Source organism: Arachis stenosperma, chromosome 4, assembly GCF_014773155.1.
Source record: "Arachis stenosperma cultivar V10309 chromosome 4, arast.V10309.gnm1.PFL2, whole genome shotgun sequence".
Taxonomy (NCBI): domain Eukaryota; kingdom Viridiplantae; phylum Streptophyta; class Magnoliopsida; order Fabales; family Fabaceae; genus Arachis; species Arachis stenosperma.
The window spans coordinates 29,114,649-29,258,827 of NC_080380.1; the positions used below are offsets into that span (position 1 = coordinate 29,114,649).

The 144,179-nt window shown below is 37.2% G+C and overlaps 2 protein-coding genes, 2 long non-coding RNA genes and 2 other non-coding genes across 10 annotated transcripts; 2 read left to right on the forward strand and 4 right to left on the reverse strand.

Moving 5' to 3' along the window:
- Positions 1-25,188: 25,188 nt before the first annotated feature.
- On the reverse strand, positions 25,189-25,939 carry LOC130976734 (proline-rich receptor-like protein kinase PERK2). The gene has a single exon (XM_057901654.1). It carries the CDS (start codon positions 25,858-25,860, stop codon positions 25,429-25,431), a length of 432 nt encoding a protein of 143 aa, XP_057757637.1. The 5' UTR covers positions 25,861-25,939; the 3' UTR covers positions 25,189-25,428.
- Positions 25,940-40,321: 14,382 nt separating this feature from the next.
- LOC130976692 (uncharacterized) lies at positions 40,322-42,978 on the reverse strand. 2 transcript variants are annotated; one of them, XR_009084735.1, is made up of 3 exons: positions 42,493-42,978; positions 42,072-42,241; positions 40,322-41,379 (listed from the first exon to the last, which is right to left on the reverse strand). It is a non-coding gene; the product is annotated as an uncharacterized LOC130976692 (long non-coding RNA). The 2 variants fall into 2 exon arrangements; XR_009084734.1 differs by having other exon boundaries at positions 40,322-41,412.
- A 5,999-nt stretch (positions 42,979-48,977) lies between these two features.
- LOC130973570 (uncharacterized) lies at positions 48,978-77,983 on the forward strand. 4 transcript variants are annotated; one of them, XR_009084184.1, is made up of 4 exons: positions 48,978-49,244; positions 50,649-50,733; positions 51,040-51,307; positions 77,823-77,983. It is a non-coding gene; the product is annotated as an uncharacterized LOC130973570 (long non-coding RNA). The 4 variants fall into 4 exon arrangements; XR_009084183.1 differs by lacking the exon at positions 77,823-77,983 and having other exon boundaries at positions 48,983-49,244; positions 51,040-51,088; positions 51,228-53,984; XR_009084182.1 differs by lacking the exon at positions 77,823-77,983 and having other exon boundaries at positions 48,983-49,244; positions 51,040-51,088; positions 51,273-53,984.
- A 16,976-nt stretch (positions 77,984-94,959) lies between these two features.
- Positions 94,960-97,913, reverse strand: LOC130974827 (probable arabinosyltransferase ARAD1). Its single transcript, XM_057899672.1, has 3 exons — positions 96,993-97,913; positions 96,062-96,427; positions 94,960-95,136 (listed from the first exon to the last, which is right to left on the reverse strand). Exons 1-3 carry the CDS (start codon positions 97,911-97,913, stop codon positions 94,960-94,962), a joined length of 1,464 nt encoding a protein of 487 aa, XP_057755655.1.
- Positions 97,914-109,734: 11,821 nt separating this feature from the next.
- LOC130978319 (small nucleolar RNA R71) lies at positions 109,735-109,838 on the forward strand. Its single transcript, XR_009085969.1, has one exon. It is a non-coding gene; the product is annotated as a small nucleolar RNA R71 (small nucleolar RNA).
- A 12,969-nt stretch (positions 109,839-122,807) lies between these two features.
- On the reverse strand, positions 122,808-122,911 carry LOC130977867 (small nucleolar RNA R71). The gene has a single exon (XR_009085540.1). It is a non-coding gene; the product is annotated as a small nucleolar RNA R71 (small nucleolar RNA).
- Positions 122,912-144,179: the final 21,268 nt, after the last annotated feature.

Genomic DNA, 144,179 nt, shown 5'->3' on the forward strand with positions numbered 1-144,179 from the left:
AACAAAGTGTTTAGGGCCACGGCCAAGACTCATAAAATAACTGTGTTCAAGAATCAACATACTACACTAGGAGAATCAATAATACTATCTGAATTCTGAGTTCCTATGGATGCCAATCATTCTGAAATTCAAAGGATAAAGGGAGATGCCAAAACTGTTCAGAAACAAAAAGCTACAAGCCCCGCTCATCTAAAAAGAATCTGGGCTCCATTTAAAACTCTTAGATATTATTACTTCTTAATTTCTCTCATCCTATTTTATTTATCTAGTTGCTTGAGGACAAGCAACAGTTTAAGTTTGGTGTTGTGATGAGCAGATATTTTATACGCTTTTTGGGGGTAATTTCATGTAGATTTTAGTATGTTTTAATTAGTTTTTAATAGAATATTATTAGTTTTTAAGCAAAAATCATATTTCTGGACTTTACTATGAGTGTGTGTATTTTTCTGTGATTTCAGGTATTTTCTGGCTGAAATTGAGGGAGCTGAGCAAAAATCTGACTTAGGCTGAAAAAGGACTGCTGATGTTGTTGGATCCTGACCTCCCTGCACTCGAAATGAATTTTCTGGAGCTACAGGAGTCCAATCAGCGCGCTCTCAACGGCGTTGGAAAGTAGACATCCAGGGCTTTCCAGCGATATATAATAGTTCATACTTTGCATGAAGATAGACGACGTAACTTGGCGTTGAACGCCAAGTACACGCTGCTGTTTGGAGTTAAACGCCAGAAACACGTTTTCACTGAGAGGATGGGAAGTAGCCATTGACAACGGTGACACCCTACATAGAGCTTGCCATAGAAGGGATTTTGCGTGTGGAAAAGGATTTCAAGGAAGAATTGAAGTTCAGAGGACAAAGCATCTCCAAAACTCCAACATATTTCTCATTACTGGACAACAAGTAACGCTTTGATTCTCTTTTATTTTTCTAATAATTTTAAACACTTTGACTTCTTGCAATTGAATCCAAATAATCTTACCGGCCTCCTGACTAAGATTAATAAAATAAATATAGCTTGCTTCAAACCAATAATCTCTATGGGATCGACCCTTACTCACGTAAGGTATTACTTGGACGACCCAGTGCACTTGCTGGTTAATGGTACGAGATCATAAGAAATTTTGATTCTGATATTGAGATTAAGATTTCGTACACCAAAACTCATAAAGAGTACATCCATATATATATACATACATATATATAAATAATACTATAAGCATTATCCAATACAATTCCTATCCCTCTTATAGAATATCTCAAGATAAAGGCGAGGGTACAATAAACCATAACTAAAACAATACAGAGTATCACAACAATTAAATAAGCTCTTCGTAACTTCTGCGCCCATATCCTGAAAGGGGAAAAATGTAGGGGGGGGGTGTGAACATCATCCTCGAAAGGGTTCTCAGTAGAAGGTTTTTGGGAATTACTGTAATAGGATACATGAAGATAAAACGTACCAGTGATTAATAACCGTCTTATGCCTCTTTTCAAAAACAACAGTTTACAATAAAATTAAAGTCAGAAATCTTTTCTGTAAGAGGAACCGTTCAATCCTTAAATCATCAAAAGCCTTTCACAAAGGTTTATTTATACTGAACCAAAATAGCCTTTCATAGTTTTCCAAACCAGAAACATAAAACCGGAATCAACCATCGGTCCATCTCAATTCAACCACGGCCCTAGGCCCAAACAATCCAATCCAACAACAAATCACCACAAACCAACAGAGTCCCAGATGCAAACACAGATAGGAAGTTCAAGCACAAACAAATAGTTACAGCAAGTAGAACAAGTAGCAGGTAATCACAAGTAATCACATAGGCAAACCAAGTACAATATGCATACCCAAACAATGTCACATAGATACATATGATGCATGCCTGTCCCTAGTGGCTGATGATATCATCTGTCGGTTATATAGCCAACCCGACACGTCCTGGTCGCTAACCATGGACAGAACCACCCATCGCGGAGCAAATAGGTTTGAGCTACAACCCCATTGCTACTACCTGCTCAACCCAGAGCCAGTGGAATAACCACTACTGCGGCTACTACCCAGGCGGGTGTTTAACAGCTCAACCTGGAGCGAGTGGAATCACCACTACTACCGCTACTACCCAGGCGTCACAGTCTCTGACCTGGAGCAAGTGGGACAAACCACAACCCTTGCTACTACCCAGTTATCTCAAGCATATATTCATTCAGTCCCAACCATGGATCAACATCCATCTCAGCCATCTGGCTTAAATTCACAATTTATTCAATTGCATACATGCAATTGTACTCAACCATGGATCACCATCCATCTCAGCCATCCGGCTCACGGTTCAATCCAGAACCAGCCAATTTATCAATAAATACAGCCCTTCGGCTTGAATTCATAATTCATAATCAGCCATACGGCTCACAACTCATTCGGCAATCAGCCAGAGATCAATATCATACACAGCCATTCCGGCCATAACAAACAGCACTTCCACCATTCAACATCATCAAATTCATAAAACCAGCATTTAAGCCATAAATCACTTTTCTCAAGCCATTTCACTTTGAAATCAAATTTCAACTCTTTTCAGCCTTGGCTTTAAAGATTTCATTTCTCAAATTATCTCTGGCTCATAAGCCAAATTTACTCAAAGTGAGTTTCCCTTTTAAAACAAAGCCACTCTCGGAATTCTCTTTCCAAAACTTCCAAAACCATGGAAAGTTAAGGATTTATTTCAAAGTATTCAAAATCACCCATCCAACAATGGGATTTTATAACAAAAGTTTTTCGGCAGAGTCCCAAGTCTTTAGAGAAGGTCAACTTACATAATTTCCTTAAAATTCATTGAAACTCTTAAAATAATAGATTTTTGGTTCAAGTAAATAAAACTGAATTTATTATGAAACCGAACCATACAAAATCACAAGTTCCAACCCGGTCCAAAAATCAACTCATTTGAAATGGAACCGGTTCATTTGAATCAAACCGCTTTCAGATTTCTTTCTGGAACCCATTTTTTTCCAACTCTTCCAAAATGCCTCAAACTTGATTACTCAATCAAAAGTCTAGGTTCCTTTAAAAATCACTAAAAACTCCTTTTTATATTGAAATCAATATTAGAGCATCATTCCTTCCTTCAGTGATTCAAACGGTAACAATAGTTCAGTTCTAAATAAGCCGAGCTCAACGTATAAAGTTCATTAAATAAATTAAGCTTGAAAACATAAATATCCTCTTAATAAATCAAATAATACAATTTCTCAAATCCAACCCTTTTTAAATAACTTTTCAAACAAGACTAGGATTTTTGTAGAAATTTCGGCAGCACCTCCCCTAAAACTTGGACTTTTGCCACCCGGTTCGGGTCCCAACTAAACCGTTCCTCATTCCTTTTCAACAACACAAAACCAGAAATCAATTCAAAACAAGCTAAATCCAGCAATCGCCTCAGTGGCGTATTCTCAAGGATACCATTTCAAAATCAACTCAATATCAATTGATCTAACTCATTTCCAAAGCTTTAAAGAATCGGTTCAGCAGTAAATCATTTGTCCAAGACCAAGTCAATTAAACTAAACCAGGCTGAATTCAAAAGTGCATTCGACTTTCTTATCCAAAAAATCAACTCAACTCAAATCAATTCACAACGGATTAAACCCAATTTCAAAGCTTTAAAAGAATCAACTTCAAAAGCATCTCGTTTCACAAAACCACACAACAATCTATTCATCAAAACCAAATAATAATCCGTTCAACATATAATTACATTCATCCAGGATAATCAACATCACATAAGGCTTATACAATCACTAAATACATTATCTCACATCAGTATCCATATGTAATAATTCCAATACATAAAACATAGTTTTTGGAAAGTGCTCCTACCTCAAAACGCAAATCCATAACTCAAACGCGCCACAAAGTCCTTTCCGCCTCAACCCGAAATCCACAATCACAATTTCGGCAGCCAAAACCTCAGCTTCCAGTCACGTTCGCAATAACCATAGCAACACTAATCGTAACATACAATAATCAGGACTCTACCCCACGTTATCAAAACTCGTATTCATTAATCGAACACAACAGAATACTAACGCAAGATCATTCGAAACATAATTTCTTACCGAAACAACACAATGAGGCAACTGCGATTTCGAACCGGCCCGGCAACAGCTTCGGCGGCGGCCAGAAGCTCCGGTGGCCAACTATAAAAATCACGCAACATTAAAACCTTCTCGAAATCCGAATAGGTAGAAACCTCAAAGAAAACCCTTACCGGCAATTTTTCCGGCGACGACAGAAGCGTTTTCTGGCGGCAGAAGCTCGGCCATCCACCTCCAGGAGCGGTGACGGAGCAGGCAACTGCAGCTGGACGCGGCGGCGGTGGCAGCTTCTGACGGCGACAGGAGCTCTGGCGGCGTCGCAGGTGACTTACCCCTTTCTCCCGTCGCGCCATCACCCTCTCTCCTCGGGCTTCTCCAGCGACGGCGGCTTGAATGGTAGCGACGCTGATGGCTGGAAGCAGCTCCTCCGACGGCGACGGTCGAGGCAGAACGGCAACCCAGGCATCACTGATGGCGGCTGGAAGGCGCGGTTCCCTCCTCCTTCGCGACCTCCTCCCTTTCCTGAGTTCTGACCCGCGACGGCGTCAGCTTCAACGTGCAGCAACGGCGTTGGGAGAAGCAGCGGCGACAGCAGCGCCGTCCTTCACCCCCGCGCGTGCGCTCTCGGTTCGTGGGTCACCCAAGACGGCGACGCGGCTCGAGGCCTCAGGGACGGCAGCGAGCTCTCTCTCTCTCCCCATGGCCAGCGCACTCTCCCTTCTCTCCGTTTTTTTTTTCTGCTTCTGTTTCCTTTTCTTTCATGAAGAAAGAACAAAAAGGAAGCTGGGCGTGCTATAGCTGCTGGGTTCTTGGGGGAAAGGGTAGCTAGGTTAGGGTTTAGGCAAAAATTAGGTTTAGGGGCATTTTAGTAATTTCGAATAAACTTGGGAATAATATAATAATTGAAACCCAAATTAAACCCAATACTAGTTGTATATAGAAAATACTATTTGCTCACCAATTTTACAAATTATTTTCAATAAAATGCCCAAATCAAATAATTAGAAATAATATACTAAATTTCTTCATTTTCCAAATAGCAGTATTAATATTTAAAATATTACTTATCTAATCCAAATCATATAAAATCCTTATTATTTCATAACTATCAACTTTATAATTTAAATATAGAAAATAATCCAATAATTATAAAATTGGATAATAATCATAACTTATCTCAAGTTCAATAAATCAAAACTTGCCTTAATTATCTTTAATAAAATAATCTCTGAAATTAAGGTTATAAATAACTATATGATTTGAGACTTGATCATAATAAGACTTTTCAAAAGTTCTGGGCCTTACATACAAAGAAGACAAACTTTGCTAGATGGACAAGGATATTCTGACGATGGTTTCATACAGACTTTCTTTTTCAAATCCTCATTAGAAAATGCATTCTTCACATCCATCTGACCGAAAGACCATTTCTTGACCGCAACAATGGTAAGGAGAGCACGAATAGATTTGAGATGAGCAACAGGAGCAAATTTTTTTTCATAATCACTACCATACTCTTGCGTACATCCTTGAGCAACTAATCGTATCTTATAACGGTCAATAGGACCATTAGAGTGAGTCTTGATCTTATATACCCATCTACTACCCACAATTTTTTTATCAGAAAGATGATCAATCAAGTCCCAAGTGTGTGCTTTTTCTAGTGCTTGAATTTCTTCCTGCATTGTTTATTGCCAATTTGGATTGGTGAAGATTTCTTGAAATGACTTGGGATCAGAGTGATGAAGAATAGTAGAAAAACAATGATAATCAAGAAGATGAAGAGGTGAATTTCTTACTTTAGAGGAATGAGTAGAGGAAGAAGGCATGAAAGTATAAGCAAGATTATCGTCCAGTTTGAAATCATCGGGAGGTGGAAACAGAGGACAAGTGAGAGGCTCGAGAGGTTCTTTTGACATAGAACCTATATTATCATCACTAGGGAAAAAAATCAACATTAGGGTTAGTGAAAAATGGTAATTGAGTAGAGGAAATTGACTCAAATGAGGAGAAACTTGAGAACATGTGATGCTTTCAGAATACAACATGACAAAATATATGAATGCATTGACAGATAGGATCTCAACAACAATAATCCTTATGTTCAGTGCCATAACCATGGAAACAATACATGCGAGCCCCATGTTTAAGTTTATGATGTTCATGAGACTAAAGAAGAATAAAACAGACACAACAAAAAATTCTAAGAGCGTTGTAATCTGGAGAAGTATGATAAAAATGCTCAAAGAGAGTAATGTTACCAAGGACAGAAGAACGAAGTCTATTGATAACATGAACAACAGTGAGAACAGCTTCACTCCAAGTATGCTCAAGACACGAAGAAGAAATAAGCATTAAATGAATAGAATCAAGAATGTGACAGTGTTTGCATTCAACTCGTCCATTTTGTTGAGACATACTAGGGGATCAGAAAAAGTACCCTATTCAGCAAGAAAATTTAATAGTTTGGATTTACGGTATTCCATAGCATTATCACGTCGAAAAACTTTAATGACCTTGAAAAACTGAGTTTTAATCATAGTGGCAAATAAAGGTGGCATGCAGGCATGCCTGCTTCACCCCGCCCCACCCAACCAAAAGCCCGCCATTTTACGGGCTAACCTGCCCCGTTCCGCCTATTGAGACGGTCCCAAATTTCTGTCCCGTCTCGCCTAATGATGGATTGCCGGGTTGCCAATTCTCTTTTGTTTTTTTTTTTGAAAAATTATTAGACCATTAAATATTAAATTGTATATAATTTCACAAACATTTCAATAAACTTATAATTTCTAAAAATATAAAAAAATTATAATTTCTAAATTTACAAAATTAAAGTCTTTATAATTCTAGATATCTAATAAACATGATCATCAATCAAGTTCTTTAAAACAAAATAATGAAACTAACATTGTCCAAAGCAAAACAAACATTGTCCAAAATATATAATTAAACATTGTCCAAGTCTATAATCAATCAAATATAGTCCGAATTATAACTTAAAGTAAAACAAACAAACATTCCAAATATAAGCATAAAAATAACGTTCCAAATTTCATTATTATCTTAAAGCTAAAAGCCCACTGGGCAAGTCCATCCTACCCCGTCGAAACTCGCCAAAACCCGTGGATTAGGCGGTGCGTGTTAGTCGGATTTTTTTATTATAGCGGTCTCAAATTTAATTTCTAGCCTGACCTGCCTTTTTTGGCGAGTTACGCAAACCGGTCAAGCAGGATTTTGGCCCGTTCGCCACCCCCTAATGACAAAGTTAATATGAATCTGAGGTAGCTCATGGCAATTAGTCATCAAATAAACACAGATAAAACATGAATAATCATTAATAAATACTATAAAGTATCGAGCTCCTCCTATAGAAGTGACGGAAGCAGGGTCCTAAACATCAGAGTGGATAAAATCAAAAGAAAAGCATGCAAGAGATGAATTTTCATGAGAAGATAAAGCTGGTTGTTTTGCAATTTGACAGACTCATTATTAAATTCACCAAAAATACCCTTAAATACAAGAGGTCACAATTTTTCTAAGGAGTTGTGGGTAAGACGGTGATACCACAAGTGAAGGGTAAATGGAGAAGAAACAACACAGAGATTTGACGTAGAAGGAACATGAAGCTTCTTGAGCTCAGACAATCTTCCGATCTTACATCCAATCCCGATGATTTGTCACGTCCGATGATCCTGCACACGATAACCAAAAATAAAAATATCGACATCAAAATCAAGATAAAAAAGTTGGCAAACAGAGATAAGATTTAAGTTTAATTTTGAAATAAAATAAGTATCAGGAAGATTAAGATTTGACTGTAAAATAAAATTCTTATGGTCGCATTCAAGAGGAAAATATCAGCGGTGTTGACAAAAGGTGCATTTGTAGTGGTAAACAACAAAGAAAAAAGTAACGCAAAGGAGATATTTGATTAAAGCAACCAGAATTAAAATACCATTTATAATTACTTGGAGAAGTGGAAAGAGCAGCAGAGGTATATATTACTAGAAAATGAGAGAAGTTGCTTAAGAAGAGACTTAATGTCAGATAGAGAGACAAAAAGTGGGTTAAGAGAAGCAGAGTTGGTGGATTCATTAGCAGCAGCAGTAGAAGTAGGCACATTCTTAGAGTAGTTGGAACGAGAATGATATTTGTTCTGATCTGAATGCTGTAGGTGAGTAAGACACGTAGTAATCAAGTGTCCCAAGAGCTTGCAATAATGATAGAATAATTTTGGACAATTAGATCAAGTTCAAGTAATAATTATTCACCACGACCGGCCCTTCTGTATCTTCCGGCATAAAGTACACCGACTTTGTAGAACAATCAAGCAGGACATGGTTCTTAGATAACCAATCCAATCCCAAGATAAGATCAAGACCGATCATCGGCAAGCAGACTAAATTATGAACAAAATCACGCTGCTTGAACCTAAAGGAAACTTCCGGGCATCCCAGCCTAGTTACCGTGGCTTCATGGGTAGCATTGTACACTCTTAGATCATAACCTAAGGTTACAATCTTCAAGCCTAACTCATGGGCTTTCTCAAATGCAATGAATGAATGTGATGCTCTCGAATCAAATAAAGCATTTAAAGTTTGATCAGCCATTTCACAGTTACCTCGAATAAGTGTCTCGGATCCCTCAGCTCCTACAGCTGAAGTGGTGAACACCCGACCAGTCTGTTGTGCCTTCCCAGCACCTTGTTTCTGCCTCTCTGAACAACTGGCGGCTTTATGCCCCGCTTTTCCACAATTGTAGCACAAACCCCATCCGGCCTTGCATGGTGCTCCCAGATGGTGACTCCCACACCTAGTGCAAGCTTGATCATTCTGAGGCTGCTTCCCAAACTTCTTTCCTTGGGAGTTGTTGTTGTTGGGCCTCCTGAAAGAGCCTCCCCTCTTGAAAGACGGACCTCTAGGTACAAAGCTCTTCCCTCGGTTCTGTGGAAATGAACCTTTGTGACTTCCTTTCTCAGCGGTTGCCCTTCTCACACACTCTTCAGCAACCCTACACTTGTTCACCAATTCGGAGAAAGTCCTAATCTCCATTGGTCCCACTGAACTGAAGATATCACTCCGGAGTCCTCCTTCATACTTAACACACTTCCATTCCTCATATTCCACCGGGGTCCCTTGGCACATACGAGAGAACCTGAACAGCTCCTCAAACTTGTCAGTATACTCTGATATGGACATAGTACCCTGCTTCAGCTGTAACAATTCAAGTTCCTTAGCCGTCCTAGTAGAAGTTGGAAAGTACTTCTTATAGAACTCTTCTTGAAAGACATTCCAGGTGATATAGTCATCACCCTGCTGCAGAAGACGTCGGATGCCTTGCCACCAATGCGACGCTTCACCTGTGAGCATATAGGTAGCAAACTCGACACGCTGCCCTTCAGGTACCACTTGTGCTTGCAGTGCTCGCTCTATGGCCTGAAACCATGTATCAGCCTCAGTCGGGCTAGTAGTCCCCTTGAACTTAGGCGGATTAACCTTCAAAAAGTTTGCCAGTGTCATCGGGCCTTGAACTCCACCTCCATCATTACCATGGTTGTTCATTTGTTGACCAAGAGCCTCAGCAGTGGCTTGCATAGCAGCAGCCATGTTCTCCAACGCAGCCATAAAGTTCACCGGGTCATTAGGGTTATTCTCCGGTGCACGAGCATTCGTACGACCTCTCGCACTACCTCTACCACGTCCACGAGGCGCCATCTGGTTCCTATACACCCAACAATCGATATTAAGTTGATCAGTCTCAATATCGGAAGTCTAGTGCTTCAAAGTCCCAAATGCATGCTCATGAACGTTTATGCCAATTATATCAAGCAGATATACTAATAGCACATAACACACACAGAGAATGCACAGAAGCATAGTCAGTCCATCCCTCAGGCTCTACAGGAACGAACTGCTCTGATACCATAATGTAACACCCTACCATACAGAGTCTTATGCTTAAGTCATAATTCAGAGATGGCAAGGTATTACGACCTCTAAAATAAAAATTTAGTACGTATAGTAGAATGAAGGATTGATTATAACTAGGAGCCTTTGTAGAAAAAGGGGTAAAAAAAATCGCAACTCGAAAGCGCAACACTCCGATCGATAACGTAACGAATAAGGATAACCAACACGAGATTATATATATACAAAGGAGTGTCAAAAACAGGAATATCAAGACTCAGAATCCGGCTGCGAAGATAACCGGTCCGAGCATAGTAATATATACATATGATAAAATAATGAAAACCCCAAAGGAAACCCAAAGGGACACAAATACATAAAACCTATTCTCCAAAATCTCCCATAAGAGGAGTCATCACAGTTTGTATTATTTAATAGAGATAAAAGTATCTAAGCAAAACATATAAACTAAACAGAGTCCCCAAGAGCAAGGAATCTTCGCAAATCTAGAAGTCCCCAGCATGCCTCAGCGGGAAACCGTACGTCCTGCATCTGAAAACCACAAAATCCGCATGGGTGAGAACCAGAGGTCCCCAGCATGGTAACAGCTTCCACATATATAATACATAATAAATAGAGGAAAGCCGAAGGCAATCCTAGAACTTCCTCCAGATAATATCAAAGCTTATAAACAAGTTAAACCATATAAGGGCATCTGACTAAAGATTCTTCAGTCTAACTAATACTTCCCTTCCCAATTCCTTCTCACCTCCCAACCACCAGCAGGAGTATAATGTAGCAAACACAATTATATCAAACAAAGAATATACACATAGGAGCAGTTAAGACATTTAGACAATTAGCAAGTAATATGCAATCAAATAGGCAATCTCAAACAATTCACATAGTATGCATATGATGAATGCCTGTCCCTAGTGGCCGATGATATCATCTTGTCGGTTATAGAGCCAACCCGACAAGTCCTGGTCGCTAACCATTGGACTGTCCCTCTGTCGCGCATCCCCAACTCGAGTTATACTCGTTATAAACTTGATCATAAACATGATCCATATCCATCACCCTCACTGGTGAATATTTCGGGGGCGAGCTCATCCGGGTCTTTCACAGTGCCCGGCCACACTTACGACATAGGGTCAACAGAGTCTCGAGCCTCCACCTGGAGCACGTGGTGGCTGGCCACTGCTACTACCCAGGGAAACTCGTATCTCTGATAGTGGAAGTGCAATTCACAATTATCAATAATTCAGCATCAACATGCATGAATTCTCATCCATGGATCAACATCCATATCAGCCATCCGGCTCACGGTTCAGTCTAGAACCAGCCAATGTTCATAGCATACACAGCTATTCTGGCTCACGGTTAAATCCATAACCAGCCAATATTCATAGCATACACAGCTATTCCGGCTCACGGTTAAATCCATAACCAGCCATTTCATTAACAATTACAGCCTTTCGGCCCATGGCATAACAAGCACTTCCACCACCATCCTCCGCATCTCACATAATCATCTTGATCCTCATTGATCATTCATTTTCCCCTTGCTTCACTCGCAAGTTACCTCATTCACTAGCCCCTTTTTAATAGCTAGGCATGTCATAATGATTTAAGACATAAATGGTGAGATCGGAGGCTTAGAAGTATGAGATTTGGCTTTTAAAACTCAAAAATCAACTTTGGGATGAAAACAGGGCCACGCGTACGCGCACTCCACGCGCACGCGTGGATGGCCTCAAAAACTCATCGACGCGCAAGCGTCATGCACGCTAATGCGTGGATTACAAATTTGCCAATCGACGCGCACGCGTCAACCACGCGTACGCGCGGGTGTTCTCGTGCCCCAGGCACAACACTGGCACAGTTCTGGCATAACTCTCTGGAAAATGGCTGGGCATTGGGTGCAGCACAATCGGTGCGCCCGCGCACATCACGCGCACGCGTGGATGGCGCTTCTCGGAAGATCGGCGCGTACGCGCCAGGTGCGCCCACGCGCAAGGGGTCATTCTGCTAAAAATTTTCTAAGTTAAAAGCTGCAGAATTTCACAGATTTAAACCCCAATCTTCCAACGGACATAACTTCCTCATTTCAAATCGTTTTTCACCCGTTCTTCGAACGGTGTGGACATCCCGGATCCAATTTCATTTCTAAACAGATTTGGTACAAAACGGGGATCCGTAGTCCAAGTTATGTCCCGTCAAAGTATGCCCCAAAAACCATATTTTCATACAAAACCACAATATGCCATTTTCAAAACAAACCATTTTCGACTCTTTTCAAAATCAATCAAAACATGCCAATTTCATCCCTTTTCTTTGAAATCAATCAAAATGTATCAAATTCAACATCAAGCCTCTTCAACTCACACATTGACACATTACCACAATTTACCACAATCACTATTTCATCATTTTAACCCACTTCACCCAATTGGCTCAAACTCAAACACATTGACATATCATATACTATTCCTCATGCCAATTCTCAACAACATCAATTCCAATAAATCATTATTGTACACAATCAACATCATACTCACCATCAACATGGTTCAACCCACAATTCAACCATAACCAATCATCAAGCATATATCACAACATGCATATTTCTCATACATCATACCACCAAGGCATTAATAATCATCATCACATATATGACCACATCATATATCTCAATCATTCAACAACATCAACAATTCAATGCCTATCTTAGGGCCTCTAGCCTAAGTATTTCCTACCACATTACATATTAGATACGGAAAACCGAAACCATACCTTAGCCGATTTTCCCAAGCTCCACCGGAGCACTTCCAAACCACTTATCCACAAGCTCTCAAAGCCTCAACACCTCCGAGAACAGATTTTTCACCACCAAACCCTTTCCAAGCTTTTCAAAGTCACCAATTAAGCTCCAATATTCACATATACACAACCTAAGCCACAACCATCATACCCATACACAACATCTCAAAACCCAAACATCATAAACAACAAAATACACTAGGGTTGAGAATCTTACCACACCCAAGGACCAAGGAGACAAGATTAACCTTCTCCTTCAAGAGAGTTGGGTCCTATAACATCAAAGAACCCAAAATCTCAACATTTTACCCATGAAACTCGAAAATAAGGGCTGGAATTTCGAACAGAAACACGTGGCTTACCTCAAGATTAATTGTATGGGTTTTTTAGAGCTCTCCGCGGTGAACGCGTGGCCGCAAACGGAGCGACAATCGGAGCTCTAGATCAAAAGTTATGGTGGTTTGAAGATCAAGTGAGAGAGAGAAGTTGAGAGAATGTTCTTCCCTTCCTCTCCACCATTTCAGCGTGAATGTGTAACAAATGAGGAGAGAGAGTGCTGAAAACTAGGGTTTTGGTTTAGTTGTGTTGGGCCAAGGGCCCACTTTGGGTCCGTTTGGCCCGGTTTGGCCCGTTCGGTCCAATCTTGGTCCGAATTCTATAAAATTGGTACCAAAATTCTCGTCTCAGTCTCCTCTATCACATTTAGCCATAAAAATCACATTTTAGGCTTTCTAGAATAAATTCTCATTTATGGGTTAATTAGCCGTTAATTAACCGGGTTTTACATTCTACCCACCTAATTGGGAATTTTGCCCACAAAATTCAAATGAAATTACCTGAGAATAAATGCGGATAATCCGTTCGCATCTCCGACTCAAGTTCCCAAGTGTGTTCCTCAACACCGCCTCGACTCCAAGCCACTTTCACTAAAGAAACCTCTTTTCCACGCAACCGTTTGATACTAGTATCATCAATTCTGACCGGAGCCACCGGAAGCGTCAAATCTTCCCTTAACTGAACCGATTCGGGTTCCAACACATGGCTAGCATCAGGAGTGTACTTCCGAAGCTGCGACACGTGAAATACGTCGTGCAGGTTCGAAAGATGAGGTGGTAGAGCCATCCGATACGCCACCGGTCTAATCCTCTCTAGGATTTGAAATGGACCAATGTATCGAGGATTCAACTTCTTTGCTTTAATCGCCCTACCTACTCCCGTAGTCGGAGTAACCTTAAGGAAAACATGGTCTCCTTCTTCAAATTCTAAGGGCTTTCGCCTTTGATCGGCGTAACTCTTTTGACGACTCTGCGCCGTGAGCATCCTATCTCGGATTTTCTTGACTTGTTCAGTAGTCTCAGATATCATTTCTGGCCCCAACAAGCTTTTCTCTCCAGCTTCATACCAACATAGCGGAGATTGACATTTTCTCCCATACAAGGCCTCATACGGAGCCATTCCAATGCTCGCATGATAACTATTATTGTATGCAAACTCCACTAATGGCATATACCGATCCCAACTCGTCGGTTGGTCCAAAACACAAGCTCTCAACATATCCTCTAGTGTTTGGATCGTCCTCTCAGATTGACCATCTGTTTGAGGATGGTAAGCCGTGCTCAAGCTTAATCGGGTTCCAAAAGCTTTCTGAAATGCACCCCAAAACCTTGAAGTGAAACGAGGATCTCTATCAGAGATTATAGTAGCAGGTACACCATGAAGTCTCACAATCTCCTTTATGTATAACCGTGCTAGCTCCTCAAGGGTGTAATTCATACGAATGGGCAAAAAGTGAGCTGACTTCGTCAATCGGTCCACAATCACCCAAATAGCATCAAAACCAGCCCTAGTCCTTGGCAATCCTGACACAAAGTCCATTGCAATACTTTCCCACTTCCATTGTGGAATCTCTAAAGGTTGCAACATACCGGCGGGTTTTTGATGTTCAATCTTTACCTTTTGACAAGTTAAGCACTTTGATACATATTCTGCCACATCATTCTTCATACCCGGCCACCAAAACATCGCCTTCAAATCATGGTACATCTTAGTACTTCCCGGGTGAATGGAGAATCCGCTTTTGTGTGCCTCCTTTAAAATATCTTGCCTCAAAGTGCCAACATCCGGCACAATAATCCTACCCTTGAATCTCCATAACCCATCTTTTTCTTCCGACACTCTCCACTGTTTTCCTTGCTCAATGGCCGGTAACACTTTCCATAATGCTTCATCATTTTGATGAGCCTTTAGGAGTTCGGACTTAAAGTCACTTGAGATTTCTAATCGGTTCAAACATAAAGTTCCGGATACTTCTCGAGCACCAATTTTAAGACTCTCGAATCCCTTGAGCAACTTCTCCTCTTGGAGCATCATCCAAGCCGCATATAATGACTTCCGACTTAACGCATCCGCTACTACATTCACCTTTCCCGGATGGTAATGCAACTCAAAGTCGTAATCTTTCAACAATTCCATGCACCTTCTCTGCCTCATATTAAGCTCCTTCTGATCAAAGAGGTACTTCAAGCTCTTATGATCAGAGAAAACTTGGAACTTAACCCCATAGAGATAATGCCTCCACACCTTCAAGGCAAACACAACCGCAGCGAGTTCCAAATCGTGCGTAGGGTAACTAACTTCATGAGGTCTCAACTGTCGTGAGGCATACGCCACCACATTATGATGCTGCATCAGCACGCACCCTAGACCCTTCAATGAGGCATCACAATACACCTCAAATGGCTCATTCGGCTCGGGTAACACTAACACAGGTGCAGTGGTCAACTTTTTCTTCAATGTCTGAAAGCTCTCCTCGCATTCAGGAGTCCAAACAAACGGAGTGTCTTTGCGGGTTAACTTTGTCATTGGCAAAGCTATCTGTGAAAAGCCTTTGATAAACTTTCGGTAATAGCCAGCTAAACCCAGAAAACTCCTTATCTCTGTTATGGTGGTTGGTTATTTCCAATCCATCACCGCCTCCACCTTAGTTGGGTCTACGGCTATTCCCTTCTTACTCACCACGTGACCCAAAAACTTCACCTCACTCTTCCAAAACTCACACTTAGACAGTTTTGCATAAAGTTTCTTCTCCTTTAGAATCTGCAACACGGTCCTCAAGTGTTCCGCATGCTCTTCCTCGGTCTTGGAATAAATCAATATGTCATCAATGAAGACAACAACGAATTTATCCAGAAACGGACGGAAGACTCTATTCATGTAATCCATGAATACCGCAGGAGCGTTCGTCAACCCAAAGGACATCACAGTGTACTCGTAATGACCATAACGAGTTCTGAAAGCGGTCTTAGGGATATCCTCACCCCTCACCCTTATCTGGTGATAACCGGATCGCAAATCAATCTTAGAGAAAACTCCAGCTCCTTGTAACTGATCCATGAGATCATTAATTCTCGGCAATGGGTACTTATTCTTTATTGTAACCTTGTTCAACTGCCTGTAATCCACACAGAGCCGCATACTCCCATCCTTCTTCTTCACCAGTAACACTGGAGCACCCCACGGAGAGACACTTGGTCGTATGAAATTCTTTCCCAACAAATCCTCTAACTGAGACTTTAGCTCGTTCATCTCTAACGGTGACATCCTATAAGGAGCACTTGAGATTGGTCCCGCCCCAGGCACCAACTCAATAGCAAACTCAACCTCTCGGTTAGGTGGAAACTCATCAATATCATCGGGAAATACTTCCGGAAACTCACACACAACCGGAATCTGTTCCAACCTTTGATCGTCACCCGAAACGCCCGCGGTTAACAACATGATACCTTGACATTCAGTTCCAGAACAGTTCACCATCATCGAGTTCAAGTAATAATTATTCACCACGACCGGCCCTTCTGTATCTTTCGGCATAAAGTACACCGACTTTGTAGAACAATCAAGCAGGACATGGTTCTTAGATAACCAATCCAATCCCAAGATAAGATCAAGACCGATCATCGGCAAGCAGACTAAATTATGAACAAAATCACGCTGCTTGAACCTAAAGGAAACTTCCGGGCATCCCAGCCTAGTTACCGTGGCTTCATGGGTAGCATTGTACACTCTTAGATCATAACCTAAGGTTACAATCTTCAAGCCTAACTCATGGGCTTTCTCAAATGCAATGAATGAATGTGATGCTCTCGAATCAAATAAAGCATTTAAAGTTTGATCAGCCATTTCACAGTTACCTCGAATAAGTGTCTCGGATCCCTCAGCTCCTACAGCTGAAGTGGTGAACACCCGACCAGTCTGTTGTGCCTTCCCAGCACCTTGTTTCTGCCTCTCTGAACAACTGGCGGCTTTATGCCCCGCTTTTCCACAATTGTAGCACAAACCCCATCCGGCCTTGCATGGTGCTCCCAGATGGTGACTCCCACACCTAGTGCAAGCTTGATCATTCTGAGGCTGCTTCCCAAACTTCTTTCCTTGGGAGTTGTTGTTGTTGGGCCTCCTGAAAGAGCCTCCCCTCTTGAAAGACGGACCTCTAGGTGCAAAGCTCTTCCCTCGGTTCTGTGGAAATGAACCTTTGTGACTTCCTTTCTCAGCGGTTGCCCTTCTCACACACTCTTCAGCAACCCTACACTTGTTCACCAATTCGGAGAAAGTCCTAATCTCCATTGGTCCCACTGAACTGAAGATATCACTCCGGAGTCCTCCTTCATACTTAACACACTTCCATTCCTCATATTCCACCGGGGTCCCTTGGCACATACGAGAGAACCTGAACAGCTCCTCAAACTTGTCAGTATACTCTGATATGGACATAGTACCCTGCTTCAGCTGTAACAATTCAAGTTCCTTAGCCGTCCTAGTAGAAGTTGGAAAGTACTTCTTATAGAACTCTTCTTGAAAGACATTCCAGGTGATATAGTCATCACCCTGCTGCAGAAGACGTCGGATGCCTTGCCACCAATGCGACGCTTCACCTGTGAGCATATAGGTAGCAAACTCGACACGCTGCCCTTCAGGTACCACTTGTGCTTGCAGTGCTCGCTCTATGGCCTGAAACCATGTATCAGCCTCAGTCGGGCTAGTAGTCCCCTTGAACTTAGGCGGATTAACCTTCAAAAAGTTTGCCAGTGTCATCGGGCCTTGAACTCCACCTCCATCATTACCATGGTTGTTCATTTGTTGACCAAGAGCCTCAGCAGTGGCTTGCATAGCAGCAGCCATGTTCTCCAACGCAGCCATAAAGTTCACCGGGTCATTAGGGTTATTCTCCGGTGCACGAGCATTCGTACGACCTCTCGCACTACCTCTACCACGTCCACGAGGCGCCATCTGGTTCCTATACACACCCAACAATCGATATTAAGTTGATCAGTCTCAATATCGGAAGTCTAGTGCTTCAAAGTCCCAAATGCATGCTCATGAACGTTTATGCCAATTATATCAAGCAGATATACTAATAGCACATAACACACACACAGAGAATGCACAGAAGCATAGTCAGTCCATCCCTCAGGCTCTACAGGAACGAACTGCTCTGATACCATAATGTAACACCCTACCATACAGAGTCTTATGCTTAAGTCATAATTCAGAGATGGCAAGGTATTACGACCTCTAAAATAAAAATTTAGTACGTATAGTAGAATGAAGGATTGATTATAACTAGGAGCCTTTGTAGAAAAAGGGGTAAACAAAAATCGCAACTCGAAAGCGCAACACTCCGATCGATAACGTAACGAATAAGGATAACCAACACGAGATTATATATATACAAAGGAGTGTCAAAAACAGGAATATCAAGACTCAGAATCCGGCTGCGAAGATAACCGGTCCGAGCATAGTAATATATACATATGATAAAATAATGAAAACCCCAAAGGAAACCCAAAGGGACACAAATACATAAAACCTATTCTCCAAAATCTCCCATAAGAGGAGTCATCACAGTTTGTATTATTTAATAGAGATAAAAGTATCTAAGCAAAACATATAAACTAAACAGAGTCCCCAAGAGCAAGGAATCTTCGCAAATCTAGAAGTCCCCAGCATGCCTCAGCGGGAAACCGTACGTCCTGCATCTGAAAACCACAAAATCCGCATGGGTGAGAACCAGAGGTCCCCAGCATGGTAACAGCTTCCACATATATAATACATAATAATAGAGGAAAGCCGAAGGCAATCCTAGAACTTCCTCCAGATAATATCAAAGCTTATAAACAAGTTAAACCATATAAGGGCATCTGACTAAAGATTCTTCAGTCTAACTAATACTTCCCTTCCCAATTCCTTCTCACCTCCCAACCACCAGCAGGAGTATAATGTAGCAAACACATTATATCAAACAAAGAATATACACATAGGAGCAGTTAAGACATTTAGACAATTAGCAAGTAATATGCAATCAAATAGGCAATCTCAAACAATTCACATAGTATGCATATGATGAATGCCTGTCCCTAGTGGCCGATGATATCATCTTGTCGGTTATAGAGCCAACCCGACAAGTCCTGGTCGCTAACCATTGGACTGTCCCTCTGTCGCGCATCCCCAACTCGAGTTATACTCGTTATAAACTTGATCATAAACATGATCCATATCCATCACCCTCACTGGTGAATATTTCGGGGGCGAGCTCATCCGGGTCTTTCACAGTGCCCGGCCACACTTACGACATAGGGTCAACAGAGTCTCGAGCCTCCACCTGGAGCACGTGGTGGCTGGCCACTGCTACTACCCAGGGAAACTCGTATCTCTGATAGTGGAAGTGCAATTCACAATTATCAATAATTCAGCATCAACATGCATGAATTCTCATCCATGGATCAACATCCATATCAGCCATCCGGCTCACGGTTCAGTCTAGAACCAGCCAATGTTCATAGCATACACAGCTATTCTGGCTCACGGTTAAATCCATAACCAGCCAATATTCATAGCATACACAGCTATTCCGGCTCACGGTTAAATCCATAACCAGCCATTTCATTAACAATTACAGCCTTTCGGCCCATGGCATAACAAGCACTTCCACCACCATCCTCCGCATCTCACATAATCATCTTGATCCTCATTGATCATTCATTTTCCCCTTGCTTCACTCGCAAGTTACCTCATTCACTAGCCCCTTTTTAATAGCTAGGCATGTCATAATGATTTAAGACATAAATGGTGAGATCGGAGGCTTAGAAGTATGAGATTTGGCTTTTAAAACTCAAAAATCAACTTTGGGATGAAAACAGGGCCACGCGTACGCGCACTCCACGCGCACGCGTGGATGGCCTCAAAAACTCATCGACGCGCAAGCGTCATGCACGCTAATGCGTGGATTACAAATTTGCCAATCGACGCGCACGCGTCAACCACGCGTACGCGCGGGTGTTCTCGTGCCCCAGGCACAACACTGGCACAGTTCTGGCATAACTCTCTGGAAAATGGCTGGGCATTGGGTGCAGCACAATCGGTGCGCCCGCGCACATCACGCGCACGCGTGGATGGCGCTTCTCGGAAGATCGGCGCGTACGCGCCAGGTGCGCCCACGCGCAAGGGGTCATTCTGCTAAAAATTTTCTAAGTTAAAAGCTGCAGAATTTCACAGATTTAAACCCCAATCTTCCAACGGACATAACTTCCTCATTTCAAATCGTTTTTCACCCGTTCTTCGAACGGTGTGGACATCCCGGATCCAATTTCATTTCTAAACAGATTTGGTACAAAACGGGGATCCGTAGTCCAAGTTATGTCCCGTCAAAGTATGCCCCAAAAACCATATTTTCATACAAAACCACAATATGCCATTTTCAAAACAAACCATTTTCGACTCTTTTCAAAATCAATCAAAACATGCCAATTTCATCCCTTTTCTTTGAAATCAATCAAAATGTATCAAATTCAACATCAAGCCTCTTCAACTCACACATTGACACATTACCACAATTTACCACAATCACTATTTCATCATTTTAACCCACTTCACCCAATTGGCTCAAACTCAAACACATTGACATATCATATACTATTCCTCATGCCAATTCTCAACAACATCAATTCCAATAAATCATTATTGTACACAATCAACATCATACTCACCATCAACATGGTTCAACCCACAATTCAACCATAACCAATCATCAAGCATATATCACAACATGCATATTTCTCATACATCATACCACCAAGGCATTAATAATCATCATCACATATATGACCACATCATATATCTCAATCATTCAACAACATCAACAATTCAATGCCTATCTTAGGGCCTCTAGCCTAAGTATTTCCTACCACATTACATATTAGATACGGAAAACCGAAACCATACCTTAGCCGATTTTCCCAAGCTCCACCGGAGCACTTCCAAACCACTTATCCACAAGCTCTCAAAGCCTCAACACCTCCGAGAACAGATTTTTCACCACCAAACCCTTTCCAAGCTTTTCAAAGTCACCAATTAAGCTCCAATATTCACATATACACAACCTAAGCCACAACCATCATACCCATACACAACATCTCAAAACCCAAACATCATAAAACAACAAAATACACTAGGGTTGAGAATCTTACCACACCCAAGGACCAAGGAGACAAGATTAACCTTCTCCTTCAAGAGAGTTGGGTCCTATAACATCAAAGAACCCAAAATCTCAACATTTTACCCATGAAACTCGAAAATAAGGGCTGGAATTTCGAACAGAAACACGTGGCTTACCTCAAGATTAATTGTATGGGTTTTTTAGAGCTCTCCGCGGTGAACGCGTGGCCGCAAACGGAGCGACAATCGGAGCTCTAGATCAAAAGTTATGGTGGTTTGAAGATCAAGTGAGAGAGAGAAGTTGAGAGAATGTTCTTCCCTTCCTCTCCACCATTTCAGCGTGAATGTGTAACAAATGAGGAGAGAGAGTGCTGAAAACTAGGGTTTTGGTTTAGTTGTGTTGGGCCAAGGGCCCACTTTGGGTTCGTTTGGCCCGGTTTGGCCCGTTCGGTCCAATCTTGGTCCGAATTCTATAAAATTGGTACCAAAATTCTCGTCTCAGTCTCCTCTATCACATTTAGCCATAAAAATCACATTTTAGGCTTTCTAGAATAAATTCTCATTTATGGGTTAATTAGCCGTTAATTAATCGGGTTTTACATTGGAGGCGTCTGGAAGGAAGAGAAAAACATGGAAGCGGACAAGAAGTTGCAACGGTGCGTCAGAAGGTTTCCAGTGACGGGTTTGGGTTCTTTGGACTCATAAGGACGAGATAAAAATGATGGTATAGATGAAGACAAAGTACAACATCAGGAAAGTGATCGAAAAATAAGAATAAAATATTACGGAAAGAGAGAACAAAGGGGCTATGAAATAATTTTCATGAAGTGGTGAGTGGTGAGTGGTGAGTGGTGAGTGGGGAAGAGGAGCGACGATGAGTGGAGAAGGACGAAGGTTAGTGGCAAAGTGGCGAGGGGGGAAACCTTTCTTCGAAGTGGTGAGTGGCACGGGCTATGTGATTTGGTGAAAAGAAAACAAAATTTTCACTAAGTGTCGTATGTGTATTTGGCATTCTTGCATTAGGAAACGCTTATAAAGCGTACCCAAACCTAACAATTAGACCACTTTTAAAAAGCGTTTTCTTTGGTAAGAAAAGTACACTGATAGATATTAAGATAAGGCTACGTTTTGTAAGTGATCTGTATAATATCTAAGGAGACACTTTTCAAGTAATGCCACAACTGTGTTTCCTATTTTCTTATAAAATGGTAACATGGAGAAAAGCGTAGCCTATTCTATAAATAGGTTACGCTTTTCAAATGTAGTTTGAAAAAAGTGTGGCTGAATGGGTGTTTTTCTTCTAGTGATTATTTGATGTCATCATAAGAAACAATATACAAAGGTATATATAGGTACTAGGAGAATCAAAATAACAAAAGCATAATATTCTATAATAAATATACAGATATATTAAATAATTCTAATTGATGCTAATAATTTCATTGATGCTAATTAATCTTAATTATACTCTAACAATATAAAATACTTATATAATTACTTGATCAATAGAAAAATAACAACATAATATATATATATACAATTGTTGAAACATATTGTTTTTTAAGGTTTTGTTAAAAAAAATCAATTTTTTAAAGTAATAATTTTCCAACAAAATAAAAAAATGAGTAACATGAGTTAAATTTAAATATAAAAAGATAGATGATTAATTATTGCTATACCGTCAACGTTATATTTTGCTCTAATGTATCTATTTCACTTTCCAATTCTTATATTAAGTTGGTCGAAGCAAAATAATAATATTATTTATACACTAAACACGATTTGGGGTGTGGACCATAATATTTAAACTATGACTACTCAAAGATCTTTACTTTGATTAAAATCGTGATAAAATAAGAATACAATCCTCTGATTATCCATGATTCTTCTTTCGTTATTAATATATGGATGCTACAATTTTGACATACTTAAAATCATGGCTAAAGTCCTTTTTTTTTTTGTAGTGATTAGATATTTGAATTATTTTAAATTAACAAAATAAAGATAACATGTGTTAGTTGTTAAAAATATTAATATTAATTAATTTAATTAGGTTGGTTTAATAGTTAATTTATTAATCTGTTTAAATAAGTGTTTCGAACTCGATCTTAGTATGTAATAAGTTATTGGTTAAAAACAAATTCTTAAATAGAGTTTAAATTTATAGTTGATTAATCTTTAATATATATGTCAAGTTAAAATATACTATATATATATATATATATATATATATATATAAAATAAAATAAAATAGTACTTATTACAAAAAATGTATGTACTACGTGTATAAAAATTAAAGAATAATGCTATATGTTTAAGTTTTTTTATAAATCAATCGTTCGATTAAGTTAAATAATAAGATTTAGAATAATATTAGTGATAATAATTAATTTTTATTATATTAAACTAATTAAATTAAATTTAATTAATAAAAAAATTTAAAAATATGTAACATTATTCAAAATTAAATAAGGCACTTAAACAAACAATTTTAGAATCGATGGCATTTGGATAATTTGTTATACCCTGATGTTACAGTAGAATATACTATCACTATGATACTATATATGACCAAATTAAATATTGATACCTATATATGAAAAGGCTGAGTGAGGCCACTAAAAGAGAGGAAGAAGGGACAAATATGTGTGCAAAGGAAAAAAATTATTAAAAAAATTATATTTTGTAATTTTAACCACATAATAAAAAAAATTTAAAAAAATAAAAAGAATAAATAAAATTTTTGGTATATTTTGAGATTGAAAGCCAATAAAAGTTCTATTTGTGTCATTCTACTTTAAAACTAAAAGAAACGTCTTTGTACTGAATAATTTATCGTTAATATTATTAACTAATTTTTTCATATATTTATATTTATTAATTACTTCTCATATTCACTTTTTTACCAAGCATCTAGTATAGATACAAAAAAAAAAAGTTGATCACCATTGTCTTCTTTTTCTTTTTTTAACCCCTTTTGATTTTTATATAGTATTATGAATGTATATGTAATTCCTTTTCTCTCTGATTTATTATGAGAGAGTTTTAGAAAATTTTGATGACTAGTCATTTTTATAATTTACAAAAAAAATATATTATGGTTAATTAATTATATAATTAAAATTTAAATTAATCATGATAATTATAAAACATACTACAAGAAATAACTTATTCTTTATTTTAAAAAAGTTAGATAGAATTTATTAAAATATTGTCTCACAATATAGATTGCTACATTTAATGATGAAACATAAATCATAACCGAATAAATGGTCAAATTAGTTTCTAAAAGATTATTTATTTTTAAATTAGTTCTCAAAAGATTTTTTTAATTAAATTTGTTCTTTAAAGATTTTAAATTAGTCATATTAGTCCTTCAACTTTCTTTGTTAATATATAGTGTCAAAATATACTAATATGACACATTAAGTGATATCTCAATATATATTTAAGAGTTTTAATTGATTATTAACATAATAACTTTATGAATTTAGATCAAATCAAAACCTAATTGAGAAGAGAACTTCAGGTATTGAAATCCCTCAATTTAGGATTAATTTAATCTAATTACGTAAACTAATCATATTAACAGTCAATTAAATCTTCTAAGTATCTGTTGGATTATCATTTAACCTAGCACATTAGTAAATTTTGATACCATTAACAAAGAAAGTGCTGAAAGATTAACATGACTAATTTAAAATTTTTAAAAAATAAATTTAATAAAAAAAACTTTCAGATCTAATTTAAAAAATAAATGAACTTTCAGAGACTAATTTAACTATTTACTCAATCATACCAAATATTGGAAGGCATATTCAATCATAAAAGAATATCTGAATAGTTGAAAGGAGAAGACATAGTCATAATAATTTCATGATAATAAAGCCATAATCTAAATATAATTAATGATGTATAAGAGAAAAGTACAAAAGCAATACCAATATAATAAACTCATGAAATTAAAAAGAGGAACACACTGTTTCTCACACCAAATTAAACAACAAAGATATAACAATAATGATAACATCAATCATAAAACTCTAATACTCTCACATGCATAGCCCCATGCGTAAGGAATACCATCCATATTGCATGTAAGAAATGAAATATTTGAATTAATGCGCAGAAGGTGAAGGTGGTGGGGAGAAGAAGGGAATGGAGGGAATGGTGGTTGGGATTGAGGGCATGTTTGGCAATGGTGGAAGGCTCATTTGTGGGACTGTTGTTGGGATGGTAGGGATGCCAGCAGGAAGAGGAGGCAAAGTCGTCGCCGGCTTCGGTAGCGATGATGATGGCTGTGGCAGTGATGGTATGGTGGGCAATGGAGGAACATTTCCCTGAATTGAGGGCAATGTTGGAATTGAGGGCAGAGGTGGCAATGTTGCTGTTGGTTTTGGCAAGGTTGGAATGTTGATGCCAGGGGGCAAATTGGGTATTGCACTTGTTTGCAAGAGATGGCGAGCTGCTAGGCTCATGTTCATGCTTGACAAGGTGATAAGAGCAACAAGGAATGAGGCCATGATTGATCTTCTTGATGATGAGGCCATGATTTCAATGAACTGGTGAGAATAGGATATATATGTGTGTGTAAGTTGATTTAATTTAATTTGCTTTGGATGAGAAACCAAAGGATGGTGCATGGTCTTATATAGAGCTTCCTAGAGAGTGTGTGTGGCAGTGCGAGGACACATAATAACATGTTTTAGTTTCAATTATTCAACGTAACTCAAGTTTGGAGAACTAATTGTTTTTGTTAGCTTACCTTCCAATTACTTTTGAATAGAACATTTTATTATAATATATGTTGGACTGATGATTATATCAGGTGGTTGGTTACCTATATGTAACTTGTGAGAGAGATTATTATTGATGAACACAAATATTCAAAAAATGTTGGATGACCAACTCCCGGTGCTTTATTCTACGTAATAATAAACAAATTATTATTACTGCTAGGATAGTGTCTTTTAGTTTCTTGGTTAATTTAAAGAATATTCAAGTTGTACTTTGTAGACGGTTGGAAGAAGTGAGGTTGGATGGACAGATCCAAGAGTTGGTTTATCTAACGGAGGTCATTAATAGACTACACCCTCCACCAGCTATTTCATGATTATTTATTACAATGCTATATGTCTTGTCTCATTATTAGAAAAAATGGGTAAATAATCTTTTGAGTAAAGTATCGTCTTTGTCTCTAATATTTGGAGTAAGTTCTAAAGTTATTTTTAACGTTTAAATTGTTCTATTTAAGTCTTTTATTAACGTTTTAAAATTGACTCAATGTTATCCAACTGTTAGAGATTCGTTAACAGAATTGATGGCGGAACAACATTGAGATGATTTTAAAACGTTAGAGACTTAAATAGGACAAAAACGTTGGCAACAAAAACGATACAGAGAAATAAACTTTAGTTTTATCCTTTAATAATATCAATTTTTTATGGTACGTAATTATTATTCAATTATTTTTTAATCGCCACTACAAGAAAAACACCCATTCAGGTACACTTGAAAAGTGTAGCCAAAAGTGAAAAAAAATGATGCCTTAGGCTACGGCTACGCTTTTTGGGCTACGGCTACGCTTTTTGTGGTGATTCCTATTCGGCCGTTACTTATTCTCAAAGGCTACGCTTTTCTGCACCAAGGGCTACGCTTTTGACGTTTGGGAATAGGCTACGCTTTTCAAGTGATGCTGTCTAGGACCAAAGGCTACGCTTTTCAGCTTTCATTTTTCCAGAATAGGCTATGCTTTTCAACGCTACTGCATCACTTGTAAAGTGTAGCCACATTGTATACCATAGCTACTTTTTATAAGCGTAGCCTTAGGTCCCTCTTTTAGTCAAAAATTATAAAATAAAAATAAATACACAATAATACCATACAATATTCTTTAAATAATAAAAATTATCCTTTAACAAAATATATTTATAATGAACTAAAAATATTGGGATGATCATAAATGAGTATTCATACATCTCACACTAAATTAAACATACCCATATCAAAATATACATTAAATCACTTAGAATTTACTACTAATAAACTATAAAAAATCAAAATATTATATCCTACATAAGTATCTTCTAATAAAAGTTATTAATCTTCTGATAGAAGAGAAAAAAACAAATTGATGTCAAATAGAGCACCTAACATCTGCGACTGAATTGAACATATATTGAAGCAAATTCTTGATGAAGACTGGGCGAGCAGAGAGCAGAGCAACATTGGCGGTGTTCCCAGTTCCAAATGGAGACTCGATCTAAATCATCGGCGGTTACCATTCATGGAATGCATTAGATGCAATTGGATCTTAATACTCAATCTGCAGCAAATCAACAATTCATCATCATAATAAATAACTTCAAACAAATTCACTACCAAATCGAGAATCAAATAAACATGCTAATTGTGTACATTCCAAAAATAATGTAGAAGCCATGTCACACCCCTAATTATTGCCTGCATTCATATTACATTACATATATTACTTTTGCAACTCAATCAAACTCAGTTCATTAATAGAGAACTATGATTGGAATCTTAAATTGGAATGAACAAAATAAAAATGGACATATCAAAGCTGCATCTTCTGGCAATTATTAGAACTAATTGACCAACTCTAACTATGCCAACAATGGCTTCAACCATTAAAATTTGAAGGACTTTAAGCAGTGAATAGCTTTGGTTATAGCTCTCTTCATTTCCCTTCAAATAAAATATCATTCAATTGAGTAAGTCATTTTCTGGAAATACTAATTGTAAGTCTTCATTGTCTCTATTAACTTGAACTAGAACTGCAGCCTTGTACACAAACATCCCAAATATGACCGGCACAAGTTAAAATGAATGATATATATTAATGCAAATGAGAATATGTTTTGTCTAGTAATGTGCATTTCAAATATTTTATAGCATAAGTTTCAAATTTTACCTGAAAATCAAAGAAATCATTGGTAAAATACTGATAGGACAGAACCAAAATACCATAGATTGCTGCTGGAATCACAAGCCTTAGAAATGAAAGGGACATGCTACAACCCTTTATCAAAAACTCCAATGAATCTTCTAAGTCCTCACTTCTTATACCAATCCTTTTTCATGAGAACTTGTTCATCAAAATAAGGGATGATCAAAATAGGCCCCTTAGTAATTATGAAATTGTAAACAAGTTTGAATTTTACTTCTTGGGCTTCTTTTTTCTGAATATCTGAGCAACAGATTCAGTAGAGGTTATCTACATGTTGATACAATAGTCAAAGGTACAAAAAATTACATTGCAGATTATATCAGTTTAATTAAATACCATAACAATCATTGGAAAAATAAAGCTGCTATTTTCTTCTCATCCACATAGAGAAGCACCTACTTGAAAAAAAATCACATTCGCTATAGAAAATTAAATAAATGCAAATCAAACCTGAAAATGACTCCAATCTCATAACTCACAGCAGCCTCCACATCATAAAGCAACAATAAAAATCATTGGTAGATTCAAAGTTACAATAAATCCTGCCACAAAGTATACTAGTAAAAAGGTTTTCTTTTAGTCACAATTTAATATACCCTTCCCAATTCCCAAAGATGCCCTTCCTATAAGAAATATACTAGCAAATTCAAAGTTAAAAAGTTATTCAATAATCCCTGAAGACAACTCTAAAATTGGAACCAAAACTCCAACTCTGTTTGGCACGAAGGAATCAACTTGCTTTACTTGTAATCAAGGATTTCTTATAGCTGTCTTGTGCAAAAAAGTTAAATTAAAATAAGGTAGGTACATAGCTTAAACCAATAGCTATGACAATGCAACTAAAATAAAGAGTAATGCTAATCTCAGCTTTCACAGACACAAGAATACCACATAGAACTGCAACCAGGCACCCAAACTCCAACAACCTCATTGTGCCAACTCCAATACTTCACATCCTCGAGATCTATTTCATAATCCAAATGATGACACAGTTGAGTTAGACTGAAAAAACAAAGAAAGAAGGTTAGTTCCAATGTGACACTGATTCGAGTAAATCAGCTGAACGTACATTGGCAGTTGGTGTTTAAAATAATATAACTTCCGAGAACATAGAAAAGGATCAGCAACTCATTCATATATGGTGTTTTGTAAAATGTAAATTGTAGCATCATATTGAAAGTCATTAGCAAATCTTCTATTTTTCTTTTTAATTGATATCAAAATTCAGGAAACAGAATGACATATAGTAAGCATAAGAAGCAAAAATACACTGGGAAAGAGCTGCTTATCATGCACATATTTTTACTATTGATTTTAAATTTCAAACAAAATCAGCAAGCTCATATGACCATTACTACACTTATGAGCAATACTTATCTTCAAGAAATGGGAAAGAGCTGCAATATGGGACTGAACCGGCCACTTAGAATTTATAAACATGCAAGGGTACAGCTCTCAAATCAAATTTCTTCCTGTCGAGTTCTACAATGATCAGAATTTGAAACTAATCGACACTAACTTTTGAAACTAAAATAACTGTTATAACAGATGCTAGTCTAATAGATATAGTGCAGCAAATTGTCAAAATTTGAAACAAACTAACTAACTTCTGATTTCTAACTAACCTGACAGTTACAACAAATTAACTAACTCACAAATTCTCCAACAGATATAGTACCAAAGCAAATTAAAAGTACCTCCTCATTGTCACCCTCAGGATATGAATGTGGCTCAGTAACACCACAAGCAATTCCTCTCTTCCCTCTTTATTCCAAAATAACATCGCCATGCGAACCAGAATCAGTAACAATTTGGAAAAAATAAACAAATAAACAAATAAAACGCAAATTCCACTAAGAATGGAAAGCAAAGCCGCTACCTGAAGCTCGAGCTCAGCTTGAAGGAACTCCAACAATGTAGAGGGTAGCAGGTGCGTACAGAAACTGGGTAACGGGATTTGGCGAGAATTAGGAAAAAAAGGGGTATTCAAGTTGAACCCTGCATGTTCATCAACAATGCATGGCTTGTTCATCAATTCACAATTCACAGTTGCATATAAACCATATTATTGTACCAAACTCCCAAATTAAAAACCCTAAAATTGGAACTCTAAACACCCAAAATTCAGAACCAAACGGAAATCTATAGATACCTTCTTGACGATGTGTGCGCAGAGAGGACAACCAGAGCGCAGAGACGACGATGGTGAGGGTGCAGCTCACGATCAATGCAAGAGAGCGCAACTGACGATCAATGCAGGAGAGAGCAGCTGACGATGAGTGGCGAAGTCGTGTGTGGTGAGTGGTGAGTGGGGAAGGAGCAACGGTGAGTGGCGAAGGTGAGAAGTGAGGACGCGAAGGCTTTCTCTGATAGTGAATGAAGGTGAGGCGCAACTTTACTGAAGAGCTAGCTGATCTGCGTGCTTTGGGGGCAAAGGGGAAAATATTCACTAAGTTATACGCCGTATTTGGCCCTAGATACATTAGGAGACGTTTTTGAAGAGTACCCAAATTATAACAAATAGGTTACTCTTTAAAAGTGCTCTCTTTGGTGTGAAAAGTGTAGCCATAGATATTTAGAAAAGGCTACGCTTTATAAGTGATTTCTATAATACCTAAGGCTACACTTTTCAAATGATGCTAAATTGTGTTTCCTTTTCTCTTACAAAAAGACAACACTGAGAAAAGCGTAGTCTATTCTAGGAATAGGCTACGCTTTTCAAATGTAGCTTAAAAAAAGTGTGGCTGAATGGGTATTTTTCTTGTAGTGCGCATCTAAGTAAATTACACTTAATCACATTACTCTCATTCTAAATAAATTTATTTTTTTTATAATTTTACTCTTAAAAATTTTTTACTCATCATGAAATATTTGTAAAATGACTAGTACATAAACTTGGAAAAAAAGATGATACATATACAATAAAATATAAGAGTAAAAGATAAATAGGTCCCTGACATTTTAAAACGAGGACATTTTTGTCCCTCAAGATTGGAAAATACCACAACTAGAAAAATGCTTAATACAGACAGATTTACAGACAGATTTGGTCTATATTACAGACGAATTTTTGGTTATCGACGAAATTACCGACGTATTTTGTCCCTCTGTAAAAGCCTCATCGGAAATTATTTACCGACAGATTTTTTTCCATCGAAAAATTACCGACGGATTTTTACCAGTTATCGATGGATTTTTCCTCTGTAAATTCTCCATCCATTTCCCTTAGGCGTCGAACTTTCCGACGGATTTTTCGTCTGTGATTACAGACAGATTTTCTGACGGATTTTCCGTCTGTAATTACAGATAGATTTTTCGACAGATTTTCTATCGGTAATTAGAGCCTTGGAAAACCACTCCAAACTCTGAATACAGACAGAAAATCTGTCTGTAAATCTGTCTGTAAGATAAAATAGAATTTTTTTAGATTTTTTAACTACAAAATAAACCTGTTTTCATGCAAAATAAATATAAATTTAATAAATACAAATTTTTATCTAATTTGTATTTGAATATTTATAATATTTCAAAAAATAAACAAATTCATCGTATTATCAAACTAAAAGAAAAGTACTATAAACAAACAAGTCAATATAATTCAAAATATAAACAAAATATATTGATACATCAACTATAATTCTCAGTGTATTGTTCAACTGTACTAAATTTATCAGCTATAATTCATAACATTTTATTATATGAGAAAAATTACATTATGCAAATCTCTACAAGCCAATCAACCAGTAGCCCGCACATGCTTTGAGTAATGTCGTGTTGCTTTATATCTCTTAATGCAATTGAAAAAGGGCTACACTTCTTGCCTGAAAATATTTCAAAGTACTGCATGTTAGTAAAAGTACACAACAGTAAAAAATACATGAAAAAATGTCAATAGTAAAAGTTATTCACTTTGTTATGGCACAAAAAACTCATTACTCAACATCCTAATGAAAATTATGTCAATTGAATGCATAAGGACTAACCATGATCAGTACAATATGAAACTATTTTCATATATAATTTATTAACTCTCAGAAATAAAAGACCAAACAAACAAGTTTTATGGAAAGAAAAGGCCAATGAAAACAATTGTTCAGTCTTTTCCAGCTTTGTGAGATAAACACAACTGCAACATTAATATAAAGAACAAGCCAATCTAGTAAAAAACCAGGAACCAAAGTCTTCAAAACTAGGTTGTTTAGATTGATAATTGAAGAAAACTATATCTTGGATTGTTCTACCCAAGCAAAGTGTTCGGTTATTTATGTTACAATGATACTATCAAATGTCTATGCAACTCAGTTTCTACCAACTAGTCAGTACTCAATGAATTCATGGTCATGGATCCACTCTAGCCTATATAGACTTAGTTTAGATTATATCAAACTGAAGGCAATTACAGCATAAAAAAAAATATAAACAGACTATTAACATTGACCATTAATGCATTACTTACAACTTTTTCTATCTTCAGTGCATTCAAAGATCCCAGTCGTCCAAGGTTCATTTGCCAGAGGCAAATAGCTTTCAAGTAGTGGCTGTCTACATTTAGGACACTTGCGAACAGCCAACTGTACAATACTGAAAATCCATGACCAAAATATATATCTACATATTAGCAAACACACTCAAAGCGCCCAAAGAAACACCAACACAAGTTCTCAAACAGTTTCTTGCTGCTTCGACTTGGAAATCCCTAAAACTAGTGACATTTTCTTTAAAAAAAATAATACAGAAACATGATAACTAATCCTTCTGAGTCAAATTTAAAGCATTATCGTACATCTGCCAGAAAACTCACCGTCCACAACAAGATAAACCACACCCACATTCACATTTTAATAATCAACCTAATCACTGTACAATTAGGTTTAGATTGCGAATAAGAAGTTGATACACCTCCAAATGTTTTCAAATCACGCTCCGCAAAATTATGACAAATATAAAAGCAAAGCTATTACAAATATAATTGCGAATAAGAAAGAGTGGAATACTAGAGAGACAAGCTTTGAAATAAAAGCAAAGCAATTACAAATATAAATATCAGAAAATCAATTGAGACTGATTTGAAATGAAAGCATAGGCCTATTGTTCTCATTGTTAAGTCTTAACTCAAACAAATATATATTGTTAAGTCTTTACATATAAAACCTCATGATAAGTGAGTCTTAACGTTAGGATTTTTGCTAGTAAAGAATTTTACAAAAATATAGTTGCGTTGTGAGTATAGATTCTAAACCAACAGAAAATCCCTTCGTACAAACGTTTTGGTTGTCACAAGTAAAAAAACCCAATAAATTTATAAACTGAAGTATTCAAACCTCGGGTCGTCTTCTCAAGGAATTGCAGGGAAGTATGATTTATTATTGGTTATGGAAAAACAGTGTTTGGGTTTGAAAAAGGTTTTAAGCAAGAGAAATAGATTGCAAGAATTAATAAATTAATAATTAATAAAACTCTTAGCAAAATATGAAAACTGGAAGTCCTATCCCAATTATCCTTATCAATTGCGATGAGAATTGGAATTTTCTCCCACTAAGTTAACCTCTAACTATGAAGGTAAGTCAAGTGGATGGAATAAGTTTGGTTCCTCAGGTCCTAGCCTTTCCTTGGAAAATGCTAGAGTTAGTGGAACTCGAATTAATTCTTGAAGAATTCCAATTTTCAGTCAACAATGAGTTTGATAACTCAAGAGTTACCAATTAATCAATTAAAGCCAAGAATATAAAGAGCTAAATGAAAATCATAGATCTGAAAATACCTCAAATGTATTTAAATATAAATTTAAATCTAACATGGAAAGATTTATGAATCAAATGGGCAACATAAGTAATTGACAGATAAAAGTATTAGAGTATCTAAAAGTAGAAGAGAAACATAAATTAAAGAACCTGGTATGAAGAAACAATCCTAATCCTAAATCCTAAGAGAGAGGAGAGAGCCTCTCTCTCTAAAAACTACATCTAAAACTAAAAATTATAAGTTATGAAAGCTTAATTATGAATGGATGCATTCCCCCACTTTATAGCCTCTAATCTGTGTTATTTGGGCCGAAAACTGGGTCAGAAATAGCTTAGAAATCGCTGATTGTGAAATCTGATCTGTACAGATCGCGGTAAAGTGACGCGGAGGCGTTATCCACACGTTTGCGTGGAATGAGATTCGCAGATGCAATGCGTCCGCGTGGAGTGCGCGTTTGCGTCGCCTATCTATACGGCCACTATAGCAAATTATATATCAAATTGAAGCTCCGGATGTTAGCTTTCCAATGCAAGTGGAACCGCATCATTTGAACCTCTGTAGCTCAAGTTATGATCGTTTTAATGGGAGAGGGTCAGGCTGACAGCTTTGCAGTTCCTTCAACTTCTTGTATTCCTTCCACTTTTGCATGCTTCCTTTGCATCCTCTAAGCCATTCCTGTCCTGTAATTCCTGAAATCACTTAACACACATATCAAGGCATCTAATGGTAATAAGAGAGGATTAAATAAAAGAAAATAAAAGCCAAAAAAGCATGTTTTCAATCATAGCACAGAATCAGGAAGGAAAATATAAAACATGCAAATCATATGAATAAGTGGGTAAAGAGTTGATAAAAACCACTCAATTGAGCACAAGATAAACCATAAAATAGTGGTTTATCAACCTCCCCACACTTAAACATTAGCATGTCCTCATGCTAAGCTCAAGGAGATAAAATAAATGGGTAGGGAAAAGTAGGACTCATGCAATGCAACCTATGAATGTGAATGCAACTACATGCTAAAATGATTCTACCTACTTGGTGAAAAAGTAAATAAATCCTTCAAGAGTAAATATGAACTGGATTTCACTAATTCAAATCACAAAATACAATACAAATAACTTGCAAGAAGAAGATAGCTCATGAAAGCAGGGAGCATAGAATTAAGCACCGAACCCTTACTGGTAGTGTATATCATTCTAGCTCTCAAGTGTCTAGGGTCAATTCTCTCAATTCTCTACTAATCTTGCTTTCTATAGCTTGCTCTTCATCTAACAATCAACAAAAATTTAATGCACCAATACACAAATCAAGAGGTCTTTTAAGGGTTGTAATGGGGTTATGGTCAAGGTAGGATTGTATTTGGCCAAGTGGACTAAAATCTGAATCCTTAATTAACATAAACTTTTCCCACCTAACTTAAGACAATCCATATAATCACAATACAAGATCTAACTTCCCATTAACTATGTTTTCCACATATTCATGCATCCTAAATTTGAGTTCAGTACATATGCATTGATACCAACACTTACTTTGGGGCATTTTGTCCCCTTTTATTATTTGCTCTTTTTCTTTTCTTTTTCTTCACTTCTTTTTTTTTATTTTTCTCAATGCATATGATTAAAGTATTGAACGCAATAATATGTGCTCAACTATTATTTTGCACATTTTCACTAAAATATACAACACCCAATTGCTCAAACCAAATATTTTCAAATCCATCTTCCCCACACTTAAATCATGAGCACTTTTACTAGTCTAAGCTAACTAAGGATTCAAATTAGGGACATTATTGTTTTCTGCTTAGAGTTAGTAATGAGCTAAAGTAAAGAACAAAAGGGTAAAATAGGCTCAAATTGGTTTGCAAAGGATAATGGAAGGGTAAGGCCATATGGGTATGTAAGCTTAGTGAAACAAGGCCTCAATCATATAAGTGCATGCATACATCAAATAATGGAAATATAGAATTAAGCAAGACAAAGATCACAATTTTAGAGAGAATAACACACACCAAAAATATAATATTGGTTGATAAGATGCAACCAATCAAATAGGCTCAAAATCTCACTGGTTTTGTGTGTTCGAGCTCTAAACCATGTTCCAAAATAAAATTTCTTCAAACAAGTTTTTTCAAAAAGTTTAATTTAAATTAGTGAAATGCTATAAAAAGTTTCTTGAAAAAGGAAATATTACTTCAACCAAGTGGTAAAATATGCACAAAATAAAACAGACATGCAATCAAACATGCAAATGCAACAATGAAAAAAACAAAGAAAAACAAAAATTGGTGTTGATAAGGGACTAACTAACCCGTGGAGATCGGTATCGACCTCCCCACACTTGAAGATTGCACTGTTCTCGGTGCATGCTAAGATGTACAAGTGGACGGGCTGCTCCAACTGATGTCTTTCTCTATAGATTGTGCAGATTGACTTGCCTGTCTCCCCAGTTAGAAGCTTTTCCTTTCCTTTCTTCGGTGGCCATCCTGAAAGAAGAGAAAAAGAAGAAAAGTAACCCAGAAAGAAAGATAAGAAAATAAATAAAATATGGGTTGGTTAATGCCAAATAATAAAGGTCTCAATTACATGGTAGCTACAACATGCAAGTGAGAAAATAGTGGAAGCAAATGGCATATCAATAGTTCAAAGTTGCAACAATGGGGAAGAGAGTGTGGGTAGTGCAAGAAAGTGTAAGTGCATATCAATGTAAAAGGAATATTAGTATTATAAAAATTAGCATTGACTAAAGAATAATACCCAATCAGAATAAAACAAGTAATGAAGCACCAAAATAATACCAGAAAAGATACAACAATTGAAAAAGAAAATTTAACACCAATAAAAATATGTAATGAATGAAAGTATGCAAATAAAGTAAGTAAAATAGAATGAAGGAAAAGAAGGATGAGAAGCTAAAGAGATGAAGAAAAAGGGAGGAAGAAAGGAGGAAGAAAGAATGAAGAAGGGAAAGAAAAGATTTAGATTTGGAGAAGAAAAGATAAGATATCTTGGCTGATCTGGATAAGCTGTGCGGCGCAGGCGACGCGAAAGCGTGCGTGACGCGTTCGCGCGGGTGGCGCTATTGTCAAGTGACGCGGCCGCGTGGGGCACGCGGTCGCGTGAGTGAATTCGTGCTACTAGCGCAAGGGCAGCCGGGCGCTCGCACAACTTTCTGTTTGAAACTCATTTTGCCAAAATTTTTGGGTGACGCGGTCGCGTGGGGGACGCGATCGCGTGATAGGCCATATAATGGGGATTGATGCAGACGCGTGGGGCACGCGTTCGCATGGTAGGGCTTGTGCTGCTAGCACGAGTCCAGCCCAATTCCAGCTCAACTTTCGGCCATACACCTTTTTTACGTCGAATGTGAGGCACGCGTTCGCGTGGTTGACGCGGACGCATAGGAGGCATTTTTCCCACATGACGCGGACGCGTCAGCGACGCGGTCACGTCGGTCAAATTGTGCTAAAGGCACGCCTCCAGCCACGCTCTCGCGTGACTCTCTGTTCACTTTTCTTTTCTTCCCAACGCACCTATGACGCGGACGCGTCGGCGACGCTGTCGCGTCGTATGCATTTTTTTTATGCAGTGTGCAGAATGAAAAATACAATGAATGTTATGCAAAAATTCCAGGTTCAATCAAAATTCAAAAACAGACTAAAATTAAAACTAAAAAGAGAACGATCATACCATGGTGGGTTGTCTCCCACCTAGCACTTTTAGTTAAAGTCCTTAAGTTGGACAGTTGATGAGCTTCTTGTCATGGTGGCTTATGCTTGTACTGTTCCAGAAATCTCCACCAATGTTTGGAATTCCAACAGCCTCCGGGGTCCCAAACTAGGCGCAGAAAGCCTTCAAGCAAGCTAAAGCAAGTGACAAGGCCCCAAGAGTATTGATTTCTAGATTGAATTCTGGGGTCCCAAACCTTGCTTTTGCACCCGTCTTCTTGTTGAGCAATATTGTTCCATCCGGGTGGCAAGCAGTCTAAATTCTCACTGAAGCAGCCAAACAACTTCTTAGACCCATTCAACTAAGCTCTATACCAACCTTTGCGTTTAAACTTTGAACTTCCAACCATGATGAACCTTACAGGACAATTCTTACCACTGACCATCTTCCTCTTACTCTTAATGCCACAAAGAGCTCTAAGTTGACCATCCGTCTCCAGTAGCCCGTATTCAAGTGGAATTAGAAAGCTAAGGGATATGAATTTTACCCACTTGAATGTTGTGAAGGATGATGGTAACTTAGGGGGAGGGGTTTCTAATGAACGCGCAAGCTCCACCCCCTTGTACTCTTCTTCGACATCTTCCACCTCTTTGCAATCTTCGTTAATATCAACCTCTTCCTCTTGGTGGATTTCTTCCAATTCAATCTCTTCTTCATTGTTCACCAAGGGCATGGGAGGTTGTGCTTCTTCTTCTTTCAGCTCCATGTCAAGTTCAATGGGAGAGGATTCAAATGTAGATAAGAATTCATCAATGATTGAATCCATCTCTTGACCATCCCCTTCAAAGTCTTCAACCATGAGATGCCTTGGAGGCTGTACACCCTCCTCAACATCAATTTCAAACGCCTTTGAAGGAGGCTCTGTGACTTGAGTTTCCCATGGAAGTTCCGCATCTCCTAAGTCTTTAACCACTTCTTCCTCTTCAATGGTAGGCGTAGCTTCTTCCAATTGTTCCAATACCAAACCGTGCTACTCACTGTCCACTGGAGTGTTTAACTTCTCCTTCTTACCACGTTCTTCAGTAGATTCTTCACATGAAGCCATGGGTGTTCCTTGAATGTCTGAACGTCGGGAAGGTAATCAATTTATCGCTCGATCCAGTTGGCGAAGGGTTGCATGAAATTTTTTCACTGTTTCCTTGAGACGATCCCTTGATTCTTGTTGCGCTCGGCTATCATAAGTAGGATCATAGTGCTCTTGGATTGATGGATATGGAGATGGTGTATTTTGAGGTGGTGGTTCTTGGGAGTAATTGGGGTGGAATTGGGGTGGTTCTATATATGGTTCATACGGTGCATAGGGTGGTTGGTATGGTGGATTTGGGTTGGGGTCATATGGAGGTGAATGGCGGAAAGGGACTTGTGAGTATGGTGGTCCAAAATCATGTTGAGGATGGGGGTTCATAAGCGTATGGTGGTGGTTGTTGATAGTCAAAAGAGTGCTCACCATAGCTATTGCCTTGATATGCATCACAGAATGGTTGTTGATAGTCCATTAGAGGTGGTTGTTGCCATGAGGGTTGATCAAATCCTTGTGGCTCCTCCCATCTTTGATCGTTCCAACCTTGATGCCTGTTCTCATTGTAATTTCCTCTTCCTGCAATATAATTATAACCAGACTCATAGCCAAAGGGGTGAGAGTTCATAGTAGTAGGAGAAAATAGAAACAAAAACTAATAAAAAGAAAAGATTTTGAAAAAGATAAGATAGGATTTTGAAAAAAGATATGATTTTTGAAAAAGGATAAGATAAGATTTTGAAAAAGATATGATTTTTGAAAAAAAAATTTGAATTTTGAAAAATAAGTTAAGATAAGATAAAAAATTTTAAAATCTGAATTTTTTTTTGAAAAATATTTACAATAATCAATAATAAGGCACACGTTTGCAATTCCCCGGCAACAGCGCCATTCTTGACGTTAAGATTTTTGCTAGTAAAGAATTTTACAAAAATATAGTTGCGTTGTGAGTATAGATTCTAAACCAACAGAAAATCCATTCGTACAAACGTTTTGGTTGTCACAAGTAACAAAACCCAATAAATTTATAAACCGAAGTATTCAAACCTCAGGTCGTCTTCTCAAGGAATTGCAGGGAAGTATGATTTATTATTGGTTATGGAAAAACAGTGTTTGGGTTTGAAAAAGGTTTTAAGCAAGAGAAATAAATTGCAAGAATTAATAAATTAATAATTAATAAAACTCTTAGCAAAATATGAAAACTGGAAGTCCTATCCCAGTTATCCTTATCAATTGTGATGAGAATTGGAATTTTCTCCCACTAAGTTAACCTCTAACTATGAAGGTAAGTCAAGTGGATGGAATAAGTTTGGTTCCTCAGGTCCTAGTCTTTCCTTGGAAAAGGCTAGAGTTAGTGGAACTCGAATTAATTCTTGAAGAATTCCAATTTTCAATCAACAATGAGTTTGATAACTCAAGAGTTACCAATTAATCAATTAAAGCTAAGAATATAAAGAGCTAAATGAAAATCATAGATCTGAAAATACCTCAAATGTATTTAAATATAAATTTAAATCTAACATGGAAAGATTTATGAATCAAATGGGCAACATAAGTAATTGACAGATAAAAGTATTAGAGTATCTAAAAGTAGAAGAGAAACATAAATTAAAGAACCTGGTATGAAGAAACAATCCTAATCCTAATAGAAATCCTAATCCTAAATCCTAAGAGAGAGGAGAGAGCCTCTCTCTCTAAAAACTACATCTAAAACTAAAATTTATGAGTTATGAAAGCTTAATTATGAATGGATGCATTCCCCCACTTTATAGCCTCTAATATGTGTTCTCTGGGCCGAAAACTGGGTCAGAAACAGCCTAGAAATTGCCGATTGTGAAATCTGGTCCGTACAGGTCGCGGCAAAGTGACGCGGAGGCGTCATCCACGCGTTTGCGTGGAATGAGATTCGCAGATGCGATGCGTCCGCGTGGAGCGCACGTTCGCGTCGCCTATCTGTACGGCCACTATGGCGAATTATATATCAAATCGAAGCCCCGGACGTTAGCTTTCCAACGCAAGTGGAACCGTATCATTTAAACCTCTGTAGCTCAAGTTATGATCATTTTATTGCAAGAGGGTCAGACTGACAGCTTTGCAGTTTCTTCAACTTCTTGTATTCCTTCCACTTTTGCATGCTTCCTTTCCATCCTCTAAGCCATTCCTGCCCTGTAATTCCTGAAATCACTTAACACACATATCAAGGCATCTAATGGTAATAAGAGAGGATTAAATAAAAGAAAATAAAAGCCAAAGAAGCATGTTTTCAATCATAGCACAGAATCAGGAAGGAAAATATAAAACATGCAAATCATATGAATAAGTGGATAAAGAGTTGATAAAAACCACTCAATTGAGCACAAGATAAACCATAAAATAGTGGTTTATCAAGTCTTTCTTCTGTGCAAGTTGGATGAAAAAAAGGCAGCTATTGCCATATGTGATAAGATGGGATTAAAAGACTATCAAGTAAGTATATACATTCCCTAATATGTGAGATTTAAGAAAAAGGCACAAGTATCCCAAAAAAAATTGCTAGTAACTTATAACTTATAAGCTCTAATTCATTTTACCTCGCCATGTAATGTCACTTTCGATCAGATGGGGAGAGCTGGATAGATGGCCGAATTAGATGCACGAAAAGCTGAAGTTTTAGCCAAAGCAGCAAGACTCATACAGAGACAAATCCATACACATTTAACAAGAAAAGAGTTTATCACCTTGAGAAATGCTACAATTCATATCAAGATTCATCACTTTGAAGTTTGAACCTTAATTCAAATCAAGTAAAATTTTCACTCTTTAAATATAACCAAATTAGAATTAAAAAAATAAATCAAGTGCCCCTAAATTAAGAATATATCACAGATCGAAAAACCTATATATCACAAGCATATACCATTTTTTTTGGTTGAAATAACCTTTTCACATAATTAATTTGGTTTGTTATATATATATATATATTGTTAATGCATACATATATAAAAATAAAAGAATCGTTCTTCTTTTGGTATTTAAAACAAAAGTGTTGTAACCAATAAAAACTAAAGAAAACTAAGACTAATAAGTTGTGACTAGGTCGGACTCCGAAACTAAAATTTTCTGTATTAACCTAAAATTTTATTAAAATTAGCAAGATTATCTTTTGACTATGTAATGTGGGTTAGTGGCTTGGCCAATTCAAAAAACTGAGAGATCCAGCTTAATTTGAAGAAAGAGAAAAGAGGGACGGGGGAGATGGGAAGAGAAAGGAAGTTTTGGACACAGAAAATGAATTCTTTATACAAATATGAATTGAATCACCTTCAGATCCACACTTGTAGTCTCTTGACTCCCTATGCCACTTGACAAAACTGAGCTATGACTAGTTCCAATGTTTGACCACCTATAATCTTGAAGGCGAAGCTTTTGGCAGCAGGGGAAGAAAAAGTCATCACACTCCTCCATGTCAACGGTTTATGCAATGGACATATCTGGACACAGCAAGCATGTCAAAGAAATGGTCCAATAACACTTTCAAGACAAATGACAAATGATATATGATAAAACAATTTCAAGACAAAGGTGTCCAATAACACTTTTTTTATTAGAAAAAATAAAAGACAACTGGGAAATAGCCTACACAACATGATCTCAATGCATTACACATAATCTCAAAATTTGAAAACCATTAAGTCACCAGCAAAAAGAAGCATAGAAATAAACTTAATTGACTAAAGCACACCTGATTGGAATAACATCTTTGAAGATGAAACTTGTGAATGTCTATTAGTAATAGCCACAGGCTTGGTTATGGTAACTGGAATTCTGAAAAGAGGACCGCGCCATGGTGCTTTGCAGTCAATACCGTAGACCTCATAATAATGCAGACCATCAGCTAAATTAGTAGGATCAACAATTACGCTGAAAGTAGAAGATAACTTGTAAGTTACTAATAAAGCAAAATTGAAAAACGTCATCAGACAGAAACTTAGTTGAAAAATAAAAAATAAGAAGCTTAAATGGTTGATGGAATAATTGCATTTAAGCAGAATAGTTTAAGGGTGATGGATGCAGAAGTTGGAGATATTAATAAAAGATGAGAGAAGCACTCAGAAGTAAAGCATTTAAGCATAAAAAATGAACTGTGCTTAATTTAATTTTACAAAACAGCACTCAGAAGTAAAGCACCAAGAATCACAAAATTTATCAAAGATCCTCCATTATAGTAGTATTGTGACAAGCTGCTTGAAGCAGTGGAAGCAGGGGAACTTATCAAAATTGAGGTAGAATGAATTGACCAAGTATTGAGAGAAAAAGTACAAAATATGGTACCCGTTTTGTTATGTTTCAATTTTAACAAATTAAACCAAACAAATAAATTAAATAAGAAAGACCATATAGTCAAGTGCTAGTTGTAGATAACAGTTCCATAAAATAATACGAAAGTATCATCATTAGTGTTTTCCTTGAAACGTTGACAAAAGAAATAAGCTATTGCTTGCTGCCTCCAAAGATTTTCAATCTGTCTTTGAAAATTCATACCCAGCCTCAGCAACTTCTCTCTCACACCCCTGCAAAAAATCTCAAGTTATAAAAAGCAGCAAAGAAACAATAAAAAGACAAGGAGGTTTTAATTGAGTAAACAGTTCTTATAGCATACCTTGTAAACTGAGATTCTTGCAACATGTGGTCCATTCTGTTCCAAAAGAAGTTTCTTTTTTTTGGGAAAAAGAATATCAGTCTCAGAGAAGAAACACTGCCCTATAGTAAAAGGAATTGAGTAAACTAATATCACAGCAAACGAAACTCAAGTTCCTATAGTAAAAGGAATGATGAATGAAAACACAAAAATCAGCACTGAATATCAGTAGCAACAAAGCATAGAATTCAGGGTTAGTTGAAGAACCTGGCATGTTTGAGACAAAGCCGTACAGCCTCCCCTCCCCTTGACAGAACTTGCAACATAAAAATAATTAAGAGTGAAATAGCAAGAATAAAGATACATATTACTACTTATGTACACATAAAAGAAAAGCACAACAATGAAGAAAACAGAGACTGAATCTGAATTCAAAAATGGAGACTCAATTGAAGATACTAGTATAATTACTACGAGCAGAAGCTAGTAACTAATGCCTAAACACCACAAAAGAAGCAAAATCAAAGCCAGATTGAGGCCTAATCAGTTTTCAGAAAAAGAAAACAATAAGTCATTATGGCTCCAAAGAAAGAAAACAACACCTATTTCAAAAGCAGTTCAGTCATTAGATCAAACACCTCGTCTGCACAAACACAACATTGAGCACATATATCTACCTAATTATCCACTGAGACTAATTAACAAACATTTGATGTGCATGTTAGGTCAAACCAACAAATAAGCAAACCATTGAACACTTGGTGTGGACAGCAAAATTCATAGAGGGGAGGGAAGAAGAAAAAGAAAAACTCACGAGTGTTTCTCTGAATTCTGTTTGCTCAGCAATCCAGATTAACAATCTAAACATTTCTCAACAAATAAGCAATTCTATTTGCAAAATGTGCACACCTGAAAACCAAGCTCTCATAATAATAATAATAACCTTAATTTTCCAGAGTAATCTAAACTTGCGTCTAAGAGAACAACCCAAGCATCTTCCATTGTGTGCCTAGAACTCTTATTCTCAGCCGCAATTTCGAAAGAAGCTTCGACAACCGAAGAATCTTCTGTCTTTGGCTTCTTCGAGGGCACATCAACAAGATCGTCGCCTTTCGGATCAACTTTGCGCTTTTTGGGTTCATGAACAAAGGGAAAAAGAAGGCAGAAGCGTGTACAATGATCTCCATTTTGGCAATGCTGAACCATTTTGGTGTGCCATAATTCACTTCTATTAATAAGCTTGAGGGGAGTGTTAAGGAATGATATCATAAGTACTAGTATACTTAGAGAGTAAGGTAGCAGAGATGGATGTAGTACAACAAAGTCAGTTGGTTAGAACTAGCTTCTTTATACTTTCTTGTTTTAGTTAGTTAGAGTTAGTCTCAACAAGTGGGCATATATAAGATAGTTCTCTATGTGTGAAACATTACACATTATAATTCTCTCAATGTACAATTTCACATACACTTTAATTTCCTTCCTGCATTTTCTCTAAAGTTTTATTGTTGCGAGACTCTTATTAAATATGAATGAATTTAAGCAGTTTGAATGAAAATTACAATGCTGAGTGAAATAAAGAAAGCAGCAGTGCCTGTTTGTTGCAGCATGGGTAAGCTTCTGCAAAGGACGCAGACATGTGAAATTCATGGTGGGGATTATGAACTTATCTACTCTATGCTTATATCTGGCCACCTGCAGCTACCACCAAATATGTATTTTAGAAATAAACAAACTACGGTTACTGGCTTCTCTCAAAATAGAGGAAGATGAATAACCTGTGGAGTTGCATTTTCGATGAAGGTTTGAAATACTATTTGCATTGTTTCTTATTTGTTTTAATGGTCACCAGTCACCACAGCTTTTCTCTGAGCAAGAAATGAGGAGTGAATCAACTTCCATCATGACGGTTTTGCCCTTTGTGGTTTCGTCCATTTTCGCTCTTACAAATTCCAATCACGACAACAAATGGTTGAAGGTTAAAATCGTTGAAAAGTGAAAACCCTAAGCCTACTACAATGATCTCCAATCTCTCCTACTCACCTATAGTCTACAGTAGTAATAATTAATAAAAGAGGAGAAGAAGGAGAAGGTAGCTGCGGCGGGTAGAGTAGCCGACGGTGGCGCTGTGGGTGAGGAAAGGAGAAGAAGAAGCCCGTTGATGGAGAGGGGAATGCTAGGTTGAGCTCGTTTGATTTGGTGCTGTGAATGAATAGAGCTTGGGCACAATCGATCATAAAACGCAGAATATAACATTTTCGATGGAAAATTTTAAATTATAGATGGATTTTTCGTCTGTAATAATTTAATAAAACGTAGTGTTTTGTCCATTTAATTACTGATGGATTTTCTGTCTGTAACTATTTCCCACGAAAAAAAATTAATTTTTTCAACGGAATTATCGACGGATTCTCTTTTCTGTCTGTAATTTATGCTAATTCATGTTTTTCGTTTTTCGACAAAAAATTCCTCTGAAATTCTGTCTGTATTTCTGTGGGATAAAATTCGTCGGAAATATCCGTCTGTAATAACTAGTTTTCTAGTAGTGTACATTTTGATCTCTCACGTTTTAAAACGGTTGACAATTGTACCCCTTCGTCCATTTTGGGCCAAAAATGGCAACGGAGCCAGCTGACATGGAGGAGTAGAGAATGACGTGTCCGTTACACTTGCTAAAGTGGACTGGGACAAATTATTAGTGGACAAATTCGTCCTTTAATGACCAAAACGATGCTGTATGCATGAGTGAGCCCTATTTCATCAAAATGCAAGGTGGAAGTCATGACCGCTGCTGGTGCGATCGTCCATGAAAGACCGTTAAACTTTTTGTGATGGTTTCCATTGCCGTTTTCACTCTTTGACTTTTGCAATTTTCTTGTTTTCATATTTCATGTAAGACCATTAAACTTTCTGTGCTGGTTTCCATTACCGTTGTCATGGAATTATGCGAGTTCACTTCAGTCTAGATAGCATGATATATACAAGCTTATAATTCTTGATCATTTCTGACTGCTTGCCTCAACAGGGTCAACCACCTCAGCTTCTACAGTTTCAGGGACATGGGGCTGGGTTCCTGCGGGATGAGACTAACCAGAATACGCGGACCATTTACCGGTCAGAGCCATACCCCTCATCTCATATATCTTCCCTCCAAGCTGCACTGGATTATCAGGCTACGCGCACACAAGCACATCAAGAAATAATGTCATACGTAAAGTTAAAATAGCCAATATATGCAGCACCTTGATCACATTAACAACCCAACTTCAATGACTTTCAAAACAATAGTATTAACCGAGCCAATGAACTTACTGTAAAACCACTGGAAACCAAAGCTGCATCATAGAGAAGGTCAATAGCTCTGAAGGCATCTTGATCATCAGGATTTGTTTTGAATGCAGCCTAAAAATTACATAGAGCACATTATTAATTTGTTATGTAAAATTCTCAAAATTTGTCATTAAGTATATGATAGAAAGGAAGACCCACCTTTCCATGTTTGCAGACCAACCAAATTTTCCTGACATCAGAACACAGGGTGAAGAGCTTAGTCTGTTTGAAATTTGCACACTTGCAACTTTATCCCCCAAATGTTTCTTAATCCAGTCACAAATTTTGCCGAATTCCTGTTTCATCTCCTTTTCTCTTTCTTCATTTTTATCACCTGTAGAAACAACAAATCAAATTTAACTAGCTATAAAGAAGAACCAAGCCATGATGAATCCACTGAAAAACAAGGACTACTAAATATTTGGTTGATGAAAATGCTGATACCATTGACTAAATGAGCATTTTCCCAAAACATGAAGTATATCAAGCATTTGGGATATGTTTTTCCCATACACCATGCAATAGGAACATACCTAGATCCAAGTCTTCCTTGCTAATATAAAAAAAATTGTTTTCCTTATATGACTTGAGGTTTTGAATAGCAACCTCATCAATTGGATCCACCAGAAACAGTACCTAAGAAAAAATCACAAACACCAATATTAAGAAATGATATAACTAATCCGTACAAAGTTATAAACTTAGGAAAGAAAACAAACTTATACTTCAAAATCCTTCTCTGCAAGTCTCTCCAAGAAAGGTGTGTTCTTTGCACTATTCACACTATCGGCTGCAATGTAATAAATATCTTTTTGATCAGGCTTCATGTTCTCAACATATTCATCCAAGCTGATCAGTTCTTCTTCACTTTGGGATGAGAAAAACCTAAGCAATGGAGCGATGCATTTGTGATTCTCACGATCTTCAATACAACCCAGTTTCAAATGTTTGCCAAAATTCTCCCAGAACTTCTCATAGTCCTACATATAGAGCAAGACATCTAGTCAAACGAATAAACACATATAGACTTACGGATAGTATTAGTGAATCTAAGTTAACACAATTTATCCTATGTAGAATGGGATAATGGCAGAATGTGTACAACTAAAATTCGTCAAAATATGAACATACCTCCCTGTTATCACTCATAGATATCCCCAAAATCATGTCAAAAGCTTTCCGAACTACACGTTTCCTCATAATCTGCACCTTCATGAAACATGGAAAAAAGGATAAGCAAGATGAAGAACCCCCTCACTCATTCATGGATGATCGCACCAGCAGCGGCCATGGCTTCTACCTTGCATTTTGATGAAATAGGGCTCACTCATGTTTACGGCGTCGTTTTGTCCATTAAGGGACGAATTTGTCCACAAATAATTTGTCCCGGTCCACTTCAGCAAGTGTAACGGACACATCATTCTCTACTCTTCCATGTCAGCTGGCTCTGTTACCATTTTTGGCCCAAAATGGACAGTAGGGTATAATTGTCAGCTGTTTTAAAACGTAAGGGATCGAAATGTATTTTCCAATCTTGAGAGACGAAAATGTTCTCGTTTTAAAAGGTCAGAGACTTATTTGTCTTTTACTCAAAATATAAATTGTACCTTTTGTTTCTAATATATCGAAATGCTTTAATGTTTAATTTAGTTATACTTTATTTCTGATTTTATTATTCAATAATACCAAATTTTTACGATAACTAATTATTCAATTATTTTTTAATTTTATTTTTGTCACATTATTTTTTTCTAAATGAATCTATTTTTGATTAAGAGTAAAATTTAAAAATAAATTAAGTAATTATTCGTCGTTAAAAAATTAAAATTATTAAAGAAAATATTAAATTTTATTAAAAATTAAAATGATTGAAATTATTGAAAAAAAGTATTTTTAACTTTTAAATAAATTTTAATCTTTTCGTCAATAATTTTAATTTTTTCTGACAAATAATTACTTAATTTATTTTTTAATTTTGTTTTTAAAAAAAATAAATTTACTTAGAAAAAATAATGTGATTAAGAATAAAATTAAAAAATAATTGAATAACTATGTAACGTAAAAAATTGATATTATTGAAGGATAAAATTAAAATTTATTTCTATGTATCGTTTCTATCTCTAACGTTTTCGTCCTATTTAAGCCCCTAATGGTAGGTTAACCATTACAAGACAAGCGAAGGATAGCGGCCAGAAATTAGCGTCCGTGTTCAAACTCGTCGCAAATTAGTAGAATAGCATCGATTTTGAGCTACAGTTTGGCTTCAGCTGCGGAACTATATTGGATAGCGGCTGTTCAGTAAAATCGCTGCGTTTTGGGTATATATAGTGAAGAATCAACAAATTCCATCTTTTGTTCCTTGGGCGAACACAAATGGGAGCAAAGGGAAAGGACACACCTCCGCACATGAATCCTTGCCACTGTGTACCTCTTCTCGTCAGTACCAGTTGCTACGCGCTCCCCCTTGTTGGTGGGTCCATCGTCAATTTGCTCCCTGCTTCCCTGGTCCCGTCCTTAGATCTGCTCAGGTATCCAAAAAATTCGTCTTTCAATTTTGTTCTGTTTTCTTTTTGGTTTTAGAATTCAATTTGGTTCACATTAATCTTTTTCTTCTTGATTTGGTTTCAATTTACTCTTTTATTTTGATTTTGTTCTTGTCAAGAACATAGGACAGAAGGGGTGATTTCGTTTTAATCTTTTTTCTGTTCTCTTTCTCCTTCCCTTTTCACTTTATTTATCCTCTTTCATTCGCCTATTCTGAATGCTTTACTATTTGATATAACAACAATCAATGAGTTTTAGTTTTTCTTGTTTCAAATTCTTAAACACTCCAGGTGTTTGATGAATTGTGCTTGATAATTGCAGATTCCTTATGATAGTAGCCATACTTTCCAAACTGTGTTTGATGAATTGTGCTTGATACTTTATTCTTCTTTTTTAACTCATTATGATAGTATATTCTTTTGGCCATACTTTCCAAATTCATATTACTTTTTTAACTTATTATGATAGGAAAAATTGTTCCTTCAGATGTGACAGTGAAGCTTCTGCTAAAAGTACTAACAATGAACCAAGTTAGTTTTGTCTTTCCAAAAAAAAAAAACAGAGAACTATTTCTTCTCATTTTCTTATGGTTATCAGCAAATTCATCCTTTTTTTGGGATAATGAAGGCAAGAGAGGATGACAAGATTGAAACAATAAAGAAGCGATTTAAGGTTTTCTTGGAGTCTAGTCCACCTGTGGTTTCTTATTATGGTGAGAAAGGAAAAATTTGTAAGGTATTTGATATCTTGGTGCTGCAACCGCAAGTGTTGATAATTGAGTTTTAAATGCTTTGTAGTACTAATAGAATAAAATTTTGCTTCTTACTAATTAATGCAGCAAGGACTTCCTCAGATTTTTGAGTTAGTCAAGACAATCTTTGAAGCATAAGATTAGATGGTAAAACCACTATTTCAGATGCAAAAATTTGGTTATTGAAAAAAGCTTTGCAAATCAATAATATTATTTTATTGGAAGTCTCTTGTGTGTTAGGAATAAAGTTTGCTTTTGAATTTGTTATTTAGAGACAATGAAAGAGCACAACTTGGTCATGACACATTAATGCTACTGATGCCTACCACAATTTCTGCTACTGGCTTAGCTGTTGACATTCAAAGCCATATTTAAGTTTCCAAAACTAGGATGATCTTTGTGGTGGTTTTGGCTTTTTGCTATTCCTAGAATGAATTAGTTTCTTATAGACCTTTAGATTCATCATGGTATTATGTATATGAGAGGTCAATTATGGATCTTTGATCCAATTTGTATTAAGTGTTTGGCTATAAGCTTTATCTTAATCACTAATTTCACAAAAACATCTTTGTACCTTGATCTATGCGGTGCTTTTACTTTTACCTATTATTAATTTATTATTCCTTCTTGATTACAGTCCAACATGAGAATATTGATCACTGGAGGAGCTGGATTCATTGGGTCTCACCTGGTTGATGATTGATGGAAAATGAAAAAAAGAGGTCAGCATTAATATTTAGTTCAAAATCCCACTCAAAATCATGCAATTCTATGTTAGACCAAAAGCTACTGTTGTGTGAAAGTGTTTCTAGAAGTTATTGAGCAGAATAAATAAGAAATATTAGTTAATTAATATAATATAATAAAAATCCTTTTGGACTATATGTATATTGTTAACTACACACTTGAATTTTGAATGGAAAAGAAAAAGGTTCAATGATCAAAATAAGCAACTTTTTTACCAAAGTAAGCATTAACTCTTAATTTTTCTTTCGATCAAGGTTCTAATTTTGTTATGTGTAAACCAGGATGCTGTGGTCTCTCAAAATTGGTTGTCTACTTTGTTTCTCTCTGAAGGTAATTAATTCTTTTGTTTCTATTTTTTAATGATACTATTATGACTTTTATTTTTTCTATTTGGTTGCATTGATGTTTACCATTATGAACATATGGTCTCTTATTTCAATGTGTACTATGCTCTTAATTTTTTGAAAAGTGAGAGAAGAATCTACTTGTAATGAGGGGAAGAGTTTTGGTACAGGATCTCAGATTCATGACAAGGGACATAAGGATGAGGTGTGAATTTTTGTTGTTTTTATTATTCTAAATGCAATGGTTGTTCTATGACAGTTCTTACATGTTTAGCAATATGGATTATGGAATAAGCAATATATATTGGCATGTAGTTTATTTTTCATACAATAGGAAATGCTTCAAGATAAGTCGCTGAAGCTGTTAGCTGGTGTATGCTTTTTCTTTCTACTAAGCTTGCAATGTTATTTCTAGTTTCTGGACAATGGAGAGCATGTTTCATAGATGAAATGTGTAACACCCTACCATATAGAGTCTTATGCTTAAGTCATAATTCAGAGATGGCAAGGTATTACGACCTCTAAAATAAAAATTTAGTACGAATAATATTGTGAAAAATGATTATAACTAGGAGCCTTTTTAAGAAAAAGGGGTCAAACAAAATTCGTAACTCAAAAGCGCAACACTTCAATCGGTAACGTAACGAACAAGGAAAAATGATGCACAAAATTGTGTATGCCAATATTAATAGACTATTTCTCACAGCTTCGCACAACTAACCAGCAAGAGCACTAGGTCGTCCAAGTAATACCTTATGTGAGTAAAGGTCGAATCCCACGGAGATTGTTGGTTTGAAGCAATCTATGGTTATCTTGTAACTCTTAGTCAGGATATCAATTTTTATTATCAAGTGGAATTGCAAATAAATAAAAGAGCATGAAATAAATACTTATTATGCAGTAATGGAGAATATGTTGGTGTTTTGGAGATGCTTTGCCCTCTGAATTTCAGCTTTTCCCCTGTCCTCCTCTTCACACACGCAAGGTTCCTCCTATGGCAAGCTGTATGTAGGGTGTCACCGTTGTCAATGGCTACTTCCCATCCTCTCAGTAAAAATGGTCCAAATGCTCTGTCATAGCACGGTTAATTATCTGTCGGTTCTCGATCATGTCAGAATAAGATCCATTGATTCTTTTGCGTCTGTCACTATGCCCAACACTCGCGAGTTTGAAGCTCATCACAGTCATCCAATCCCAGAATCCTATTCGAAATACCACAGACAAGGTTTAGACTTTCCGGATTCTCAATTATGCTGCCAATGGATTCTAGCTTATACCACGAAGATTCTGATTAAGGAATCTAAGAGATACTCATTCAATCTAATGTAGAACGGAGGTGGTTGTCAGGCACACGTTCATGGATTGAGGAAGGTGATGAGTGTCACGGATCATCACCTTCTTCATAGTGAAGCACGAATGAACATCTTAGATAGGAACAAGCGTGTTTGAATGGAAAACAAAAATAATTGCATTAATTCATCGAGACGCTGCAGAGCTCCTCACCCCCAACAATGGAGTTTAGAGACTCATGCCATTAAAAGGTACAAAGTTCAGATCTAAAAATATCATGAGATACAAAATAAGTCTCTAAAAGTTGTTTAAATACTAAACTAGTAACCTAGGTTTATAGAAAATGAGTAAACTAAGATAATTGGTGCACAAATCCACTTCTGGGGCCCACTTGGTGTGTGCTGGGGCTGAGACTTAAGCTTCTCACGTGCCTGAGCTGTTTCTGGAGTTGAACGCCAGGTTGTAACCTATTTCTGGCGTTGAACTCAAACTTGCAACCTGTTTCTGGCGCTGAACGCCAGACTGCAATATGGAACTGGCGTTGAACGCCAGTTTACCTCATCTATCTTCAGGCAAAGTATGAACTATTATATATTGCTGGAAAGCCCTAGATGTCTACTTTCCAACCCAATTGAGAGCGCGCCAATTGGACTTCTGTAGCTCCAAAAAATCCATTCCGAGTGCAGGGAGGTCAGAATCCAACACCATCAGCAGTCCTTTTTCAGCCTGAATCAGATTTTTGCTCAGCTCCCTCAATTTCAGGCAGAAAATACCTGAAATCACAGAAAAGCACACAAACTCATAGTAAAGTCCAAAAATATAATTTTTGCCTAAAGACTAATAAAAATCTACTAAAAACTAACTAAAACATACTAAAATCTACATGAAATTACCCCCAAAAAGCGTATAAAATATCCGCTCATCACAACACCAAACTTAAATTGTTGCTTGCCCCCAAGCAACTAGATAAATAAAATAGGATAAAAATAAATTAAGAAGCAATGATATCTCAGAGTTTTAAGTGAAGCTCAAATTCCAATTAGATGAGCAGGACTAGTAGCTTTTTGCTTCTGAACAGTTTTGGCATCTCACTTTATCCTTTGAAATTCAAAATGATTGACATCCATAGGAATTCAGAATTCAGATAGTATTATTGATTCTCCTAGTTTAGTATGTTGATTCTTGAACACAGTTACTTTATGAGTCTTGGCCGTGGCCCTAAGCACTTTGTTTTCCAGTATTACCACCGGATACATAAATGCCACAAACACATAATTGGGTGAACCTTTTCAGATTGTGACTTAGCTTTGTTAGAGTCCCCAATTAGAGGTGTCTAGAGTTCTTAAGCACACTCTTTTGCTTTGGATCACGACTTTAACCACTCAGTCTCAAGCTTTTCACTTGGACCTGCATGCCACAAGCACATGGTTAGGGACAGCTTGATTTAGCCGCTTAGGCCTGGATTTATTTCCTTGGGCCCTCCTATCCATTGATGCTCAAAGCCTTGGATCCTTTTCACCCTTGCCTTTTGGTTTAAAGGGCTATTGGCTTTTTCTACCTCTTTTGCTTTTCTCTTTTTTTTTTCTTTTTTTTTCACTGCTTTTTTCTTGCTTCAAGAATCAATTTCATGATTTTTCAGATCAGCAATAATATTTCTCTTGTTCATCATTCTTTCAGGAGCCAACAATTTTAACATTCATAAAATTCAATATAAAAAATATGCACTGTTCAAGCATTCATTCAGAAGACAAAAAGTATTGCCACCACATATAAATAATTAGAATTTTCCTTATTAAGAACTCGAAAAAATGTTGCCTCTTTATTCTAAAAATCTACTATTTTATTCATGTTTGATGATGATGAGAAAAATAAATTATAGCTTAATTGGAGATAAAATCAAAATAGAGATACTAATTACTACTACTCATATATAACTTCTAAGGTAAATTCCTAATAAGAACAATTATCACAGAGTTAAGGCTAAGATTAGGACTCAACAACCTTTAGTTTGGGAGATGATGGGTGCTCCTTCAACCTGTGGGATGTCTGGTCCTTCAAGAGATAACTTCTGGCGCTTCAGCTCCTGTATCTCTGGCTATTCGTCTTCTTTCAGATCGAATTGAACTTCCGGGATCACTAATCTCAGACCCATTATTTTGTGGTAATGATCTGCATGTTTTTTTTTTGGTTAAGAACTTCTCTTGATTCCAAAGTAATTTTGGAATATTCTCTTTCTTGCCTCTTGAAGTGGTTTGTTTTCCCTTAGGTGCCATGATCTTGATGAGTTTTAGCCCAGTGATCACGAAAAAATACACCAAACTTAGACTTTGCTTGTCCTCAAGCAAAAGAAAGGAAAGGAGAGGAATAGAAGGAGAGCTAGTATCGAATGGTGGATGAGAGGAGGGAGGTCAAATGTGGATTTAAAGGGAGGGGGTGGGTTTTCGAAAATTTTGAGAAAAGATAAGATAGAAGATATGATTTGTAAAAGATAAATATGATAGGAAAAAGATGTAATTGAAAATTGAAAAGATATAAAAGATATTTGAAAAAGATAAATTTGTTTTGAGAAAGATATTGTGAAGATTTGAAAAAGATATTTATGAGTTGAAAAGATTTTAAGAAGGAAAAGAGATAGATTTGTTTTGAAAAAGATTTGAAAAGAAGTTGAAGAGGATTTAAAAAAATTTGTGTTTATGAATTAAGATACATTTGATATCTTTGAAAATGGATTTTAGAAATTAGGGTTTTTAGAAATCATGGATGGAAACATGGGAAATGGAAAAAATTTGAAGTGAAAACGAATTTACCTCCTCCCCACAATCCTGGCGTTAAACGCCCAAACGCTGCATGTTTTGGGCGTTTAACGCCCATTTGTAGCTTCTCCTGGGCGTTCAATGCCCAGCTGTTGCTTCTAGCTGGCGTTGAACGCCAAGAACTCCTTTGTCACTGGGCATTTTTCTGAACGCCCAAGACGCTGTAAATCTGGCGTTAAACGCCCAGAAGGTGCTTCTTTCTGGCGTTCAACGCCCAGAAGATGCTTCTTTCTGGCGTTTAACGCCCAGATGGCTATCCTTACTGGCGTTGAACGCCTAGTAAATGCTTCTTTTGGGCGTTCAACACCCAAAAAAGTTCTTACTGGCTTTTTCGCACCAGTGAGCTTCCTTTTTGCTGTTTTATCCTGCGAATCCTTCTGTAACTCTGTGAACTCAAGCAATTGCTATTTTACCTTGAAGATAATTGACATAAACCTGTAAAAATCAATTAATTAACAAATAGGCTTTGTAAATGGCTGGGTTGCCTCCCAGCAAGCGCTTCTTTATTGTCTTTAGCTGGAGTATTACTGAGCTTTAATCAAGTCTCAGTTTTGAGCATTCTTGCTCGAAATTGCTTTCAAGATAATGTTTAACTCTCTGTCCATTAACAATGAACTTTTTGTTAGAATCATTATCCTGAAGCTCCACGTATCCATATGGTGACACACTTGTAATCACATATGGACCTCTCCACCGGGATTTCAATTTTTCAGGGAATAATCTGAGCCTAGAATTAAACAGTAGAACTTTCTGTCCTGTCTCAAAGACTCTGGATGACAGCTTCTTGTCATGCCATCTTTTTGCTTTTTCTTTGTAAATTTTTGCATTTTCGAAAGCATTGAGTCTGAATTCCTCTAGCTCATTTAGCTGGAGCAATCGTTTTTCTCCAGCTAACTTGGCATCAAGGTTTAAGAATCTGGTTGCCCAGTAGGCCTTATGCTTCAGTTCCACTGGCAAGTGACAGGCTTTTCCATACATCAGCTGGTATGAAGAAGTTCCTATAGGTGTCTTGAATGCTGTTTTGTATGCCCACAGAGCATCATCCAAGCTTCTTGCCCAATCCTTTCTACGGTTAATCACGGTCCGTTCTAGAATTCTTTTAAGTTCTCTATTAGAGACTTCAGCTTGCCCATTTGTCTGTGGATGATATGGAGTGGCTACCCTGTGGCTAACTCCATATCGAACCAAAGCAGAGTAAAGCTGTTTATTGCAGAAATGAGAGCCCTCATCACTGATTAGTACTCTAGGGACACCAAATCTGCTGAAGATGTGTTTCTGGAGGAATTTCAGCACTGTCTTAGTATCATTGGTGGGTGTTGCAATAGCTTCCACCCATTTGGATACGTAATCCACTGCCACCAGAATATAAGTGTTTGAATATGATGGTGGGAAAGGCCCCATGAAGTCAATACCCCATACATCAAACAACTCAATCTCCAAGATCCCTTATTGAGGCATGGCATAACTGTGAGGCAGATTGCCAGATCTTTGGCAATTGTTACAGTTAAGTACAAACACTCGGGAGTCTTTATAGAGAGTAGGCCAGTAGAAGCCACATTGGAGGACTCTTGTGGCTGTTCGCTCACTTCCAAAATGTCCTCCATACTGTGATCCATGGCAGGGCCAGAGGATCTTCTGTGCTTCTTCTTTAGGCACGCATCTACGAATTACTCTGTCTGCACATCTCTTGAAGAGATAGGGTTCATCCTAAAGATAGTACTTTGCATCAGTGATCAATTTCTTTGATTGCTGCCGACTGTACTCTTTGGGTATGAATCTCACTGCCTTGTAGTTTGTAATATCTGCAAACCATGGCACTTCCTGAATGGCAAAGAGTTGCTCATCCAGAAAGTTTTCAAAGATCTCAGTAAGAGGGAGGGACGTCCCTTCTATTGGTTCTATTTGGGACAGGTGATCTGCTACCTGGTTCTCTGTCCCTTTTCTGTCTCTTATTTCTATATCAAACTCTTGTAGAAGCAACACCCATCTGATGAGTCTGGGTTTTGAATCCTGCTTTGGGAGTAGATATTTAAGAGCAGCATGGTCAGTGTACACAATCACTTTTGATCCTACTAAATAAGATTTGATTTTGTCAATGGCGTAAACCACTGCAAGTAATTCTTTTTCTGTGGTTGTGTAGTTCTTCTGTGCGTCATTTAAAACACAACTGGCATAGTAAATGACGTACAGAAGTTTGTCATGCCTTTGTCCCAACACTGCACCAATGGCATGGTCACTGGCATCACACATTAATTCAAATGGTAATGTCCAGTCTGGTGCAGAGATGACTGGTGCTGTGACCAATTTAGCTTTCAGGGTCTCAAACGCCTGCAGACACTCCTTATCAAAGATAAATAGCGTGTCAGCAGCTAGCAGATTACTCAGAGGTTTTGTGATTTTTGAAAAATCTTTTATTAACCTCCTATAGAATCCTGCATGCCCCAGAAAGCTTTTGATTGCCTTAACATTGGCAGGTGGTGGTAATTTTTCAATTACCTCTACCTTAGCTTGATCCACCTCTATTCCCTTGTTCGAAATTTTGTGCCCAAGGACAAATCCTTCAGTCACCATAAAGTGACATTTTTCCTAGTTTAAAACCAGGTTAGTCTCTTGGCACCTCTTTAGAACAAGTGCTAGATGGTCAAGACAGGAACTGAATGAGTCTCCAAATACTGAAAAGTCATCTATGAAGACTTCCAGAAATTTTTCCACCATATCAGAGAAATAAGAGAGCATACACCTTTGAAAGGTTGCAGGTGCATTACACAGACCAAATGTCATCCTTCTGTATGCAAATACTCCGGATGGACATGTGAATGCTGTTTTCTCTTGATCCTGGGGATCTACTGCAATTTGATTATAACCTGAATATCCATCTAGGAAACAGTAGTATTCATGACCTGCTAGTCTTTCTAGCATCTGGTCTATGAATGGTAAGGAAAATGATCCTTTCTGTTGGCTGTATTGAGCCTTCTATAATCAATACACATACGCCACCCTGTAACTGTTCTTGTAGGAACCAGTTCATTTTTTTCATTATGGACCACTGTCATGCCACCTTTCTTAGGGACGACTTGGACAGGGTTTACCCAGGGGCTATCAGAAATAGGATAAATAATCTCAGCCTCTAGTAATTTAGTGACCTCCTTCTGCACCACCTCCTTCATGGCTGGATTCAGCCGTCTTTGTGGTTGAACCACTGGCTTAGCGTCACCCTCCAATAGGATCTTGTGCATGCATCTGGCTGGGCTAATGCCCTTAAGATCACTGATGGACCACCCAAGAGCTGTCTTGTGTGTCCTTAGCACTTGAATTAGTGCTTCCTCTTCCTGTGGCTCTAAGTTAGAGCTTATGATTACAGGAAAGGTATCACCTTCTCCCAGAAATGCATATTTCAGGGATGATGGTAATGGTTTGAGCTCGGGTTTGGGAGGTTTCTCCTCTTCCTGAGGGATTTTCAGAGGTTCTATTATTCTCTCTGGTTCCTCCAGATCAGGCTGAACATCTTTAAAGAAATCCTCTAGCTCTGATTCGAGACTCTCAGCCATATTGACCTCTTTTACCAGAGAGTCAATAAAATCAATGCTCATGCAGTCATTTTGGGTGTCTGGATGCTGCATGGCTTTGACAACATTCAACTTAAACTCGTCCTCATTGACTCTCAGGGTCACTTCCCCTTTTTAGACGTCAATGAGGGTTTGTCCAGTTGCTAGGAAAGGTCTTCCTAGAATTGAGAGTTGCACTCTTGTGCTCCTCTATTTCCAGCACCACAAAGTCAGTGGGAATGGCAAATGGCCCAACCTTGACAATCATGTCTTCAATTACGCTTGATGGGTATTTAATGGAGCCATCAGCAAGTTAGAGATATGTTCGGGTTGGTTTAACTTCATCAGTCAACCCAAGCTTTTTTATAGTAGCTGCAGGTATTAGGTTAATACTTGCCCCAAGATCACATAGAGCTTGCTTGGTACAAGTACCTTCTAATGTGCATGGTATCATAAAGCTTCCCGGATCCTTAAGCTTCTTAGGTAAGCTTTTCAGAATGACTGCACTGCATTCTTCGGTGAGGTAAACTTTCTCAGTTTCCCTCCAATCCTTCTTATGACTTAAGATCTCTTTCATGAACTTAGCATAAGAGGGTATTTGCTCAAGTGCCTCTGCAAACGGAATCTTTATCTCAAGAGTTCTGAGATAGTCTGTAAAGCGGGCAAATTGCTTATCCTGTTTCGCTTGGCGGAGTTTCTGAGGATAAGGCATTTTGGCTTTGTATTCCTCAACTTTAGTTGCTGCAGGTTTATTGCTTACAGCCGTAGGTTGAGAAGCCTTTTTAGAGGAGTTGCTATTAGCACTTGTATGTGTCTGATCCCCCACTGGTGTTTGAATACCAGGGGTGGAAGCTGGAGTGGCGTTAGACGCCAACTCCTTATCTGTTTCTGGCGTCTGAACGCCAGAACTAAGCTTCCTTTGGGCGTTCAACGCCAGTTCTTTGCTTGTTTCTGGCATTGGACGCCAGGACTGAGCATGGGTTGGGCGTTCAACGCCAGCTTTCCACCCATTATCTGGCGTTTGAGTGCCAGAGCTATTCCTCTCTGGGCTCTGACTGTCCTCAGAGGGATTTTAGGTAGCAGTCTGTTTATTTCTTGGCCTCCTGCTGCCTTGAAGTGAGGTATTTAATGTTTTTCCACTTCTTAATTGAACTGCTTGGCATTCTTCTGTTATTTGTTTTGATAACTGCTTTTCTGTTTGCTTCAACTGCACTTCCATATTCATATTAGCCATTCTTGTTTCTTGCAATATTTCCTTGAATTCGGCTAGCTGTTTTGTTAGAAAATCTAATTGCTTATTGAATTCAGTAGCTTGATCTGCAGGACTGAGTTTAGCAGTTACTGTTTTAGCCTCTTCATTGATGGAAGGTTCACTGCTTAGGTACAGATGCTGATTTCTGGCAACTGTATCAATAAGCTCTTGAGCTTCTTCTATTGTCTTTCTCATGTGTATAGATCCACCAGCTGAGTGGTCTAGAGAAATCTGAGCTCTCTCTGTAAGCCCATAATAGAAGATGTCTAACTGCGCCCACTCTGAAAGTATTTCAGAGGGACATTTTCTCAGCATCTCTCTGTATCTCTCCCAGGCATCATAAAGGGATTCATTATCTCCTTGTTTAAAGCCTTGGATGCTCAGCCTTAGCTGTGTCATCCATTTTGGAGGGAAGTATTGATTCAGAAATTTTTTTGACAGCTGTTTCCATGTCTTTATGCTAGCCTTGGGTTGGTTATTTAACCACCTCTTGGCTTGGTCTTTTACAGCAAATAGAAACAGTAATAGCCTGTAGACATCCTGATCTACTTTTTATCATGTACTGTGTCAATAATTTGTAAAAACTGTGCCAGAAACTCTGTAGGTTCTTCCTATGGAAGACCGGAATACTGGTAACTTTGCTGCACCATGATAATGAGCTGAGGATTCAACTCAAAGCTACTGACTCCTATGGAGGGTATACAGATACTACTCCCATATGAAGCAGTAGTGGGGTTAGCATATGACCCCAAAGTCCTTCTGGACTGTTCATTTCCACTTAGATCCATGATGGAGAAAGGGAGATGATGTGAATTTATTTTATTTATTTTTTTAAAAAAAATTATTTTTGAAATAATAAAATGAAATAAAATAAAATAATAAAAAAACGAAATAAAAATAAAAATAAAAGTTAAAAATATTTTATGAAGATTTTCGAAAAAAAAAACGAGGAGAGAGAAAGTGGTTAGGATATTTTTAAAAAAGATATAATTTGAAAAATTTTGACTAAGTCAACCCAAGTAATTCGAAAATTATGAGAAATTAAAGGAGAAGATATTTTTTTTTATTTTTGAATTTTATTATGAAAGAGAAAAACACACAAAAGACACAAGACTTAAAATTTTTAGATCTAATGCTCCTTGTTTTCGAAAATTTTGGAGGGAAAACACCAAGGAACACCAAACTTAAAAATTTTAAGATCAAAACACAAAGAAGACTCAAGAACACTTTGAAGATTCACAAGAACAACAAGAACAAAAGAAAGAACACCAAACTTGAAATTTTTTTGAAAACCAAATTAAATTTTTGAAAATTAAAGAAAATTAACAAGAGAACACCAAACTTAAAGTTTGGCACAAGATTCAATCAAAGAAAAATTATTTTTGAAGAAGATTTTAAAAAGTAAACTCAAATGGGCAACTATTCCCAAGAAAATAGACACATTCAAAAAATGTATGAACCAAACGGAGAAAAATTATTTTTGAAAAATTTAAGGAACACAAAAAGCATACAATTGACACCAAACTTAGAACATGATACTAAACTCATAAAAAAACAAAAATTCAATTAAAGAAAAACAATATTTTTTTTTGAAAAACTTTTAAAAGGGATAATAAAAGATGCAATTCTAGTAAAAAAGATAAATTTTTCCTAATCTAAGCAACAAGATTCACCGTCAGTTGTTCAAACTCAAACAATCCCCGGCAACGGCGCCAAAAACTTGATGCACGAAATTGTGTATGCCAATATTAATAGACTATTTCTCACAGCTTCGCACAACTAACCAGCAAGTACACTGGGTCGTCCAAGTAATACCTTACGTGAGTAAGGGTCAAATCCCACGGAGATTGTTGGTTTGAAGCAATCTATGGTTATCTTGTAACTCTTAGTCAGGATATCAATTTTTATTATCAAGTTGAATTGCAAATAAGTAAAAGAGCATGAAATAAATACTTATTATGCAGTAATGGAGAATATGTTGGAGTTTTGGAGATGCTTTGCCCTCTGAATTTCAGTTTTTCCCTTGTCCTCCTCTTCACACACGCAAGGTTCCTCCTATGGCAAGCAATATGTAGGGTGTCACCGTTGTCAATGGCTACTTCCCATCTTCTCAGTGAAAATGGTCCAAATGCTCTGTCACAGCACGGCTAATCATCTGTCGGTTCTCGATCATGTCGGAATAGGATCCATTGATTCTTTTGCGTCTGTGACTACGCCCAACACTCGCGAGTTTGAAGCTCATCACAGTCATCCAATCCCAGAATCCTACTCGGAATACCGCAGACAAGGTTTAGGCTTTCCGGATTCTCAAGTATGCTGCCAATGGATTCTAGCTTATACCACGAAGATTCTGATTAAGGAATCTAAGAGATACTCATTCAATCTAATGTAGAACGGAGGTGGTTGTCAAGCACACGTTCATGGATTGAGGAAGGTGATGAGTGTCACGGATCATCACCTTCACATCTTAGATAGGAACACGCGTGTTTGAATGGAAAACAGAAATAATTGCATTAATTCATCGAGAGGCTGCAGAGCTCCTCACCCCCAACAATGGAGTTTAGAGACTCATGCCGTCAAAAGGTACAAAGTTTAGATCTAAAAATGTCATGAGATACAAAATAAGTCTCTAAAAGTTGTTTAAATACAAAACTAGTAACCTAGGTTTACAGAAAATGAGTAAACTAAGATAATTGGTGCAGAAATTCACTTCTGGGGCCCACTTGGTGTGTGCTGGGGCTGAGACTTAAGCTTCTCACGTGCCTGGACTATTTCTGGAGTTGAACGCCAGGTTGTAACCTGTTTCTGGCGTTGAACTCCAACTTGCAACCTGTTTCTGGCACTGAACGCCAGACTGCAACATGGAACTGGCGTTGAACGCCAGTTTACGTCATCTATCTTCGCGCAAAGCATAGAGTATTATATATTGCTGGAAAGCCCGGGATGTTTACTTTCCAACCCAATTGTGAGCGCGCCAATTGGACTCTTGTAGCTCTAAAAAATCCATTCCGAGTGCAGGGAGGTCAGAATCTAACAGCATCAACATTCCTTTTTCAGCCTGAATAAGATTTTTGCTCAGCTCCCTCAATTTCAGCCAGAAAATACCTGAAATCACAGAAAAGCACACAAACTCATAGTAAAGTCCAGAAATATGATTTTTGCCTAAAGACTAATAAAAATCTACTAAAAACTAACTAAAACATACTAAAATCTACATGAAATTACCCCCAAAAAGCGTATAAAATATCCGCTCATCAATAAACCAATGCGAGATTATATATATACAAAAGAGTGTCAAAAACGGGAATTTCAAAACTCAAATCCGGATGCAAAGATAACTGGTCCGAGCATAGCGATATATACAACAACAACAAAGCCTTATCCCACTAAATGGGGTCGGCTACATGAATCAAACGACGCCATTGTGCTCTGTTATGTGTCATGTCTACAGAGAGACCGTTTACATGTAGATCTCGTTGGACCACCTCATGGATGGTCTTCTTAGGTCTTCCTCTGCCTTTCTTCCCTTGTCCATCTTCCATCTCATTCACTTTCCTGACTGGATGTTTTATCGGTCTTCTTCTCACATGTCCAAACCACCTAAGACTCGATTCAACCATCTTTTCCACAATGGGTGCTACTCCAACTCTCTCCCTTATATCTTTGTTCCTTATTTTATCTAATCGCGTATGACCACTCATCCATCTCAACATCTTCATCTCTGCCACACTTAGCTTATGTTCGTGCTCCCCTTTAGCCGTCCAACACTCCGTACCATAAAGCATAGCCGGTCTTATAGCGGTGCGATAGAATTTACCTTTAAGTTTTAAAGGCACTTTTTTGTCGCATATAAAACCAGATGCACTCCGCCATTTTGACCAACCTGCTTGAATCCTATGATTTACATCCTGTTCAATCTCTCCATTATCTTGTATGATGCACCCAAGATACTTAAAACTTTTAACTTTTCGTAGGATGTTTTCTCCAATTTTCACCTCTATATTAGAGTTTTCCCTTCTCAGACTGAACTTACATTCCATATATTTCGTCTTGCTACGGCTTATACGCAGACCATACACTTCTAGAGCTTCTCTCCATAACTCCAACTTCTTATTTAGGTCTTCTCTTGACTCTCCCATAAGGATGATATCATCGGCAAAAAGCATGCACCATGGCACAGGCTCTTGGATGTGCTCTGTGAGTACTTCCAAGACTAATGTGAAAAGGTATGGACTTAAGGATGATCCCTGGTGTAATCCTATACCAATAGGAAATTCCTCTGTCACACCATCTTGAGTCTTCACACTAGTTGTGGCCCATCGTACATATCTTTAATTGCACGAATATATGTGATCCTTACTCTCTTTTTTTCTAAAACCTTCCATAAGACCTCCCTTGGTACTCTATCATATGCTTTTTCCAAATAAATAAACACCATATGTAGATCCCTTTTATTACTACGATACCTCTCCATCATCCTTTTTAATAGGTATATCGCTTCAGTGGTAAATCTGCCTGGCAAAAATCCAAATTGGTTCTCTGTTACTTGTCTCTCTTTTTTCAACCTCCGCTCTATCACCATTTCCCATAATTTCATGGTATGACTCATAAGCTTGATTCCTCTATAGTTTTCGTAACTTTGTATATCCCCCTTATTCTTGTAGATAGGTACCAAGGTGCTCTTTCTCCACTCATCAGGCATCCTTTTTGAAATAAGGAAAGCCTATTCTCCAAAATCCCATCTAAGAGGAGTCATCACAGTTTGTATTATTTAATGGAGATAAAAGTATCTAAGGGAAAATATGAAATCAAAACAGAGTCCCAAGAACAAAGAATCTTCGCTAATCCAGAAGTCTCCAGCATGCTTCAGCGAGAAGCCTCACGTCCTGCATCTGAAAATCACAAAATCCGTTTGGGTGAGAACCAGAGGTTCCCAGCATGGTAATAGTTCCCACATATATAACATGTAATAATAGAGGAAAGCCGAAGGCAATCCTAGAACTTCCTTCAGATAAAATCAAAGCTTATAAACAAGCTAAACCATAAGTGACAACTGACTAAAGATCCTTCAGTCTAACTAATACTTCCCTTTCCAATTCCTTCAGACCTCCCAACTGCTAGTAGGAGTATAAAATGGCAAACACAGTTATTTCAGACAAGAGATATACAAGTAGGAACGGATAAGGCACTTAGACAAATAGCAAGTAATATGCAGTCAAATAGGCAATCTCAAACAATTCACATAATATGCATATGATGAATGACTGTCCCTAATGGCTGATGATATCTTCTGTCGGTTATAGAGCCATCCCGACAAGTCCTGGTAGCTAACCATTGGATTGTCCCTCTGTCGTGTCTCCCCAACTCGAGTTATACTCACCATAATCGTGATCATAATCATGATCCATATCCATCACCTTCACTGGTGAATATTCTTGGGGGTGAGCTCATCCGGGGCTTTCACAGTGCCCGGCCACCCTGACGACATAGGGTCAAAAGAGCTTCGAGTCTCAACCTAGAGCATGTGGTGGCTAGCCACTGCTTTCTCCCAGGGAAACTCTTATCTCCGATAGTAGAAGTGCAATATTCACAATTCATTCAACAGCATATATGCATTTATTCTTAGCCATAATCATGGCTCCGCCGTAACACGAAAATAATCTAGCCATCCGGCTCATGGTTAAATCCATAACCAGCCAATTCATTAACAATTACGGCCCTTCGGCCCATGGCATAACAAGCACTTCCACTGCCATCCTTCGCATCTCACATAATCATCTTTGATCCTCATTGAACTTTTATTTTTCCCTTGCTTCACTCGCAAGTTACCACATTCACTAGCTCGTTTTCTCATTGCTAGGCATATCATAATGATTTAAGACATAAGTGGTGAGATCGGAGGCTTAGAAGTATGAAATTTGGCTTTTAAAACTCAAAAATCAACTTTGGGATGAAAGCAAGGCCACGCGTACGCGTCCTTCACGCGCATGCGTAGATGGCCTTATAGTTTATCGATGCGTATGCATCATTCACGCGGACGTGTGGGTTGAAAAATATCCAAACGACGCGTACGCGTCAGCCACGCGTACGCGCGGGTACATTTGTGCCCCAGGCACAAAACCGGCACAACTCTGGCACAACTCTCGGGAAAATGGCTGGGCAACCATTTCAGCACATCGACGCGCATGCGCACACCACGCACACGCGTGGATGGTGCCATCTTGAAAAACGATGCGTATGCGTCAAGGATGCCTACGCGTGGGTGGTTCTTCTGCTAAATATTTTTCTAAGTTAAAAGCTGCAGAATTCACAAATTCAACACCCAATCTTTCGACGGACATAACTTTCTCATTTTAAATCGTTTTCCGCCCGTTCTTCAAATGGCATGGATATCCCGGATCCAATTTCATTTCTAAACAAGTTTGGTACAAAACGGGGATCCGTAGTCCAAGTTATGTCCCATAAAAGTATGTCCAAAAACCATGTTTTCATACAAAACCACAAAGTGCCATTTTCAAAACAAGTCATTTTCAACTCTTTTCAAAATCAACCAAAACATGCCAATTTCGTCCCTTTTCTTTGAAATCAATCAAAATATACCAAAATCAACATCAAGTCTCCTCAACTCACACATTAACACTTTACCACAATTCACAAAACATCATCCCACCATTTTAACACTTCTCAATCAAATGGCTAAGAGACAAACACATAGACATGTCATACATACTTTCTCATCTTAATTTCCAATAATACCATTTCCAATCAACCATCATTGTACATAGTCAATATCATACTCACCATCAACATGGTTTCACCCACAATTCAACCTTAATCAATCATCAAGCATATATCACAACATGCATATTTCTCATACATCATACCATCAAGGCATCAATAATCATCATCACAAATATGACCACATCATATATCTCAACCATTCAACAACATCAACAATTCAATGCATATCTTAGGGCCTCTAGCCTAAGTATTTCCCACCACATTACATATTAGATACAAGAAACCGAGACCATACCTTAGCCGATTTCCCAAGCTCAACCGGAGCACTTCCAAACCACTTTTCCTCAAGATCTCAAGGTGTCAACACCTCCAAGAACAGATTTTTTCATACAAAACCCTCTTCAAGCTTTTCAAAGTCTTAATCAAGCTCAAATATTCACATATACACAATCTAAGCCACAATCATCATACCCATACACAACATTTCAATACCCAAACATCATAGAACAACAAATTACACTAGGGTTGAGAATCTTACCACACCCAAGGTCCAAGAAGACAAGATTAACCTTCTCCTTCAAGAGAGTTGGGTCCTATAACATCAAAGAGTCCAAAATCTCAATATTTTTACTCATGAAACTCGAAATCAAAGCTGGAAATTCGAAGAGCAAACTATGGCTTATCTCAAGGTTGATTGTATGGGTTTTGTAGAGCTTTCCGCGGTGAATGCGTGGTCGCAAACGGTGTGGCAATCGGAGCTCTAGATCAAAAGTTATGGTGGTTTGAAGGTCAACCAAGGGAGAGAACTTGAGAGAGTGTTCTTCCCTTGCTCTCCACCATTTCAGCGTGAATTAGAGTGTTGTAAGGAGAGAGAGTGCTGAAAACTAGAGTTTTGGTTTAGTTATGTTGGGCCAAGGGCCCACTTTGGGTCCGGTTGGCCCGGTTTGGCCCGTTCGGTCCAATCTTGGTCCGATTTCTATAAAATTGGTATCGAAATTCTCGTCTCAATCTCCTCTATCATATTAAGACATAAAAATCACATTTTTGGCTTTTTAGAATAAATTCTCATTTATGGGTTAATTAGCCATTAATTAACCGGGTTTTACATTCTACCCACCTAATTAGAAATTTCGCCCACAAAGTTCAAATTCAATTACCTGAGAATAAGTGCAGCTAATCCGTTCGCATCTCCGACTCAAGTTCCCAAGTGTGTTCCTCAACACCGCATCGACTCCAAGCCACTTTGACTAATGAAACCTCTTTTCCACGCAACCGTTTGATACTAGTATCATCAATTCTGACTGGAGCCACTGGAAGCGTCAAATCTTCTCTTAACTGAACCGATTCAGGTTCTAACACATGGCTAGCATCAAGAGTATACTTCCGAAGTTGCGACACGTAAAACACGTCGTACAGGTTCAAAAGATGAGGTGGTAGAGCCATCTGATACGCCACCGGTCCAATCCTCTCCAGGATCTGAAACGGACCAATGTATCGAGGATTCAACTTCTTTGCCTTAATCGTCCTACCTACTCCTGTAGTTGGAGTAACCTTAAGGAAAACATGGTCTCCTTCCTCAAATTCCAAGGGCTTTCGCTTCTGATCGGCGTAACTCTTCTGACAATTCTAAACAGTAAGCATCATATCTCGAATTTTCTTGACTTGTTCAGTAGTCTCAGCTATCATTTTCAGCCCCAACAAGCCTTTCTCTCCAGCGTCATACCAACATAGCGGAGATTGACATTTCCTCCCATACAAGGCCTCGTACGGAGCCATTCCGATGCTCGTATATATGGTAACTATTACTGTATGCAAACTCCACTAGCGGCATCTACCGATTCCAACTCGCCGGTTGGTCCAAAACACAAGCTCTCAACATATCCTCTAATGTTTGGATCGTCCTCTCGGATTGACCATCTGTTTGAGGATGGTAAGTTTTACTCAAGCTTAATTGGGTTCCGAAAGCTTTCTGAAATGCACCCCAAAACCTCGAAGTGAAACGAGGATCTCTATCCGAGATTATAGTAGCAGGTACACCATGAAGTCTCACAATCTCTTTTATGTATAACCGTGCTAGTTCCTCAAGGGTGTAAGTCATCCGAATGGGCAAAAAGTAAGCTGACTTTGTCAGTCGGTCCACAATCACCCAGATAGCATCAAAACCAGCCCTAGTCCTTGGCAATCCCGACACAAAGTCCATTACAATACTTTCCCACTTCCATTGCGGAACCTCTAAGGGTTGCAACATCCCGGAAAGTCTTTGATGTTCAATCTTTACCTCTTGACAAGTTAAGCACTTTGAAACATATTCTGCCACATCATTCTTCATACCCGGCCACCAAAACATCGCCTTTAAATCATGGTACATCTTAGTACTTCCCGGGTGAATGGAGAATCCGCTTTTGTGTGCCTCCTTTAAGATATCTTGCCTCAAAGTGCCAACATCCGACACAATGATCCTAACCTTGAATCTCCATAACCCATCTTTTCCTTCCGACACTCTCCACTGTTTCCCTTGCTCAATAGCCGGTAACACCTTCCATAACGCTTCATCATTTTCATGAGCCTTTAAGAGTTCGGACTTAAAATCACTTGAGATTTCTAATCGGCTCAAACATAGAGTTCCAGATACTTCTCGAGCACCAATTTTCAGACTCTCGAATTCTTTGAGAAACTTCTCTTCTTGAAGCATCATCCAAGCCGCATACAACGACTTCGACTTAACGCATCCGTCACTACATTCGCCTTTCCCGGATGGTAATTCAACTCAAAGTCGTAGTCCTTCAATAATTTCATCCACCTCCTCTGCCTCATATTAAGCTCTTTCTGATCAAAGAGATATTTCAAGCTCTTGTGATCGGAGAAGACTTGGAACTTAACCCCATAGAGATAATGCCTCCACACCTTCAAGGCAAACACAACCGCAGCGAGTTTCAAATCGTGCGTATGGTAACTAACTTCATGAGGTCTCAACTGTCGTGAGGCATACGCCACCACATTATGATGCTGCATTAGCACGCACCCTAGACCCTTTAATGAGGCATCACAGTACACCTCAAATGGTTCGTTCGGCTCAGGTAACACCGACACAGATGCAGTGGTCAACTTTTTCTTCAATGCCTGAAAGCTCTCCTCGCACTCAGGAGTCCAAACAAATGGAGTGTCTTTGCGAGTTAACTTTGTCAATGGCAAAGCTAATTGCGAAAAGCCTTTGATGAACCTTCGGTAATAGCCAGCTAAGCCCAGAAAACTCCTTATCTCCGTTACGGTGGTTGGTTGCTTCCAATCCATCACAGCCTCCACCTTAGTTGGATCTACGGCTATTCCCTTCTTACTCACCACGTGACCCAAAAACTTTACCTCACTCTTCCAAAACTCACACTTAGACAGTTTCACATAAAATTTTTTCTCATTTAGAATCTACAACACGGTTCTCAAGTGTTCCGCATGCTCTTCTTCAGTCTTGGAGTAAATCAGTATGTCGTCAATGAAGACAACAACAAATTTATTCAGAAACAGATGGAACACTCTGTTCATATAATCTATGAATACTGCAGGAGCGTTTGTCAATCCAAAGGACATTACAGTATACTCGTAATGACTATAACGAGTCCTGAAAGTGGTCTTAGGGATATCCTCACCCCTCATCCTTATCTGGTGATAACCGGATCGCAAATCGATCTTGGAGAAAACCCCAGCTCCTTTTAACTGATCCATGAGATCATTAATCCACGGCAATGGGTACTTATTCTTTATCGTGACCTTGTTCAACTGCCTGTAATCCACACAGAGCCGCATACTCCCATCTTTCTTCTTTACCAGTAACACTGGAGTACTCCACGGGGAAACACTTGTTCAGATAAAGTTCTTACCCAACAAATCCTCTAACTGAGACTTTAGCTCGGCCATCTCTAACGATGACATTCTATAAGGAGCACTTGAGATTGGTCCCGCCCCAGGCACCAATTCAATAGCAAACTCAACCTCTCGGTTAGGTAAAAATTCATCAATGTCATCGGGAAACACCTCTGGAAACTCACACACTACCAGAATTTGTTCCAACCTTTGATCATCACCCGAAACACCCGCGGTTAACAACAGGATACCCTGACATTCGATTCCGGAATAGTTCACCATCATCGAATTCAAGTAATAATTATTCACCACGACCGGCCTTTCTGTATCTTCCAGCATAAAGTACACCGACTTTGTAGAACAATCAAGCAGGACATGGTTCTCAGATAACCAGTCCAATCCCAAGATAAGATCAAGACCGATCATCGGCAAGCAGATTAAATTATGGACAAAATCCCGCTGCTTGAACCTAAACAAAACTTTCGGGCATCCTAGCCTAGTTACCATGGCTTCATGGGTAGCATTATACACTTTTAGGTCATAACCTAAGGTTACGATCTTCAATCCTAACTCATGTGCTTTCTCAAATGCAATGAATAAATGCGATGCTCCCGAATCAAATAAAGCATTTAAAGTTTGACCATCCATTTCACAATTACCTCTGATAAGTGCCTCAGATCCCTCAGCACCTATAGCTGAAGTGGTGAACATCCGACCAGTCTGTTGTGCTTTCCCAGCAACTTGCTTCTGCTTCTCTGGACAATTTGTGGCTTTATGCCCCGCCTTTCCACAATTGTAGCACAAACCCCATCCGGCCTTGCATGGTGCTCCCGGATGGTGACTTCCACACCTAGTACAAGCTTGATCATTCTGAGGCTGCTTCCCAAACCTTTTCCCTTGGGAGTTGTTGTTGTTGGGCCTCCTAAAAGATCCTCCGCGCTTGAAAGGCGGACCTCTAGGTGCAAGGTTCTTCCCTCGGTTCTGTGGGAATGATCCCTTGTGACTTCCTTTCTCCGCGGCTGCCTTCTTCACACACTCTTCAGCAACCCTACACTTATTCACTAACTCGGAGAAAGTCCTAATCTCCATTGGTCCCACTGAACTGAAAATATCACTCCGGAGTCCTCCTTCATACTTAACATACTTCCATTCCTCATATTCCACCGGAGTCCATTGACATATACGAGAGAACCTGAACAGCTCCTCAAACTTGTCAGTATACTCAGCTACGGACATAGTACACTGCTTCAGCTGCAGTAATTCAAGCTCCTTGGTTGTCCTAGCAGAAGTTGAAAAGTACTTCTTATAGAACTCCTCTCGGAAGACATCCCAGGTGATATAGTCATCACCCTGCTGCAAGAGACGTCGGATTCCTTGCCACCAATGTGACGCTTCCCCAGTGAGTAAATAGGTAGCGAACTCAACACGCTGCCCTTCAGGTACCACCTGCGCTTGCAGTGCTCGCTCCATAGCCTGAAACCATGTATCGGCTTCAGTCGGGCTAGTAGTTCCCTTGAACTTAGGTGGATTAACCTTCAAGAAGTTTGCCAGTGTCATCGGGCCCTGAACTCCACCTCTATCATTACCATGGTTGTTCATCTGTTGACCAAGAGCTTCAGCAGTGGCTTGCATAGCAGCAGCCATGTTCTCCAACACAGTCATAAAGTTCACCGGGTCATTAGGGTTAATCTTCGGCACACGAGCATTCGTATGACCTCTCCTACGGCCTCTACCACGTCCACGAGGTGCCATCTGGTTCCTATACACACCAAACAATCGATATTAAGTTGATCAATCTCAATATTGAAAGTTTAGTACTTCAAAGTCCCAAATGCATGCTCATGAACGTTTATGCCAATTATATCAAGTAGATATACTAATAGCACATAACACACATACAGAGAATGCATAGAAGCATAGTCAGTCCGTTTCTCAGGCTCTACAGGAACGAACTGCTTTGATACCATAATGTAACACCCTACCATACAAAGTCTTATGCTTATGTCATAATTTAGAGATGGCAAGGTATTACGACCTCTAAAATAAAAATTTAGTACGAATAGTATTGTGAAAAATGATTATAACTAGGAGCCTTTTTAAGAAAAAGGGGGTAAAACAAAATTCGTAACTCGAAAGCATAACACTTCGATCGGTAACGTAACGAACAAGGATAAACCAACGCGAAATTATATATATACAAAAGAGTGTCAAAAACGGGAATATCAAAACTCAAATCCGGATGCAAAGATAACTGGTCCGAGCATAGCAATATATACATATAATAAAATAAGGAAACCCCAAGGAAACCCAAAGGGACACAAATACAGAAAACCTATTCTCCAAAATCCCCTCTAAGAGGAGTCATCACAGTTTGTATTATTTAATGGAGATAAAAGTATCTAAGGAAAAACATGAAATCAAAACAGAGTCCCGAGAACAAAGGATCTTCGCTAATCCAGAAGTCTCCGGCATGCTTCAGCGAGAAGCCTCACGTCCTGCATCTGAAAACTACAAAATCTACATGGGTGAGAACCAGAGGTTCCAGCATGGTAACAGTTCCCACATATATAACATGTAATAATAGAGGAAAGCCGAAGACAATCCTAGAACTTCCTTCAGATAAAATCAAAGCTTATAAACAAGCTAAACCATAAGTGGCAACTGACTAAAGATCCTTCAGTCTAACTAATACTTCCCTTTCCAATTCCTTCAGACCTCCCAACTGCCAGCAGGAGTATAAAATGGCAAACACAGTTATTTCAGACAAGAGATATACAAGTAGGAATAGATAAGACACTTAGACAAATAGCAAGTAATATGCAGTCAAATAGGCAATCTCAAACAATTCACATAGTATGCATATGATGAATGCTTATCCCTAATGGCTGATGATATCATCTATCGGTTATAGAGCCATCCCGATAAATCCTGGTAGCTAACCATTGGACTGTCCCTCTGTTGTGTCTCCCCAACTCGAGTTATACTCACCATAATCGTGATCATAATCATGATCCATATCCATCACCTTCACTGGTGAATATTCATGGAGGTGAGCTCATTCGGGGCTTTCACAGTGCCTGGCCACCCTGATGACATAGGGTCAAAAGAGCTTCGAGTCTCAACCTAGAGCACGTGGTGGCTAGCCACTGCTTTCTCCCAGGGAAACTCTTATCTCCGATAGTGGAAGTGCAACATTCACAATTCATTCAACAGCATATATGCATTTATTCTTAGCCATAATCATGGCTCCACCGTAACACGACAATAATCTAGCCATCCGGCTCACGTTTAAATCCATAACCAGCCAATTCATTAACAATTATGGCCCTTCGGCCCATGGCATAACAAGCACTTCCACCGCCATCCTCCGTATCTCACATAATCATCTTTGATCCTCATTAATCATTCATTTTTCCCTTGCTTCACTCACAAGTTACCACATTCACTAGCTCTTTTTCTCATTGCTAGGCATATCATAATGATTTAAGACATAAGTGGTGAGATCGGAGGCTTAGAAGTATGAAATTTGGCTTTTAAAACTCAAAAATCAACTTTGGAATGAAAACAGGGCCACGCGTACGCATCCTTTATGCGCACGCGTGGATGGCCTTACAGTTCATCGATGCGTATGTGTCATTCACGCGGACGCGTGGATTGAAAAACATCCAAACGACGCATACGCGTCAGCCATGCGTACGCGCGGGTACATTTGTGCCTCAGGCACAAAACCGGCACAACTCTGGCACAACTCTCGGGAAAATGGCTGGGCAACCATTTCAGCACATCGACGCACACGCGCACGCGTGGATGGTGCCATCTTGAAAAATGACGCGTACGCGTCAAGGACGTCTACGCGTGGGTGGTCATTCTGCTAAAAATTTTTCTATGTTAAAAGCTGCAGAATTCACAGATTCAACCCCCAATCTTTCGACGGACATAACTTTCTCATTTTAAATTGTTTTCCACCCTTTCTTCAAACGGCATGGACATCCCAGATCCAATTTTATTTCTGAATAACTTTGGTACAAAACGGGAATCCGTAGTCCAAGTTATGTCTGATAAACCACTATTTTATGGTTTATATTATGTTTAATTGTGTAGTTTTATCGTGATCCTTACCCACTTATTCATTAAAATAGCATGCATTTAGATTTCCTTCCTGAATTCATTACATGTTTGAAATCTGCTTCCTAAAGACTTTAATTATGTACTTTTAATTCTCCTTTATCCCATTCGATGCCGTGATCTGTGTCTTGAGTGTTTCAGACTTTACAGAGCATGAATGAGTTAGAGATTGGAAAGGAAGCTGGCGAAAAATGGAAGGAACACAAGAATTTGAGAAGATAACTAGCGAGAAGTGACGCAGTCGCATGGCTCACGCGACCGCGCGAAGGAGAGCAAATTGCAGTGACGCGGCCGCATGGATCGTGCGGCCGCACGGATTGTAAAAGCTCAAGCGACGCGGTAGCGTGGACGACGCGAACGCGTGGCATGGAAAAGCGCGAGTTACGCGTCCGCATGAGTGACGCGATCGCGTGACATGTGCGATCTGCATAATCTGCAGAATTCGTTGGGGGCAATCTCGGGCCCGGTTTTGACCCAGTTCTCGGCCCGGAACAGCAGACTAGAGCCAAGGAACATGCAGAAACGAAGGAGAACATTCATTCTACACAGTTTTCAGTTTTAGATCTAGTTTTCACTCCTCCTCTAGGTTTTTTCTCTTTAGGTTTTAGAATTTAATTTTCAATTGGTCTTAGCATTGGAACATTGAGAAGAGTTATTTCCTCATCAAGACTTTGTCATTCTAGTTCGTTCTCTTAACTTGGTTTATTCCTTCCATGTTCTTTGCTTTGTTCAATTTTGCCATTTGAATACTTTTATGATTATTTAATATAAGAATTATTTCTTTCATTTTAATCCATTTTACCTTCCAATAATCATGTCTTCTTTTAATTCCCTTTCATAGGTTATGGATTTATTATTTTCAATGAGCGAGTAGTTTTCCTTACTTGATGGGGAGTTGATTGAAAGGAACTCTTGAGTTGGAATGATTGAAAGAGAATTTATAATTGGGTTAATTGTTGGATTCCTATCTTGTCACTAACACCATTCCCTTTGAATTAAGTGGGTTGCAACTCGTGAACAGATCTATCATTCCAACTTGTTTGACTTTCCTTTACCTAGTAAGGAATAACTAAATAGAACAACCATTAATTATAAATTAATCCTAAATTCACTCCATCAAGGATAGAGATTCTAACTAATCAACTCCCAGTCAAGACTTTTATTTATATTATTCAAATTTTCTCAATTTAATTTTCCATCTACTTAACTCAACTTTTTGGAAACAATTAATTAATAAAACAGCACACTTTCCTACAACTCGTTAGGAGACGACCTGGGATTCACACTCCCAGTAATTTTTAATTTAAATTTTCTGTGACACATTTTAAATTGATAGACAGATTTTTGGTGAGTTAAGAACTATACTTACAACGTAACCATTTTAATAATTTTTAATTCACCAACTTCCGCTCACATCAATGTCCCATCAAAGTATGCCCAAAAACTATATTTTCGTACAAAACCACAAAGTGCCATTTTCAAAACAAGCCATTTCAACTCTTTTCAAAATCAACTAAAATATGCCAATTTCGTCCCTTTTCTTTGAAATCAATCAAAATATACCAAAATCAACATCAAGCATCCTTAACTCATACATTAACACTTTACCATAATTCACAAAACATCATCCCACCATTTTAACACTTCTCAATCAAATGGCTAAGAGACAAACACATAGACATGTCATACATACTTTCTCATCCCAATTTCCAATAATACCATTTCCAATCAACCATCATTGTACATAGTCAATATCATACTCACCATCAACATGGTTTCACCCACAATTCAACCTTAATCAATCATCAAGCATATATCACAACATGCATATTTCTCATACATCATACCATCAAGGCATCAATAATCATCATCACATATATGACCACATCATATATCTCAACCATTCAACAACATCAACAATTCAATGCCTATCTTAGGGCATCTAGCCTAAGTATTTCCCACCACATTACATATTGATACGAGAAAGCGAGACCATACCTTAGCCGATTTCCCAAGCTCAACTGGAGCACTTCCAAACCACTTTTCCTCAAGCTCTCAAGGTCTCAACACCTCCAAGAACAGATTTTTGCATACAAAACCCTCTTCAAGCTTTTCAAAGTCTCAATCAAGCTCAAATATTCATATATACACAACCTAAGCCACAATCATCATACCCATACACAACATCTCAATACCCAAACATTATAGAACAACAAATTATACTAGGGTTGAGAATCTTACCACACCCAAGAACCAAAGAGATAATATTAACCTTCTTCTTCAAGAGAGTTGGGTCTTATAACATCAAAGAGTCCAAAATCTCAACATTTTTGCTCATGAAACTCGAAATCAAAGCTGAAAATTCGAAGAGCACACTGTTGCTTATCTCAAGATTGATTGTATGAATTTTTTAGAACTTTTTGCGGTGAACGCGTGGCCGCAAACGGTACGGCAATCGGAGCTCTAGATCAAAAGTTATGGTGGTTTGAAGGTCAACCAAGGGAAAGAACTTGAGAGAGTGTTCTTCCCTTGCTCTCCACCATTTCAGCGTGAATTATAGTGTTGTGAGGAGAGAGAGTGCTGAAAACTAGGGTTTTGGTTTAGTTATGTTGGGCCAAGGGCCCACTTTGGGTCCGGTTGGCCCGGTTTGGCCTGTTCGGTCCAATCTTGGTCCGATTTCTATAAAATTAGTACCGAAATTCTCGTCTCAATCTCCTCTATCATATTAAGCCATAAAAATCATTTTTTGGCTTTCTAAAATAAATTCTCATTTATGGGTTAATTAGCCATTAATTAACCGGGTTTTACAAAATGATTAGTGAAAAACTAAATGTGGGAAATAACTAGTAGCAGTTATTCTCATATTTGAAAACAATTGACAATAGCCAGAGTAAGGACTTAAAGCTTGTTGTTGCTTCTTTTTTTTTTTATTAGAAACCCCCACAAACAGATAAGAGAAAAAACTGCCACAAATAAATAAAATTCTTGTAGTGTTAACTATGCAAAAGGTTCATTTTCATTTATATATGCATTGTCTTTTTTGGTGGTGCTTTCACTGCTTTGCCTAAAGTATTGTGCTTTCATGAATGGTAATTGTAGGCTTGGTTTCTTCATAGATTTCCTATCTTATGATGCCATTATGGGCTTCATGGCTGGAGCTGCCATTACTATTGCACTGCAATAACTTAAAGGTCTGCTTGGCATAAAAGACTTCACCACAAAAACTGATATCCTTTCTGTAATGCATTCGGTTTGGAGTAATGAGCACCATGGAATAAATCTTTTCATCTTGCTTTATATTTATATATGTTTTAGTATATTCAGATGATAAACAAGTTTATAAATAATAATTGTATATATATTAGTGCTTGTCCCTATAACTTTGTTATTCTTAGTAAGGAAAAAAAGGTGAATGGAGATTCAACATAGATTATAGTGCATTAAAATAAGTTAGTAGTGGCTAAAATTTTCTGTAACTATAGATTTTGTGTTGCTACTTGCTAGATGAATCAAGCTGCTAGTGTATTATCTAATTTGGATCTTTAATAGGGTTATTATTAAATTTGTTATTACTTGTGATATTTTAGCCATGTTTAGCTTGCTCTTATTTTTGTGTTCGTCTAGATGTAGAAGTAATATAATTGAATAGCTTTATGAAGCCAATTTTTTTTAATGTAAATGTAAAAATTGTGGGGGTTATAAACCTCTGCAATATACATTTTTTTTAAAAAAAATTTGCTTTCAAAATTGCAGCTGTTCTAAACCGCCGCAAATAATCTAACCCTATTTTGCGGCAGTTGTGCCAGCGGTTCATGAAAACTGTCGCAAAATCATATAACCACCCCCTAATAGGCGACGCTTAACGAACCGTTGAAATTCCGTTTCGCGGCGGCTTAAAACTGCCGCAAATCCCTGAAAGAACCACCGCAATTTCCCGTCTCCGTTGTAGTGAACATTGAGCTAATTTTGAAACGTTAGAGACTTAAATAGGATGATTTAAACGTTAGGAACAACTCTGTGACTTACCCTCAACGTTGGGGACAAAAACGATACTTTATTCTATTCTTTTTATTTTTATCGGTGTCTTTGAACCTGGCAAACAGGGAGGGATCTAAAGGAGGAGATGTGTGTGTGGATAAAAACGATACTTTACTCTACTCTTTTTATTTTTATGGGTGTCTTCGAATCTGGCAAATAGGAAGGGATCTAAAGGAGGAGATGTATGTGTGTGTGAGAGAGAGAGAGAGAGAGAGAGCAAGTTTAATTTTGATACATGTTGTGCAATCACAAATATTTTTTTAGATGATTATTTACGCGGTCAATATAAAAGATAGATATTTTTGTTAATATATTATTATATAACTGATATACGTGTAAAATAGTTTTATATTGACAGTGCATCAAAATTAAATTTTATATATATATGTACTTGATGAAATATAAAATATTTAATTATTATATACATAATTTTTTTAGTAATGTAGTGTGTTTAAGTTTTAATTATTTTTTTACTAATATTATTATTTAATTAATTTAATATCATACATTCAAATTTTTATATTTTTTAAAAATTAATTTTTATATACTTATTTCTATAAAGATAATGACTTACATTGTTATGTTTTTCATAATATATTGTCCACTTTAAATTTTATTTTCGCATAAAAAATGCTAATTTTTTTCAAAACATATATTGTTGAAAGGAAAACTTTTTAACTTACTTTTTTTATGATAACTTATCATTTTATTTTGAGAGTTAAATTTTGTATTTATAAAGATATCGATATTTTTAGATAATTAATAATTTATGATTTTCTTTTAAATATTTAAAACTTTTAAAAGAATTAATTTTAATTAAAAAAATATATAACAACTTCTCAATTAAACACACTAACAAAGTATTGGTATTTTTATAAAATATTATTGATATTGTTATGTTTTTTCTATATAACTCTTATGTAAAAAACAAAATTACTAAAAAGTTGTATGATTTTTTTCTCTATATATATTAATAAACCTTTTAAAAAAATAACCTAGTTGTTATAATTCATGCATAAATTATTTTTATATAATAAAAAATACAAAAAGATAATTAAAAAAATATAAAATTTGGTTTTTCATATATTAAAATATTTAGATCTGTTTTTGCTGACAAGTCAATAATTGATTATTTACCACAAATTTTAATTTTATTCAATAATTTATCATTCATTAATAAATTATTATATATATAAAAAAAATTATTCAAATTTATAATACTTAATTAAATAATAAATAAACAAATAAACTAATTATTTAACCAATCTAATTGAATTAAAATTGGGTGAATACTTGAGCTTCTTTTGTAAGGTTTGGAATCAAGCTAACCCAACCCATTTAGATTTGGATTGTCTAAATCTGAGGGTTAAATTAGTCAGATTTTTTCTATACCAAGTAGTTTAATACCTCTAATTTTAGTTCTAGCCCATTTAGTACTAGCTCAACGGATTATACATATTGACCTGTTTATTGTTTGTTTATTTTTTTCAAATTTGTTTTGGATAAAAAAAAAACATTAACACGCATATTTCTTGTTTTAATCAATTTATTGTCATTATAATTAAATCATATCTTTAGACTATAAATAATCACTCTTTATTATATATATACGATATATAATATAAAATCTGAATATCAAATTTATTATTGAATTATTTATCATGAATTCTAACTATAAAGTTAAATACATTATCATTATTGGCCATTATAAAATGAATAAAATTAGGTATACTTTTATTAAAATTATGAGTAAATGATTAAATTGGTCTTTAAAAGATTTTTTATTTTTTAAATTAGTTTTCAAAAATTTTTTTTAATCAGATTTATCCTTCAAAAATTTTAAGTTAGTCATATTAGTCTTTTTATCATTTTCATTGCTAATAGCATTAGAGTTTGCAAATGTGATGATGAGTTTGGAAAACTCTAATTTAAATTGATGATGATCAAATATTATTAACATAATTAATTACAAAATTATTAATTAGATCTTCATATTTACAATTGCTAAATTAATAATTTTGTTTGTGCAGATTTGTGTTGGGCCGAAAAGAAAAATAACAAGCCCAATGAGATGCTAAAACTCAGCCCTGGAACAAATGTTTTAATCATTTTGGCTAAAGCAATGCTTGAATTATTACTATAATGTTGGGCCAGATTGGATTATTATTATTAGCCCAAATTAATTTTTGCTAGACACTAGCTTGCTTGGTCCGAAATGAAGAAAAGAGAGAAAGCAAATGCTTCTTGCTTCCAATGGATCTCTCTCTCATGTGATGGATTCCAAATTTAATTCAATTATCATTACTCACATGGAAACCATGAGAGAGAAATTAGCAATTGATTTGATTATTATCATCAATGCTACACGCTACCTAAAGCAGAAAAAGGGAAGTGAATTAATTTATTTTGATTTCTTCATTCAAATCCATTAAAAGTTTTCTCTCTTCTCTCTCATCTCTCTTTTTGCATTCGGTCACTTCACAGAGAAAGCATGGAAGCTTTTGCAAGCTATTAGAGTGATGAAGAAGAAGCTAGAAGCAAGCTAAAGGCCATTGTAATGATGGCAAGAAAAAGAAAACAAAAAGTATGCTGTAGCTGAGATCTTCACCAAAAAGGGGTAAGATTTGGTGAAGTAAGCTCATGCTCTCCATACCAAAAATGGAAGAAGATGATCTCGGTCAGAGGAAGAAGATCTCAGAGGCATGGCTCATCTCTGCTTTGTGTTCACTCGTCACAGAAGGTAGCTAAGGAGGCTACGTGAAGGAGGAAGCAAAAGTGGAGCAGGAGGAGCTGTCATGCATCAAGAACGCATCAAGGGTTAGGAATCCTTCTTGGAGTGTAAGTCAAGATGGATGGATCGGATTGGTGAAGCTTGGTGTGAAGGGAAGACACAGAGGTAATTGCATGTTGGGTTTTACATTCGGTTATCTCTCCTCTCTCTCTGGCCAAACGGGTTTTGCATGAAGAAGAAGTTTAGCTTGGTTCAACAGTTTCAACCGTGGAGGCTTCCCCTTCTATAAATAAGGGAGAACAGCCAGGGCTTGAAGCAAGAAAAAGAGTGAAAGCATAGTGTTCACATAGCTACCTAAGCTAACAGAAGTTCTTCTCCTTCAATGTTCTTTATTTTGTAATTTTTTGTTTAATTTTGTCTGTCTTGAGTCTCATGGAAAAAGGCAAACAGTGAGGTTTGTAAGAAAAAGCCATAGAGCGAAAAAAGGCAGAGTGCACAAAATTAAAAGAAAAAGCCATAGATGTCCTTAGAGGTCCTTTGTACATCTGTGTCGTGTTTCATGATTCTGTGGGAATCCCCTTGCAAGTTGGGTTAGCACTTAGCAGTTGAAAGCTTGGTGGGTTACCAAGTCAAGTTCAGGGTTGGGGTTAGATTCTGTACTTGTCCCGGATAGGAAGGGTAGTTCCTAGGGAGTATTGGTGTTTGTAATCAAAGATGATTATAGTGAAATTTCATCATTGTTGTGATGGAGACTGGATGTAGGCTGCATTGCACTTAGCAGCTAAACCAGAATATATCTTGGTGTAATTTTCTCTCTCTTCTACTCCATTTCTGATTCTGCTGCATAGGAGACAAAACTGAAAAATATCTCCTGACTGGTCACGAGACAAAACGAAAATATCTCTTGGCTAAACACGAGACAAAAATAAGAAATATCTCCTCAATTGCTCTGAAGGACAGCAAGAGTTACTAAGCGAAAAAGAGGATAAGATTCAACCCCCCCTTCTCTTAACTAAACCATCAATTGGTCTCAGAGCTTGGTCTCAAAGAGATCAAGCTTTGCAGCTTGGAGAAAAGATCCAGATGACAGAAAATAGTAGCTCAAATATGGTGTCCTACAACCTGACAGAAGGACAATCAAGCAACAGACCTCCCCTTTTCAATGGAAAAAATTACATCTATTGGAAGGAGAAAATGAAGATTTTTGTGCAAGCAGTGGATTACAGACTATAGAAGATTATCCTAGAGGGTCCTCAATTTCCAACCACCACAAGTGCTGAAGGAGTAATCTCTCTAAAACCCGAAGCAAGCTGGACCGAAGAAGACAGAAAGAAGGTGGAGCTCAATGCCAAGGCTGTCAACTTGCTTAACTATGCTATTAGCTTCAAGGAATACCGACGGGTATCACGATGCACAACGGCAAAAGAAATTTGGGACAAACTTTAAATCACTCATGAAGGAACCACCATAGTGAAAAAGACCAGGATAGACATGCTGAACAGAGAATATGAAATGTTCTCAATGAAGGAAAGAGAATCAATAGATGAAATGTTTAAAAGATTCAACATTATCATTGTTGGTTTGGATGCTATGGGAATTACGTATCCTGATTCTATGCTTGTGAGGAGAGTTTTAAGATGTCTCACAAAAGAGTAAAAAACTAAGGCATTAATCATATCTGAGAGTAGTGGTCTAGATTCCATGACATATGATGATTTGAGAGAAAACTTACTTATTTTCGAAAACACTTATTTGAAAAAAGATTCAAAAAAGAAAGGAATTGCTTTTACATGTGTTACTAACCCCTGGATGATGAATCCAGTGATAATTCCTCTAAAAATGAATTTGTGTTGTTTGCCAAAAAATTCAGGAAAATGGTGAAGTTCATGGAAAGAGGCAAGGGAAGCAGTTCAAGAAAACAAAAAAAAAAGATTTCAGCAAGGTGACATGCTACAACTGCAAAGAGGCTGGGCATTTCAAATCTGATTGTCCTAAGTTGAAGAATGAGGAGAAGCCAAAGAAAGGAAAGAAAAAGGGACTGATGGCTTCTTGGGAGGACTTGAAAAATGACCCAGACGATGATGAAGAATCAAAGACCAAGTCCCAACCATGTCTCATGGCAGATCACGTTAAACAGGTAGTCTTTCATAACCCTGACACTGAAGATTTTCATCTTATGATAGACCACCTTTATGAAAAAATTAGATGTTTCTTGCTTGATAACCAAGATCTTGAATAATAAATCACAATTCTTAAAGCTGAAAATAGTTTTCTTAAAGATAAACTAAAAGAGGCTGAAACTGCTGTTGAACTTGTTGAAGAAAATAAGCAGTTAAAAGCTCAACTTAGAAGCTGTGAAAGTGATCATTCTGTTGTTGCATATATAAACTGTTTTAAAGAAAATGAAGAGTTGCTAAAAAAGATCAAAAATCTTGAAAATGACTTAGCCAAGTTCACTCAAAGTTCTGAAAATTTAAATCAAATCTTGGCTAGTCAAAAACCTCTCTATGATAAAGCTGGATTGGGGTTTCACAAGAATTTCAAATCTGTTGAAAAACCTTATTTTGAAAACATGGCCTCATCTTCAAATGATACAAGGCTTCAAAACCCAACAAGCTTTAGCAAAACAGCAACTCCAAGATTTTGTAGACTATGCAACCAAAATGGCCACTTTCCTATTCAATGTTTCTTTGGTGAAAGAATGATTGGTGACAAAGTTTACAAAGTTGTTTTTGACTACAATGGTTTGGGACATAGGAGATGGTTTAACGTGAAAGGATCCAAGAAGATTTGAATACCTAAGGTCACTTGAGCTCATTTTGTAGGTATGCCTAGCATCCAAGTGGAAGGACAATATGTGGTTCATGAACAGCGGATGCTCTAGGCATATGACTGGAAAGGTAACCTTCTTCATAAAGCTTGATGAGTATGATGGAGGGTTTGTCACTTTCGGTGATGATGGTAAAGGAAAAATAGTGGCCATTGAAAAAGTTGGTAAAAGCTTCTCATCTTCTATAAATGATGTTCTTCTTGTTGATGGTATGAAACATAATTTGCTAAGTGTTAGCCAATTGTGTGATATAGGATTTGAAGTTATTTTTAGAAAGTTTGTGTGCTTAGTTATTTGTGAAAAATCTAGGGATATTTTGTTTGAGGCTAAAAGGTGCAATAATGTGTATGGATTGACTCTTGAGGACTTGAAAGATCAAAAAGTGACATGTTTTGCCTCTATTGAATATGAAAAATGGCTATGGCATAAGAAATTGGGTCATGCTAGCATGTACCAAATCTCTAAGTTAGTTAAGAAAAACTTGGTGAGGGGAATTCCAAATATTAAATTTGATAGGGATCTTACTTGTGATGCTTGCCAATTAGGCAAACAAGTAAAATCCTTTTTTAAAACAAAAGATGGAATTTCAACCAAGAGGCCATTAGAGATGTTACACATTGATCTTTTTGGACCAACAAGAACTCAAAGTTTAGGAGGTAAACACTATGGTTTAGTGATGGTGGATGATTACTCTAGATTCGATTGGGTACTTTTTCTTGCTCATAAAAATGATGCTTTTCATGCCTTCTCAACCCTTTGTAAAAAAAATCAAAATGAAAAAGATTTGAAAGTTGCCCATTTGAGAAGTGATCACGGAAAGGAATTTGAAAACCAAGACTTTGAAAAATTCTGTAATGAATTTGGAATTGCTCATAACTTTTCATGCCCTAGAACCCCTCAACAAAATGGGGTTGTTGAAAGAAGGAACAGAAGCCTTCAAAGGATGACTAGGGCCACGTTATGTGAAAATGAGATTCCAAAATTTTTATGGGCTGAAGCTGTAAATACAGCTTGTTATATTTTGAATAGAACCATCATTAGAAAAGGGTTAAAGAAAGCTCCTTATGAGCTATGGAAAGGAACCCCTCCTAATCTTGAGTATTTCCATATTTTTGGATGCAAATGCTTTGTACTTAACAACAAAGAAAATCTTGGTAAATTTGATCCAAAATCTTATGAGGAGATGTTTGTTGGATACTCCACCACTAGCAAGGCTTATAGAATTTACCTCAAAGAACATAGAACCATAGAGGAATCCATACATGTATCTTTTTGTGATTCTAATTCAATTCCCAGTGCTGTGATAGAAAATGATTCAGATTGTGAAGATGCTATCAATAAGGAAACCAATGAAGAAAATCTCAAGTCTATTCAAAATGAAGAATCTGTCCGTCCAATTTTGTCTGGTCAAAATGGAGGAGACATTTCTGTTTTGTCTCCTGAACCAGCAAGAGAATCTGGAACAGAACAACCCACTGAAGCTCATCAAAGCTCAACATCACTTCGGAAACCAAGGGAATGGAAGTCCATGAGGGGTTATCCTCATGACTTTATAATTGGTGACTCTCACAAGGTGTAACAACAAGATCCTCATCCAAAAAGCAAACCAAACCAAGCAATTTTGCTCTCTTGTCACAAATGGAGCCTAACAATGTGAAGCAAGCCCTTGAAGATCCCTCTTGGGTCAAAGCTATACAAGAGGAGCTGGCTCAATTTGACAAAAAATGAGGTTTGGACACTAGTATCTCATCCTAATGGTAAGAAGGTAACGGGTACTAAGTGGGTTTTTAAAAATAAACTTGGTGAGGATGGAAAAGTTGTTCGTAACAAGGCTAGATTAGGGGCCCAAGGTTACAATCAAGAAAAGGGAATAGATTTTGATGAGTCTTTTGCTCCTGTAGCTAGAATGGAAGCAATTAGGTTACTTCTTGCCTATACTGCCCATAAGGGTTTTAAAATATTTCAAATGGATGTCAAATGTGCTTTCCTTAATGGCTTTATTGATAGAGAAGTGTATGTGACATAACCCCCCGGTTTTGAAAATAAAGAATTTCCAAATCATGTTTTCAAACTTTCAAAGGCCCTTTATGGTCTTAGGCAAGCTCCAAGAGTTTGGTATGAAAGGCTTAGTGCCTTCTTATTGGAAAATCACTTTCAAAGGGGTACCACCGACACTACTTTATTTATTAAAGCATCTAATGATAATATTCTCCTAGTTCAAGTTTATGTGGATGATATTGTGTTTGGATTGGCCAATGAATCCTTGTGTGAAGAGTTTGGAAAACTCATGACTAGTGAGTTTGAAATGAGTTTAATGGGAGAGCTAACTTTCTTTCTTGGCCTCCAAATTAAACAAACTCCTAGTGGCACTTTTATTCACCAAGGGAAGTATGCTAAATAATTAATCAAAAAATTTGGCCTAAAAAATTCCAAACTAATGGGAACACCAATACATCCAAACACTAAACTTGAAAAGGATGATGATGGGAAAGATGTGGATGAAACAAGGTATAGAGGAATGATAGGTTCACTCATGTATCTTACCTCCTCTAGACCAGATATTGTTCAAAGTGTGGGTGTATGTTCAAGATTTCAATCTCACCCAAAAGAATCCCATCTTTCGGCCGTTAAACGCATCATTAGATACATTAAGGGAACTAGTGATTATGGCTTATGGTATCCAAAATCTGATGATTTTTGTGCAGTAGAGTTTTGTGATGTAGATTATACGGGAGATCGGGTGGATAGAAGAAGCACATCGGGCATGTGTTGCTTCCTTAGAAGCTCACTCAACATTTGGTCAAGCAAGAAACAAGCCACAGTAGCTCTATCCACAGCCGAAGCTGAATATATCTCTGCCTCTGCTTGTTGTTCACAATTAATTTAGTTGAAAACTCAATTAGAGGATTACAAATTAAAAATCAATAGTATGCCCTTGTTTTGTGACAATATGAGTGCTATAAACATTTTTAAAAATCCTGTTTTGCACTCAAGAACCAAGCACATTGAGATTAAATATTATTTTATTAGAGAACATGTGCAAAAGGGAACTATTTATATTCAATTTGTAAAATCTGAAGAACAACTTGCTGACATTTTTTCAAAACCCTTATATGAAGACAGATTCTATACTTTGAGAAGTAGTTTGGGAATGATAGAATTATGTTCTGTTGAAAACTTGTGAACTTTTTTGACTCTGTTTGGTTTTGTCTCGTAGGAAAACAGGAGACAAATTTCAGGTTGAAATGAATGGGCCATGATACAGGGGGAGACTGCGCTGACATTAATTATCTTGGGCCCCACAAAATCTCTTTGACTTTGCTCTGACCTGTTTTTGAGTTTGCCTTAATCATGCTTTTGGGAAGCTGTCAAATCAAATCTTTATCCTTCCCTCATCCCTTGATTCTAGGAGCTAAACTTTTAGTGTTAATTTTAAAGAGTAAAGTATCGTTTTTGTCCCCAACGTTTGGGGTAAGTCCTATTTGTGTTCCTAACGTTTAAATCGTCCTATTTGTATCCCTAACGTTTATAAAAGTGATTCAATGTTATCCTACTATTAATTATACTAACAAATCAGATTATATTTTTCAATTATTCTCGCTTGGATGTATTCATTCTCAATTAGGTCTCACTTGGATGTGTTCGATTTTAATATTATACCCACTATTTGTATTTAGATTCAATTATGTCCCTAGAAAAGTGAATTATGTAAATGTTGTAGGAATTAGTTTCAACTTTTGATGAGCTATTTTTCGGAGTGGATCATCGATTCTATCACAGACATTTGTATTCTAACTTTAAGAAGAGATTTTTAAAACTCAAACTAAAGCGTTCATGATGTGTAATTGACGGCAGGATAACATTGAATCACTTTTACAAACGTTAGGAATACAAATAGGACGATTTAAACGTTAGGGATACAAATAGGATTTACCCCAAACGTTGGGGACAAAAACGATACTTTACTTAATTTTAAATCTTTCCTTGGTTAATAACCGTGCTCATTAATGGGTATTAACTGCCTCCATTCTCTCTCCACTCAGCATTAAATGCTCTTCTAACCTCCCTCTACCTTTCTCCACTCACTTCGGCCCTCTCTTCATCTTCCCTCTCCCTTCCTCATTTCTTCATAACATGAAAAAGAAAGTTGCCCTAAGGAAGAGTAGTCGAACCCCCTTACCAAAAGGTCCTCCATTCTCAACCCCTCAGACCCATACACACATTCATATTCACTCCACATCTTCTTCATCCCATTCACCATCATCCAAACAAACCGAAACAATGAGAAGGAAAGTGATAGCCCAGAAAACTTCATCCAGGAAAAAGCTTGGAAAGAACAAGGAACCAATCATGGAGGAAGAAGAAGAGGAGTCTCACAACTCCCTCCCTCACTCACCACTTAAGAAGGAAACCCCACACACGTCTGCCCGAAGCTCTCAGAAGACCAAAAGTTATGTGCTACGTAACACAAAGGAACCACCGAACTTGGAATCCCTGGAGTTCAAGAATAAATACAACAAAGGCCATTCACACTTTGATCCTGGAAGGTTCAACTCTTGCACGTCTTATGAGTTTCACAAAGACGTGTTGAAGAAACGTCATCTCTATGCTTCATACCTAGTTAACCTGGATTCACTTGATGCCAAAGGAACCAATTTCATCACTCTTTTTGAGAATATGAAACGGACTCCCTTTCAATATACAGAAACCTGTATACCCAGCCTTGGTTCGAGAGTTTTATGCAAACATGCAGCTGATTGATGGTGCAATCCATTCCTATGTAAAGAAGGTTTACATGACTCTGAACAGAGAAACCATAAGTGTTGCCCTATGTTATGTTGATGAGGGGCCAACAGCCTACATGACAGAGAAATGGGACTCGCAAGTGAGGGTCATGCTCCAGATCGCTTTGAATCAAACATGCGAGAATTTTTCTGCTTTGAATGGCACTGTTTTGACTCATAAAGCTCTCGGTCCAGAAAGGGAATCACTGCACAGAATTATCACTCACATTCTGACTCCACAGAGTGGCTCACACAATAGATTAACCGTTTTTGATACCCTTGTGCTTTTTGCTATTATTACTTCATCTCCTATTTCCTTTGCATATCTCATGGTAAGGCATATGTGGCAAACCTTCCCTATGAAATTTTTCTCACCTGCATCTTTGAACATTTCAATGTTGATTTAACTAATGAAGAGGTAGAGACAAAGTTTCGTTTATTAAGGGAGAGGAGTTTCAGGTACTATGAAAAGCACCAAAGGGAAACGATCAATGCCCTCTGACAGTGATCTTGAGAGCCGCCCAGCCGAGCCATCCAAGGTGGCAAAATCAATCAGGGAAGTTCTCATTGAGTTTTCTAACATGTCCCAAATGATGGTGCAATCTTACAAGGCCGCCCGCAAGCAAGCATACAAAAACAAAAGAGCTTGGATGAAGTGCCAAGAAAGGGTGGGTCTGATGCTACAAAATTTTGAAGAAGAGATAGGGGCTGCTGAAAAGGATGAGGAATCTAGATCTGAATACAATCTCTCTGATGATTAACTTACTTATCTCTTGTTGCATTTTGGCTATGTTTGGCTCATTTTGATACTTTGTAGACTGTTTGGATACTTTAGACCTCTGTTATTCTATTAGACTCTTGGATATGTTGGTTTGGTTATATTGGTATGTGTTTCGTTGAAATTTTTTGCAGGTTCTCCTTTGATGACAAAAGGGGGAGGAAAGCCGAAAAAATTGAAAAGTTGAAACAGGGGCTGAAATCTTTTGTGATTCATGATCACCCCTGTGCACAAACTTATGATATGTTTTGGTCGCTGGTTTTAGAATTTAGAAGTTTTTTATCTGTGTTGTTGATTTGGTTGCTGTGATAAATACCCTTATGTTCTGCTGTGTTGATGCCTCATGCTCTGTTTTGTTGAAATGGTTGCTGACCTTTGGAACTAAATTTTTTCAATAATTTCTCTATACTCTGATAGGTGAATGAATGCTGAATTTTTTGGTGTGCTATGATATGACTATATTTGATTAAAAATGTTTTTCTTGCTATAAAATTGATAATTATTTTGCTCTGATAAGTTGGCTGAAAAATGTTATTCATTTAATCAAATGTCTTGACAAGCAGATTTTTTGGAAATATCAAGTGGTTTATTCTTTATGTACTCTGTACTCAAAATATTTTTATTTTGATTAAGCAGAAAATCTTATGCATGATAACAAATGAATTTTGTTTATCACTTCAACTCTGCTCATAAATCAAGTCATTCAATATCTCAAATTTTATATGTTGAATAACATAGTTGCCTTAAGCTTGATTTCAAAAGTTACAGGTAAAAGCTTCCCTTGTTAAAATGGCATATATTAAGGGGGAGCCATGTGATAATTGGAAGGGAAGGAATCCAAATATTCAAAGGGAGAACTCTAATCTTTGATTTCTTTCCATTTCAATTTTTTTAATAATAATATTTGTCATCAAGGGGGAGATTGATGAGTTTGGAAAACTCTAATTTAAATTGATGATGATCAAACATTATTAACATAATTAATTGTAAAATTATTAATTAGATCTTCATATTTACAATTGCTAAATTAATAATTTTGTTTGTGCATATTTGTGTTGGGACAAAAAGAAAAATAACAAGCCCAATGAGATGCTAAAACTTAACCATGGAACAAAAAGTTTTAATTATTTTGGCTAAAGCAATGCTTGAATTAGTTGGGCCAGCATTTTTTGGAAACAAGCCCAATTGGTTAATCAATCAGCCTTGATGCAAAAATATATGATGAGTGGCTGAATTATTACTATAATGTTGGGCTAGATTGGATTATTATTATTAGCCCAAATTAATTTTTGCTAGACACTAGCTTGCTTGGTCCAAAATGAAGAAAAGAGAGAAAGCAAATACTTCTTGTTTCCAACGGATCTCTCTCTCATGTGATGGATTCCAAATTTAATTCAATTATCATTAATCACATGGGAACTGAAGAGAGAATTTTTGCTAGTAAAGAATTTTACAAAAATATAGTTGCGTTGTGAGTATAGATTCTAAACCAACAGAAGTCCTTTCTTACAAACGTTTTGGTTGTCACAAGTAACAAACCCTTTTTAAAATTAATAACCGAGTATTCAAACCTCGGGTCGTCTTCTCAAGGAATTGCAGGGAAGTATGATTTATTATTGGTTATAGAAAAATAATGTTTGGGTTTGAAAAAGGGTTTTAAGCAAGAGAAATAGATTTCAAGAATTAATAAATTAATAACTAATAAAACTCCTGGAAAAGTATGAAAACTGGAAGTCCTATCCCAATTGTCCTTATCAATCGTGATGAGAATTGGATTTTTCTCCCACTAAGTTAATCTCTAACTATGAAGGTAAGTTAAGTGGACGGAATAAGTTTGGTTCCTCAAGACCTAATCTTTCCTTGGGAAAGACTAGAGTTAGTGGAACTCAAGTTAATTCTTGAAGAATTCCAAAATTCAGTCAACGATGAGTTTGACAACTCAAGAGTTACCAATTAATCAATTAAAGCCAAAAGGGAAGAGAATCTACTTGAATAAAAATACCTTCATATGAGAAGCAACAATAACATAAATAAAAGAAAGAAATCTTAAGTCTGAAATACCTCAATTGCATTAATAAAATAAAATCAATCCAATCATGAAGGGTCATAAGCCAAATAGGTAATATCAATAATCAAATAATAAGAGAAGTCAAAATAAAGGGATATTGAACCTAATATGAAGATGAGATAAATCCTAATCCTAATATAATTTCTAATCCTAATCCTAAGAGAGACGAGAGAGCCTCTCTCACTAAAAACTACATCTAAATCCTAAAAAGTGTGTATTCTCTATATGCCTTTTTGAATGAGTGGATTCCTCCATTTATAATCTTTCAATCTGTGTTTTCTGGGCTTGGATCTGGGCCAAAAAGGGCCCAGAAATCGATGAGAACGAGATCTGTAATTTCTGGTGCGTGGCCTCTGCCACGCGTCCGCGTGGATCACGCGGTCGCGTCATTTGGACTTTTCCTTGTCACGCTGTCGCTTCAGTCATACGTCCGCATCATATGTGTTTCACTTATGGCGCACGTTTGCGTCAATCACGCGGTTGCGTCACTGCCATTTCGCGTTGTCATGCGGCCGCGTCGTCCATGCGATCGCGCCGCTGCCAGTTTCTTCAAAAACTCCATTTTGCGCTTTCCTTCCATTTTTGTATGTCTCCTTTCCATCCTTTAAATTATTCCTGCCTTAGAAGGTCTGAAAATACTCAACACACAAGTCACGGCATCGAATGGCAATAAAAGGTAATTAAAATTAATATTTTTAAAGCCTAGGAAACATGTTTTTTCACATACATCACATAATAAGGAAGGAAAAGTAAAACCATGCAATTTCACATGAATAAGTGGGTGAAGGATTGAATATTTCACTTAAATTCAGCACAAAATATATCATAAAATGTGGGTTTATCAGGAACCATGAGAGAGAAATTATCAATTGATTTGATTGTTATCATCAATGCTACACGCTACCTAAAACAAAAAAGGAAAGTGAATTAATTCATTTTGATTTCTTTATTCAAATCCATTAAAAGTTTTCTCTCTTCTCTCTCATCTCTCTTCTTGCATTCGGTCACTTCACAGAGAAAGCATGCAAGCTTTTGCAAGCTATCAGCGTGATGAAGAAGAAGCTAGAAGCAAGCTAAAGACCGTTGTAATGATGGCAAGAAAAAAAACAAAAAGTATGCTATGGCTGAGATCTTCACCAAAAAAGGGTAAGATTTGGTGAAGTAAGCTCATGCTCTCCATACCAAAAATGGAAGAAGATGATCTCGGTCAGAAGAAGAAGATCTCAGAGGCATGACTCGTCTCTGCTTTGTGTTCACTCATCATAGAAGGTAGCTAAGGAGGCTACGTGAAGGAGGAAGCAAAAGTAGAGCAGGAGGAGCTATCATGCATCAAGAACGCATAAAGGGCTAGGAATCCTTCTTGGAGTGTAAGTAAAGATGGATGGCTCGGATTGGTGAAGCTTGGTGTGAAGGGAAGACACAAAGGTAATTGTATGTTGGGTTTTACATTCAGTTATCTCTCCTCTCTCTCTCTCTCTCTCTCTCTCTCTCTCTCTCTCTGGCCGAACCGGTTTTGTATGAAGAAGAAGAAGTTTATCTTGGTTCAACAGTTTCAATCGTGGAGGCTTCCCCTTCTATAAATAAGGGAGAACAGCCAAGGCTTGAAGCAAGGAAAAGAGTGAAAGCACAGTGTTCACATAGCTACCTAAGCTAACAGAAGTTCTTCTCCTTCAATGTTCTTCATTTTGTAATTTTTTGTTTAATTTTGTCTGTCTTGAGTCTCATGGAAAAAGGCAAACAGTGAGGTTTGTAAGAAAAAGCCATAGAGCGGAAAAAGGCAGAGTGCACAAAATTAAAAGAAAAAGCCATAGATGTCCTTAGAGGTCTTTTGTACATCTGTGTTGTGTTTTATGATTCTGTGGGAATCCCCTTGCAAGTTGGGTTAGCACTTAGCAGTTGAAAGCTTGGTGGGTTACCAAGTCAAGTTCAGGGTTGGGGTTAGATTCTGTACTTGTCCCGGATAGGAAGGGTAGTTCCTAGGGAGTATTGGTGTTTGTAATCAAAGATGATTATAGTGAAATTCCATCATTATTGTGATGAAGACTAGATGTAGGCTGCATTGCATTTAGCAGCTGAACCAGGATATATCTTGGTGTAATTTTCTCTCTCTTCTTCTACTCCATTTCTGATTCTGCTGCATAGGAGACAAAACTGGAAAATATCTCCTGGCTGGTCACGAGATGAAACGAAAAAATCTCTTGAATAGGCACGAGACAAAAACAAGAAATATCTCCTCAAGTGTTCTGAAGGACAGCAAGAGTTACTAAGCGAAAAAGGGGCTAAGATTCAACCCCCCTTCTCTTAGCCACTGATAAACCATCATGTGACACGTTAAATAATTGGCGAATAACATGATAAGTTTATGAAATTAGATGAAATCAATTACAAATTGAAGGATTCTAATATCTCAAGGTCCTCCTTAATTAGATTTTGATTAATCTAATTTTATAAACTTATCATGTTAATAGTTAATTAAAATTTTTTAAGTGTCTATTGTGGTGTTATTTAACGTGTCATATTAACAAATTTTGATACCGTCAATAAAAAAGTGACGGACCAACGCGATTAACTTAAAATATTTAAAAGACAAATTTGACTAAAAAAATTTTTCAAAGACCAATTTAAAAAATAAGTGATGTTTCAAAAATAAATTTAATCATTTACTCTTAGAAATTATATACCACGTGTACAATACAGTAAGATATAACTCAACCCTTCTTCCTCATAATCAACTTAATACGTAAATAAATCTATATGCTCCCACACTTGCATCTACCACAACATATCAGAACTTGTGCTTATATGGTACTATTAAGTATAAACATGGACGTTGTTGGAAAAAAGAGGCCTTTGTCTCAAGATGTATTTGACTCAAAGCCAATAATCTTTCTCCACGTAGCAGAAAAAATTAACATTTTTCATCGTATTGAATGCGGGATAAAAGTGACGAGTCACAAGCTTTATTTGTCAAAACTCAAACTCATTCTTTCTTGTTCGAGAAAGCATGCTATGGAGTTCTGTTAGTAGTTGGATTTGCACATACGCAAGAACAATCTGATTCCTTTATTACCAACCTTTTGTCACGATTGCTCATTAGCTTAATCAATGGTAACTTTTTTGTAACTTGGCGCCAGATTTCATCCACTGCTCCATTTGATACACCATATTGAAAGTATCGTCTTACCTGAAATAATATAAATCAAACTTGTAAAAGCAAATTTAAAAGAAATCCGAAGTAACTTGCTCAAATCAAATTCAACTGCTTAAACATATTAATATCAAGCTAGATTAAAAGAAACTAGCTAGCATAAAAACACTGTACTCATGTGGAACATTGAATTGGAAACCCTATGCTATAAAGTATGAAGTAAATATCTTCTCCTTTGACAGCATGTTTTCTTATTCAATCTATTAACTATGTGAAGACACCAAAAAACCAAAAAATCTATTAACTATATATGATCCTTTTCCATGTACAAAGCTCTTTTAAACTTTCTCAATATTTTATGTTTATTATGTATACAATCTTTGTACATGACACAACATTGCATATTAATTAGAGTACCACAAATAAATAAGAACAAACTATATATTTAAGAATAATTGTCTTTTGAAATGTTAACAAGGATATTAAAGTTTTGTCAAATTACACAAATATAGAAAATAATTATATTATATTATCCTGCATAATAATTTATTTAGTAAATTGTAAAATAATTATGATATATCAAATACGAATCACTAAAGATATGGATATTGTTAACAATTCTAAAGATATAGTTTTTGTAAATTAATAATTAATTAATATTTATGTTAGAATTTAATTTTAAAAATATCATGTAATTACATCGTCTTTTTGAATGATCATTCACGCAGTCAATAAAAAGAATATTTTTTTATGATGTGATAATAGGTAATTAGATGTATATATGAAATTGCTTTATAATAAAAGTGCATCAAAATTAAGTTGTTCGTTATAAAGGATAAAGTTAAAATTTTAAGATTTAATAAATAAATAATTTTCATTTTTTTTTCTATTACTTTAAAATGCTCTTCATTATTTCACGAATTTTCGACTAGTACGACTAAGTAAGTATACATACGTATACCTTTAGCATTTCTCTTTGATATTCAACAATTCTCTCAGGAGGAATTGCTCTCAACAGCGACATCAAATATCCAGGTTTGACAGCAGCAGCAGATTCTACAAAGATTGCTATCTTTCTATAATCAATGGTATCTTCAAAGGGCACCTCAATGGTATCACTAACGATCACCGGAACACAGAGGCTAACTATGGAGTCAAAGAGGCGGCAAGAAGTTGAAGTGTCTCCAACAGGGTTCAAGCAGAACTTTGATGTGTGCATTCCATTTGATGCTTCTCTTCTGTTCTCTGTCGATTGAACTCCATGCTTTATTATAGCGTCCCGTTCATTTTCGAGGACTTGAAACAGTACATCACGAATTCTCCCTTCCTTCAAAATCAATAACCAAAATACCAAATCTCATAATAAAATTCATGTATCAAGACCATATTTTTTTGTAGTATAACACACGCATTGTGTTAATTCACTTATTTTATAGGCGGCAAATTTTATTCAAATTCGTTTTGAGTGATTAAATATATTTGTGTGCTATAGAGATGGACATAACCAATCAAGAGAGAGCTGTTGAAAAAGAACATTATGAAAGGAAATGGATAGTAAAAGTTACATGAGATGTGAATTTTGAGTTTATGAAATCATGAGAATAATTAGTAGTAATTATAAAATGTAAAATAAAATAATTTTAAATTTTTTATTTTTTATCAATCTTTATAAATTTGTTGGATGACTTTTTAGTTTTTAAGTAGTAAAGTAAAATATAAATTATTCTAATAATATAATATTAAATATAAAAAATATATTATTATTTAACATAATTAAATAATAATTTAGTGAAATATATTAAATTATTTAATAATTTTTAATAAACAATTCCAAGTAAGTTTTCACCAAATCTTGTGGTACACATTCTATTTTGAATGGAAAAGAATATTACCTCCTTGCGAAAGCGAGCACCCATGAAGAAAAGCAAGGTGGGACGATTCTGGAGACCAAGATCACCCTCATAGGTTCTGAGTCTATGAGGGTAAGGAACCACCACATCCTTCACCAGAGAACCCTGATCCCCTCTCAACCTCCCAAACCCAACCACAAGAAGCACACTATTCTTCACCTTATCCATCACATGCAACAGCGACTTCGGGTCCGCCGCCGTGAACACGTGGTCCCTCCCTCCGTTCCTCTGCCAGTACTTCTGTCCCTCCAGCCATTCCACCAGCGCTTCCTGCGTCTCCTCGTCGCTGTATGCCGCCTCCGACCCATCACCTTGTTGGCTCGTCGACACCAGCTGGCTCAGCGACGAGAAGAACGGCACGTAGAACAGCTCCGCTTCTTCCGGGTCCATCACCCGGGTCACCGGTGACCCTACCCGATCTGACTCTGGACGATTCATGTCCAGGAACAGAAACCACTCTCCCATGTGCTGGTGTCCCGGGTAGCTCAGGGAGGTTAGATTCTCCGGCCTGCCGCCGCCTCGTGAGGCAGACCGGGCGGCGATGACACCGTAGGTGAACCGAATGGGAAGGTCGTACATGTAGACCTTAATGGCGGAGGACGAGGAATCTGCAGTGGCTATGGCGGCGGCGTCGGAGCAGGGTTGGCTGGCGGAGGCGAAATTCACTGTCATGTCAAAGCCGGAGTTGTCGTCGGATTCGGATTCTGGCATGGTGGTGTGGCGGTTGGGAAAGGCGTTGAAGAGTGCGCAAGTGACGAAGATTACGAAGAAGATGGTTACTAGAATTTGCGTTTGGGAAGATTTTCGCGCCTTTTCGAGAGCTGGTTGGGCTACCGAAGCCCACGTGAGCTTTCTGCTAGGCCTCTTGGGCTTTGGACCGTTTCCTCCTTCAAACTCCGCCATCTGGTTTTTGCAAAAGTTAGTTACTGCAGTTGGTAAGTTAAAGAACGATCATAGATAAATACAAGAGCCTTTTTTTTTCCCTACGAGTTTAGTGCATGTTTGTTGATGTTTATATATTGGGGGAAGAGTGAATGGAATGTTTATTGCTTATTAATTTCTTTGCATTCCATCAAATAAATATGGAAAGAAAAATGTTGCTCTGTGTGTGAATCATGTGTTTTTCTGTTGTTTTCTTTCCCTGTTGTTATTATAATGGTTATGGATATGACGAAGTAATGGCAATGGAGTCATTTCAATGTAAAAGCAAAGGTCGATGTAGGGTTCTGCATTATCTACATTATGAAAGATGGATCACATTGACAGACATTATTATTAGCTAGAAATAATTGACAATATATCAGAAATATTTTATGTTCACATACACCTCCATTACATATGTTATTTTTAGTACAATAGAAACACAAGGAAATTTATCTGATCTTTCTATTAGAAAATAAAGTGTAAAATGAAGGATTTGAGTATACAAAAGTGAACAAAATATTACTTTATTTTGTATTCATCAAAAAGAGTTAGTATGAGACTAAATTTCTTTCTATTTGTTTGGATTTTGTTTCTTAGATTTCGATAGAAGAGGTAGACCAAGCCTATATCAAAATCTTAATACGAGAAGTAAATACTATTCTTTTTTATAAGTTGTTCTTAAGATTTAGAAATTGTGTTCAATAGAAATATAAAAAAAATAATAATTATAGAAAACAAAAAATAAAAAAGAATAGAGACAAAAAATTAAAAATTAAAAGATTTATATTAAAATATACAAAAATTGACATGAACTTAAATGAAAATAATATAATTTAAATAACAAAAAAAATAAAATAAAATGATTGAAATAAAAATAGAGTCTCCTAAAATTTATATGGACTCGTTATTTATATTTCTATGCGTCAGTGTGACAAAAAAAAATTTTAGAGTGCATGAGTGTGCGAATAAATAGAAGCTCTCCTAATTTATTGAAATTAATCCTATTTATAGAAATAAAAATCTAAGTTAACTGGTATAACTTTGTACTCCAAGTAGTTTTGGACTTCAAATAAACCTTGACTTTCGATAATCTTGAACCTCAAACAAAGTTGGACTCTAAATAATCTTGCACCTCAAGTAAATTTGGGCACCAATTAAGCATAAGGTAACTTTAAGACCGTCAAAATGGGTTAAACCCATCGGGTCATCCCGTTTATCCATTTAAATGGGCGGATTTTGCCTCTAAAATTAAGCTCGTTTAAATTTTGGGTTAAATGGATTGAGTCCGATTAACTCGAAAAAATGACACGTTTTACATTTTTTTCTTAAAAAGTAGCACTTTTAGCTAATATTTATCTCGATCCGACCTTAAAATTTGATCCATCAACTAAAAAAATTTGTTTTTGTTTTAAACTTTTGGCCTAAAAGTGATATTTTTATCAAAATATTTAAAAAAAAGGTAAATAGGCCAATTCATTTAACCAATCGAGCTAATCATTAATGGTCCAAGCTAAAAATTTATGGGCCTAAATGGGCTAGACTGGTCCGTTTGACAGCCCTATGTAACTTGACTACCAAACCTAACTCATTCTTATTTTCTCCAACCATGGTATGCTTCATGCGTATATGATCTTCGACTTTAACTGTCGAATTCTTTCCGACGTCGACCATTTGTGTCAAATTTTTTGCACAACTTAATGCCCCTTGAAGTTTTGGATGACTTCGATTTTGATGAGAAGCATTAAAAACTTTGAAATCACCTTTGAACTCAATCCAAAGTAGTAAAATTCTTTTTCGTCTTCTATATCAACTTTTACAAAAGCGTCTTATCTTGACTGTTTGTCAACTACTTCTCTTTTTATCTTTTGCAATTCACATAAATCTCATAACCATATTTATTTTCAACCTTTTTTTTGTCAAGTCAAAAAGTCTAACAAATCTTCACCAGCCTTAGGTATATACGTCTTACTTTGAGCATGCTGGTGTGAAACTAAATTTCTTATTTCACCATTGTATTGACAATAATCCCTCAAATTCAACAAAGTTCGAGGTCAACTAACAAAGATTTTTGCCAACCTTCGTACCTAGTGTCTTGTTAAAAAATCTTAACTTGCTTTTAATAATTTTTTTCTTTGGAAATACCTTTTCCTTGACAAGGTTGAGAGATTGACACATAGAATACGACTTGTCTTTTGTTTCGACTGCAAGCACATCATTTTCGACCTTCAACTCAGAATACATCACACAACAAACAAAAGTTACTATTTCTTCTTTAAAAAAGTTCTCATCTTCATGCTTTTTTTTTTGTTTTTTGTAATCCTTCAATCTCAGGAATGGATTTACTTAGGCTTTAAATTTGAAAATCAAGTGAAGGCATTTGTAATCAAAGAAGAAGGAAATAGGAGTGAACGCGGATCGGATCGAATCGAATATGGCCAAAATTTTGATCCGATTCGTAGTAAAATCATCGGATCGGATCGGATCCAATATCCACAGTTTTTAAGTTTGGATCCGATCCGATCCGCACATTTGCGGATCGAATATATCCGCAAAATATAAAAATATTTTTAAAAGCTTATTTTTATTAATAAAATTCATTTTTTCTATTCTTTTAAATGTGTTTACTCTTAAAATAATGTTAAACATACATTTCTTAAATAATAAATTAAAATAATACAACATATATGATAATTATTAGTTGAAATAAAATATAAAAAGAATATTTATTTATTTCTTTGTTTATTTTTGCGGATATGTGGATATGCGGATCTGATCCGATCCGATTCAATAGCCTTGCGGACCAGATCCATATCCGCAATTTTCAGATCGGATTCGGATAAATACCGTGGATATGCAGATCGAATCCGATCCATGAACACCACCAGAAGGAAAGTATCACATTTTAAGTTGCTCATTACTAGCATAGAACCCGATTTTGATTGTGTAGCGATCCACATGCTCAACAGTCGACTCGCTACTTTCTCCTAAAAACTTAATGAGTGATTTAACACTTTGAATCCTCTAAGGAGTTCTACTTACAACACATGATTAGAAAAAAGAGATATAAAATATGATTGGTGAGTCAATTTTATGTTAAAATCTACGCTATTTAGCATATGCTTGACATCTTGTGTAATTTTCTTCTCATCAATTTGTGCAATGTTACATTAGGTAAACTGATTTTGTCGAGCAACATTGACTACATCATCAAGGTTTTTTCCCTCGTTAACTATTACGGATAACTGATGACCTCTCAAGTAAGGTTGGTGACCTCCTAATAGATTTGGTGCCTTATAGCTATCCTAGTCCTAGACAATTTCAATTAATTCATTAATCTACTTTGCTATTTGTTTAAACTTAGCATTATTATTTTCTATCAAAAAAATTAAGACAGTTGTCATTTGCTGAGTCAACAGGTTGACCAAATTATGATGATTTTTTGTTATTTGTTGTCTAAAATCTGCTAAAGAATCTATGGTGTTCAGAAGAGTTGCTCCCAAACAATGGTATTTTTCTCAACCTGCCTGAGAACGATGGGTCTTTATGCATTTTCCTAGGTGTCGAAGTCATAACAGGGATCAAACAAGGTATTTCCATCTGTGTCGATGATGGAATCAAAAAATCAATCTAAGTTGACGATACCCTTTGATGGTTTCAGTGGCTAAGAGAAGGGGGGTTGAATCTTAGCCCCCTTTTTGCTTGATTACACTTTCTGGTCTTTGAGGAGACTTTTCTGTTTTTATCTCGTCCCTAGCCACGAGACTTTTATTTTTGTCTCGTCACTTGGCACGAGATATTTTTTGTTTTAGCTCCTGTGCAGCAGAAACAGAAATGGAGTAGTAGAGAGAAAGAAAATTACACCCAGATATATCCTAGTTCAGCTGCTAAGTGCAATGTAGCCTACATCCAGTCTCCATCACAACAATGATGGAATTTCACTATAATCATCCAGATTACAAACTATAAAGTGCTAACCCAACTTACAAGGGGATTCTCACAGAATCATGAAACACAACATAGATGAACAAAGGAACTCTTAAGGACATCTATGGCTTTTTCTTTTAATTTTGCACTCTCTGCCTTTTTCCGCTCTGTGGCTTTTTCATACAAACCTCACTGTTTGCCTTTTTCCATGAGACTCAAGACATGACAAAATTAAACAGAAAAATTACAAAACAGAATACATTGAAGGAGAAGAAAATCTGTAAGCTTAGGTAGCTATGAGACTTCTGTGCCTTGCACTCTCAAACTTTCTCCTTGAATCAAACCGTGACTGTTCACTCCTTTTATAGAGAAGAGAAGCCTTCACAGTTGAAACAAAAACAAGCTTAACTTCATTTCCTTCAAAACAGAACCGGTTCGGCCATGTAGAGAGAAGAGGTAACTCATGCAAAACCCAACATGCAAATACCTCTAGTTCTTCCTTGGTCATCACTCTTCATCAATCCAAGCGCTCCATCCTTGGCTTGCTCTCCAAGATGGATTTCTAGCCCTTGATGCTTCATGATGATGATGGCTTCATCTGCTCCAATCTCTGCCTCTTCCATCACTTCGCCACTCTAGCTACTTCCTGTGGTGGTTGAGCAGAATCAGAGACAAGCCATGCCTCCAAAAATCTCCTACTTGCTGGCCGAATCTCCTTCTTTTTTTTTTCTGAGTATGAAAAGCTCGAGTTTACCTCACCAAATCTTACCACTTTTGGTGAAAATCTCAGCCACAACATACTTTTATTTTGTTATGTTTTCTTGCCATCATCATGATGGTCTTTAGACTTGCTTTCCCTTCCTTTTGGTAGCTCATTTTTGCTTTCATGGCATCTATTGTTTCCTGTGTAATAACCGAAGAAGAGAAGCAAATAGAGAGAGAAGAGAGAAATTTGAAAAGCATTGAATTAGGAAGAGAATGAGATTAAATGAAATGATTCTTTCCTTGCTGAGTAGCGTGTAGCCATAAGTGCTACAATCAAATCAAGTGTCTTGTTTTCTCTCTCATAGTTCCCATGCAATAAATGACAATGTAATGACTTTTGGAATCCATCACATGGTGAAATGTTTGGATCCATTGGAAGCAATTTTGCTTTCCTTTTCCATTTGTTTCGGATCATGCATGAGGAACTTTTATCAAATATAAAATTGGGCTTAGTTGCAACAACATTTAATCTGGCCCAATAATAACATTTGCTTTCCTGATGAATTTTTTTCGGATCATGCAATGAGCAAATAGGAAAGTGATGGACGAAATTGTGATCATCAATAATGGCTCTTTGGTATGTGAATCTATTAACTCAGCACTTTCTTTCCACAACTTCGCACAACTAACCAGCAAGTGTACTGGGTCGTCAAAGTAATAAACCTTACGTGAGTAAGGGTCGATCCCACAGAGATTGTTGGTATGAAGCAAGCTATGGTCACATTGTAAATCTCAGTCAGGCGGATAGTAATTGATTATGGATTTTCGAAAATTAATAATAAATAATAAACATAAAATAAAGATAAAGTTACTCATGTAATTCAATGGTGGGAATTTCAGATAGGCGTATGGAGGTGCTGTATTCCTTCTGAATCTCTGCTTTCCTACTTCTTCCTTCTAGTTTTTCATCACTCCTTTCCATGGCAAGCTGTATGTAGGACATCACCGTTGTCAATGGCTACATCCCATCCTCTCAGTGAAAATGGTCCAAATGCTCTGTCACAGCACGGCTAATCATCTGTCGGTTCTCAATAAGGTTAGAATAGAATCCAGTGATTCTTTTACGTCTGTCACTAACGCCCAGCCTTCAGGAGTTTGAAGCTCGTCACAGTCATTCAATCCCGGAATCCTACTCGGAATACCACAGACAAGGTTAGACTTTCCGGATTCCCATGAATGCCGCCATCAATTCTAGCTTATACCACGAAGATTCTAATTAAGGAATCCAAGAGATATGCGCCCGGTCTAAGGTAGAACGGAAGTGGTTGTCAGTCACGCGCGTTCATAGGTGAGAATGATGATGAGTGTCACGGATCATCACATTCATCAAGTTGAAGTGCAACAAATATCTTAGAATAGGGATAAATCAAATTGGATGGAAAATAGTAGTAATTTGCATTAAAACTTGAGGTACAGCAGAGCTCCACACCCTTAATTTATGGTGTGTAGAAACTCCACCGTTGAAAATACATAAGTGATCAAGGTTCAGGCATGGCCGAATGGCCAGCCCCCAAAAACAAAAACCAGGATGTAAAAATCCAAATATGGAACCAAGATGTCTAATAGGATAATAAAAAGTCCTATTTATACTAGACTAGCTACTAGGATTTACAAAAGTAAGTAATTGATGCATAAATCCACTTCCGGGGCCCACTTGGTGTGTGCTTGGGCTGAGCTTGATTTATCCACGAGCTGAGGCTTCTCTTGGAGTTGAACGCCAAGTTGTAACGTGTTTTGGGCGTTCAACTCTGGTTCGTGACGTGTTTCTGGCGTTTGACTCCAGACACCAACATGAAACTGGCGTTGAGAGCCCGTTTACATCGTCTAATATCGAACAAAATATGGACTATTATATATTTCTAAAAAGCTCTGGATGTCTACTTTCCAACGCCGTTGAGAGCACGCCATTTGGAGTTCTGTAGCTCCAGAAAATTTATTTCGAATGCAGGGAGGTCAAATTCCAACAACATCAGCAGTTCTTTGTCAGCTTCCTTCTTAGAGTTTTGCTCAGGTCCCTCAATTTTAGTCAGAAAATACCTGAAATCAGAGAAAAACAAACAAACTCATAGTAAAGTCCAGAAATGTGAATTTAGCATAAAAACCAATGAAAACATCCCTAAAAGTAACTAGATCATACTAAAAACTACCTAAAAACAATGCCAAAAAGCGTATAAATTATCCGCTCATCACAACACCAAACTTAAATTGTTGCTTGTCCCCAAGCAACTGAAAATCAAATAGGATAAAAGAAGAGAATATACTATAAATCCCAAAATATCAATGAATATTAGTTCTAATTAGATGAGCGGAACTTGTAGCTTTTTGCTTCTGAACAGTTTTGGCATTTCACTTTTTCCTTTGAAGTTTAGAATGATTGGCTTCTCTAGGAACTTAGAATTTTGGATAGTGTTATTAATTTTCCTAATTAAGTATGTTGATCTTTGAACACAGCTACTTTTATGAGTCTTGGCCGTGGCCCTAAGCACTTTGTTTTCCAGTATTACCACCGGATACATAAATGCCACAGACACTTGACTGGGTGAACCTTTTCAGATTGTGACTCAGCTTTGCTAGAGTCCCCAGTTAGAGGTGTCCAGAGCTCTTAAGCACACTCTTTTGCTTTGGATCACGACTTTAACCACTCAGTCTCAAGCTTTTCACTTGGACCTGCATGCCACAAGCACATGGTTAGGGACAGCTTGATTTAGCCGCTTAGGCCTGGATTTTATTTCCTTGGGCCCTCCTATCCATTGATGCTCAAAGCCTTGGATCCTTTTTACCCTTGCCTTTTGGTTTTAAGGGCTATTGACTTTTTCTGCTTGCTTTTTCTTTTTCTTTGTAAAATTTTTTTTCGCTACTTTTTCTTTTTCTTTTCGCAAGCTTTTTACTTTTTCACTGCTTTTTCTTGCTTCAAGAATCAATTTCATGATTTTTCAGATCATCAATAACATTTCTCTTTGTTCATCATTCTTTCAAGAGCCAACAATTTTAACATTCATAAATAACAAGATAAAAAATATGCACTGTTCAAGCATTCATTCAGAAAACAAAAAGTATTGTCACCACATCAATATAATTAAACTAAATTCAAGGATAATTTTGAAACTCATGTACTTCTTGTTCTTTTGAATTAAAACATTTTTTCATTTAAGAGAGGTGAAGGATTCATGGAATTATTCATAACTTTAAGACATAGTTACTAAATACTAATGATCATGAAGTAGAGGCACAAAACATAGATGACCATATAATATAAAAACCGAACAGCAGAAAAATTAAGAACAAGGAATGAATCCACCTTAGTGGCGTCTTCTTCTTGAAGGACCAACAATGTCCTTAAGCTCTTCTATGTCCCTTCCTTGCCTTTGTTGCTCCTCCCTCATTACTCTTTGGTCTTCTCTAATTTCATGGAGAATGATGGAGTGCTCTTGATGTTCCACCCTTAATTGTTTCACATTGTAACTCAAATCTTCTAGGGAAGTGTTGAGTTGTTCCCAATAGTTGTTGGGAGAAAAGTGCATCCCTTGAGGCATCTCAGGGACTTCTTGATGATGAGCTTCCTCATGCATCTCTTGAGATCCGTGGATGGTCTCTCTTGTTTACTCTATCCTCTTCCTGGTGATGGGCTTATCCTCTTCAATGAGGATGTCTCCTTCTATGATAACTCCAGCTGAGTAACATAGATGGCAAATAAGATGAGGAAAAGCTAGCCTTGCCGTGGTGGAGAACTTTTTGGCTATTTTGTAGAATTCAAGAGAGATACTTCTACTTCCTCTCCAATCATGATGCTATGAACCATGATGGCCCGATCCACAGTAACTTCGGATCGGTTGCTAGTAGGGATGATGGAGCGTTGGATGAACTCCAACCATCCTCTAGCTACAGGCTTGAGGTCCAGTCTTCTCAGTTGAACTAGCTTGCCTTCGGAGTCTCTTTTCCATTGAGCTCCTTCCACACATATGTCCATAAGGACTTGGTCCAACCTTTGATTAAAGTTGACCCTTCTAGTGTAGGGGCGTTCATCTCCTTGCATCATGGGCAAGTTGAATGCCAACCTCACATTTTCCGGACTAAAATCTAAGTATTTCTCCCGAACCATTATAAGATAGTTCTTTGGATTTGGGTTCATACTTTGATCATGGTTCCTAGTGATCCATGCATTGGCATAGAACTCTTGAACCATTAAAATTCTGACTTATTGTATGGGGTTGGTTAGAACTTCCCGACCTCTTCTTCGGATCTCATGTCGGATCTCCGGATACTCATTTTTCTTGAGCTTGAAAGGGACCTCAGGGATCACCTTCTTCTTTGCCACAACATCATAGAAGTGGTCTTGATGGGCTTTGGAGATGAATTTTTCCATCTCCCATGACTCGGAGGTGGAAGCTTTGTCTTCCCTTTCCCTTTTCTAGAGGATTCTCCGGCCTTAGGTGCCATTAATGGTAATGGAAAAACAAAAAGCTTAAGCTTTTACCACACCAAACTTAAAATTTTGCTCGCCCTCGAGCAAGAAAAGAAAGAAAAGAAGAAGAAGAAGATAAAATATGGAGGGGAGGGGGAAAGGTGTATTCGGCCAAGGTGTAGAAGAGGGGATTGTGTTGTGTGAAAATTAAGGAGAATGGAGGGGTTTATATAGTGAGGGGAGAGGGAGGAGGTTCGGCTATTTAGGGTGGGTTTGGGTGGGAAAGAATTTTGAATTTTGAAGGTAGGTGGGGTTTATGGGAAAGAATGGATGGATGTGAGTGGTGAAGGGGGTAATTGGGAAGAGAGATTGAGGTGATTGGTGAAGGGTTTTTGGGAAAGTGTGTTATAGGATTATTAGGAGGTAAGGTGGGAATATGTTAGGTGGGGATCCTGTGGGGTCCACAGATCCTGAGATGATCCTGTGGGGTCCACAGATCCTGAGGTGTCAAGGATTTACATCCCTGCACCAATTAGGCATGTAAAATGCCTTAGCATACCATTCTGGTGTTTAAACGCCGAAGTGATGCACGTTCTGGGCGTTCAACGCCCATGTGCAGCATGTTTCTGGCGTTGAACGCCAGTTCCATGCTTGTTACTGGCGTTCAGCGCCAGCTTTCCTCAGGGCATATTCCTGGCGTTCAAACGCTAGGATGTTTCTTGTTTCTGGCGTTCAGCGCCAGATCCATGCTCTGTTCTGGCGTTGAACGCCAGCCAGATGCACCTTACTGGCGTTTAAACACCAGTAAGTCTTTCCTCTAGGGTGTGATTTTTCTTCTACTATTTTTTTATTCTGTTTTTAATTTTAATAATTTTTTCGTGACTCCACATGATCATGAACCTAATAAAACACAAAATAACAATTAAATAAAATTAGATAAATAAAAAATTGGGTTGCCTCCCAATAAGCGCTCTTTTAATGTCACTAGCTTGACAGTGGGCTCTCATGGAGCCTCACAGAAGTTCAGAGCATGATGAAGGCCTCCCAACACCAAACTTAGAGTTTGAATGTAGGGTCTTCTCAACACCAAACTTAGAGTTTGGTTGTGGCCTCCTAACACCAAACTTAGAGTTTGACTGTGGGGGCTCTTTTTGACTCTGTACTGAGAGAAGCTTCTCATGCTTCCTCTCTATGGTTGCAGAGGAAGGTCCTTGAGCTTTAAACACAAGGTAGTCCCCATTCAATTGAAGGACTAATTCTCCTCTGTTAACATCAATCACAGCTTCTGCTGTGGCTAGGAAGGGTCTTCCAAGGATGATGCATTCATCTTCTTCCTTCCTAGTATCCAAGATTATGAAATCAGGAGGGATGTAAAGGCCTTCAACCTTTACTAACACGTCCTCTACTAATCCATAAGTTTGTCTTACTGACTTGTCTGCCAATTGTAATGAGAATAAGGCAGGCTGTACCTCAATGATCCCTAATTTCTCCATTACAGAAAGTGGCATAAGATTTATGCATGACCCCAGGTCACACAGATCTTTGTTAAAGGTCATGGTGCCTATGGTACAGGGTATTGAGAATTTTCCAGGATCTTGTCTCTTTTGAGGTAAGATTTTCTGAACCCATGTATCTAGTTCACTAATGAGCAAGGGAGGTTCACCTTCCCAAGTCTCATTACCAAACAACTTGGCATTCAGCTCCATGATAGCTCCTAGATATTGAGCAACTTGCTCTCCAGTTACATCTTCATCCTCTTCAAAGGAAGAATAGTTTTCAGAGCTTATGAATGGCAGAAGGAGGTTTAATGGAATCTCTATGGTTTCTATGTGAGACTCAGATTCCTTTAGGTCCTCAATATGGAACTCCTTCTTGCTTGAGAGACGTCCTAGGAGATCTTCCTCACTAGGATTTTTGTCCTTCTCCTCCCTTGTGCATTCGGCCATATTGATTACATCAATGGCCTTGCACTCTCCTTTTGGATTCTCTTCTGTATTGCTTGGGAGAATACTGGGAGGAGTTTCAATGACTTTCTTACTCAGCTGGCCCACTTGTGCCTCCAAATTTCTAATGGAGGATCTTGTTTCACTCATGAAACTTAAGGTGGCCTTTGACAGATCAGAGACTAAATTTGCTAAATTAGAGGGGCTCTGCTCAGAATTCTCTGTCTGTTGCTGAGAAGATGATGGAAAAGGCTTGTTATTACTGAGCCTGTTTCTTCCACCATTATTAAAGCCTTGTTGAGGCTTTTGTTGATCCTTCCATGAGAAATTTAGATGATTTCTCCATGATGAATTATAGGTGTTTCCATAAGGTTCACCCATGTAATTAACCTCTGCCATTGTAGGGTTTTCAGGATCATAAGCTTCTTCAGAAGCTGCCTCTTTAGTACTGTTGGATGCATTTTGCCATTCATTCAGACTTTGAGAGATCATGTTGACTTGCTGAGTCAACATTTTGTTCTGAGCCAATATGGCATTCAGAGCATCAATTTCAAGAACTCCTTTCCTCTGAGGTGTCCCACTATTCACGGAATTTCTCTCAGAAGTGTACATGAATTGGTTATTTGCAACCATGTTAATAAGTTCTTGAGCTTCTGCAGGCGTTTTCTTTAGGTGAATGGATCCACCTGCAGAATGGTCTAATGACATCTTGGAAAACTCAGATAGACCATAATAGAATATATCTAATATGGTCCATTCTGAAAACATGTCAGAAGGACACTTTTTGGTCATCTGCTTGTATCTTTCCCAAGCTTCATAGAGGGATTCACCATCTTTTTGCTTGAAGGTCTGAACATCCACTCTAAGCTTGCTCAGCTTTTGAGGAGGAAAGAATTTATCCAAGAAGGCCGTGACCAGCTTATCCCAGGAGTCCAGGCTATCTTTAGGTTGTGAGTCCAACCATGTTCTAGCTCTGTCTCTTACAGCAAAAGGGAAAAGCATGAGCCTGTAGACTTCAGGATCTACTCCATTCGTCTTAACAGTCTCACAAATCTGTAAGAACTCAGTTAAAAACTGGTAAGAATCTTCAGATGGAAGTCCATGAAACTTGCAGTTCTGTTGCATTAAAGCAACTAATTGAGGTTTCAGCTCAAAATTGTTTGCTCCAATGGCAGGAATTGAGATGCTTCTTCCATCAAACTTGGACGTTGGTTTAGTGAAATTTCCAAGCATCCTCCTTGCATTATTGTTGTTGGGTTCGGCTGCCATCTCCTCCTCTTGTTCAAAAATTTCAGAAAGGTTGCCTCTGGATTGTTGTAATTTAGCTTCTCTTAGTTTCCTCTTCAGAGTCCTTTCAGGTTCAGGATCAGCTTCAACAAGAGTGCCTTTTTCCTTATTCCTGCTCATATGAAGGAGAAGAGAAAAAGAAAAAGGAAGAGGAATCCTCTATATCTTGGATAAAGAGGATCCTTATTAGTAATAGAAGAAGAAAGGGGATAGGAGTGAAGAAGAATGAATAGTCTGAATAAAGGGTAAAGGTAGGGGTAGTGATTTGAGATGAAGAGAGGTGAAGAGAAGTGTTAGTAAATAAATAAATAAATAAATAGAAGAAGAGAAGAGATAGATAATTTCGAAAATAATTTTAAAAAAGTGGTTAGTGATTTTCGAAAATTAAAGATAAGATATAATTAAAATTAAAATTTAAAACAATTAAAAAGAATTTTTGAAAAAGAGATGAGATATTTTCGAAAATTAAAGAGGGAAAAGTAGTTAGGTGGTTTTGAAAAAGATAAGAAACAAACAAAAAGTCAAATAGTTAGTTGAAAAAGATATTAAAATCAAATTTGAAGAGATAAGAAGATAAGAAGTTAGATAAGATATTTTAAAATCAAATTTTTGAAAAAGATATGATGAAAAGATAAGATAACAAGATATGATAAAAAGATAAGATAAGAAGATATGATAAAAGATATGGTTGAAAAATATTTAATTTTTAAAATTAAAATTGATTACTTGACTAACAAGAAACTAAAAGATAAGATTCTAGAATTTAAAGATTGAACCTTTCTTAACAAGAAAGTAACAAACTCCAAATTTTTGAATCAATCACATTAATTGTTAGCATAATTTTGAAAATTTGAAATAAAATTAAGAAAAAGATTTTGAAAATAATTTTTTAAAATTTTCGGAATTAATAAGATAAAAATGAAAAAGATTTGATTTTTGAAAAAGATTTTGAAAAGATAAGATTTTTAAATTTGAAAATTTGACTTCACTTGTAAGAAACAACTAATTTTAAAAATTTTTGACTAAGTCAACTCAAATTTTCGAAAATTTGGAGAGAAATAAGGAAAAGATATTTTTTATTTTTGAATTTTTAATGATGAGAGAGAAAAACAACAAAAATGACACACAACATGAAAATTATGAATCAAAACTCATGATGCATGCAAGAACACTATGAATGTCAAGATGAAACCAAGAACACTTTGAAGATCATGATAAACATCAAGAACATATTTTTGAAAAAATTTTGATGCAAAGAAAACATGTAAGACACCAAACTTAGAAATCTTTAATGCATGGACTCTAACAAACGAAAAATGCATATGAAAAACAACAAAAGATACAAAACAAGAAAACATCAAGATCAAACAAGAAGACTTACCAAGAACGACTTGAAGATCATGAAGAACACTATGAATGCATGGAATTTTCGAAAAAAATAATGCATAAATTTTAAAAACATGCAATTGACACCAAACTTAAAAATTGACTCAAGACTCAAACAAGAAACACAAAATATTTTTGATTTTTATGATTTTATGATTTTTTTGTATTTTCTTTTATTTTTTTTCGAAAATATTCTTTAGAAAAATGAAAATAAAGAAAAATTTTTGAAAGATTTTTTAAAAACTTTTTTGAAAAGAAAATAAAAAGAAAATTACCTAATCTGAGCAACAAGATGAACCGTTAGTTGTCCATACTCGAACAATCCCCGGCAATGGCGCCAAAAACTTGGTGGACGAAATTGTGATCATTAATAATGGCTCTTTGGTATGTGCATCTATTAACTCAGCACTTTCTTTCCACAACTTCGCACAACTAACCAGCAAGTGTACTGGGTCGTCCAAGTAATAAACCTTACGTAAGTAAGGGTCGATCCCACAGAGATTGTTGGTATGAAGCAAGCTATGGTCACCTTGTAAATCTCAGTCAGGCAGATAGAAATTGATTATGGATTTTCGAAAATTAATAATAAATAATAAACATAAAATAAAGATAAAGTTACTCATGTAATTCAATGGTGGGAATTTCAGATAGGCGTATGGAGGTGCTGTATTCCTTCTGAATCTCTGCTTTCCTACTTCTTCCTTCTAGTTTTTCATCACTCCTTTCCATGGCAAGCTGTATGCAGGACATCACTGTTGTCAATGGCTACATCCCATCCTCTCAGTGAAAATGGTCCACATGCTCTGTCACAGCACGGCTAATCATCTGTCAGTTCTCAATCAGGTTGGAATAGAATCCAGTGATTCTTTTGCGTCTGTCACTAACGCCCAGCCTTCAGGAGTTTGAAGCTCGTCACAGTCATTCAATCCCGGAATCCTACTCGAAATACCACAAACAAGGTTATACTTTTTGGATTCCCATGAATGCCGCCATTAATTCTAGCTTATACTACGAAGATTCTGATTAAGGAATCCAAGAGATATGCGCCCGGTCTAAGGTAGAACAGAAGTGGTTGTCAGTCACGCACGTTCATAGGTGAGAATGATGATGAGTGTCACGGATCATCACATTCATCAAGTTGAAGTACAACGAATATCTTAGAACAGGAAAAAATCGAATTGGATGGAAAATAGTAGTAATTTGCATTAAAACTTGAGGTACAACAGAGCTCCACACCCTTAATCTATGGTGTGTAGAAACTCCACCGTTGAAAATACATAAGTGATCAAGGTTCAGGCATGGCTGAATGGCCAGCCCCCAAAAACGAAAACCAGGATGTAAAAATCCAAATATGGAACCAAGATGTCTAATATGATAATAAAAAGTCCTATTTATACTAGACTAGCTACTAGGGTTTACAGAAGTAAGTAATTGATGCATAAATTAACTTCCGGGGCCCACTTGGTGTGTGCTTGGGCTGAGCTTGATTTATCCACGAGTTGAGGCTTCTCTTGGAGTTGAACGCCAAGTTGTAACATGTTTTGGGCGTTCAACTCTGGTTCATGACGTGTTTCTGGCGTTTGACTCCAGACAGCAACATAAAACTGGCGTTGAGCGCCCGTTTACGTCGTTTAATCTCAAACAAAATATGGACTATTATATATTTCTGGAAAGCTCTGGATGCCTACTTTCCAACGCCGTTGAGAGCGCACCATTTGGAGTTCGGTAGCTCCAGAAAATCTATTTCGAGTGCAGGGAGGTCAGATTCCAACAGCATCAGCAGTCCTTTGTCAGCTTCCTTCTCAGAGTTTTGCTCAGGTCCCTTAATTTCAGTCAGAAAATATCTGAAATCACAGAAAAATACACAAACTCATAGTAAAGTCTAAAAATGTGAATTTAGCATAAAAACCAATGAAAACATCCCTAAAAGTAACTAGATCATACTAAAAACTACCTAAAAATAATGCCAAAAAGCGTATAAATTATCCGCTCATCAAAAAGCATGTTTAACTTGGACTTGTAACCATAATGGTTTAAATTGGCCCAAGTAACACAAAAATCAACTCAGCCATATTCATCATATATTTTTCTATCAAAACCAAAGGCTGAATGTAATTGGGCTTGCACCAGAACTTTGTTTTTCGGCCCAATATTAAAACCTGCAACAAAATTATTAATCAATATATGTTAAGTGAAAATCAAATTAATAATTTTGTAATTAATTATTTTAATAATGTTTAGTCATCACAAATATTAATTTTGAGTTTTCCAAACTCATCAATTTCCCCCTTGATGACAAACATTATTAAAAATTAAAATGGAAAGAAATTAAAGGTTAGAGTATAGAATACTCCCTTTGAATGTTTTGAATTTCTCCCCCTTTCAAGTTGTCACAAGGCTCCCCCTTAATATATGTCATTTTTACCAAGGGAAGCTTTATCCCTGTAACAATTTAATTAAACTTCAAGTAACAATGTTATTTAGCATATTCATTCCATGATGCTAAATGCTTGATTTATGAGCAGATTTGAATGATATACAAAACTTATTTGCTATCACAAACTTAATTTTCTGCTCAAACTCACCATAAATAATCAAAAACTATTTTTGGTAGAGAACTTGCTGTTCAAAAATATTTTTCACTAAATCAGAGCAATCTTGGTAGGAAAAATATTTTTCAATCATGATTTAATCTTTCCAAACACACCAACTTTCATCATTAAAAAAACTGCCAAAAATAAATCCAACCAAAAATCATTTTATCAAGGTAAGTTAAATGTATTATAAACACAGTAAACACACATTTTACCAAGATAAACATCAAATAATGGCAGCAATCAAGATAAACCGAATGCATTCTCAATCAACATAAACCAAATGCATTGTTTATTTATCAACAGAGGTGATCATGAATTTTCACAAGATGAAAATTTCATCCCCTATTCTCAAATCCCCTGTTCCAGTTTCAATTTTTCAGCTTATTCTCTCCCTTTTGTCATCAAAAGGGCACCTGCAATCCAGATTTGTCAAAGAAAACAGGATATGCAAGATATAACCAAACAAAACAGAGTATCACAAAGTATCTCAGAGTTATAGCAGTATCTTAACACAAAACAGAGAAACAGATTGAGCCTAATTAAGCCAATATCCTAAACTTAAATAGAAAGTTAATCATCAGACAAGTGCAGATCAGATTCTCCTTCATCTTATTCATTATCAACTCCCAAATCGTTCTCCAAGTTTTCCAGCATTAGACCCACTCTATCTTTGCATCTCATCCATGCTCTTTCAGTTTCATATGCTAGTTTACGTGCAGCCTTATGAGATTGTACTATGACTTCTGACATATTTGAAAATTCTGTGAGAATTTCTTTGATAGACTTGGTGGTCTTGGAGGACTCAGGTCTGCCCTCAAACTCACTTTCTGAAGCCATGGATTTCTTGCTTTTGGTTCCTTTAACTACTCCACCTCCTTTGACCATTGACACTTTGTTCTCTACTGCCTCATTCAAAAGGTCAACTTTAAAGAATTCAAAGATACTGGTTAAGAACATACCATAGGGCAGATTTTCCTTTTTGGTGCTCTTGACCGAGTCCCACATATGGCGGATCATAATATAACCAAAAGAAATGGGAGTAGATGTAATAAGTGCAAATAATATGAGGGAGTCAGAATATGTTACTCTATTGTGAGACCCGCTTTGAGGAGTCAAGATGTGGGTGATGATCCTGTGAAGCAATGAATTGGTGGAACCTAAAGCCTTGTGAGTAGGAACATTTCCATCCAAGCCTGAGAAACACTCACATATATGTTGAAGAATAACTGTATGGGTGACGCCGACCTGTGAGTCCCACCTTTCGGCCATGTATGCTTTCAGCCCTTCATCTTTGTATCCCAAGGCAGTTCCAATGGTGGCAGTGTCAAGAGTGATGGGAACTCTTTTCACATATGAATGGATGGTGCCATCTATAAGTCGCATGTTGGCGTAGAACTCACGGACCAGTCCCGGATAAACTGGCTTCTGGATTTGAAGCAGAGGAGTCCATTGAAGCAGTTTGAAGAGAGGAGAGACATTTATTTCCTTGTTGGCGAGAGTCTCAAGGTTGACAAGGTAAGTCAGACAGAGATGACGCTTTTGTATGACTTCTTTATGGAATTCATAAGAAGTGCAAGAATTGAATCTGGCAGGATCAAATTAGGAGTGAGTCTTGGCAAATTTATTTTTGAACTCCAAGGATTCCAGATTTGCCGGTTCCATGGTGTTGTGTAGAACGAATCCTTTTGATTTCTGACCACTCTTCTCAGGTGTGGCTTTCTTCGGTGATGGTGGTGGTGATGCAATGGTGAGGTGTGAGATGATTCTTCCTCAACACTTGGCTCCTTGTTTTTGCCTCGGCCTGAACTTTTGTGGGCAATTACTTTCTTTCTCATGGTGGCAGTACGTTTGGATGGTGGTGAGGGAGAAGAGGAGGATGTAGAATGAATATGGATATGAGTATGGGTCTGTGGAGAGGGGGTCTCTTGAGAAAGGCGAATGTGCTCACTCTTCCTAGAAGCCGTTTTCTTTCTCATGATGAAGAGAAGATATGGAGTTTGGAAGAAGAAGAAATGGCCGAAGAGTGTGGAGAGTGGAGAGAAGTTAGAGGTGCATTAAATGTTGATTGGAAAGGGAAGTTAATGATCATCATGGCGCGATTATTAACCAAGGGGTTTTCAAGAATTTGAAAAAGTGGTTTCCTAGAATCAAGGGATTAGATGGAGAGAGGGATTTGATTTGACAATAACCACTTCCAATAGGATTTGATATGACAACAAAAAGATTTTGATCATCATAAAATGAGAGATCAATCAAAAGGTCAAGATGGGGTCAAAGAGATTTTGTGGGGCCCATGAGGAATAAATTCTGCGCAGCCTCCCCCTTAATTACAACTTCTCCAACATGCTTGTATTTTTATCTCATCCATTCCTACGAGACAAAAATGAACAGAGTTAGAATTTCACAGATTTTCAACAGAACTTAAATCAAACATTCCCAAGCATTTTCTTAGAGAACAGAATCTATCTTCATAGAGGGGTTTCGTAAAAATGTCAGCAAGTTGATCTTCAGATTTTACAAATTGAATATCAATAGTACCCTTCTGCACATGTTCTCTAATAAAATGATATTTGATTTCAATGTGCTTAGTTCTTGAGTGCAAAACAGGATTTTTTGAAATATTTATAGCACTCATGTTATCACAAAATAATGGTATACTATTGATTTTTAATTTGTAATCTTCCAATTGTGTTTTTAACCAAATTAATTGTGAGCAACATGCCGAGGCGGATATATATTCAGCTTCAGCTGTGGATAGAGCTACTGTGGCTTGTTTTTTGCTTGAGCACATGTTGAGTGAGCTTCCAAGGAAGCAACACATGCCGGAGGTGCTCCTTCTATCCACTCTATCTCCCGCATAATCTGCATCACAAAACCCTACTGCATAAAAATCATCAGATTTTGGATACCACAAGCCATAATCACTTGTTCCCTTAATGTATCTAATGATGCGCTTAACAGCCGAAAGATGGGATTCTTTTGGGTGAGATTGAATTCTTGAACATACACCCACACTTTGAACAATATCCGGTCTAGAGGATGTAAGATACATTAGTGAACCAATCATTCCTCTAAATCGTGTTTCATCCACATCTTTTCCATTATCATCTTTTTCAAGTTTAATGTTTGGATGCATTGGTGTTCCCATAGGTTTAGAGTTTTCTAGGCCAAACTTTTTGATAAGTTCTTTTGCATACTTTCCTTGGTGAATAAATGTACCACTAGGAGTTTGTTTAATTTGGAGGCCAAGAAAGAAAGTAAGCTCTCCCATTAAACTCATCTCAAACTCACTAGTCATGAGTTTTCCAAACTCTTCACACAAGGACTCATTGGCCGAACCAAACACAATGTCATCCATATAAACTTGAACTAGGAGAATATCATCATTAGATGCTTTAATAAATAAAGTTGTGTCCGTGGTTCTCCTTTAAAATTGATTTTCTAATAGGAAGGCACTAAGCCTTTCATACCAAGCTCTTGGAGCTTGCCTAAGGCCATAAAGAGCCTTTAAAAGTTTGAAAACATGATTTGGAATATCTTTATGTTCAAAACCGGGGGGTTGGGCCACATACACTTCTCTATCAATAAAGCCATTAAGGAAAGCACATTTGACATCCATTTGAAACATTTTGAAACTCTTATGAGCAGCATAGGCAAGAAGCAACCTAATTGCTTCCATTCTAGCTACCGGAGCAAAAGACTCATCAAAATCTATTCCCTCTTCTTGATCGTAACCTTGGGCCACTAATCTAGCCTTGTTACGAACAACTTGTGTATCCTCACCAAGTTTATTTTTAAACACCCACTTAGTACCCGTAACTTTCTTACCATCCGGATGAGGTACTAATGTCCAAACCTCATTTTTGTCAAATTGAGCAAGCTCCTCTTGCATGGCCTTGACCCATGATGGGTCTTCAAGAGCTTCTTTCACATTATTGGGCTCCATTTGTGACAAAAATGCAAAGTTGCTTGGTTCGAATTGTCTTTTGGTTGAGGACCTTGTTGTCACTCCTTGGGAGGGATCACCAATGATGAAGTCACGAGGATAACCCCTCATAGACTTCTATTCTCTAGGCTTCCTTTGTGGTGTTGAATTTTGATGAGTTTCTGTTGGTCTCACTGTTTCAGTTTCTCATGCTGGCTCAGGAGACAAAATGGAAATGTCTCCTCTAATCTGACGAGACAATTCTAGACTGGCAGATTCTTCAATTTGGGCAGACTTGGGATTTTCTTTGCTTGTTCCAGCTCCTTCATAATCTGAATCACCATCTATCACAGTACTGGGAATTAAGTTAGAATCACAAAAAGTAACATGTATGGATTCCTCTATAGTTCTATGTTCTTTAAGGTAAATCCTATAGGCTTTGCTAGTGGTGGAATATCCAACAAACATTCCTTCATAAGATTTTGGATCAAACTTACTAAGATTTTCTTTGTTGTTAAGCACAAAACATTTGCATCCAAAAACATGAAAGTACTTAAGATTTGGAGGGGTTCTTTTCCATAGCTCATAAGGAGTTCTTTTCAACCCTTTTCTAATTATTGTCCTATTCAAAATATAACATGCTGTATTTACAACTTCAGCCCATAGAAATTTAGGAACCTCATTCTCACATAACATAGCCCTAGTCATTTCTTGAAGGCTCCTATTCCTTCTTTCAACATCCCCGTTTTGTTGAGGTGTTCTAGGGCATGAAAAATTATGAGAAATTCCAAAGTCATCACATAATTTTCAAAGTCTTGGTTTTCAAATTCTTTTCTGATGAGCGGATAATTTATACGCTTTTTGGCATTGTTTTTAGGTAGTTTTTAGTAAGTTCAAGCTACTTTTAGGGATATTTTCATTAGTTTTTATGTTAAATTCACATTTCTGGACTTTACTATGTGTTTGTGTGTTTTTCTATGATTTCAGGTAATTTCTGACTGAAATTAAGGGACTTGAGCAAAACTCTGAAAAAGGCTGACAAAAAGGACTGCTGATGCTGTTGGAATCTGACCTCCCTGCACTCGAAATGGATTTTCTGGAGCTACAGAACTCCAAATGGCGCGCTCTTAATGGCGTTGGAAAGTAGACATCCAGAGCTTTCCAGAAATATATAATAGTCCATACTTTATTCGGAAATTGACGACGTAACTTGGCGTTGAACGCCAAGTACATGCTGCTGTTTGGAGTTAAACGCCAGAAAAACGTCATGATCCGGAGTTGAACGCCCAAAACACGTCATAACTCGGAGTTCAACTCCAAGAGAAGCCTCAGCTCGTGGATTGATCAAGCTCAGCCCAAGCATACACCAAGTGGGCCCCGGAAGTGGATTTATGCATCAATTACTTACTCATGTAAACCCTAGGAGCTAGTTTATTATAAATAGAACTTTTTACTATCATAATCTCATCCTGGATTGTATTTTGAATCTTGTGATCACGTTTTGGAGGCTGGCCATTCGGCCATGCCTGAACCTTTTACTTATGTATTTTCAACGGTGGAGTTTCTGCACACCATAGATTAAGGGTGTGGAGCTCTGCTGTACCTCAAGTATTAATGCAATTCTATTTTCTTCCATTCAATTCAACTTGTTCTTATTCCAAGATATTCATTCGCACCCAAGAACATGATGAATGTGATGATTATGTGACGCTCATCATCATTCTCACCTATGAACGCGCGTGATTGACAACCACTTCCGTTCTACATGCAACCGAGCTTGAATGTGTATCTCTTAGATTCCCCAACAGAATCTTCGTGGTATAAGCTAGATAGATGACGGCATTCATGAGGATCCGGAAAGTCTCACCTTGTCTGTGGTATTTCGAGTAGGATCCTGGGAATCCGGAAAGTCTAACCTTGTCTGTGGTATTCCGAGTAGGATTCCGGTAATGAATGACTGTGACGTGCTTCAGACTTGCAAGTGCTGGGCGTTAGTGACAGACGCAAAAGAATCAAGGGATTCTATTCCAGCAGGAGCGGGAACCAACCAGTGATTAGCCGTGCTGTGACAGAGCGCGTGAGCGTAGTTTTCACTGCGAGGATGGGATGTAACCTTCGGCCAGTGTGATGCCTTCAGACGATTAGCCATGTGAGTGACAGCGCAGAGGACCATTTTCCAGAGAGGATACAAAGTAGCCATCGTCGAACGGTGAACCCCTATACATAGCTTGCTATGGAAAGGAGTAAGAAGGATTGAGTTGAAGCAATAGGAAAGTAGGCATTCTTGAGCCATACAGTATCCCCATTCGCTTATCTGAAATTCCCACCAATGAATCTGCATAAGTATTCTATCCCTTTTATTATTTCTATTTTATTATTAATTTTCGAAACTATAAACAATTTTAATCTGCCTAACTGAGATTTACAAGGTGACCATAGCTTGCTTCATACCAACAATCTCTGTGGGATCGACCCTTACTCACGTAAGGTTTATTACTTGGACGACCTAGTACACTTGCTGGTTAGTTGAACGGAGTTGTGAATTCAAATAGAGCCGATTATTAAATTCCATACAAGTACAAAGACAATAGATCACAATTTCGTCCACCACGTTTTTGGCGCCGTTGCCGGGGATTGTTCGAGTATGGACAACTGACGGTTCATCTTGTTGCTCAGATTAGGTAATTTTCTTTTCAAAAATCTTTTTCAAAATTTTTTCTTTTATTTTTCATTTTCCCAAACTTTATTTTCGAAAATATTAATAAAAATCAAAAAAATTAGAAAATCATAAAAATCAAAAATATTTTGTGTTTCTTGTTTAAGTCTTGAGTCAAATTTTAAGTTTGGTGTCAATTGCATGCTTTTAAAATTTTTTCTTGCATTTTTCGAAAATCCCATGCATTCATAGTGTTCTTCATGATCTTCAAGTTGTTCTTGGTAAGTCTTCTTGTTTGATCTTGATGTTTTCTTGTTTTGTGTCTTTTCTTGTTTTTCATGTGCATCTTTGCATTCATATTTTCCAAGCATTAAAAATTTCTAAGTTTGGTGTCTTGCATGTTTTCTTTGCATCAAAAATTTTTCAAAATTATGTTCTTGATGTTCATCATGATCTTCAAAGTGTTCTTGGTGTTCATCTTGACATTCATAGCATTCTTGCATGCATTCATTGTTTTGATCTAAAAATTTCATGCATTGAGTATTTTTGTTGTTTTTCTCTCTCATAATTAAAAATTTAAAAATAAAAAAATATCTTTTCCTTATTTCCCTCCAAATTTTCGAAATTTTGGGTTGACTTGGTCAAAATTTTTTTTAAAATTAGTTGTTTCTAACAAGTCAAGTCAAAATTTCAATTTTAAAAATCTTATCTTTTCAAAATATTTTTCAAAAATCATATCTTTTTCATGTTTTTATTTATTTTCAAAAATTTTAAAAATTATTTTTCAAAAATCTTTTTCTTATCTTTTATATCTAATTTCGTAAATTCACTAATAATTAATGTGATTGATTCAAAAATTTGAAGTTTGTTACTTTCTTGTTAAGAAAGGTTCAATCTTTAAGTTCTAGAATCTTATCTTGTAGTTTCTTGTTAGTGAAGTAAGTAATTTCAAATTTTTAAATTAATTCTTTTTATCTCTTATCTTATCTTTTTCAAAATTTGATTTCAAAATATCTTATCTAACTTCTTATCTTCTTATCTTTTTAAAATTTCATTTCAAATCTTTTTCAATCAACTAACTAACTTTTTGTTTGTTTCTTATCTTTTTCAAAACCACCTAACTACTTTTCCCTCTTCAATTTTCGAAAATACCTTTCTCTTTTTCAAAAATTATTTTTAATTCATTAATTATTTTAAATTTTAATTATATTTTATCTTTAATTTTCGAAAATTACTAACCCCTTTTTCAAAATTATTTTCGAAATCTCCCTTCTCTTTTCTTCTTCTATTTAATTATTTAATTACTAACACTTCTCTTCACCTCTCTCCATCTAATTATCCGAATCCCCTCTTCCACATTCTTCTCCCCTTTCTTCTTCTACTAACATAAAGGAATCTCTATACTGTGACATAGAGGATTCCTCTTCTTTTCTTGTTTTCTTCTCTTTCATATGAGGAGGAACAGGGAAAAAGGCACTCTTGTTGAAATTGATCCTGAACCTGAAAGGACTCTGAAGAGGAAATTAAGAGAAGCTAAATTAAATTATTCTAAAGGTAACCTTTCAGAAACATTGGAACAAGAGAAGGAGATGGCAGCCGAAAATAATAATAATAATGCAAGGAGAATGCTTGGTGACTTCACAAAGCCAACGTCCAAGTTTGATGGAAGAAGCATCTCCATTCCTGCCATTGGAGCCAACAACTTTGAGCTGAAACCTCAGCTAGTTGCCTTAATGCAACAAAACTGCAAGTTTTATGGACTTCCATCTGAAGATCCTTATCAGTTTTTAACTGAGTTCTTGCAGATCTGTGAGACTGTAAAGACGAATGGAGTTGATCCTGAAGTCTACAGACTCATGCTTTTCCCTTTTGTTGTAAGAGACAGAGCTAGAATATGGTTGGATTCACAACCCAAAGATAGCCTGGACTCCTAGGATAAGCTGGTCACTGCCTTCTTGGATAAATTCTTTCCTCCTCAAAAGCTGAGCAAGCTAAGAGTGGATGTTCAAACCTTCAAACAAAAAGATGGTGAATCCCTCTATGAAGCTTGGGAAAGATACAAGCAGTTGACCAAAAGATGTCCATCTGACATGTTTTCAGAATGGACCATATTAGATATATTCTATTATGGTCTATCTGAATTTTCGAAAATGTCATTGGACCATTCTGCAGGTGGATCTATTCACCTAAAGAAAACGCCTGAAGAAGCTCAAGAACTCATTGACATGGTTGCAAATAACCAATTCATGTACACTTCTGAGAGGAATTCTGTGAACAATGGGATACCTCAGAAGAAAGGAGTTCTTGAAATTGATGCTCTGAATGCCATATTGGCTCAGAACAAAGTGTTGACTCAACAGGTCAACATGATCTCTCAAAATCTGAATGGATGGCAACATGCATCCAACAGTACTAGAGAGGCAGCTTCTGAAGAAGCTTATGATCCTGAGAACCCTGCCATGGCAGAGGTTAATTACATGGGTGAACCTTATGGAAACACCTATAACCCATCATGGAGAAATCATCCAAATTTCTCATGGAATGATCAACAAAAGCCTCAACAAGGCTTTAACAATGGTGGACGTAATAGGCTGGACAATAGCAAGCCATATCCATCATCTTCTCAGCAACAGACAGAGAATTCTGAACAAAACACTTCTAATTTAGCCAATATAGTCTCTGATCTGTCAAAGGCCACTTTCAGTTTCATGAGTGAAACAAGATCCTCCATCAGAAATCTGGAGGCACAAGTGGGCCAGCTGAGTAAGAAAGTCATTAAAACTCCTCCCAGTATTCTCCCAAGCAATACAGAAGAGAATCCAAAAGGAGAGTGCAAGGCCATTGACATAGTCAATATGGCCGAATGCACAAGGGAGGAGGAGGACGAAAATCCTAGTGAGGAAGACCTCCTGGGACGTCCCTCAAGCAAGAAGGAGTTTCCTATTAAGGATCCAAAGGAATCTGAGGCTCTTATAGAGACCATAGAGATCCCATTAAATCTCCTTCTGCCATTCATGAGCTCTGAGGACTATTCTTCCTCTGAAGAGGATGAAGATGTGACTGGAGAGCAAGTTGCTCAATATTTAGGAGCTATCATGAAGCTGAATGCCAAGTTATTTGGTAATGAGACTTGGGAAAGTGAACCTCCCTTGCTCATTAATGAACTGGATACTTGGATTCAGAAAACTCTACCTCAAAAGAAACAAGATCCTGGCAAGTTCTTAATACCTTGTACCATAGGCACCATGATCTTTGAAAAAGCTCTGTGTGATCTGGGGTCAGGGATAAATCTTATGCCACTCTCTGTAATGGAGAAGCTGGGGATCATTGAGGTACAGCCTGCCTTGTTCTCATTACAACTGGCAGACAAGTCATTGAGACAAGCTTATGGAATAGTAGAGGACGTGTTAGTAAAGGTTGAAGGCCTTTACATCCCTGCTGATTTCATAATCTTAGACACTAGGAAGGAAAAGGATGATTGCATCATCCTTGGAAGACCTTTCCTAGCCACAGCAGGAGCTGTGATAGATGTCAACAAAGGTGAATTAGTCCTTCAATTGAATAGGGACTACCTTGTGTTTAAGGCACATGGCCATCCCTCTGTGACAGAAGAGAGTAAGCATGAAGAGCTTCTCTCAGTTCAGAGTCAAGAAGAGCCCACACAGTCAAACTCTAAGTTTGGTGTTGTGAGGCCACAACCAAACTCTAAGTTTGGTGTTAAGATCCCATATCCAAACTCTAAGTTTGGTGTTGGGACTACACAACATTGACCTGATCACCTTGTGGCTCCATGAGAGCCACTGTCAAGCTATTGACATTAAAGAAGCGCTTGTTGGGAGGCAACCCAATTTTATTTATCTAATTTTTATTTTATTTTATTTTATTGTTATTTTGTGTTTTATTAGGTACATGATCATGAGGAGTCACGAAAAAATCATAAAAATTAAAAACAGCATCAAAAACAGCAGAAGAAAAAAAATCGCACCCTGGAGGAAGCACAGGCTGGCGTTCAACGCTAGCAAGATGCATCTGGCCGACGTTCAACGCCAGAACAGAGCATCATTCTGGCGCTGAACGCCAGAAACAAGCAACATTCTAGCGCTGAACGCCAGGAATGTGCCCAGAGAAGAAAAGCTGGCGCTGAACGCCAGTAACAAGCATGAAACTGGCGTTCAACGCCAGAAACATGCTTTACATGGGCGTTGAACGCCCAGAATGTGCACAAATGGGCGTTTAAACGCCAGAATGGTGTGCAAAGGTATTTTACATGCCTATTTGGTGCAGGGATGGAATTCTTTGACACCTCAGGATCTGTGGACCTCACAGGATCCCCACCTACCTCGCCCTCTCTCTCTCCATTCATGGCCATCCCTTCTGTTTTTCAATTACCACCTACATCTATCCACTCTTCCCCATACACCCCACCTACCTTTACAATTCAACTTCTCTTTCCCACCCAATCCCACCCATATAGCCGAATCCATCTCCCCTCACTCACCTCCATTTTCTTCTTCTTCTTCTTCTTCTCTTCTTTCTTCTCTTGCTCGAGGGCGAGCAATATTTTAAGTTTGGTGTGGTAAAAGCATAGCTTTTTTTTGCTTTTCCATTACCATTAATGGCACCTAAGGCCAGAGAAACCTCAAAGGGAAGACAAAAGCTTCTACCTCTGAGTCTTGGGAGATGGAAAGACTCATATAAAGACGTCATAGCTCAGTGGTAGAACATGTGGCTGCAAATCAAGAGATCCCTGAGATACCTCAGGGGATAAATTGTCCTCCACACAAATATTGGAAGCAACTAAGGGTAAAAACACCAAAATTATTAGGAATCATTCAACAGAAGCAAGGAAGAGACATAGAGGAGCTCAAAGAGCACCATTGGACCTTCAAGAAGGCGCCACCCTCACTCAGGTGGATTCATTCCTTGTTCTTATTTCTTTCTGCTTTTCAGTTTTTATGCTGTGTTTATCTATGTTTTGTGTCTTTACTTCATGATCATTAGTATGTAACCATGCCTTAAAGCTATGAATAAATTCCATTAATCCTTCACCTCTCTTAAATGAAAAATGTTTTAACTCAAAAGAACAAGAAGTACATGAATTTCGAATTTATCCTTGAATTTAATCTAATTATATTGATGTGGTGACAATACTTTTTGTTTTCTGAATGAATGATTAAACAGTGCATATGTCTTTTGATCTTGTTGTTTATGAATGTTAAAATTTTTGGCTCTTGAAAGAATGATGAACAAAGAGAAATGTTATTGATGATCTGAAAAATCATGAAATTGATTCTTGAAGCAAGAAAAAGCTTGCGAAAAAAAAATTTGAAAAAAAATGGCGAAAAAAAAATAGAAAGAAAGAGAAAAAGCAAGCAGAAAAAGCCAATAGCCCTTAAAACGAAAAGGCAAGGGTAAAAAGGATCCAAGGCTTTGAGCATCAATGGATAGGAGGGCCCAAGGAAATAAAATCCAGGCCTAAGCGGCTAAACCAAGCTGTCCCTAACCATGTGCTTGTGTCATGAAGGTCAAAGTGAAAAGCTTGAGACTGAGTGGTTAAAGTCGTGATCCAAAGCAAAAGAGTGTGCTTAAGAGCTCTGGACACCACTAACTGGGGACTCTAGCAAAGCTGAGTCACAATCTGAAAAGGTTCACCCAGTTATATGTCTGTGGCATTTATGTATCCGGTGGTAATACTGGAAAACAAAGTGCTTGGGGCCACGGCCAAGACTCATAAGTAGCTGTGTTCAAGAATCAACATGCTTAACTAGGAAAGTCAATAACACTATCCGAAATTCTAAGTTCCTAGAGAAGCCAATCATTCTAAACTTCAAATGAAAAAGTGAGATGCCAAAACTGTTCAGAAGCAAAAAGCTACAAGTCCCGCTTATCTAATTATAATTAATATTCATTGATATTTTGGAATTTATAGTATATTCTCTTCTTTTTATCCTATTTTATTTTCAGTTGCTTGGGGACAAGCAACAATTTAAGTTTGGTGTTGTGATGAGCGGATAATTTATACGTTTTTTGGCATTGTTTTTAGGTAGTTTTTAGTAAGTTCAAGCTACTTTTAGGGATGTTTTCATTAGTTTTTATGTTAAATTCACATTTCTGGACTTTACTATGAGTTTGTGTATTTTTCTGTGATTTCAGGTAATTTCTGACTGAAATTAAGGGACTTGAGCAAAACTCTGAAAAAGGCTGACAAAAAGGACTGCTGATGCTGTTGGAATCTGACCTCCCTGCACTCAAAATGGATTTTCTGGAGCTACAGAACTTCAAATGGCGCGCTCTCAACGGCTTTGGAAAGTAGACATCCAGAGCTTTCCAGCAATATATAATAGTCCATACTTTATTCGGAAATTGACGACGTAACTTGGCGTTGAACGCCAAGTACATGCTGCTGTCTGGAGTTAAACGCCAGAAAAACGTCATGATCCGGAGTTGAACGCCCAAAACACGTCATAACTCGGAGTTCAACTCCAAGAGAAGCCTCAGCTCGTGGATTGATCAAGCTCAGCCCAAGCATACACCAAGTGGACCCCGGAAGTGGATTTATGCATCAATTACTTACTCATGTAAACCCTAGGAGCTAGTTTATTATAAATAGAACTTTTTACTATCATAATCTCATCCTGGATTGTATTTTGAATCTTGTGATCACGTTTTGGGGGCTGGCCATTCGGCCATGCCTGAACCTTTTACTTATGTATTTTCAACGGTGGAGTTTCTGCACACCATAGATTAAGGGTGTGGAGCTCTGCTGTACCTCAAGTATTAATGCAATTCTATTTTCTTCCATTCAATTCAACTTGTTCTTATTCCAAAATATTCATTCGCACCCAAGAACATGATGAATGTGATGATTATGTGACGCTCATCATCATTCTCACCTATGAACGCGCGTGATTGACAACCACTTCCGTTCTACATGCAACCGAGCTTGAATGTGTATCTCTTAGATTCCCCAACAGAATCTTCGTGGTATAAGCTAGATAGATGGCGGCATTCATGAGGATCCGGAAAGTCTCACCTTGTCTGTGGTATTCCGAGTAGGATCCTGGGAATCCGGAAAGTCTAACCTTGTCTGTGGTATTCCGAGTAGGATTCCGGTAATGAATGACTGTGACGTGCTTCAGACTTGCAAGTGCTGGGCGTTAGTGACAGACGCAAAAGAATCAAGGGATTCTATTCCAGCAGGAGCGGGAACCAACCAGTGATTAGCCGTGCTGTGATAGAGCGTGTGAGCGTAGTTTTCACTGCGAGGATGGGATGTAGCCTTCGGCCAGTGTGATGCCTCCAGACGATTAGCCATGCGAGTGACAGCGCAGAGGACCATTTTCCAGAGAGGATACAAAGTAGCCATCGTCGAACGGTGAACCCCTATACATAGCTTGTTATGGAAAGGAGTAAGAAGGATTGAGTTGAAGCAATAGGAAAGTAGGCGTTCTTGAGCCATACAGTATCCCCATTCGCTTATCTGAAATTCCCACCAATGAATCTGCATAAGTATTCTATCCCTTTTATTATTTCTATTTTATTATTAATTTTTGAAACCATAAACAATTTTAATCTGCCTAACTGAGATTTACAAGGTGACCATAGCTTGCTTCATACCAACAATCTCTGTGGGATCGACCCTTACTCACGTAAGGTTTATTACTTGGACGACCCAGTACACTTGCTGGTTAGTTGAACGGAGTTGTGAATTCAAATAGAGCCGATTATTAAATTCCATACAAGTACAAAGACAATAGATCACAATTTCGTCCACCATTTTCCATGATCACTTCTCAAATGAGCTACTTTTAAACCTTATCATTTTGAATTTTCTTGCAAAGGGTTGAGAAAGCATGGAAAGCATCATTTTTATGAGCAAGAAAAAGTACCCAACCAAATCTAGAGTAATCATCTACCACTACCAAACCATAGTGTTTACCTCCTAGACTTTGTGTTCTTGTTGGACCAAAAAGATCAATGTGTAACATCTCTAATGACCTTTTGGTTGAAATTCCATCTTTTGGTTTAAAAGAAGATTTAACTTGTTTGCCTAATTGACAAGCATCACAAGTAAGATCCTTATCAAATTTGATTTTACGAATTCCTCTAACCAGATTTTTCTTTACTAGCTTAGAAATTTGGTACATGCTAGCATGACCCAACTTTCTATGCCATAGCCATTTTTCAGATTCAAGAGATGTAAAACATGTTACATTTTGCTCTTTCAAGTCCTCAAGAGTTAATCCATACACATTGTTACATCTTTTAGCTTCAAAAAGAATATCCCCAGTTTTTTCACAAACTACCAAACACACAAACTTTCTAAAAAACACTTCAAATCCTAAATCACACAATTGGCTTACACTAAGTAAATTATGTTTCAAACCATTTACAAGAAGAACATCATTTATACAAGATGAAAGGCTTTTACTAACTTTTCCAATGGCCACTATCTTTCCTTTACCATCATCACCGAAAGTGACAAGTCCTCCATCATATTCATCAAGCTTTATGAAGAAGGTTGTCTTTCCGGTCATATGCCTAGAGCATCTGCTGTCCATGTACCACATATTTTTCTTCCTCTTGGATGCTAGGCATACCTACAAAATAAGCTTAAGTGACCTTAGGTATCCAAATTTTCTTGGATCCTTTCACGTTAAACCATCTCCTATGTCCTAAATCATTGTAATAAAAAATAACTTTGTAAACTTTATCACTGAACATTCTTTCACCAAAGAAACACTGAACAGGAAAATGACTTCTTCGGTTGCATAACCTACAAAACCTTGGTGTTGCTCTTTAGTTAAAGTAGGTTGGATCTTGAAACCTTGTGTCATTAGATGAAGAAGCTTTATCTTTAAAAGAAGGTTTCCTATCAGATTTATAAAACCCCAAACCAGCTTTATCAAAGAGTGGTTTTTGACTAGCCAAAATTTGATTTAGATTTTTAGAATTTTGAGTAAATTTGGCTAAGTCATTTTCAAGACTCTTAACCTTTTTCAGCAACTCTTCATTTTCCTTAAAACAGTTTACATATGCAACTACCGAGTGATCACTTTCATAACTTCTAAGTTGAGCTTTCAACTGCTTATTTTCTTCCACAAGATCACAAGCAGTTTCGGCCTCCCTTAGCTTTTCTTTGAGAAAATCATTTTCAGCTTTAAGAATGAAAATTTGTTGTTCAAGATCTTGATTATCAGTCAGAAAACATCTTATTTTTTCAGAAAGGTGGTCTATCATAAGATGAAGGTCTTCAGTGTCAGGGTTTTGAAAAAATACCTGATCTACATGATTTGCCATGAGACAAGACTGTGACTTGGTCTTAGATTCTTCATCATTGTCTGAGTCATTTTCCAAGTCTTCCCATGATGCCATCAGACCCTTCTTCTTTCCTCCTTTTTTTTCTCCTCCTTTTTTAACTTGGGACAATCAGATTTGAAATGCTCTATTTCCTTGCAGTTGAAACAAGTCACTTTGCTAAGGTCTTTCTTCATTTTCCTTGAGCTGCCGCCTTTGCCTTTGAACTTCACCATTTTTCTGAATTTTTTGGCAAACAACACAAATTCATTTTCAGAGGAGTTATCACTGGGTTCATCATCCAGAGGGTTAGTTACAGAAGAAAATGCAATTCCTTTCTTTTTTGACTCTTTTTTCAAATAAGTATTTTCAAAAGCAAGAAGGTTTCCTCTCAAATCATCAAGTGTCATGGAATCAAGATTACTGCTCTCAGAAATAATTAAAGCTTTTGTTTCCCACTCTTTAGTGAGACATCTCAGCACTCTTCTCACAAGCACAGAATCGGAATGTGTTACTCCCATAGCATCCAAGCCAACAGTGATGGTATTGAACCGTTCGAACAGTTCATCAATGGATTCTCCTTCCTTCATTATAAATATTTCATACTCCCTGTTTAACATGTCTGTCCGAGTCTTCTTTACAATGGTGGTTCCTTCATGAGTGATTTGCAATTTATCCCAGATTTCCTTTGCCATTGTGCATCGTGATACCCATCGGTACTCCTCAAAGCTGATAGCACAGTTGAGTAGATTGACAGCCTTGGCGTTTAGCTCTATTTTCTTTCTATCTTCTTCGGTCCAGCTTGCTTCAGGCTTCCGAGTGACTACTCCTTCAGCACTTGTCTTGATCGAAAATTGAGGACCCTCCAAGATAATCTTCCATAGTCTGTAGTCTATTGCTTGCACAAAGATCTTCATTCTCTCCTTCCAATAGGTGTAGTTTTTCCCATTGAAAAGAGGCGGTCTGTTGCTTGACTGTCCTTCTGTAAGATTGTAGGACACCAGATTTGAGCCACTACTTTCTGCCATGAGGATCTTTGGCACGAGATACTTTTTGTTTTAGCTCCTGTGCAGTAGAAATAGAAATGGAGTAGTAGAGAGAGAGAAAATTACACCCAGATATATCCTGGTTTAGCTGCTAAGTGCAATGCAGCCTACATCCAGTCTCCATCACAATAATGATGGAATTTCATTATAATCATCCAGATTACAAACTGTAAAGTGCTAACCCAACTTACAAGGGGATTTTCACAGAATCATGAAACACAACATAGATGAACAAAGGAACTCTTAAGGACATCTATGGCTTTTTATTTTAATTTTGCACTCTCTGCCTTTTTCCGCTCTATGGCTTTTTCATACAAACCTCACTGTTTGCCTTTTTCCATGAGACTCAAGACATGACAAAATTAAACAGAAAAATTACAAAACAGAATACATTGAAGGAGAAGAAAATCTGTAAGCTTAGGTAGCTATGAGACTTCTGTGCCTTGCACTCTCAAACTTTCTCCTTGAATCAAACCGTGATTGTTCACTCCTTTTATAGAGAAGAGAAGCCTTCACAGTTGAAACAAAAACAAGCTTAACTTCTTTTCCTTCAAAACAGAACCGGTTTGGCCATGTAGAGAGAAGAGGTAACTCATGCAAAACCCAATATGCAAATACCTCTAGTTCTTCCTTGGTCATCACTCTTCATCAATCCGAGTGCTCCATCCTTGGCTTGCTCTCCAAGATGGATTTCTGGCCCTTAATGCTTCATGATGATGATGGCTTCATCTGCTCCAATCTCTGCCTCTTCTATCACTTCGCCACTCTAGCTACTTCCTGTGGTGGTTGAGCAGAATCAGAGACAAGCCATGCCTCCAAAGATCTCCTACTTGCTGGCCGAATCTCCTTCTTTCTTTTTGAGTATGAAAAGCTCGAGATTACCTCACCAAATCTTACCACTTTTGGTGAAAATCTCAGCCACATCATACTTTTATTTTGTTATATTTTCTTGCCATCATCTTGATGGTCTTTAGACTTGCTTTCCCTTCCTTTTGGTAGCTCATTTTTGCTTTCATGGCATCCATTGTTTCCTGTGTAATAACCGAAGAAGAGAAGCAAATAGAGAGAGAAGAGAGAAATTTGAAAAGCATTGAATTAGGAAAGAGAATGAGATTAAATGAAATGATTCTTTTCTTGCTGAGTAGCGTGTAGCCATAAGTGCTACAATCAAATCAAGTGTCTTGTTTTCTCTCTCATAGTTCCCATGCAATAAATGACAATGTACTGAATTTTGGAATCTATCACATGGTGAAATGCTTGGATCCGTTGGAAGCAATTTTGCTTTCCTTTTCCATTTGTTTCAGATCATGCATGAGGAACTTTTATCAAATATAAAATTGGGCTTAGTTGCAACAACATTTAATCTGGCCTAATAATAACATTTGCTTTCCTGATGAATTTTTTTCGAATCATGCAATGAGCAAATAGGAAAGCATGTTTAACTTGGACTTGTAACCATAATGAATTAAATTGGCCCAAGTAACACAAAAATCAACTCAGCCATATTCATCATATATTTTTCTATCAAAACCAAAGGCTGAATGTAATTGGGCTTGCACCAGAACTTTGTTTTTTGGCCCAATATTAAAACCTGCAACAAAATTATTAATCAATATATGTTAAGTGAAAATCAAATTAATAATTTTGAAATTGATTATTTTAATAATGTTTAGTCATCACAAATATTAATTTAGAGTTTTCCAAACTCATCACCCTTACATATAGTTGCATCGACATTGACACAAAACCTTGTTGAGGTAGTTATGATATCATGGGTCCCGATATAATCAGTCCTACATAGGAAGAATTAGCCATCACATATTCAAATAAGTACGGGTTATATCCTTTTACAAAACCTTGTAGATTTATTCCAACAAGTGGGTTCGTTTGAACATTTGTATATACCCCAGGAACAGGTGGATTAGTCAAAGATGGTGAATATTGAGATAACCCATACATAGACCAAGTAGTCGGATATATTTCAACTACACTAAGAAAAGTTACTGAAGTCACATCTGTGTTGTTCATATGCTTAATCGGGCTTTTAACAAAAGTCATTGGCACTTGTATTGATCCAGTGTTATGTGGTTATGGATATAGTACTATTTCTTTAAAGTCATGGTTTGGTCCTTCTGTTGAAGAGGATGACTGAGATGACATAAAAATAGATGCGTTTGGACCGCTATAGGGTATAAATTTACACTACAAAAAAATGGTGAATACCGTCGGATTTAGCGTTGCACGTTAGTAGTGAGTTCACCAGCGGATTTACCGTTGGATTGCGCAATAAATTCATCACTCTAAAAAATTACCATTGGATTTGGTTTTCCGACGGTAAATTCGCAGGTAATATTTGGAGGGAAAAAAAGAAAATTTGGCGAGCTCATTACCGTCAAATTTATCGGCGGCTAAATCCGACGGTAACATTGATTAGTGAAACGTTGCGTTTTTGTGACACACAAATCTTTATCCACCAGTAAATCTGACAGTATTGGTACCTGATATACAAAGCGTGAGTTATCTTCTTCTTCATTTCGAATTTCACTCTTTCTCTAACTCACCTCCCTTTCTCTCACCATCACCACCTCCTCCTCCCTTCTCTGTCTTCTCCTCCTCCACTGTCGGCCGCGTTCATCACCACCATCATTCTCGTCACTATCATCATTGAACCTCATCCTCACTTTTACCGTGAACCACCTCTTTTTTCGTGACCTCCTCCTCCGCTCTCTCCAACGAGATGCACTTCAGCGACCTCACCTCGCCGCCACCAGCTGCGGTGTCACTACCGCAACCTCCATCTCTCCCCTAATATCTTACTCTATGCTTCGTTTCAGGTTTTTGTCAAACTTTCTATTAATTTTCTTGTTTTAAATTCATTAGGGTTTAATTGAATTTTACTTCTTCGTTAGTAATTTAATTTAGTTAAACTAATGTTTGCTGTTAGGTTGATTTAGAGTAAATTAGAATTTTCTTGTTAGGGTTTCTCTTGGTTAGATAATTAAGCATGCTATTGTGATTCTTGGGTTTGTAATTCGAATTTGTTTGAATTTATTGACTGATATTCTGGTGAACACTGTAATATAATGATGAACTTTGTGTAATTGATACTGAATTTTGTGACTTGATGTTGAAAGAATGCTTGTTAGTTAAACTACTTTTTGCTGTTAGGTTGATTTAGAATAAAATTAGAATTTTCTTATTAGGATTTCTCTTGATTCATAGGTAATTAAGCATGCTATTGTGATTCTTGGATTTGTAATTCGAATTTGTTTGAATTCATTGACTGATATTGTGGCGAACACTGCAATATAATGCTAAATTTTGTGTAATTGATGTTGAATTTTATGACTTGATGTTGAAAAAATGCTTATTAGTTAAACTACTTTTTGCTGTTAGGTTGATTTAGAGTAAAATTAGAATTTTCTTATTAGGATTTATCTTGGTTGATATGTAATTAAGAATGCTATTGTGGTTATTGGGTTGTAATTTAAATTTGTTTGAATTCATTGACTGATATTCTACTGAACACTACAATATAATGCTGAATTTATTGTTGATTTATTTTTCTAAGTTTCTGTTAATTGGTATCCTATTTGCAGTCATTATGACGGGTAAAGTTAAGGCGGATCAGGTTGCTGGTTGTGGTCATAGTCGTCGTTGGGGTAGAGGGAGGGTTTCTTCCAGTACACTGGGAAATTCTAGATCCTCTCCCTCTACACTGACTGTCCTGGTCACGTCACAGGTTGTGGGTTTAGCGGATCAGTCGTTCATCATGGTCCTTAACCCCAACTACGTGCCTCTGTTCACTGCGATAACGTCAATTCCTACCGCTCAGCAACCCGCTACCACGACAATGCCGCCTCTAGCGACAGAAGCCGCAGCCCTGGAATCCTCTCACGAAAGTGAGGCAGCTGATGTCCCTCCACCACCTTCCATCGTACGGTTGACCATTTGGCCTGACGGCGGCACGGGGTAAGTACCCCTTTGAGTCTTATATATTTTCTGATTATTGGTATTACTAAAAGTGCTTGAAAATTAATTCTGGTTTAGTGGATTTAGGTTTGATTGCCTGAAACTGATTATTGATTAGTGCCTGGTTATTGATTCTTGTTTAGTGGATTTAGATTTGATTTTCTGAAAGTGTTTCCTGTTTCCTAATTATGAAATTGATAAAAGTTCTTGGTTATTGTTTCTTGTTTATTAGATTTAGGTTTGATTACCTGAAAGCGCTTCCAGATTTTTTATTATGGAATTGCTGAAAGTGCCTGGTTATTGGTTCTTGTTTAGTGGATTTAGGTTTGATTGTCTTAAAGTATTTCATATTTCCTGATTATGGAATTACTAAAAGTCCCTAGTTAATTTTTCCTGTTTCCTGATATTGTAATTGCTGAAAGTGCCTGGTTATTGATTCTTATTCAGTGGATTTAGGTTTAATTGCTTGAAAGCATTTCCTGTTTCCTGAAAGTTGTTATTATTGAGAGTGCCTGGTTATTGATTCTTGTTTATGGAATTGCCATATTGTTGTCTTTGTGGATTGTTGATAGGTTTGTGCCAAACAACAACACATGTACTCAGGAGATGACCAATGTCATCAAACTGATGTATGACCATCCCTGGCTTAGCTACAAGAAGATATCCACTGAGACCAGAGAGTGATGGTTTCAGAAATGGGTGGTAATTACTTTTTTTTAGTTTTAAGCTTTTTAGCTAGTTTATTGATCCATGAGCATCTTTCCCTTGTTTTCTGTTTATTTTAAGTTAGAATTTATTGAGTTTAAATATATTTTAGTGTTAAAAACCTCTTTGGATGATACTTTGAGTTATTTTGGTATTTTAATTATTTCAGGTGAAATCTAGATCTGTTTGGCAGAGTTTATGTGCAAGAAATGGGAAGAATTGAAAGCTACCAAGCTAGCGCTAAACATGGACTTGGGCGTTTAGTGCCAGCAAGCCAACATTGGAAGGAAGCATTCTGTCCCCTTTAGGCGCTAAACGCTAAACCTGGCATTTAGCCCCAGGCAATGAGGATCCACCTTCATTCATGGAGCATCTTTAGTTGGACTTAGCTTTTAATTGCTATCTTTTATCTTATTTTAGTTATTTTTAATTACAAATAAAATCTTTTAGGTTTAGACTTTATTATTTAATTTTAGTTTGAAATCAAATTAGGTTAGATATAAAAGGGAAAAGATTCACCCTTAGAGGGTATCTTCTCACTTTTGCACTTTTACATTTTCTGAACCATAGTTTTCTCTCTAAAGCATGAGCCACTAAACCTCCTTGGTTAAGGTTAAGAGCTCTGTTTATTTCTAAGGATTAAGACTATTATTGTTCTATTTTCATTAATGTATTGATTCAGTTTCAAGGATTACTTTCGTTCTTTATTTTATGAATTTGGGTAGATCGAAAGAAAAAACCCTTTTTCTATACAAGTTCTTGTGATTCTTGGAAGAGATATCTCACCTGAACAACAGCTTGAAAGTAAATTCCTCCTAAATCGTTAATTACTTGAACTAATCGGGATACGTGACATATAATTCTCTTAGCTTTGGGTAATTAGAGATTTTGTGGCCATAAACTAGAATTGAACTTAACCCTCTAATCGAAATTAAGTGACCAAGACATTGGCGGTTAACTAGGTTAGAGGAGACTAAATCACTAAGACATTAAGGTTTAGTCATTGATAGTTTGCCATAAAATGAATCTTACATGATTAAATTAGTTGGTAAGAAAACTTAATCCAAAAGAATAACCATCTCTGATACCTTAACTACCTTCTCACATATGTTTCACACCATTCTCACTGTTTGCGTTCTCTACTCTCTAAACTACTATTTAATGCTTTTTAAACACTCAAAACATCACTTTCTGCTTGTCTGAGTAAGGAATCATTCAACCATTGTTGTTCAGTTCATCAATCTTCGTAGGATCGACCCTCACTCACCTGAGGTATTACTTGGTACAACCCGGTGCACTTGTCGGTTAGTTTGTGATTTTGAAATACCGCACCAAGTTTTTGGCGCCGTTGCCAGAGATTGATTGTGATTGACAACTAACCGTTGTCTGATTACTTTAATTAGGCATTTTTCTTTAGTTTTGTTTGTTTATTTTTCTTTTAATTCTCGAATTAGATTCAATTTATTTTTTTCATTAATTTCAGAAATTAAGTTTGGTGCCTCCGTAATAATTTTTCTTTTTTAAAATTTTTTGAAATTGTTGGTTTACTTTTTCTTATTTATTTTCAAAATTTTTAGATTAATTGCTTGTGTTATTTAATGTTATTTCTCTTACAGCAGATACCTCACTGAGAATTCTCTGCATTCTGACGTAGAAATTCACATCTTTTCCTTGTTTTTTATTGTTTATAAGCAAGAACAGGGACAAAGAACCCCTTTTTTACTTTGACCCTGAGATTGAGAGGACTGCAAGAAGATATTTATAACAGGCTAGAGCTTACAGAGCTGCTAAAAGTCTCAGGGATAACTCTCAGAAAGAAACTGAAGAGTTCATTATGGGGGGTAAACCTAACAACAATGCAATCAATGCAAATGTTATTAATCAGAATGCAAATGGGAAACCTAGGAGGACTCTTGGCTCTTACACTGCTCCTAGCCCAAATTTCTATGGGAACAACATTGTTGTACCTCTTGTTGCTGCAAACAACTTCGAGCTGAAGCCTCAGTTGATCTCTCTAGTGCAGGAAAACTGCCAGTTTCATGGTCTCTCGCAGGAAGATCCTAACCTGTTCATATCTAACAGATTTGTGATATTGTGAAGACTAACAGGGCGAGCCCTGATGTCTACAAGCTACTTCTCTTCCAATTTGCTGTGAGAGATAGAGCAAAGCAGTGGCTTGATACTCAACCCAAGGAGAGTTTGGACACTTATAATAAGGTGGTTAACAAACTTTTGACCAAGTTCTTTCCTCCTCAGAAGCTGATCAAGTTGAGGACGGATGTTCAGACCTTCAGAGAGAGAGAGAGAGAGAGAGAGAGAGAGAGAGAGAGAGAGAGAGAGAGAGAGAGAGAGAGAGTCTCTCTATAAAGCGTGGAAAAGATACAAGCAGATGCTCAGGAAGTATCCTCCTGACATGTTCTCAGACTAGATTCAGGTGCAGATATTCTATTATGGGGTCTCTGAATCCGGAAGGATGTCTTTGGATAATTCTGCAGGAGGGTCACTCCATTTGAAAAATACCCCTGATGAGGCCATGGAGTTAATTGAGATGGTTTCTAACAACTAGTATTTGTACTATTCTGAGAGGAACTCTGTGAAGAAGGGAGTCATGAAGTTACATACACTGTATGCTATTCTCGCCCAGAATAAAGCTATGTCTCAGCAAATCAGTGTCATTACACAACACTTGAGTGGAATACAGGTCTTAGCCATTAGTACTCAAGACGCTTTTTATGATATTAGCGATGGCTTCCCTCAAGGTGAGACTTATGACTATGGCCAGTTTACTCCTGATCAGGTTAATTTCATGGGCGACTCCTCCAGAAATTCCAATAATGATCCCTATGCTAAGACATTTAATCAGGGATGGAGAAAATCACCCCAACTTTAGGTGGAGAGATAAATCTCAGAGGCAACCGAATTTCAATAATTCTCAGCGCGGTTTCAATCAGAATAATTTCAACAACCGTCAATTTCAAGCCTCTCAGCCACAGTAGGCATCCACTCAGTCTCAGAGTACTCCTGACTTAGCCTCTATAGTTGTTGAACTCTCCAAGAGCACTCACAGTTTTATATAGGAGATCAAAGCTTCACTTCGGAACTTGGAGGTACAAGTGTGTCAGTTGAGTAAGCAAATACTTGAGAGATCTTCTAAAATCTTCCTAGTGACACAGTGCCTAATCCAAGAGAAGAGTGCAAGGCCGATACAGTGGAAATTGAACCAAAGACGGTGGAGGAAGTACAAGTTGTTAAAGGGTCAGAGAAACTAGAAAAAACTACGGGTACCAAGGTACATGCCCAGAAGCTCCAAAAGGAGTCCAAGGACGAGCAATTCTCACAGTTCTTGGAAGTTTTTAGGAAGTTATAAATCAATATTCCTTTTGCTGAGGTTCTAGAGCAGATGCCTCCCTATCTTAAGTTCATGAAGAGCTTCCTCTCTAAGAAGAAGACCTTAAAGGGAGACGAGACAGTGGTCCTGACCAAGGAATACAGTGTAATAATTTAGAGCAAGTTGCCAAGAAAGATGCCATATCCTGAGAGCTTTCATATTTCTTGTACTATTTGGGAACATCACTTTTGGCAGAGCCCTATGTGATCTTGGTGCAAGAATTAATCTAATGCCCTTGTTTGTGATGAAAAAGCTACAAATCCAAGAGGCACAACCAACAAGGATAGCATTACAAATGGCAGAAAAATCTCTAAAATTGGCACATGGAATAGTGGAGAATGTCTTGGTCAAGGTTGGAGGACTTTTCCTCCCTGCAGACTTTGTAATCCCTGACATGGCGGAGGATGAGAACGACTTCATAATCCTAGGAAGACCATTCTCGGCCACTGGGCGAGCTCTGATTGATGTGGAGCAAGGTGAATTGGTTCTGTGGATGCATGAGGATTACTTGGTATTCAAGGTTTTTAGATCCTCCCATCACTCTGGTGATAGAGGCACTTACATGAAGAGTGAACTCTATAATCCAAGTCTTCAAGGAGTCCTAACTGAATAAGAGTAGAGTTCACAGCTCAAACCTCCTTTGGTAGGAACCAATGCAATTCCCCCTAACATCAAAATTAAGTTTGGTATTGGGTGTGTATCCTCCACCAAGGAGGGAGATCCTAAGAGGAAGGTACCAAAGGTTAGAGGAACAAGAAGATATTCACTGATGATATCTCACCAGGAATGAAGGTGGTATTTAATAAAAGTCCAATCCTGCCTCATACAGTGAACATGATCCTATCCCTTGAGCATATTGAGTTAATCCATGAGAGTATAGGAAAGAAGTTCACAGCGGAGGTGAAGAGCTAAGGGCTTATGATCACCCCCTCCCTAGTGGATCCTTGAGTATCCTTTGATTTTTCTTTTAGTTTATATTTAGTGGTATTTGAATTTCTTTTGTTTATTTATTATTATTCTTAGTTTTCCTTGGTTTTATGATGATCGTCATGCAAATTGTGTAGAACAGGGATAGGCTGGAGGCAAAACAGAACACCCTGGAGAGCATGTCACTTGAGTGTGCTGGCACTAAACACCAATCTGGGCGTTCAGCACCTGAGTTTGCACGCAGAAGTTGGCGTTAAACGCCAGGGAGGTGATGAGCGGATATTTTATATGCTTTTTGGCATTATTTTCATATTGTTTTAGTTATGTTTTGTTTAAGTTTCATTATATTTTCATAGGTTTTAGTGCAAAATTCACATTTTTGGATTCTACTTTGAGTTGTTGTGTTTTTTGATGATTTCAGGTAATTTCTGGCTGAAATTGAGGAGTTTTGGCAAAGTCCGATTCAGAGGCAAGGAAAGCGTAGCAGATGCTATCAGATTCTGACCTCTATGCACTCAAATGAGCATTTTTGGAGCTACAGAAGTCCAAATGACACGCTCTCAATGGAATTGGAAAGCTAACTTCTAAAGCTTTCTAGCAATATATAATGGTTTATACTTTTCTTCAAAGGAGCCGACCCATATTGGGCGTTGAACGCCCAATGACTACCCTCTTTCTGGCGTTCAACGCCCCCAAAGGAACTAAAGCCAGTGTTGAACGCCCAAACACCCCCTTTGGGGTGTTCAACACCCACCAATAAGCATAAGGCAGCATGGATCAACCCCCTAATGGGCGTTCAATGCCCATCCCTCAAGTTATACGCCAAGCTTAGCCCAAGTACTCAACCAAAGTGGGTCCAAGAGTGGACTTTCGCACCTTTAGTCTAGTCTATCATACTTTTGTACTTCTTAGTTATTAGGTTATTATATATAGAGCAAAGATCACCACTGTTAGGGATCTTTGCCCCTTTGTACATTTTACTATTACTTTCTCTAAGTTGTGATCTACTAAACCTCCTAAGTTAGGGGTTAAGAGCTCTGGTGATTCTCATGGATTAATAATATTACTATTTCTATTCAATATGTCTTATTCTATTCTCTTATGTATTCTCGTTTTTCATCTCATGAATTAAGGATGAACCGTGACATTCATCCTTGTTCTACTTGGATTCTGTGTGAGTCATGACCCGAATAGCATTGAGCTAAAGCTAGAGATTGCATTGTGGATTCCAAGAGCGTACCTGGGAAACTTTGGATATGTGACATAAAATTCCGTTGACTGTAGGTTACTGAAGTCTCTTTGGCATTAAGGCTAGAGTCAGAAAAGCAGCATTCCATGATCCAGAAGATCCGACCTTGTCTATGGCGTTTTGAGTAGGATCGCGAAGGGGAGTGGATTGCTTAGGGCTTCACCTTTGGCCATAGTGGGAAGCCATGAGTTAACTTGATGAGAGGACATGAGTTGCTCGGATATGGTGGACCGCTATGGTTTAGAAGAGATTAACTTGATGAGAGGACATGAGTTAATCACGTATGGCTGCCATTGAAGGAATCATTCGGTATTGGAGTAGATAGTAAGAAAAGTTAATCCGGAAAGAATACGCATCTCCGAAGCCTTAACTGAATACCTATCACTATTTTCACACCAACCTGGTATTTTGTTCTTTACTATTTTATTTATGCTCTCAAACAAACAACCATCTTTTCTAATCGTCTGACTAAGACCTACAAGATAGTCATTGCTTGCTCAATCCGACAATCTCTATGGGATTCGACCCTCACTCCCCTAGGGTATTACTTGGACGATCCGGTGCACTTGCCGGTTCATCTGTGTGAAATTTGCGGAGTTCAATTTTGCGCACCAGGAGGACGTTAAACGCCCTAAATGGATTGAAGGAACTGACGTTTAACGCCAGGTAGGCGTTTAACGCCCACAAGGAGCTTACTTCCACGATTCACCATGCCTCATGGGGCGCTAAACGAAAAAAAAAGAAAAAAAATCCAATTCTGGCATTAAACGCCACCTATATGGCATGAACAACACCACGTTGGGGCGCTAAACGCTAGAGCTAGAATTTAGTGCCAGCAACGTGATTTCAAAATTTTTGGAGAGGGCTTCACCATTTTCAACGGTTAACTCCCCTCCCACCCTCCCCGTTGACCATTCAACTCTCTTCTTTCTTCCCTCCTTACCCATTATACCATTTACATTCACTCCTCATGTCCCAAACACCCTTTAAATCACCTCCCACATCACCCAATCAACTTCCCTCACTCCCACCACTTCTCTCTCCTCCCCAATATCCAACGGTTACACCCCTTCCCCATTCCACTCCATTTAATTTCATTTCTTACTCCCTTTTCCCACCATAACCGAACCCCTCCCCCCTCTATATCTATCTCCTACTCTTTTCCCTTTCACATCTACCATTTATAATTTTACCCTTCTACTTCTCCCCTTTCTTTTACCTTTCTTAACTGTACCCACCCTTGTCCTCTATATATAATTCACTTTATTTCTTTTCACCACACCTCTATTTATCGCCTTCTTTCTTTCTCTTCTTTTCTCATTCACCATTCACTCCTTTCTCTTTCTTTCTTGACTGTAGCCAACCCTCATCCACCATCTCCTTCCTTTCTTACATTCATTTTCCTTCTTCTCTTTTACTTTTCTCAGGAACGAGCAAAATATAACACTCCAAGTTTTAAAAAAAAAATTAAATAATGAGTTATTCATAATTTATTATTTTATTTAAAAAATTATTTTTTAAAAAATAATTAAATTAAATTTTATGATACTTTAAATTTAAAATCTATTAGAATTTTTAAATAATTTTTATTATAATAAGATATTTTAAAAAATAAAATTATTATTATTATTATTATTATTATTATTATTATTATTATTATTATTATTATTATTATTAAAATTCCAAAAAAAAGAAGAAAGAAAGGAAGAATTGGCCGAAGCCTTAAGGGAACAAAGGAAGAAAATAAAATAAGTATATATATATATATATATATATATATATATATATATATATATATATATATCATGGCTACTTAGTGACACTTGCCTTTTTAATTAAACACATCATCACCATGATAAATCTTCTAATTCTCTTCTTCCTCTCTTGATCACCGAAATCACAAGAAAAAGAAAAAGAGACTTGAGTGAGAGAGAACGAGAACTATCTCGACCGAAAATTTTTTGCTCTTGATTTTTTAAGATCCTTAATTTTGATAAAAAAATCTAATCCGATAAAAGTATTTGTATCTTTCTCCTCTACACATTGGCATTACTTTTGTTCAGTAGAAGTGGACGGTGACGTAGCTCCCCTTTTCCTTGAGTTCGGCCAATTAGAATTCTAGGAGGCACAGACGATTTCTGATGTTTTCTTCTTCAACCACTCGGTCAGAAAGCTTCTCCGGAGTTTTTGTTGTTTTGATTTCATATGAAGGTAGGGTTTTAGTAATTTTATAATAATTAAATATGAATTTGATAAGTGAATATTGATTTGATTGATTATTGTTTGAGTTTGAATGAGTTTATGTTGAATTATTGTTGTTTGCTTGAGATTTTAATTCGGTTATGTATGAACAGTCAGCCACCTGGGATGTTTTTGATTATTTTGGGAGTAAAAATAGATTTTCAAAAAAGCTTTAAGAATTATAGTAGCTATTTTGAATTATTAAAGAAATGACTATGTTTTGAGTTTTATCGAGAAAAGTATTATGTTTGAATTTGATTTATCAAGAAAAAGAGTTTAATGAAAGAGAAAAGGATTTGAATTATTTTTAAAGAGAGATGTTGATGTTTGGAAAATTCCTGGGTAGTATGCAAGGATTGTGACTTAGTCCCACTTGCTTTGGGTATAAGATGAGGAAGAAGAATTAGAAATACTAATTTTAATTATGGAGTTTTGAATGAATATGAAAGAATTGAAATGATAACAAAAGTAACAATGAATTTTGAATGTGATACTTGGGTAGTAGCAAGGATTGTGGTTCGTCCCGCTTGCTCCA

Excerpts from the sequence above, each read along its gene's own strand:
- LOC130976734 (XM_057901654.1), bottom strand. The coding sequence starts at position 25,860 with ATGGCCTCATCATCAAGAAGATCAATCATGGCCTCATTCCTTGTTGCT.
- LOC130974827 (XM_057899672.1), bottom strand. The coding sequence starts at position 97,913 with ATGGCGGAGTTTGAAGGAGGAAACGGTCCAAAGCCCAAGAGGCCTAGC. Across the intron at positions 96,428-96,992 it reads GTGCTCGCTTTCGCAAGGAG|GAAGGGAGAATTCGTGATGT; the intron begins GTAATATTCTTT and ends TTGATTTTGAAG. Across the intron at positions 95,137-96,061 it reads ATCAAAGAGAAATGCTAAAG|GTAAGACGATACTTTCAATA; the intron begins GTATACGTATGT and ends ATATTATTTCAG.